The sequence below is a fragment of the Suncus etruscus genome, chromosome 12 (genome assembly GCF_024139225.1).
Source record: "Suncus etruscus isolate mSunEtr1 chromosome 12, mSunEtr1.pri.cur, whole genome shotgun sequence".
NCBI classification, from domain to species: domain Eukaryota; kingdom Metazoa; phylum Chordata; class Mammalia; order Eulipotyphla; family Soricidae; genus Suncus; species Suncus etruscus.
In genome coordinates this window covers 9105673-9249851 of record NC_064859.1, presented here as the reverse complement: position 1 = coordinate 9249851, position 144179 = coordinate 9105673, and the positions used below count along the sequence as shown (strand labels likewise).

Here is a 144179-nt window from a genome sequence, read left to right as displayed (position 1 = left end):
TCATCCGTGTTTGAGTTGACTTTTTCCACTTACCATGTCAGTCATCAGATAGTCTCTTTGCTGTGATCATTATACTGCCAATCTATATGCTTTCCTTCAGAGGTCACACCTCTATTCTTAGGTCACTTGCACTCCTATTTTGAATTTGATTTGTTCTCCGTCAACCACTCAGGTTTGTTCTTTGGCTACTTCCTGCCCAGCTTCCTCCATCTGGGAGCAATTTGTATTTCTCTCAACCACAGGTAGGGTTCCACTAGAACTCTTTTCAAATGTTGGCCACATGCCCAGTTGCACCCCACATGAGTTGGAGACAGTGTATTGAAGCTACTGATGCAGCAGAGTCAGGCCGGGCAAGCTGCAACGCAGCCTATGTGTGCCCAGGCTGGCCCGCATTCACTCAGCAACGACGAGTGAGTCCAAGCTAAGAACCACACATTGTGTGTAGTGCACCCCTGGATCCGTGAAGGCTGTTTGATTGCACTCTAACATGGAAAGCTGATAGCTTTACCATCAGAGCTCTGTAACAGGCCGGGAGCAGAAGCCTGTGCTAGCTCTCCTTTGCTCCTGTCTGGAATTGTCTTCTGAGTCTCTTTGTTGGCAAATGCTTTCCTACCCATCACTCAAATCTCAGCTTAACACCAACTCAGAAGCCTTCCCAAACTATTTCCTGAAGGTGCCTCACATTCACCCTACCATTCTTTGTCACATTACAATCACACACATGCACAAGACACATATGCTATTTGCTCTCTGGTATTACCTTGGTTTGATTGCTATTGTTTGAGGAAAATTTTTTCTGCCTCCCCTACCTTATGTATTTGTATACTGAAGTGTTGCATCTGAAATGTAATCTCTGTGGGGACGTAGGGCCTTGTTGCTTTCTCTCTATGTCCTCAGTGACCTATCCTGACATGATTCAGAGGAGATATGCCAGGAGTCAGCATTTGCCAACCGAATGAATGAGTGCTTGAAGTGTGGGGATCAGGAAACAATGCTGCAGAAGGCTCGACTTTGGGAGGTGGCCAATGAATAATTTTTCAGTTGAACATTTCCTGAAAAAAGCCATGTAGTGCCAGAAAAATGGTGGACAGGCAGTAGGAGACCAAAGCAGAGGGTTCCAAAGCAGAATCAAAGTAGGTGATAATTTTCCGATGCCAGCCACAGTAGATTCATCTATTTTATTTGGATGGCCCTGGGTGAGACAGCTCATTCAAATGAGACCTTCCATGGACAAATAACCAGAGTCACAGCTGTGACATCACCCACCCACTTACCAATGCAAATACCTGTCATGATACCATCATCACTAAGAAGAGCCAGGTGAGCTGTCACCTGCATAACATATCACACACAGCACCACCCAGTTTCATCCTCACTGTTACTGTGGCACGAAGGGAAAGATGTTACAGGTAACCTAGTCAATTTAATTTTTATTTTATTTTATTTTATTATTTTGGCCATGTTCAATAGTGTTCAGTGCTTATTCCTGGCTTTGTGTTTAGGAATCACTCCTGGCAGTGACTGACGTCCCTCTGTGGTGCCAGGGATCCAACTGGGGTTGGGCTAGTTCAAGACAAATCCCTGTATCATTATCTGTCTTGTCCTTAACTGGCCATTTAAAATCTTACCAGTAGAAAAGACTTCCAGTCAAAATAGTTAATGGGAAGAGTGTTTCCATCTGAAATGCAATCTCTATAGGGACCCTTCCATTCCCTAGGATTGAGGGGATTTGCTGACTTTGTAGTAGCTAAGAAACCAGTGGGAACCACATATGTCACCCTGGATTTGATGGAGTTACTCAACTGCAGTGTGTTCATCTTGAGTCTCCTACCACTAAAAACAAACTTACTTCAAGGCCACCACAAATAGGAAAGGCTGAGATAGGAACATGAGGAAGCAGAATAGGATTTGTTAAACACAATCCATTTCCCCTCCTCCAACCTTCAGTGACTGTACAGCATTGTCTCACAACCAGGTCCCAGTCAGGCCCATGTAGAACCCTTCACAATAAGCTCAGAGCAAATCTGCTGGGACACCTCAAGGCATCGTCACTCTGTACTCTATTCCACTTAATCCCTCAAGGTCCTCCCATAACCTCACAAGTACCTGCCTCAGGGTGGTGACTGTGCTGCTGTTTTTCTCAGTGAACATGAGCTCCATGAAGGCAAGGGTTATTTATTCAGCATCACACCCATGAACCCTGTTTCTTGTCCTTCCAGTAACTATGGATTGACTAAATGCACTAGAAGGAAATTACCACACCAGTAATAGAATGTGGTTTACCTAATTTACACATTGAAGAATAGCCATTCTAAGTCTTCCTCATGACTATGAAGCAAAATAAAGTAATACATAAATTATTAGATACTGTTTCATTCAGATTATGTTTATTAAAGGCTGCCAACATTTCTCCATAGATGCTTCTTTCCCACAGGCCACCAGGATTTGGAACACTTTCAGAAAAGTCAAAGCTGAGAAGAAAGCCCAGAGGTTTGTGAGTGAGGCCAGGCTGGGTGGCTTTTGTTGAAACAGAAAGGACTATAGATCACTGGCCTCAGGGCCAAGCAATTTCTTCAGAAGCCTGGTCAGTGATGTTAAGATCTTTGCAACTACACTATGATGTCAGGACTATTGTCTCAGTCATAGAGGAGGCAAATGACAAGGCATGACTAGAGACCTAAAGGCATCTCTGTATGCCAGCAGTGCAGGCTGAGGAGGGTTGCTTCTCATGGACTTCCTAGATGCAAATATACAAAGAAATATCTACCAAGAGAGGCAAACTTCTTATATTGTCCTTGTGACTCCACCAGCCAAGTGTTAGGTGATTGATGAGCATGTTCATTTCCCAGCTCTTCTTTCAGAAGTTTCTACCAACCTAGAGGAGAGCAACCCAGCTTTGGAGTCTGAAGACAGGAAAAGATAACCCAGCTGGGAAAATCAAATCAGAACAACAAAACTAAGTCAAATATGGAGTTGGTCCATGACCTGCACTGTACTAAGTGTGGGCAGTTTGGTTCCTCCAAGAGACTGGCTCCTGGTGACAGAGTTTTCATTCGTTGGTGAGAAAAACCAACCTCAAGGCATGTTCAGAGTACCCAGCCATAGGTAAATTCTGCATGTCTATTTGCTGGTCTCTCCACTGTGAGAAACAGCCCAGAGCACTGAGAAAATTAAGTGGACTGTAGAGGTAGTAGCATGCCAAGCTCTGGGTTACTCAGGCAGTGTCATCAGTTTGTTAGAAACATAGAAGAGCTCAGTTCCCATTGGAAACCCATTGAGTCTGAATCTGCCTTGCAATGAGGTCCTGGGAGCTGTGTGTACAGTTCTCTGCTTTGAGAAGCACAGCTAGCTCAGGTTCTAAGCACCCCACCACTCCACCTTCAGCTGATGAGCTAGGTCCTGAGGATGCCTGAGGGGTTTAGAAGACTTTGATATTCCAAGCCTTGATTAATTCCTGGACAGTCCTTCCCAACATTAATGTGAACACAAACCAGGGGTATATTTTTATTGGGTCCCTGTGGTAGACCCCAGAGTACATTTCTAGCACACTCCCAGGTAGTGCAGTAGAGGCTCCAGGCCCACAATCAGTACCAAGCAACCAGAGACAAATATTTTTTTTACATTTTAATAATATTTTTATTTAAGCACTATGATTAAAAACATGTTTGTAGCTGGGTTTCAGTCATAAAGAGAACACCCTCCTTCACCAGTGCAACATTCCCACCACCGATGCCCTCAACCTCCCTACTCCTTTTGATGAACAGAACCAAAATAACCTGTCCCTGGACAGCCCACTGCTCATGCACATATCTGTAGCATCTTACAGCTCCCTCCAATGCTTGGTACCATCCAGAGCTTGCAGGCATGAAGCTAACCAAGGACCACAATGTTCTTCCTGACCACAAACCCCTTTTACTCCCCCCTCGTCCCTGTCTCTCAAGTATGCCAGGTCCTTTCCTGCCTCAGGATCTTGGCACCTGCTCTCCTCTCGACCTGGAATGCCCTTCCTGCATATCCTTGCATTGCTGGCACAGACACCTCCTCATCATTCGTTCCTCTGCTCCAATTTCACTTCCTCAGCAAGGCAGGCCCTGCCTGATCCTTCTAACGTGCTCTATACACAGTCCTCCTCAACTCTCTAGCATGCATTTGCTTCTTTCTTGGACTTTGTCAACCTAGCAATATTTCTTTGTTTCTGTTTTTTTTTTAATTCTCTTATCAGAAATCAAACTTTATCAAAGCAAGTACTTTGTTTACAACACCCCACCCATAGGAGGTGTTCATTGAATAACTGGGCAACAAGTGATTGCAGGACTTAATACGTGCCAAGGGAACCACAATGTGCTTTGGGAGCTGTAACAAAGGAGAAAGACATGAGATTCTGGGAGGTCAAAAAAGGAAGCAGACACTTCTCTCTGAGTAAGTGGGTGAGGTTATCAGGGCAGGGTCCCCAAAGGAGATAGTATCATTTAAACTTTACCTGAGAGGAGGATCATATATAGCAAAACAACCACCCTGTGAAAAGAATTAATTGGGAGAAGGAAGGAATAAGAGGAGCTAGGAACAGAAAGCACAACTGAATGGTAGAGATTGAGCGGGTACTCAGCCCAGCCCCACCAAGAGCTCTAGGCAGAAATAGGCCTTTCCCTGATCCCCAACAGAGGTGTGACAAAACTTGGCAGGACTCAGCAGCTGAGATCACCTCCTTCTCTCAGACAGGAGCACCAAGCCCTTAGCCAAGATCAAGATGTTGCTACCTGGCTCTGTGAGATAAGGTGGGAGGAAGAGGAGGACGAGGAGGGCAAAGGACAGAGAGCAGGGACTGACCTTCATTTGCCTTTCCACCTGACTTCTGTCTCTTATCTGTAAAGAAATGGTGGTGCCTATTTAAGGACCATCCTCTGATCACTGGCTTCCGATCCCACACCTTGTCTGTATCTAAGGTCTATAATGAAATGGGCAACTTGGGTGATTTGGTCCATGTCTCTAGTCCCAGAGCTAAAAGCAGGAATTTGGTTTAGTACTCCCAGTCCCCACTTAGGGAGAGTGTTTTCTGTCCCTCACTCTCCTCTGAGAGTTCAGCAAAGACATACGGCAGGGAAGGTGTCTCTACCCTTCCAAGGTAGAATCTACTTGCTGTTTAGGGACTGAACTCCACTATCTCACTGGGTGGACTTAGCAAGCCCCTTAATTTTCTGCTTAGAAAATAGAATAGGTTTTGGACTACCTTTTAATCTTGTAGTGCTCCCTAAATTTCATAAACATTGAAACTTAAACAATGAAACTTCCTGAAGTTTATCTTAAGAGAGGTTAGACTGGCCTCAAGCAAGCCATTTCTGCTTTCTGTTTGAGGGTACCACACTTTAAAAAGTAAAGTTCTACTGCTAAAGGTAGAAGTTGCTTAAAAGCCTCTACTCTGGATGCATGCTGGGAACAGGAGTGGAGGGAGGACAATATTGGTGGTGGGAATACCCCTGATTCAATGTCACTATGTACCTAAAATATTACTGTGAAAGATTTTTAATCCACTGTGGTAAAAATAAAAATATCTCAAAAAAAAATAGCCTCTACTCTAGTCCAACCTGTGAGGGGAAGAAGGTAGAAATAAGATGTGCCTCTAGATTAGGCCAAATTGGATGGAGAGACAGTCTGAAAAGCTGGTATGGAGGAGAGTCAATGAGAGAACATTTGGAGAGAGAGAGAGAGGGAGGGAGGGAGAGGGAAAGAGGGAGGGAAGGAGGGAGGGAGGGAGAGAGGGTGGGAGGGGAGAGAACAAAGAGAGAAGCCTAACAGAGTTGAGTAGGATGAAGTGGAGACTCAGGCACTCCTGCATCTTAGAAACATGGAACTGGAACTACATGTCCTGTAACTCGCATTTGGACAAAGAGTTTTTCTAGAAGGCCTAAGAAGAAGTGACAAGATCAAGGTTATAGGAAGAAATAGGAACCCTTATGGGTTCCCATCAGGGGTAAGCTGGGCTCAAACACAGAAATGAGACTTAGACCAAAACTAAGTGTAAGATTGATTTCTGCAAGGCCAAGGTCAGAGTCAGAGTGGCTTGCTGATTTACATAGCCCCAAATAAAAATGTCTATCCAGATGTTCTTTTTTTTTTGTTTTATTTTGTTTTGTTTTGGGGTCACACCCAGCAGCACTCAGGAGTTACTTCAGGCTCTGCACTCAGAAATCGCTCCTGGCTGGCTCGGGGGACCATATGGGATGCTGGGATTCGAACCACCATTCATCCGAGGAGGCTGCATGCAAGGCAAAAACGCCTTACCACTATGCTATCACTCCGGCCCCTATCCAGATGTTCTTTTTTTTTTTCTTCTTCTTCAGGGGAGAACGCGAACACAGTCCCCACTACCACAAATTATGCAGTCGAGTTTCCCACATTTGGGGAAATCGCAGGAGTCAGCACACCTGGAGTGCAATGGGTGAGCCTCTCCCTAGGGAAACCACCTTTGTGATCATGGTATCTCCCCTGCCAGTTAAGTATATCCAGATGTTCTTAAGCCTCATGCTAGCATCCCCAAGTCACCCAGACAGAAATGGGTGGAGCCCTCAGATTCATTTACGTGGTACCCCAAGCAGGACTTTTACCACAGCAAGATCCATGTAATGATGTCACTGAACTAGATTCAAATCTAAATGGGATTTTCTAAACCTGCACTAGAAAATTAGTCACTTATGGAGTGGTTGGTGAAAAGGGGGAGATTTTTTTTTTCTCTTAACAGGCCTGGCTCATGTTCTTGGGAATCAGACTGACATTTGTGTTTTCAAAACCAGTCCATTGGGAGCTGGAGAGATAGCACAGTGGTAGGGTGTTTGCCTTGCATATGGCTGACCCAAGACAGACCTGGATTAGGTTCCCAGCAGCCCATATGTTCCCCCGAGCCTGCCAGGAGCGATTTCTGATCACAGAGCCAGAAGTAACCCATGAGTGCCACTGGGAGTGACCCAGAATAAAAAGTTTTTTTCTAAAAAAAAAAAAAACAATCCATTAAGGTGCTGGATGCCGTTTTCTGTCTTTAGCTGAGCACCTCTGGAGTAGGCTTCATGATGACTTTAAAGTTCTGTCTGAATAATACCAAAGCAAGGGTTGGTTTGGGTCAGAATTAATACGCAAAAAAATTACTACTACTACTAAGCTTATGCGAGCACTTTGCTAAATGTATATTCTTTGGAGCACTAACTGCTCAGTTATTTGTCTGTGTTTTATATCTTACCAATAAGGGAGTAGATCTGGATTACTTAGTATCTGTTTTCATGACTTAGCCCTAACAAAAAGACTCAAGAAATAAGTGTTATGAAAGCAAGATAGTAGAGAAGATAAGATGATTGCCTTGCATGTGGCTGACCTGGGTTTGAAGGTCTCCTAAAGCCCTAATGGAAAGATCCATGATTAAACTGAGCACTACTGGGTGTGGCTCAAAACAACAACAATGCAACAACAACAACTACATGCTGTTTGAGTGAATATGTATGTTATAAAAAAAAAATCAATGGAATAAAACATACCTTATAATATCACTATCTGTAGCATGACCATAAAAAATATCTGAAGACAACATTCAAACTAAAGTTTTTTAAAATCAAGACTCAGAATAGGGGCCAGAGAGATAGCTTGGAGGTAAGGCATTTGCCTTGCATGCAGAAGGATGGTGGTTCGAATCCCAGCATCCCATATGGTCCCCCAAGCCTACCAGGAGCGATTTCTGAGCATAAAGTCAGGAGGAATCCCTGAGCGCAGCTGGGTGTGACTCAAAAACCAAAAAAAAAAAAAAAAAAAAAAAGAGAGAGAGAGAGAGATTCAGAATAAATAATAAAAAATTATTCATATTATATTTCTATAATTTGATTTATAAGACACTATGTTACTTTACCCAATACTCAAAAATACAAATTTTGGTAAAAGCTGTTTTGGGAGGCCTTAAATCCACATGAAAGAGCCTGATCTGTGGGAGGCAATTCAACCCATCTATTAGCACCAAATATGCATGGTTCCTGTGAAATCTGTTACTTCATATTTGAGAAATTTATCTTACTATATTTATAATCACAAGCACAAAAATTACATATAAAGTCATTGATGCAACCATTTTTTTGTACTAGTAAAATGTTGGAGATCATACTGTTACAACCAAGAAGACTAGCTAAATAAGCTCCAATTATCAAGTAGATGATGAAAACATTGGCAGCTGTCAAAATGTTTAGAGATGCTCTTTACATGATCATATATAAATCTTTACAAGATAAATAATGGAAAAAGCAAAATGAAAACATAATATACAATATACTATAATCTGTGCTTAAAAGGGGAAACAATTTTGTATGTACCTTGTTGTGTATACAAAATATATTCCCAGAAGAATATACAAGAAGTTAAATTCAAAAATTGCCTATATGTAAAATCACCCAATCATTGTATCTCTGAATCAGGGTCGCAAAAGAAATAATCCAGACCAGGCTGAAGATGAAACACTTGTAGTCTGGCAGTCTTCTACCTCATCTCTTTTCCAGCTGCCTGCCAGAACTACAATTTTTATCAATTATAGAGACCACCCCTGGGTGGGGCAATACTAGGACAGATAGTTCAGGCTATCTTGAGCCTGTCCCATCCAAGTTTGCACGTGAGACAATCTCTGTTTTGGGGTAAATCCAAGTTGTAAACAAGCATACAAAAGAACCAGGAATAATCTTTGGCTTAGGTAAAATAAGGTGTAACTTAACACTGATAGACATCAGATATCAAAAATAGGGAAAGGTATGGTGAGATTATTATAGGGGAAGAATAAGGGCAATGGTAGAAAGACACCCTGGCTTAAGAGTGACCTCTCAGAGGCACACAGAGCCACTGACTCTCCCATAACCCTCCCCACATCACCTCAGATAAGATCTGTTCTGTAGAGAAAATCCCCAGTTCCAACATCTTTGGCCATGTATTGTTACTTTATTATGTTTCCTTTTAAAGATACCTTTTTTTTTTCTTTTTGGGTCACAACCTGTGACACACAGGGGTTACTCCTGGCTATGTGCTCAGAAATCGCTCTTGGTTAGTGGGACCATATGGGACTCCAGGATATTGATCCAAGGTTGTCCTAGATCAGTCCCGTGCAAGACAAATGCCCTACTGCTGTGCTATCCCTCCAGCCCTGAGATATTGTTTTTTATTTTGAAGGTGGTAACATTAACAAAGTGAACTAAAATTCCACAAGATTGTAAATCAGATAAGTTATTTTTTAAGAATTCAAAAACTGTATCTTTTTATTTTTACATGTATATAAAATTTTATTAGTATGCTAATACATTTTAAATTTACATAAAATAGATAAATAATACAAATAAACAATTTAGTAAGACTGAGAACAAAAGTTAAAAAGACTGTAACATAAATCTGAATAGGCTTATAAAAGTATAAAAGTGTTTTACCTTCAAAATAAAGTTGGCATTAGTTAGAAAATAGTACCATAAATGACATTAAATATTTGCATTGATAAGTAAATTTTATTTTTAATTTATTTATTTTGGGAAGTTTGGACCATACTTAGAAGTACACAGGCCTTATTCCAGATTCTATGCTCAGGGATCACTCCTGTCAGACTTGGGGGAGGTCATGGTTGCCAGAGATTGAAACTAGGTTGACACAACAGAAGGCAAATGCCCTATTCACTGTACAATTTCTTCTACTTCAAATAGTAAAGATTTTCATTTAAAAATATCTATAGATGAAGACATAGAAAGAACATAAATAAAACATTAATTCACTATTGAAAAAGTATATAATCCATAGCAAAATGGGAATAAACAAACACCTCTTAACGTAATAGAGTATAACTGTAAGCATACTCAACGTGCATACTCAATGATAATTTCTAATATTTCCAAGTTGATTTGTTCATTTCTTCAGTAGTAAGTAAACTTAGAACTCTAAAAAAATGATAAAATGATAAAATGCTGAGAACCTTGTCTTTTAAACAAGTTCCTTTAATGGTTCTTGCAAAATGGTTTTCTTAACCTACCTTCTGTCATGAAACTCTGTACCATTCTTTTCATTCTTAATGATAGTCTAACTGGATAGAGTATTTGTGGCAAGGTATTAATTTCATTGAGTTTTTGTTCTATGGTCTTCTGTTGTCTTCTAGTTTATGAAAAGTTCTCTCTTGAATCTTCCTGCTTTCAATATTTTGTTTTTGGCTTTTCCCATCCTGAATACAGAATGTTATTTTGGAGTTTTTCTATTTCGGTCTTTTTTTTTTTCTTTTTGTTTGTTTTTGTTTGGGGGCCACACCTTGTGGCAATCAGGAGTTATTCCTAATTTAACATTCAGGAACGACTTCTGACTGCCCAGAGATGAGGACCGGGAAGACGGGTTCAAGATATGAAGCTCATCACAAAGAGAGGTAAGTGCAGTGAGAGAAATAATACACTAACTACCATGACAATGTTAATGAGTGAGAGAAGTAAAATGCCTGCCCACATCACAATATAAAGTTTACTACAAAGAGTCATGAATGCAATTAGAGAAATCACTATACTAACAACTGTCATTGCAGTGGTAGTGAGTGAGAGAAATAGAATGTCTGTCTTGACTACAGGCAGGGGATGGGGGAAGAGAGAGATAGGGGGCACTGGTGGTAAGAATGCTGCACTGGTGAAAAGGGGTGCTCTTTTCATGACTGAAACCCAGCTACAGTCATGTTTGTAATCACGGTGTTTAAATAAAGATATTATTTTAAAATTTTTTGTTTTATGTTTTCATTCATTCTACATCCATACAGTGCACACATAGCATAGTGGTGAAATCATCCAAGGCTTGTCTTTTTTCTCTCTGACTTATTTAATTTTGCACACCTCAAGAACCTTCTCTTTTGCTGAAATAACAAAATTCTATCTTTTTTATATCTGATTGTGCAATCATCTTCTTTATGCAATTATCTATCAAGGAGCACTTTAATTGTTACTATAATTTAACTTTAAAATATGCTGCAATAAACATTTGAGTGGGCACATCTATATTTGATAATGTTTTTATATTCTTCTGGTATTCAAAAGTGGGCCTGAGTACCAGACATAAAGAAGTTCTCTATGCCTAGCTTCTTAAGTATTTTCGTTAGTTCCAGTTTCATATTGTTTTCCAAAATGGTGGCACCATTCTAACTTGGTAATTCCTACAAATAGTTTTCAAGGGTTCCTTTTACAATACATACTGCTTTTGACATAAGCCATTCTCACAGTTGTGAGGTGATATCTTCCATTTCCCTGATGCTCCACTGTTGTTTTATACATGTAAAATCACTTTACTTTTTCCTTTCACTTTTTCTGAGTTAATTAGCACAAGCATCCTTAATTATGTCAACCCTGACCCTCGAGTGATTTATGTTAGATTCTGGCTAATAAAAGTGACAGGGAAAACAATAGAGAAGAAGCAATGCTGACTCAGTAAGATTCAAGACACTGGTCAACACCCCTGGCTGAAAATACAATTTTGACTCTGCTTGTGTGAAACTGCAAGCTGAGATCCCACAGAATTACTCCCACACTCAGTAGTTAGCATTTTTCCTATTTCTATATGTATTTACTCTTTGGATCAGTATTTATTCAAATCTCAGCAGAAAATTTGTATAGTTTTTGCTAAAAGAGAAGAAGAAGAAGAAGAAGAAGAAGAAGAAGAAGAAGAAGAAGAAGAAGAAGAAGAAGAAGAAGAAGAAGAAGAAGAAGAAGAAGAAGAAGAAGAAGAAGAAGAAGAAGAAGAAGAAGAGGAAGAGGAAGAAGAAGAAGCAGAGGAAGAGGAAGAAGGAGGAGGAGGAGGACAGACACTGCTAGTAACTTTAGTTTTCTCTGAATGATCTGGCCAAGCTCAGGTTTTCTTGAAACTAACAATAACACAGATAATATAGTTAAGGTAGCTATTAAAGGTTAAACTTTCACATTCTGCCTGTCTCAAATACAGGCAGGGAGTGTGGGAGGAGGGAGATGGGGGACAATTGTGGTGGGAATGTTGCTCTGGTGAAGGAGGGTTTTCTTTTTATGACTGAAATCCAACTACAGTCATGTTTGTCATCACAGTTTTTTAAATAAAGGTATTATTTAAAAAAAATAAAATCCTGCTTAAAAAGATAAACTTTAAGATTCTTCCACAAAGTCCTGGGCTTTACTAAAAATCATCGTGAGGAAACAGAGACCATGAAATAACCCAAATTCACCAGCTGTGAAGCTTACTGGAGATTTTAGAACTTTTGATTCTGTGCCCAGGACTCTCCTTACTCTGCACAGCCTGTTACTAAGACTGTTTTGAACAGTGATCAGACAGCCAGCATGTAGGCCTATCCCACCTCAATGGAAAAAGCGCACAACTTCAACTGACTCCACCTCTTCATGTCATGTGTTCCTGTCCTTCTTTCCTCATGCCACTGTCCTTACTGTCCATTAGAGGCTAAGCTCTGCCAAGAATGGGTCTCTGTCAGCTGTATAGCAGGCAGGTTCTCAGTAAAAGTTTGCTGAGAGGCCAAGAGAAAATATGGCAGGTAAGGCATTTGCAAGCATGTGACAGATACAGGTTTAATCCTTGACACCCGTATGGTCCCCTGAGCTCAGAGCCAGGAATAAACACTGAGAACTACTGGATGTGCCCCCAAAATTAAAAAAAAAATTAAAATATGGAAGTTTGTTGTATGAGGATGAAAAGATTTTAGTCAAATCAGTCATGCTTACAGTAGGTTTTAGCAAACATCTTCTTTGACACATTTTAAGCCACATGTTTGGGTGACTTGAGAATGGCTCAGTCAGCCAGACACAACGGGCTTGAATCTCATTCCCATGCTTAATTACTCAGTCCTGCTCTGTCTTGTTTTCTAAGGGACACATTGTCTAAAACAGCTCAAGTGTTAACTTGCTAAATCAGTTACACCCAAAGGGGTTGAGATTATTTAACAATGCAATAAAGATGAGGTCATATCAAGAATTCTGAGGAGAGGCAATTTTCAAAGACTCCACTTCCATGCCAAGGGGCTATTATTCATGAAATGGTTTTTGAAAAATCAAATATTTACTCAATAATGAATTCTGGTGAGAATCTATGTTGCTTAATTTTATAGCTTATTTTTTTATTTCAGATCCATCCCATAACCATTTTATTATCCCACTTTTTTAGAATAAATAAAGGTATAAGCATTGGGGACTTGGTGACAGGATATGTGCACTGGTGAAGGGTTGTGTATTGTTTGACTGAGAGTCAATCATCAACAATTTTGTAACCATGTGCTTAAATAAAGTAATTAATAAAAAGTTAAAAAAATAAGGTTATAAGCAAAAGCATTAACCTTATTATTTATTTTGTTTTGAGGGCCACATCCAGCAATGCTCAGGAATTACTCCTGGCTCTGAGTTCAGAAATTACTCCTGTAAGTGCTTGGGATGTCAGGGATCAAACCCAGGTTGCCACGAGCAAGGCAAACATCCTTACCACTGTACTACTATCCCTCTGACCCCAAAGGCTACTGACTGATTTAAATTAAAATGTGATCATTGTTAGAGCTCCACTAGCCTAACAGATAAGGCTTTGACTTCCTAAAATTTAACCCATGGAACTAATCTGAGTGTAGGGAAAATGTGCAGTTGCCAACCATCTTCATTCTGAACAAAGACGAGCTCTATTTTCCTTCATGGAGAATATTCAGTGATACTCTCATTGGAGGTCAGGAACTTTATAAGTTGGTGAATGAATCTGAAGCAAGGGCACAGTGAGTATTAAGAAAACAAGACAAATATGAGAGAAAAAATGGGTTGGGGCCTCCAGCATTGTGGATCAAGAGCTATGACACACCACATTATTGTCTTATACCAACAATCATAAAAAGAAAGAGGGTAAATATTGGTAGGCACTGGTCTATGTATGTTAATCTAACCACAGGCTAGGCTTTTACATGTCAAAGCGAATTAGAGCAGAATGTATTTATCCCATAAAATCTTCTCTGAGAGAGCTGGAGCAGTGGCGCAAGCAGTAAGTGGTGCCTTGCACGTGCTAACCTAGGACAGACTACGGTTCTATCCCCCCGCGACCCATATGGTCCCCCAAGCCAGGAGCGATTTCTGAGTGCATAACCAGGAGTAACCCCTGAGCATCACCGGGTGTGGCTCAAAAACCAAAAAATAAATAATAATCTTCTCTGAGAGATGCCCAGGTATGAATAATATGAAATAGGGACCTTTAACTCTTTGGCTCCAGATGTGTTCTATATAGGGCCCAGAGCCAGTGTCCTGCCAGCTGATCCATGTCATGGTAGCAAAAGAGAAAAGTGTTTGGGGGGGGGGGAAGTTACTTGCTGTGATTGCTACAAACCTCTACCTCACTGTGTTGAAATGGGGCAATTGTGATAGACCTCATTTGATGCTATGTGTCTTATCCTGGGTTCGAGTCTCCCCCAATTTGCAGCCCTTTCTAGTTATTGTATTTGCCTGGGCTGTGTAGAACTTATGTGTTGCTAATTTGGTGATTTCTAGGTAGCCTAGTTTGTGTAAATATAATGTGTTGAAGTCTCTATGTTCTTTGAGATTTTATTGTTTACAAAACTTTTGTATGAGAAAAATAGCCAAAGCATCTTTGACGAAAGGTTCTACACCAGGCAAAAGAATCTGAAATAAGCTTGGAACCCTTCATGATATGGGGGTCTTGAACCACCCTTATCTTGTGTTCACCTGCCCCATTTTCTATTTTATATCAGATCTATTTTCCCTCAAATTTATACCATCTCCTGGATTTTCATCCCATCTACTCAATCCCCCTTTTCCCCCTGCCACTGTTCCCTCCAAAATTCACACAAACTTACATGTGAAAGTTGGTAGTATATCCCCCTAAGTCTTGAAATTATTTTTATCAATAACTTTATACAATTTGATTACAAATATTATTGTAGTTGGGTTTCAGTCATATAAAGAACACTCCCCTTCACCAGTACAACATTCCCATCACCAATGCCCCAAATCTTCCACCTCCCCAACCCACCCCCAGACAGGCTTTCTACTTTCCTCATTCATTCATATTGTTATGTTAGCTATTAGTGTAGTTATTTCTTTAACTGCACTCACCACTCTTTGTGGTGAGCTTCATGTCATGAGCTGGACCTTCCAGCGTTCATCTCTATTGTCTCTAAGAATAAAAATATCTTTTTTTTTTTTAAAAAAATCCATAGAGAGTGATACTATTCTGTGTCTATCTCTCTCCCTTTGACTTATTTTACTCAGCATAATAGATTCCATGTATATCCATGCATAGGAAAATTTCATGACTTCATCTCTCCTGATGGCTGCATAATATTCCATTGTGTATATGTACCAGTTTCTTTCTTTCTTTTTTTTTTTTTTTTTTTTTTTTTTTTTTGGTTTTTGGGCCACACCCGGTGATGCTCAGGGGTTACTCCTGGCTATGAGCTCAGAAGTCACTCCTGGCTTAGGGGACCGTATGGGACACTGGGGGATCGAACAGCGGTCCTTAATCAGCCCCTTTTCTGATTAAGGCAGGCACCTTACCTCTAGCACCATCGCCCGGCCCCTTGTGTACCAGTTTCTTTAGCCATTCATCTGTTAAAGGGCATCTTGGTTGTTTCCAGAGTCTGGCTATTGTAAATAGCACTGCAATGAATATTGGTGTGAGGAAGGGATTTTTGAATTGTATTTCTGTGTTCCTAGAATATATCCCCAGGAGTGGTATTCCTGAATCATATGGGAGCTCAATTTCCAGCTTTTTGAGGAATCTCCATATTGTTTTCCATAAAGGCTGGACTAGACAGCATTCCCACCAGCAGTGAATGAGAGTTTCTTTCTCTCCACATCCCCTCCAGCACCAATTGTTCTTGTTCTTTGTGATGTGTGCCTGTCTCTGTGGTTGATATGATACCTCATTGTTGTTTTGATTTGCATCTCCCTGATGATTAGTGATATGGAGCATTTTTTCATATGCTTTTGGCCATTTGTATTTCTTCTTTGACAAAGTGTTCATTTTTTCTACCCATATTTTGATGGGATTAGATGGTTTTTTTCTTGTAAAGTTCTCCCAGTGCCTTGCATATTTTGTATATTAGCCCCTTTTCTGATTAAATGATTTTTGCTAAAAAAAAAAAAAAAAAAAAAAAAAACATTAGAAACTAAAGAAAACTTCATCCATTGTTGTTCCCAATCTCTGATGAAAGACTTTCACTTACTACTTTTCATACCAACACATACCTTAATTTTAGGATGGAGAGCAGCAATGAGTGGGATCAGGAGACCAAGGGAAGGGTAGATGAATGTATATCCAAGTCACTCAGGAACTTTTGTGTAGGTGCAAAAAATTAAGGTCAAAGTGGCCACAAGATTGTTTAATAGGAGACAAATGAATATAACTCCATGTTTACTGCTAGAAACCAAAGCTTTGTTTGAAATCTTAAATTTAATGGGGAGGGAAGACAGGAGAGCAGGGAAGCATGTACCTGTTTATTCATTCCCTAGTCCTCACTCTTGACCTACAGTAGATTGGAGTCCATGGGCTTTGGTGACCCCATCCTTGGGAAATGTTTATTTGATGATTGATTTTGCTGTATTGGTTACTTCCCTTCCTTTCTTTTTTGCCATCTTTGTGCCACATGCATGCTGATTCTTTTCCTATTCCCCTTCTTTGCCCTTGAAAAATACAATGAATAAAGACTTATTGGTACTAAAACAAATCTTCTCTGAGAAAGGTAACAGAGCTAAAGCAATTATAGACCCTCACCAAGAAGGCATCCCCTCTGTGGTGCTGGCATTCCAGGAAAGGGTCTATAAACTACCTATCAATGCCCTTTTCTCAATAAATTTCAATTATCTTTTATTTCATAAGTGCATATCAAAGAAGTTCCTTATATTTTGTCTAGGTTTCCCACCAAGTGCCATGAAACATGACATAAGTAAAAAGGAAAGCTTATAGCAAAAGAGACAGGTTTTTCAGAAAGGATCTTTAGATTAAGACCTAGAAGACAAACACTGGACAATCCCACACCACTTAATGCATAGGTAAAGCTTTCTAAATCATGTCCTCATTTTAAATCTTATCCACAAATTGTGGGGGCTCTTGTGATCATTGGTTTTCCCAGCTAAAAATCTTTCTGTGGCTCAAAGCAAGTTTATGTACTGAGTGAGCAGCCAAATGAACCCCCTCCACTTTGGTGACTCCACAGATGTCCACAGAAAAGACCTGAGGATGCAGATGTCCTTGCTCTGGCAAATAGGACAGAGATAAACAAATACCTAACATCTTTTCTTCAGCTCTTCAAATAATTTTTTATATTATACTAACTAATGAAAATTCTATGCACAGACTGTGTGGTAGAAGGATCAAGAAAGCAAGCTTTAAACCTTTCTTTTTTTAATATATTTTTTATTTAAGTAACATGATTATAGTTGGGTTACAGTCATAACCAGAATACCCCCCCTTCACCAGTGTAACATTACCCTCTCCCCCCTTCCTATCCCCTGCCTGTATTTGAGACAGGCATTCTACTACAGTTATTTGTTTTTAAGTTCAGTAAATTGTATTTTTTTCCTTAAAGGATAAGAGTAAAAAAATATAGTAAAGGTGTGATAGTGGCAATCACCGTTGTTTGTATAAGTCCAGAAAAATGGGGAAAATAGAAAATATCTTTGACCTGATTACAAAAAGGCCTCACCACAAAAGTTTATTGGCATAAGACCGACTCTGGGTTCTAGGCATACCAGTTTGTCCAACTCGAGTCATTCTCAAGGTCCTGGTGAAACTTTTTTACACTTTAGCTATTGTTGGTATCAGATTCTTATATTTAAAGATTCTGGATTCTTTTTTTTTTTAATCATGACAACAAAGATGCAAAGAAAGAGGACAGGGTAAAGTTACAGTGGAAGCACAATCACCCATAAACAGAATTCTCGGTAGTCCCATTGATGATATCCCAGCCTTGAACTTTCAGCCAAAAAACATTAAGAAAAACATAACTAAACCCATGTACAATACAATTAATTTGTCCCTCAAATCCCCAGTTGTAGTACATACTATTTCTTAGCAGCACACAATATAATCTAAAGACATTAGACTTATGTAACTCCTTAAACATTGAGGGCAAAGTACATTTATCTAGTTCCATGCACATGCTTACTAGTTTAAGTTAACCTCAAAAGTTTTAGTGGGTTGTTTTTATTAAGGATTGGAGTCAAGGGGAAATAGTAAAAAATGGTGTTAGAGTGGCATTTGTTTGCATAGGTCCACCAAAATATAAGGGACATGGAAAGAAAAATTATGGTCTAAATACAAGGAAACCCTACCCCTGAAGTTTCCTGGCACAGGACTGACTCTAGGCTCCAGGCAAACTGGTTTGTCCAATCCAAGTCATCGTCTGTAGTGGCAATACACCTCCATTCCTCACATAGTCTCTGTTGTTGGTATCATGTTTCTGTATTAAAGATCCTGGAGTCTGCATATCCCATATTGCAGTCAGGATGGTGCAGAGCATCCTCTCGTTTCACCTCACACTTAAGGGGCAATACAGAGAACCATGTCCTGTAGAGCCGGTCATTGTCGTTGTCAAGTCTTCTCAGTGTAAACGGAAGTCTCTTTTTAGGAGGTCGATGTCAGACCTTTGGTAGTGTCTTTCCTGGTAGAGGACTGCTTCCAGCTGTTGCTATAAAAGACCTGGGATGTTTCGTAGATAGCTTGCCTGGTTCTGGTGTGAATGGAGGATGCCCATTCTTCTGAGGCCTGTGCCAGGTCATTATATCAATGTTCAGGGTGTAAGGTACATTGTACTGAGATTTATTAGATAAGAACTTATCTGTAGGGGCCGGGAAGGTGGCGCTAGAGGTAAGGTGTCTGCCTTGCAAGCGCTAGCGTAGGACGAACCGCAGTTCGATCCCCCGGTGTCCCATATGATCCCCCCAAGCCAGGGGCAATTTCTGAATGCATAGCCAGGAGTAACCCCTGAGCGTCAAACGGGTGTGGCCCAAAAGCCAAAAAACAAACAAACAAACAAACAAAAAAAAAGAACTTATCTGTAGGTATAGTGTTTTCCCATTTTAATGTGTCTATGCAAAGATCAATGCCATGAAGCGTTATCGGCCCATTTGGAGGCAATAGGAACAAGACCAGCAATTTCCATGACATAGTTCAATCATAGGCATTAAACTGAGGGACAGTTGCACCAACAATCCTTACTGAACAGCTTACAAAGAAAAGACAAGATGAAAAGTGGATAGAAACATCATGGTAGAAGAATATATAGAGAGTTACAGCTGTTAAAGAAAATACACATAAAATATTCAAAAGATATATGTGTTCAATTTATGTCCTTCTAAATAGTTCTGGGATTGTTAGATCCACTGTATGTCTTTGGTCTGAGATTAGAACTGTGTGTTACTGAAGTTAAGAAGGGTAAATCTGGGGTACTGATGGTTGGGAGGAGTATATGTTCGCGTGTGGGCGCTAGCCCCCGCGCGGTTTGCATCATGTAGACTAGTATGAAATTGCCAGTGACAGCCTGAGTATAACTGAGCAGCTATCTGCCACCCCTCAGATCAAACTCCACCCCCTAAGCCAATCTCAGGAGCTCAAGCCCCACCCTAGGCCAATCTCCGCAGCTGGCCTGGGAGTGGGGAAAACCCAGGGTGCCCCATCAGGTCCTCCCAGAAACCCACCTGGAGATCCGGAGAAAAGGGGGAGAGGGGGGTCGGGTGACCCAGGTCCGGGACCCCCTACCCTAGGCCAGGCCAAAAGGCCTCTGGCACATATGGAGGTCTGCCAGGAGCCAGCCCGTGCCGGCTGAAAATCCTGCTCCAGGAAGAGAGGAAGGCCCTCCCAGGACCGAAGGACAGGAGCTCAAGCCCCACCCTAGGCCAATCTCCGCAGCTGGCCTGGGAGTGGGGAGATTCTGGATTCTGAGCATTTATTTCATCGATGTCAGGCTGATGTGGAGCATTTTCTAGTTTCAGCATACCACTAAATGTGGAGCATTCTGTCCTACATACAGACTATTGCTGAGTCGTCTGGGTGTTCGGAGCACTCTTTGGAGTTGAGTCAATGCCAACGCAGTGGTAGGTCTTCCCTGGTAGAGGCTTGGATTCTGGTAATGTTATAGACAATTGTTGTTGTTTCCATAGATGGTATCCATTGTTCAGGTGTGTGTGGGTGATGCCCATTCTTCTGAGGCCTGAGCCAAATTATTATGCCAATGTTCAGGGTAAAAGGCCTAATTACATTACCAAGTTTGTGTTCCCATCTCTATTAGATAAGAACTCGTTTGCATATGTATTATTTTCCCATTTTAATGTGCCTATGCAAAAGAGAAGCAATGTCACAAGATATTGTTGGTGCATCTGGGGGTCAACAAATAAAGTCCAACATTCCCCGTAACTTGGTACAAACATGAAATCTATACAGAGATACTCTTCTACCAGTATTGCTTATAAAAGAGATCTCAAAGGGGGAAAATCAAACAATCAAATAACAAATCCAGTAGGCAAAATTGTCACTATATGAGGATATTTGAAAAGAGTTATAGATGTTAAGGGAATACATCAGAGATATACAAAGGATACACGTGACCCTTTTATGTTTTAAAAATAGTCAAGAGGGAGGGGGTGTTTCCTAGACACTACTTTGGTCTGTGATTTGGACAAGCGAAGAGAGCATGGAGCCATGTCCACCCCTTGTTGCCTGCTGAAGCTTCTGACTCCTCAAGAGGCGTTTGCTTCCTAATTGCTGGAAGTTGAAAGTTCAGCAGTCCCTTCCCAGCCCCTTGCAGGAACAAGGAAGCCTGGGATATCTTCCTTTCTTATGTAAATTAAAATGACTTTTGTTTTATTTTATTTTGGGACTTACTCTTAGCTCTACACTTAGAGATCACTCATGACAAGGTTGGGCAGGAGTCATGGGATGCAGGGGATCAAACCCGAATCAGCCACACTCAAGAAAAACTCCAGCTCCTTCAAATTACATTTTTTTGTTTGTTTGTTTTTGGATCACACCCAGTGATGCTCAGGGGTTACTCCTGGCTATGCGCTCAGAACTTGCTCCTGGCTTGGGGACCATATGGGATGCTGGGGATCAAACTGCAGTCTGTCCTAGGTTAGCGCGTGTAAGGCAAACGCCCTACCACTTGTGCCACCGCTTCGGCCCCTCAAATGACATTTTTAAAATGTTCCCTAGATGAGAGGCATCATCTCACAAAGCTTCACTTTGGTCTTGTCTTCAAAGATGACCCCAGTAGATTGTACAGCCCAGAATTGTGTGACGTAGTATCCTCCTGTATCAAATTCATATTGGTGTATGAAACCAATAAAAGACAGTCAAGTGACCGTGCTCAATTACAAGAAGGTTATTGTTTTGATGTTGTCTCTTGGAACACTCACTCTTTTAGATCTTAGCTGATTTTTAGATCTATGCTGAGTAAAGCCCATATCACATGGAGAAGCCGTGTGAAAACTCCAGTTGATAACTACCTCCAATTAACAGCCAACATCAAATGCCAGGCTCATGAGAGAATGATGAACCTTTGGAAGACATCAGCCCCAACTATTGTCTGACCACATTCACTTGAGAGACCCAAAAGAAAAGATGAACCCAGTCAACCCATGAAACAAAGTCACAGAATTAGTTTTTCTATAAGGCATAAAACTTTGGAGTGGTTAGTCACACAGCAGTAGATAACTGGGAAAAAAACCTGAAGTACTCTACCAATAACTGTGCCAAGAACATTCTCTCAAGTCACACTGTAAATGTCTTGAAGCTCATCAGAGGTCAAAAATTTGACAGTTTGTGTAAAATACCTCAGCATTTAACTCTGAAAGTAATCATTTTTCCTCTTGATTTGAGGATGGTTTGCATTCAATGTGAAACAGTGAAGTTGAGGTTTTAAATCTTTATTATAAAAAATGCAACTGACCCTGAAGAGTAAGTTAGAGGTGCCTACCCCATGCACAGTCAAAATGCACATCTAAATTTTGAAACTTAATTCCTAAAGTACACTGTTGATAGAAGCCATACTGACATCACGTTAATTGTTTATTATGTACTCTATTAAGTATTATGTATTGTAATAAAAAAAGTTATGCATTATGTACTATACTAAAGAATACAAATAAATGACATAATATTAAGAAAAATTTAAGGCTGGTCTGATGGCAGTGGTTTATCAGAACTTATTAATGTTAGTATCACAAAAGTTGGAATATAACCCCCCACTGCTCAATTTGACTGGCTTCAAAAAGAAGAAAGAAATTTTTTGAAAAAGATAAACACTACATCTGTCTATAAGAAAGCCTATGTGTAATGCAGTTCAAAGCCATGTGCCACTATAATCACTGACTACACACATGCATGACTTTGTTTTTCAAAATTATCCTCATTTCAAATTCTCACAGAAAATAGTTTTTAAATTTGTGGGGCTGAAGTGATAACACAGAGATAAGGCATTTGTTTTGCACACGGCCAACCTGGGACAGACCTGGGCTTTATCCCCAGCATCCATATGGTCCCCAAGCCTGCCAAGAGCTATTTCTAAGTTCAGAGCCAAGGATATCCTCTAAGCGCTACCAGATGTGGTCCAAAACTTCCAAAATACATACATACATACATACATACATTTTTGCTTCTCCCAAGCAGTGCTCAGAAGGTCAGGAGCCCTGTCTTATTCAGCACAAAGTTGTATTTAATGTGAGGGCCTGAGAATATAATGCTGCTCATACCTGCAGTGCCAGAAATAGCTATCCTTCTCCCCATTGGTTCTCTAGGCTACTTGTTTTCAGGTGTCAGGGCTACACCTGACAATGTTCAATGGATCACATGGCAGGAATTGAACTTGGGTTGGGTACATGACATTTATATGCCCTAGCTACTATACTATATTCTGGCCCCTCATAGGAATTTTTTTAATACTTTTTATTGAGACAATGTGAATTACAAATCTTTCACAATTAAATTTAAGGTACATAGTGACAGTGAATTAGGGCAATTCCCATCACCAGTTTTGACCTCCCTCTGCCACTCTTCCCAGCATGCATCCCATAACTCCACTTTTGGTCTCCTCGTCTGCTGGTGTAACAGGCCCCTTTTGTGTATAGCTTGTTGTAGTTTGGGTCTCTTGATTCTATTGTTGTTGACTTTGGGTTGGGTATTTAGGTCTAATCATTTTTTATTTCCACTCATTGTTCATGAGACTACTTGCCCCTAGTACCATCGACTTGTTTTTTCTTCCTTCCTCTTTTCCTCAATTTATGAGGCATAACAAGATGAATTTTTTTTTAGAAAATTTAAGTTTATTTCCATTTGCACTTGCCTCAGGCACCAGAGAACACAGAGATCTTACATCAAGCCATGTGTTTTCACTTCAAAAACACACCAGGGGGCAAGCAGCATCTCGGATTCTAACCCTGGCATCACATGTCCTCCAAAATAACACGGGGTATGGTTCTAGGATCACTCCCAAACACCATCAGGGTGGCCCTTCTTGTCCCAGCTCCTCAAGATCCAATTAGCTCTGAATCCTCAAGCACTAGCATTGAAGTACCTAGCCCACTTGGTCAATATTCACCAGAAGTGGCCCCCACACTCCCTGAACACAATCATAAGTCATAATACAGTTCTTGAATCATTAGGTAGTTGTGTCCCTAATGATAATTGTGTGCCCTTAGTGAATAATTTACATCTGAGTATTGAGAAATCTTGACAGTTTCAAATTGTTTATTTCTAAGAGCGCAACTGTTGGTATGACTTGTTATCCAGATGGCACTATTGTGTCCCTGTCTAATAATATTTTGTGCCCCAATTCAAATTTATTTTACCAGTATTATGTGTTCATAGAGTTTGGGACAGGAATCCAACAAGCATTCATAAAGACCCTAGAGATACAGCAGTCTTGAATAGTCTTTATCTTCTGGCAAGGACAGCAATGCAAAGTAACCAGGATATTTAGGCATTGTCCCTACAGCTCAATCCATGTGACTTGGGAGAGAACAGAATTTTCAGCAGAAAAAAATGATTTTCTGGGGTGGGGATGTAGCTGCATAAGTGAACCATATTTGTGTATGTGTGTAAACATACCTATGTGTGAAGTTATGGGTGTTGGATGGGGTTGGGTCTAGTTTTCCTTCATGAATCATTTCCAAACAAATATTCTCCCTCATCGGTGTCCTCTTAAACTGGGTTTGTCTTCACTTCCTCATGAGTGAATTAGTCAAGTAAGAGAAATATATATAACCTTAAAATGAGATCTTACTGCAGCAGACAGGGATGAAGTGGGCTACTCTGTTCTTACTCTGAATAATTACTGTCTCTATAAAAAAATTATTTTTAAAGAAATGATGGAAATCGTTGGCCAAGTGATCTCAGGTGCATTGGTAGAGAAAAAAAAAAGGACAGAACTAAATATCCAAGTCAAATTCAACAACAATAGAAGCAAAAGACCCAAACTATAGCAATCTAAAATTAAAATGGTCCTGTTATACTGGCACAGGAGGGGGCAATGGTTGGTGGGATAGAATACACTCTAGGAACATTGGTGGAGAAAGGTCGACACTGATGGTGTGATTAGCCCTGATTCATTGTATGTCTAAGATCCAACTGTGAAGGGCTTTGTAAATTACAATGGTTCAATAAAATAAAATTTTAAAAAAAGAAAAATTTATTTTTATCCTTGGACATTGGCTAGCTGAAATATAGTAAAATGTTGATAGGAGTACTCAGAAAATTAAATTTTGTTAAATACTTCAAATTTATTATCTATTTTAATCTTTAGAAATCCCTATGATGTAATTCTAGAATATACAATTTTCCCAAGAAGAAACGGAATTCAAACAAGTTACACATATCAGTGTCTAAATTTCACACAAACTTAACTTCCCAACAGTCAAACTTAGAATCACTTATAGAATATTTTTCAACACTTTCCAAGGGTCTTTGATTGTAAAGTATGTCCCCAAATTGTGAAATCACCCCATACACCATATTTTTACACCCAAGTGAATGGGTCTGAAGAAGCAAGGTATCCACTAATGATTATTTTTTTTCTCTTTTATTTTTTCTTTAACACCACCCATCACCAGTGCAACATTCCCATCACCAATGTCCCAAGTCTCCCTCCTCCCCACCCGACCCCCGCCTGTACTCTAAACAGGTTCTCAATTTCCCTCATACATTCTCATTATTAGGACAGTTCAAAATGTAGTTATTTATCTAACTAAACTCATCACTCTTTGTGGTGAGCTTCCTGAGGTGAGCTGGAACTTCCAGCTCTTTTCTCTTTTGTGTCTGAAAATTATTATTGCAAGAATGTCTTTCATTTTTCTTAAAACCCATAGATGAGTGAGACCATTCTGCGTTTTTCTCTCTCTCTCTCTGACTTATTTCACTCAGCATAATAGATTCCGTGTACATCCATGTATAGGAAAATTTCATGACTTCATCTCTCCTGACAGCTGCATAATATTCCATTGTGTATATGTACCACAGTTTCTTTAGCCATTCGTCTGTTGAAGGGCATCTTGGTTGTTTCCAGAGTATGGAAACTTGCTATGGTAAATAGTGCTGCAATGAATATAGGTGTAAGGAAGGGGTTTTTGTATTGTATTTTTGTGTTCCTAGGGTATATTCCTAGGAGTGGTATAGCTGGATCGTATGGGAGCTCGATTTTCAGTTTTTGGAGGAATCTCCATATCGCTTTCCATAAAGGTTGAACTAGACGGCATTCCCACCAGCAGTGGATCCACTAATGATTATTAACTAAGCCAGTCAGAAGAGTCAGGAGTCAGTGGCTTCTCCTTTATGGTCTCTCCGAATGCAAACCAAAATTGACCTTTCTTTATTCTCCCAGTACAAAAATCCACCGGGAGGGGAAGGATTCAGTGATCCAGGTGGGGTTTTACTTATCAAAGGGATAGGTTTAAAAGAAGGAGGAGATTTGGGGAATGCCTTTGTTTTGGGTTAATAGCTGGGTGTCATCTTACATTTGATGTTCCCCCACCCCCCAAACCTCTAATAAGACCTTTTCAGACTTCAGGAGCACTCACAGTAAAAGTCAGACAAGACCACGTGAGGAAAAAATGAACCAGAGGAAAGGACTTTTCTTCTACATGAGCTTTCACATATTCCATGCCTTGAGAATGAGACGGAATGGATTCCAGTACTAACCCAGTTTTTAAAAGGCAAAAGTCAGGAGGAGCTGGTGTAGGACATAGGCTCATTCTTGTAAGTACCATGAGCTGAAAGTAGGTCATTTTGCCCTCTGAGCTTCTGCATGTTCTTTGCACAGGAGAGATCAGACTCTCCTTAAATCATATTCTGAAGTTTACTTGAAATTCTCCACCTAGTGAAGCATGGAACACAGTGCAAGATATATAGGACACCCCCAATATAATTACTAATAACAATAACTAATGACAACACAAGTATTAAATGAAGAAAAATGGAATATGTCATTATTAAAATTTTCTTCTTATAATAGGCACATAGGTATAAGGGTAGCAGAGATTAAAGGGGCTGGGTGTCTGGCTCAAGACCCTGAAGGACTGGCAGTAAGCCAGTATGCTTAGGAATAATCAACATGAATGAAACCAGAAGGGGAACCAGGAGCTTCTAAGTGGGCAATGTGCACTCTGGCTAGGCTCAGGGAAGGAACCTGTTTTATTTCAGAATAAATACAGCCCTACAACACTTACTTCCTTTATCAGCCTGTGTTTGCCAGTGCCCAACAGAATGTCAAAGCTTCTTCCTCAAGTCATATAAATAAGGGGATTATGTCGGAATTCACCCCAACCCCCTCCCACACACAGGCCCTGCTTCTTCAGTGGTAGAGACCTTAAGCATTCCTAAACATGGCAGTAGGATGGCTCTGGGAGGAATATCAGTCATAGAAGTAGAATTCCTGTAATTAGAATTAAAGTGACTAATTTCCAGATAGAATCAGAGATACTTGCAAATTAGTTATGTAGAAATCATAGCCACAGGTAACCAACCTGCTCTGAATCATTCTATACTCACAAGTAGAGAGAGTTGATGTCAGTGAACTCTACAAATATAGCAAATAATTATCTGGGACATTGTCTGAGGAGACCAGCCTACACTAGAGTATGCCACTGACATCATGTTAATTTTTCAATCTTCCATGTGTCTAAAGGGAGCATCAGAGAGCAGATCTGACATGGGTGAGTTGGCTCACCTTAAGTAAAGCTTTTCCCTTTTCTTTTTCTTTTCTTTTTATCACATCCGGCAGCGTTCAGGGGTTCCTTGTGGCTTTACGCTCAGAAATCGCTCCTGGCAGGCTTGGGGGACCATATGGGATGCCAGGATTCGAACCACCGTCCTTCTGCATGAAAGGCAAATGCCTTACCTCCATGCTATCTCTCCGGCGCCACCTTTTCCTTTTCTGGTTCTGCCTGTGAAAGAATTAAAATGGATGATCTAAAAAGTTATCACTTATATGATCAAAATTTCTCTGCATTGTTGTTTATCCAAAAGATAGTGATAAGTAACTTAACTGAATATCCTACCATTTCATATAATCCTACCATTCATATAGTGAAGGTGGCACTTTTAACATTCTAATATTCCAATATGCTAATGACCACACCAGAGCAGAGATTAAGCAGTATAACCTCAAGGTCTTAACCACTAATATTTACAAAAATCTTAGAGGCAAGGATGAGCTCAGTGTAGTGTCCTTTCCTTACATATGAAGGTCCTGGTTGGATACCCAGCACAAGAAATTAAAAATTAAAGCCAGAAAATATTGGTTCAGAGAGATGACTCAAAAGGCTGGGGCACATATGTTATATGCAGGAACTTTGTATTTGACCCCTGGTACCTTTTATTTCCGTAAGCAGCTAAAGGAGTGATCCCTGAGCATTGGTCCCTAATCACTATTATTTCATGCAACACACATACACACACACACACACACACACACACACACACACACACACAAAGAATAAAAAATAAAAATAGCAAAACTAACACCAAAACGCATAATATATCCAATCATCCCTGGATTTCTTCATTTTTTTCACCATATATAGAGTGTGCAGTTCTCAGGTATTCTCTGACATACATGTATGTCTACCTTGGACAAGTTCTGACATATTACCTAGGCTGAGTGTTTTTGGGGATTTTTTTTTTGTTTTATTTGGTTTGGGGACCACACCCAGCAGTGTTCATACATTACTCCTGAGTTAATGCCTCCCAATAAGAACCATATGTGGTGTCAGATATCAGACCTGATATGACACATACAGGATCATATGTGGTGTCAGGAGTCAAACTCAGATAAGTTGAGTACAAAATGAGTGTCCTACCCACCCCAGACTTAGTGTTCATCACTCATACTTGGGCACTTACCAAAGAATCCATAAGATTTTAATTTACATGTAAAATGTGAATATGTATACATTAACCTAGGAAGATTTTGAAAATTTCTTCAAATTTTCTTTTCTTTTCTTTCTTTTTTTTTTTTTTTTTTTTTTTGGTTTTTGGGTCACACCCGGTGAAGCTCAGGGGTTACTCCTAGCTATGCGCTCAGAAGTCGCTCCTGGCTTGGGGGACCATATGGGAAGCCAGGGTATCAAACCGCGGTCCATCCTAGGCTAGTGCTGGCAAGGCAGACACCACACCTTACCTCTAGCGCCACCGCACCAGCCCCAATTTCTTCAGATTTTCAAAAGGGCCTATGTATTTCAGAAATCAAACTTTTTGGAGCAATATGGTTAAATTGAGTCCAACAGAAGGAAATGGAGTTGTCAAAGTGTACAACCAAGAGAAATAGATCTGAATCCAGTCTATAAATCAAGAGTTCAGGACTCAGGGCATGAACAATAGCACATCGAGTAGGGAATATACTTTGCATAGACCTTGTTCAGTCCTGGCATCTCATATGGTCCCCAGCCTTCCAGTAGTGATTTCTGAGTGCAGACCCAGGAGTAACACCTGAACACCACCACGTATGGCCCCAAACAAAAAGCAAAAATAGTTCAAGGTTCTTTGGCTGTGTGACACTAGTATAATTCAGTTCCCTCTAATACATCTGAGGCCTGGGTGGATATGCATTATGGGGATTATACATAGAGCTCACAGGGTTTGGGTATGATTAGAAAATTGTCATGCTTTTGTGTATCTGTGTATTTAGCCTTGCGCCACTGCATCAAATAACTTTAAAATTGTTATAGTTGATCATTACCTTTGGTCTGCCTGCCCAACCTGCTATGAATAAAAAGTTAGATGAGGGCATTCGCTAGTCTCCAGTTCCAGTTCCAGTCTCCTTTCCCTGGCCTCCATAAATGCTTATGTGTCTCATTGTTTCGGTTGGCAATCCAAAATATAACCAAAAAAGCCAAATCATTAAAACAAAAATGTGTGAATGTATACATATTAACAGAGGAATTGGGGGCCAGAAAAATAGTATGGGGATTAAGGGACATACCTTGCATACTGCTTACCCTGGTTCAATTCCTAGTACTGCATATGAGCATTGTACGGGGTTATCCCTGAGTACAGAGCCAGGAGGAAACTTCGAGCACAGCCAAGTATGATTCAAAAAATAAGAATAAAATAAAAATCAATAACAAAGGGAATCAAAGTGCCCTAAAAACACCAAAATACAAAATGAGGGAAAAGGTAGATATAAAGTAGAAATTAAGTCATGAAGATTAGCAAACAGATATAATAGAAAATTCATAAATACAGAAGCTAAAGGTTTATATCGTCGACTTTGATATAATTAATAGAAATTAATCAATTTAATCACCTTTGTAGAAAGGCATATGCAAAAGAATTATTTTTATAACAATTTAGATAAAGGAATAATGACACAAAGTAGAGATGATTCAATTGTCTGATGGATGTTTTCTGGACTTGTTTGTTATTGAAGCCTTGTAGTTGAGAAAATTAAACCTCTATGTAAGGCAAACCCACATGTAAGGCAAGTGCTCTTCTGCTGAGTCACATCGGCAATCCTAGAATTAAGTTTTTGTAAAAGATATTTTATTGAAATGTAAGTGATTGTCAAGGGGACATAAAATATGCATAGTGTCAGTGGTATCTTGGCGTGGTTGAGTTGGCTACATTTGAAGACGTGTGAATCTGGAGTCCATAGTACAGTCATATACTAATGTTACCTCAACAAGAAAAAGAAAAACTGATTTTCCTGACAAAATCCTCCCTGTTGGTGCTTTAAATATTTGTAATTATAACCAATTATAATCAAGCATCATCACTGCCAAATCTTGGAAGTGAAACTGTCAGCTGGTTTAAAACAGCAAGGACAAGATGATGCATCAGTATGGGGAGCGCCAGACTTAGAGGATGAGGATGTGGTCAGTCACTGATGGGTAATGTTCTGATGAGTGAACAGTCAGTAATGATCCTTTTCTCTGCAACACTCACTTGAATCACCGACCAACTAGCATAGACTACATTTTTCAAGGCAGGCCTTGCCCCCTGGCAGGGCAAAAAAGAACCAAAATAGCAAGAAGTAAATGTTACGGGTGTAGTAAAGGAAGACTCCTCCAGCCTTCAAGATCATCTCTAGAGAATTTCCTTTACTTTCCAAGAAAGAGAGGCTCTCTTTCCCTCTTTGCCTTTTTTTTTTTCTGGGAACCCAGAAATCCTTGCCATACCAGCTGCTCTCTCCTGGCCCTTTGTACCCAGTCTCTGGCTAGACATCATCTTTGACAGGACTGGGCCAATTGGTTCATAAAGAGCCAATAATTAGTTTCAGAAATTTATGAGAATGTTAAACATGGTCATTCTGAAATTAAATGGCACAAAGGATATATCACATTAATGATGATAATACACCTCCCAATGCATAATTTCTTGATTAATAGATTTTCAGTTACTTATACCCAAAAGGTGGTGTATATCTCTCATTGTGGTATAATATTGTACAGTAGTGTGCCTGTCTTTATCAGTCTGGGATGAGTGACATCACAGTGGTAGCTGAGAGGGGCAAAGTGGGAGCATTTATGATCCAGGTATTCACCATTGTTACAACAATTCATGGCTTCATTTATGGCATTAAATAAAGTGAGACTATTAATGCGGCTTAAATTTAAAAGTGTCATCTGTTGCTGTGATATCAGGGTGAGGCAATATTATTTCATATTTACCAACATATCACTCACATAATTGACAGTTGAGTGGCTTTCCAATCTCTTGTTTGCTTCACTTTCATCTTATTAAGGAAAAACATCAAGCTACATCCATGTCAAGTCACTACCTACCTTCATTCATAGCTCATCTAGACACAAGACTTCCATCTAGGTCAGCAACTGAGAATCAATCAGTGAAACAAATTTCTAATCAAAGTATGTATATTTTATGATATGTCAAGTGTTGTATTCCTCTATTTCCATGTATTTCTCTTTGTATCAGAGAGCTCATTATTGGACAGATAATTCTGACTTTCCTCAGAAGAATCTCCATCTTTGCCCCAGAACCTGCTGCCATTACTTCAGGTCATCTAAGGTTATGCTGGCCCCAGTGAAGTGCTGGGAAGCTTGAAGCCTACAGAAAGGAAGGGCAGTATTTACAGTGAGAGGTGGCCTCAGAATAGCCTTTGTCCGTCTATGGGCTTTATTTATTTTTGCACCAGTCCAAGGCCTTTGACCCCATTTGAAATTCTAACTATATGAATAGTTCTTTACTTCTCTGGGGATTGAACACTGGGAAAAAACTTTGGAAAGGTGTAGAAAGGTCAGAACCAGAACATTCATATTTGGAGAATGACCCCATTTTTTCCTAGAGGCTGCGCATCCTGAAGATTCTCTAATAAAAATTCAGATTCATCAGGAACTTCTTAATATCAATCCTGTTGGCATTCCACAAGGGGCAAATCAATCATTTTATCCATGAAAAATGCCTTCACTTCATCTACTGACACATTAAGTTACTAGTAGTGCCCTTCTGTGTGCCAGGCACTTTTCTCATACTTTAGATGACTCAGAAAATTTGACCTCTTGGCACACATGTCAAATGGACAATATGAACTTGAAACTGGTTTCCATGCAGTTGCATATATGCTATAAATGTTTATTCTACTTGTTTTAAACTGAATTCATTATCTTCTTCACCTTAGAAAGCATTCTTCTGTAATCTGTCAATACATAAAAAATCATTAATTTTAGAGAAGATGAATTAACCACTAGCTTGAGTATTTTATGAATGTTAATTTATTAATCCTTACAACATCTAGAAAAGATGAATGCTATTGCCCTAGTGATGAAAGTATGTAATAAAAATTTAGAATTTTTTCTGAAGTTATACATTTGATAAATAGGCATGTTCATTCATCCTCAGCAAGATATCCCAGTGAAAAGAGACCTTGTTAAATTCTAGTTGAAGTTCTATCAAATTTAGAAGAAACCCAGCTTCTATTTGATGCAATAGTTTCTATAATGTAAGACTAAAATGGCACCCCAATTCTGACAATTTTCTGTACATAAAACTTTGGGTCTTACTTAACCTCATTGAACTTGTAACCTTCAATGTACTATATCAACAACTCCTATACAATTTCTTCCTGGACAAGAAGAGATTTTTTTTTTAAAAAAAAAATAAGGAGTTCTGTGATATAATCAAATATCTGACGGATAAGTTCTTAATCAGTTCTTAAATAATGCTAAGGATGATGTAGAACTCTAACAGAGGATCCCAGCCCACCCAGGAGCTTTAGACTCCACCAGGCAATTATTATGTTGCTCACTGGAGTGGAGCCTGTAAGTGGGTAGATATTAGCTGTTAGGATGGATGGATGGATGGATGGATGGATGGATGGATGGATGGATGGATGGATGGATGGATGGATGGACGGACAGACGGATGGATGGATGAATGGATGGATGGATGGATGGATGGATGGATGGATGGATGGATGGATGGATGGATGGATGGATGGATGGATGGAGTGAGAAGTGATTTCCAGGTCAAATATAATTGTTTTTGAATCTTTGGGTCCTGATTAAAAGTTCTGATTGGCTTTATCTGGAAATCAGATAATAACATCTTTCAGAGGGTAATTTTTTTTTTGGCCACACCCGGTGGTGCTCAGGGGTTACTCCTGGCTGTCTGCTCAGAAATAGCTCCTGGCAGGCACGGGGGACCATATGGGACACCGGGATTTGAACCAACCACCTTTGGTCCTGGATTGGCAAACGCTGCTGTGCTATCTCTCCGGGCCCTCAGAGGGTAATTTTAACAAAAAAGTCTGATTATCTTTAGTCACATATGTACCTCCTTGAAAATTATGAATAAACCTTCACATCTACATATAAACCCATATTATTATAAACACAAAAATATGCTTTCTAATCTAAATAAACTTAGGACACTTGTCCTAAATGTGAGAACCCCTAGTATCCAAAATACCAGTCAACTGATAGTACCCAAAATAAAACAATAAACAGATTGATTATGGCTTTCATATTTTCTCATAACTGACAAAAGGGGTCATACCCTAATTCAGTTTCATTCATTCAATTATTGTTTACCTTCACCAAATATACTAAAATGTGAACGATACTAGACTCAAATTGGAAATGAGAGGTGAGCAAACCTGTCAATCTCACCCAGGGAGCTTTTATGTCTGGTGCACAAAGAATGTGTTTTTAAATATGCAGATAGTATAAGTATTAATTTTGAGTAAAAATTTAAAGAAAGATATGTGGATCTATGAGGGCATGCCAAAGCAAGAAAAGAATGAAAGAGGCTATATATGTGCATATAAATGTATAGATATGTGTATATGGGCATAACTGGTAAGGAAGAAAATGCCAAAATATTTGGAAGAGGAAAAAAGGATCTATATAATCTTTAGAATTTTCAAATAACTAGCAATGCAATCCTCAATGTCATCTTTCTGTCTAGCCTTTTCTCCAACCATTAGAATCCCAAAGCTACCTGTCAGACAAACATCATTTTTGTTGGTTCATGAAGAAGTAGCTTTTGGTCAATGGGTTTACCATGCAGCTGTTAGCTCAGTAAGGTCTGGGCACTGCCCAGGAGTAGAGCAGATGTCACTTGTTTCACAGTGTCTGGAAACATGTTAAAAGATGTCAGTAACATTTCTGTGAGTAACTTTATGAAGCAGTTTTCCAGTAGCTCTAGAATGAACATTTATAAGAAAATTCAAGAACAAAAGTATAATCTTCTTGCATAGTATTTGGCCCAGGAAAGACAGATCATTATCATATACTTTATTTTAGAAATCACACCATAGAAAGCAATAGTATACAGAAGGTAGGTCAGTAGACCTACCTAATATCAGGCATCCCATGTGGGCTTCAGAACACCTCCAGGTATAACTTCTCCTGAGCCAGGAGTAATCCCTGAGCATCAGCAGGTTTGGATCCAAAACCCAAAAATATATAAATAAAGTTTTTTCACCCCTCCCCCCTATAAATAAAGTTTTAAAATATCATACCATAGATCTGAAAGGTTAGAATCAAAGAGAGACATCAGCCCATTAAAAAAAACTTTTCCGGGCCCGGAGAGATAGCACAGCAGCGTTTGCCTTGCAAGCAGCCGATGCAGGACCAAAGGTGGTTGGTTCAAATCCCGGTGTCCCATATGGTCCCCCGTGCCTGCCAGGAGCTATTTTTGAGCAGACAGCCAGGAGTAACCCCTGAGCACTGCCGGGTGTGACCCAAAAACAAACAAACAAAAAAAAACTTTTCCATAAACAGTGGTAAATATATATATATATACACATTTAATACTAAATTAAAAAGAAATGGAAGTTTAAAAGTGTTTATGTATGTTTAATTAGCATTCCTAAATATTAGGAGGGTGTAAAAACTTATGTGCAGAAATGGAAGATTTTCAACATGAGATAAGCTCTTTGTTTCACAAGATGCCTTTGAAAAAGAATTTTTCCATGACGGTAAAAGTACTTAATTCTCTTGTATCTGGGTGAGAGAGACACACCAGACGCCACCCAATTACTACACTCATCAATGTCCATAATCTAATATTATTGACTCTAAAGTCTCTCGAGAATTTCTTTTACTCACCACACTTCTTACCTAGAATCTCCAAAATCTAATTATGAGCTTTGATATATTACCTCTTACATTTACATCATAAATTTACCTCATAAATTTCCTCCTTTCATCTTCCATTTGAGCAAGAATTCTTTACAGTTACCTAATTGTTGTCAATAACAACTTCTCAAGACCTTCTAAAAATAAATCTCTCTAGTCTTAGTAGCACAGGTACATATTGAAAGATATTGAGCATGGCTGGTGGTGAATTGAGGTAACTTTGTACATCAACACCATAAAAGTCATAATTATTATAGATTCATTATCTTATGATAATAATCAATTAAAACTGTTTAAAGCAGGGCTGGACCATAACACAGCAGGTAGGGTGTTTGCCTTGCTTACAACTGACCCAGTTTTGATCCCTAGCATCCCAAATGTTTTCTCCAGCACCTCCAGGAATGACTCCTGAGCTTAGAACCAGGAGTAACCCTTGTTCTACCACCAGATATGAACTAAAGAAGTTTAAAAAAATGTTTATAGGCAACATTTAATTATTCCATGTTCCCATTAACATGCAATTTCATGCATATACAAAATTACATATAATATGATTGTGTTTCACAAAATGATACCTTTAAGTGGATTTATATTCTGAAAAAAATATCCAGTCCTATAAAGGACTAATTAATTTTTGACCAGTAGATGCTGGTTACAATGCAAATGTATTTCTTACTGTACAGCACATTTAAAAGAATAAAGGAGTTTTTAAAGCCATAACTGTAGACTGACCCAATGCTAGTAAATTCATCCTTGACAGTGATGTATTCTTAGGAAAGACATGACTGCCCCCTTCTGGATTTCTTGATATCCCACAGATATCAGTTAGCTAAGGCCTAGTTTCTTGTTGCCATGTGATAAAAGGCAACTACAAGAACTGGAGAGAACTCATTCCTCCAGCTACATTGCTGCCCTGGCAAGGCCCCAGGAGGAGCAAGAGCTGAAATATTTACCTTAAAATTTTCCTTTATAAGTCGTTGTCAGCCTGATCACTTGCATCCCACAGCCATTTTAGATCTGTGTCTTGGTGCAGGAAGGGATTCCCCCTGCTCCTCCCATCAACCGTCAACCTTCTTTTTTTTTTATTCTTCATTTTTCTTTCTTAACATCAACCTTCTTTATCCGAAACTGCAGATCACATCTAGCATTTATTTCCCTTAGAGAAAAAACTACACTGACAACTATCATGACAATGGTAGTGAGTGAGAGAAATAGAATGCCTGTTTCGAATACAAGGAAATGATGGAGGAGGAGGGAGTTGGGGTGTATTTGTGGTGGGAATGTTGCACTGGTGAAGGGTTCTGTTCTTTTTTTATAACTAAAACTCAACTGCAAACATTTTTGTAATCATGGTGTTTAAATAAAGATATTTAATTTAAAAAAAGAAGAAAAACAGAATAAGCAAATGCTAAATTAGTTGTAGGGACACTTTGCATGGCTGTAGGTTATTTAAAAAAGAAAATAGGGGCCAGAGATATAGCATGGAGGTAGGGCATTTGCCTTGCATGCAGAAGTATGGTGGTTCGAATCCCGGCATCCCATATGGTCCCCTGAGCCTGCCAGGAGCGATTTCTGAGTATAGAGCCAGGAGTAACCCCTGAGTGCTGCGAGGTGTGACCCAAAAACCAAAAAAAGAAAAAAAAAAAGTACAGCTAAAACCCAGCTGAACGATTCCATGAACTAGTTTGCCATATTTTTTATCATACTTAGATAACCTTGATTGTTTAGGAAAATAACACCTAAAGCAGATATATCTCTAACCACCTTTTATATAAACAGTTTAATAGATCACTTTATTAAACACCCTGAAATGCAGCATCCCAACCCACCAAATGCAAAGAACAATGAGAAAACTAAGGATGACACTTGTAGTTGGGGATATGGAGAGAACTCCTGGCATATTTCCCAATACACAAAAATGCCTGAGCCTTATAGATGAAGAACTAAAATCAGCACTTAATGTTTTAGCAACAGAAATAAAGGAGTCACTAGCCTGCAAAATTAAGAAATAAATAGATGAACAATTCAGCCACTTAAAGAACTCTCAAAAGATGAGAGAATCTATACAAATGGAACTTAAGAAACTAAAAAAGCATGTTAACAAGTCAGAGTAACTGAATTACTTAGATGGAGTTCCTAGATGAATTTTAAGACAAGTTTTAAGCTAGCAATGGTAAAAAAAAAATCAAAAAAGAAAGGAGAAACAAAATGTTGGAAGAAAATGTAAGGCACTTAATGAACAAAGATAAAAGAAATAATCTCCAAGTTATAGGAATACCAGAAGGGGAAAATTTAATAAGGGGAAGAACAAGTAGTAAGGGAGATGATAGTAGAGAATTTTCCCACTCTCTGGAAAGAGGCTACTGTATGAATCCAAGAAGAAAAGATTGCCAGACATAATAGGCCCTAACAGAACAATACCAAGACATCTAGTAATCCAAATGGCAAAAAAATAAGATATAGACTTTTTACTTTATTTTTTCAATAAACACTTTTTTTGTAAGATGGACTTTTTAAAGCGGTAAGGAAGAAAAAACAAGCATAAAAGAAAAAAAACATAAGAATCAAATCAGATCTTCCATTTGAAACAATTCAGGCAAGAAGAAAGTGGAATGACATATTCAAACTACTGAATGAAAGAAACTTTCAAACTAGAGTCCATTATCCAGCAAAATTCTCATTTACATGCAATGGAAGATTAAAAAATTCTCAAACGAAAAATAACTCACAATATTCACACTAACCAAACTGACTCTAAATGAACTACTCAATGATCAATTACATAAACCAAATATCCAGTTGTATAAACAACAACCCTATACAATATAATGGCACAAAGCCCTTTCTGTCAAGTTTCCTTAAATGTCAATGGACTGAACTCTCCCAGTAAAAGGAACAAGTTGGATCAGGAAACAAAATCCAGACATATGCTGCCTGCAGGAAACACATTTAAAAGTTCAGGATAGACAGAAGCTCAGAGTAGAAGGATGGAAAACAATTATACAAGCCACTATAAAACAAAAGTTGCTGAGACAGCCATACTTACATCAGACCAAATTGCACTCAGTCTCAAAAAAATACTTAGAGACAAATCAATTAAAATTGATTATTGATCAGGGAAACAATAGACCAAGAAGTACTAACTTTGATCAACATTTATGTACCAAATATAGAGCCAGCAAAATAAGTAAGTCTTTTGCTCACAAACCTAGAGAAACATATGGACAGAAATGTGATAGTAGTGGGAGATTGCAACACACCATTTCTGCCACTAGATAGATCCACTAGATAGAACACTGGCAAAGAGCCCTAAATGAAAAACTAGAACAGCTGGGATTAATGGATCTATACAGGACCTTTTTGTTTTGTTTTGTTTTGTTTTGGGGGGGCCACACCCATTTGATGCTCGGGGTTTACTCCTGGCTATGTGCTCAGAAATCGCTCCTATACAGGACCTTTTATCCTCAAAAATACATAATCTTCGAAATACTCATTTTCTCAAGTGCACATGGAACATTCTCTAGGATACACCACATTTAGGACACAAATCTAACTTATATAAATTCACGTATATAAGAATTCAAGCATTCTATCAGACCACAAAGATCAGAATTGATGTAAAAAGATGTGGAGAAAAACAAAATTTTTTTTTGTTTTTTTTTTTGGGGGGGGGGGCCACACCCGGCGGTGCTCAGAAGTTACTCCTGGCTGTCTGCTCAGAAATAGCTCCTGGCAGGCACGGGATATGAGACACCGGGATTCGAACCAACCACCTTAGGTCCTGGATCAGCTGCTTGCAAGGCAAACGCCACTGTGCTATCTCTCCGGGCCCAGATGTGGAGAAAATTTTACACCTGAAAACTAAACACCATGCTGTTCAACAAAAGCTATATCAAAGAGGAAATCAAGGAAGAAAAGCACTCCTTGAGATTAATGATAATGAAGAAACAAATTGCCAAAATCTGAGACACAGCAAAAGCTTAATTAGGGGGAAACTAATAGCAATACAAGCCTATATTAGAAAAGAAGAAAAATACAAAACAAACAACCTAAAGGCATCTTAAACATCTAGAAAACCAACAGCAAAGGAACCAAAACACAAGCAGAAGAAAAATAAATAAAAATCAGAGCAAAAATCAACAATATAACAACAAGAAAAACAATAGAAAGAATTGATGAGACCAGGAGCTGAATTTTTGAAAGAACAAACAAGATAGATAATCTGCTGGCAAGATTCATGAGGAGAAAGAAGGAAATACTCAAGTAAATCCAATCAGAAATGAAAGGGGAGAGATTACAACAGATCTGCAAGAAATTCAAGACATCCTGAGAGCTTATAATGAACAATTGTACTCAGTTAAGCTAGAGAAACTAGAAGAAATGACAGATTTCTGGAAAAATATCATCTCCTTAAACTCAATGAGGAAGAAGTAGAAAGCCTAAAAAGGCCAATACAAGCAAAGAAATGAAGCTATAATTAAGAAACTCCTCAAGAATAACAGTTTAGGACCAGATGACTTATGGGTGAATTTTATCAAACATTGAGAGAAGAGTTACTACCATTGATTCTTAGACTCTTCCAAAGCATGGAAGATGGGAAACCTTCCTAATATCTTCTGTGAAGCTAATAGCACACTCATTCCCAAAGCTGACAAAGATAACACCAAGAAAAAAACTACAGACCAATCTCACTAATGAACATGGATGCAAAAATCCTTAACAAAATATTAGCAAATCTAATCCAGCAACATATCAAAAATAATATGCATCATGAACAATTGGGTTTCATCCCAGGGATGCAAGGATGATTCAATTTATGCAAATAAATCAACACCATACACCACATCAGTAAAAAACAAAGGATAAAAAAACACATAATCATATCAATTGATGCAGAGAAAGCATTTTACAAAATCCAACACCCACTCATGATGAAAACCCTCGCAAAAGAAGTATAGAAGGAATCTTCCTCAAGATAGTAACAGCTACTGTATTTGCTGGCGTATAAGACAACCCTTCAGCCCATGAAAAACTTCCTAAAAGTCTTTTTTTTTTTATTTTTATTGTGACAAAGTGCATTACAAATCTTTCACTGCATCATTTATGGTACATAGTGACAATGAATGAGGGGCATTCCCACCACCAGTGCTGTCCTCCCTCTGCCCCTATTCCCAGTATGCATCCCATATCTCCCTCCTTTACCCCCCAGAATACTAGTGCAAACTGGTCTCCACTTTACAGCTTGTTGTAGATTGAGCATCCATTCCACCGTCATTGGAGATAAAAAGGATAAGAAAAAAGGAAGAAAAAAATTTAGTGACAACTACCCAAAAAAGAAAGGAGAGAGAAAAAAAGAAAAGAAAAATGGAAGAAAAAAGAAAAAATGGACCCAGCAAATAAAAATAAATCTCTAAATAATAACCACAAGAGTGAAAAAGAAAGAGAAAAGTGGCAGAAGTGGCAGGGTTTGGCATTCCCCCTACTTTTTTTTTTTTTTTTTTTTTGCATAGGCACAGTAAGCATTGGGGAAGAAAGGGAATTCCCGTGGCCTAAGAGATTCAGGATTTCTCCATCCTTGACGCATACCATCATGGGATCAACCCCTGGTTCCATATATACTCATTACCTCATCCCAAAGACTTTTTTGTGATGCCAGGAAAGTTTCCTCTTGGTTGTGTGTGAGAAAATCAAGCCACTGTAGCTAGCGATCTTGGTATTTGCATGGGTTATAGGTTGGGGTCTAGGATAGAGTCTCTAGGTTCTAGAGGTTCCTATCCATCGTTGTTGTTGTGTTCAGTCTTCTGTAACACTTGCTTCCTGTTTTCGTTCAGTCCCTAAGCCGAAGCCTAGGCTATTATGGATATAAAGGTTCTTCTCAGTCTCTGTTGTCCAAGTTGGACCTCTGCAATAAGACATCTTGTTGTTGTTGTTGTTGTTGTTGTTGTTTATATGTCCTGGGCTACAGCCTAGGGTAGGGTTTTCCTTATTAGTCCCAAGGTAGGTTCTGTTCAATCACGGTTGTCAAAGTCAGTTTCTGTTGTTGGTGCTCTTATTTTTCACAATTCAAAGGACGATATCTCTTCTGATTTCCATTTAGTGTTAGGTGATATGATAGGACAGCCTGGTCTTAGGTCAAGTTTTCCTTTCCTCGTTGTCATATCAAAACTGGCACAAGTTGGTGCTAGAGCAGTGTTATAAATATCCCAATGGAGCTTAGTTCCTGGTAGTGTTGCCTGGAGCTGTATCATTTCTACATCAGGGATCTGGGGTTTCGGATTAGACTAACACTGTCCAATCTCCTGGGGACTGCGTAGTATCCACGTGACACATGTTCAGGATGGGAGGCACCCTTCTGCTATAAAAAGTTGAGTTCTTATCCCTAGAAGATCAGATCTTGTTTCTGTGTCTATGGTTTCCCCTTTTTTTACTGTGCCCATACAAAAATGTATGGTGTCATACTGTGTTGCTGGTGCTATTCTGGGTAAGGATGACAGGCTGCACACACAGTCTCTGTCGTCTGGTTTTGTTCTGAGCTTTTATCCCAGTCAAGGCTTTTTGTACCAAGCAGCACCAAAAATGGTAAGGATAGAGAAAAAAATGTATATATTAAAATAGAACAAATAAAACTGAGTTAAAAAGAAAAGATATTCGAATAAAACAAGTGGTGGAGGAGGCTACCTGTATATTTAGGAATACACATCTTAAGATGTATTGTTATAGAAGTATTGAGCTTCCATAGGCAATGACCTTTTGACCTAATTAGGTCTATTCTTGTGGGGAGTAAAAGCCAAGATACTTTTCGATTCACAGGCCTTGGAATTGAGTTTGAGAGATGTTTTGCTGCATTATGAGACCAGATAGTGTCTTTGAGCTGGGAGTTTTGCTGAGGCCAATTCCTGTATTGTGCAACAGTCCACAATTTGGTGGGGTGAGAGGGGCCATCAAGCTTGAGTCAGCAGGTGTGCTGGTTGTAGTTCTTTGCCGAGGCGTGAGAACAGGGACCCAGAGGGTGTCTTTCACTGAGGAGCTGGAAGGTGGTCGGTTGGGGCAGGAGATCAATCTTGGTGCCTACCGAGTTAGGAACTGAGGGTAAAGAGGGCTAAATTAGGGGAAGATAACGGATCAGGATTGGGAGATGAGAGGATAGAAGAGACACAGGGGTAGGAGAGAGGCAATACATGACAGGGACTATATACAATACATATATATGATTTGTTTGTGATTTCGGCTTGGAGTCAGTACGGAAAGTCACATCACATAAAGACTGACTTTAAAGATCTATTTGAGTGTTATCATCTAAATCTTTAGCATTCCATTTCCTTCCCTAGGAACCGTCTAGAATAAAGAACATTTTTAGATAATGCTTAAAAAGTATATTTGTTGCACAGAATATGGGAGGAGTTTCCCTCCTTCCCCAGTCTGGCATGGGGGGGGGGATCTCGGTCTCCTGGACTAAGTGGTCAGCCCAGGAGACCATTGGCCAGCGGTCTGCCCAGATTCCCAGCCATACCCATAGGAGAGAAGCAGGAATCCTGGCATGTGGGATCTTCTGAGTCCAGCTGCAGCCTCCCTCTCCAGTATGAAAAAGCTCCTAAAAGTCTTAAAAGTAAGTTACTTCTTAAAAGTAAAAGGGGTGCAGATCACTCGTCCCTGAAGCTGGAACAAGTTTCAGCATGCCATATACCAGCATATCATATGACTCCCGACTTTTAGGAAGTTTTTCATGGGTTGAAGGGTCATCTTATATGCCGGCAATTACGGTATCTATAAAAAGCCTATAGCCAACATTATATTAATTAACCATTATTATTAATGGTGAAAAACTGAAAGCATTTCCATTAAGGTTAGGCACTAGGCAAGGCTGTTCATTGTCTCCACTCTTATTTAACATAGTATTAGAAGTCCTAGCAATAGTAATCAAACAAGAGGAAGAAATTGAAGAAATCCAAATCGGAAAAGAAAAAAAAAAACTATCTCTTTTTGCAGGTAACATTATGATACACACTGAAGACCTTAAAAAGTTCACAGAAAAGCTCCTAGAAACAATAAACCAATACTGTAAAGTGACCCACTACAAAATACAGTTGTATTCCTTTATACAAATAACAACTCAAAGGAGAAAGGAATCAAAAAGGCTATTCCATTTAAAATAGTGTTCAAAACTATCAATTACCTAGGAATCAACCTAAGAAAAGAGGTGAAAGACATATACCATGATTGGAAGAATTAATATCACTAAAACACCATATTACATGAGCTACTCTATAGATTCAATGCAATCCCTATTCAAATTTAGACAACATTCTTTAAGGACTTAGAACAGTCAATTATAAACTTAGTGTGAAATCATAAAAGACCTAGAATAGCCAAATCAATATTGAAAAATAAGAAATTAGGAGGAGTCAACTACCTAATTTGAAGCTCAACTACAAAGCCACAGTGGTAAAAACAGAATGGTATTGGAACAAAGACAGATTTTTAGTCCAATGGATCAGAATAGAATATCTAGTGACAAGCCCCTAATTATTTGGTCAACTAATCTTTAACAAAGGAGCCAAGAATTTGAAATGGAATAAAGAAAACAAATGGTGTTGGAACAATTGAATAACTACATGTAAGAAATTAAAGCTTGATTCATATCTCACACCTTCTACAAAAGTCAATTTAAAGTGGATTAAAGACCTTGAGATTAGACTCGAATCCATAAAATTCACTGAGGAAAAGATAAGCAGAACACTCCAAGACTTAGACCTCAAAGAAGTCTTTGATAATAGAATGCCAATGGCATCAAACCTAAATAAATGGGACTATATCAACCTAAAAAGTTTCTGTGTGGCAAAAGAAGCAGAGTCAGAGGCACAGAAGAACCTGGAAGACAGCTAATGGAATGGGGGAAAAATTGTACTTAACACATCAGATAAAGGATATACAAAGTATTCACAAAGGCTAGTAACACAAAACCTAAAAAAATAATCCAAAACTGGGAGAGAAAATGAACAGATGCTTCTCTTAGGAAGACCAACAGATGGCCAACAGACACATGAAAACATGTTCATCATCACTTATCATTAGGGGAATCCAAATCAAGACAAGAGGTGCCATCTTACACTAGTGAGGATGGCACATATCAAAAAATATTGGGAATAATCTTTGTTGGCACAGATGCAGTGAGAAAGAAACTCTCATCCACTGCTGGTGTGAATGTTGCCTGGACCAACTCCTATGAAAAACAGTGTGAAGGGTTCTCAGTAAACTCAAAAGTGAGCTTCCATTTGACCCAGAAATCCCTCTTTTGGTTATCTATCCCCAGGATAGAAAAAGTTTTATCCAAAATAATGTATGCACACCACTATTTATTATTCATTGCAGCACTCAGTATAGCAGCTAAGACTTGAAATCAATCTAGATGCCCAACAACAGACAAGAGGATCATGAAAATGTGGTACATATATACAATGTTTTGTTTTCTTGTTTTTGTTTTGGGGCTACACCCAGTGGTGCTCCAGGGTTACTCCTGACTCTGAATTCAGAAATAGCTCCTGGCAGGTTCTGGAGACCCTACAGGATGCCAGGGATCAAACCCAGGTCCATGCCAGTTGGGCCGCTTGCAAAGCAAATGCCAAACTGCTGTGCTATCACTCCAGCCCCACATGTATACAATGAAATACTACATAGTCGTAAGGTATGATGCAATCATGCAATCTGCAGCAACATGGATGGAACTAGAAGATATTATGCTAAATTAAGTGAGAAGAAGGATAAATACAGAATAATATCATTTATATGTGGTATTTAGACTAACTGCATGAGGAAACACTGGGGTCTAAGTGGTAGTTGTCTCAAACACCTTTGGCTCCAGAATATAGCGAGGAGAAGGAAACAAACCGAGTGTAAGGGGAGAAACATAAAAGCTTATATTCTCTTTTATACTTCAAAGAAACCTGCAACAATGAATACAGTTGTTTAAATTGAGCAAGTGTTCAATCAACTGCTCATTTAGTGCTTTTATTAAAGAAACAGGTTCAAAATGCATTGGGAAGCTATGGACTCCCACTATAGTGCTCACTATAAGAATACTCCAAACAAATAATGCCCAGGATACAAGAGCCACCCACTGAGTGTGAGAAACTATTCACCCAATACCCATCAGATAAGGGGATAATATCCAAAATATACAGGGCACTGACAGAACTCTACAAGAAAAAAACATCTAATTCCATCAAAAATTGGGGAGAAGAAATGGACAGACACTTTGATAAAGAAGAAATACAAATGGCCAAAAGGCACATGGAAAAATGCTCCACATCACTAATTATCAGGGAGATGCAAATCAAAACACCTCACACCACAGAGATTGGCACACATCACAAAGAATGAGAACAAGCAGTGTTGGCGGGGATGTGGTGAGACAGGAACTCTTATCCACTGCTGGTGCGAGTACCGACTAGTTCAACCTTTCTGGAGAGCAATATGGAGATTCCTCCAAAAACTGGAAATTGAGCTCCCATACGATCCAGCTATACCACTCTTAGGAATATACCCTAGGAACACAAAAATACAATACAAAAACCCCTTCCTTACACCTATATTTATTGCAGCACTATTTACCATAGCAAGACTCTGGAAACAACCAAGATGCCCTTCAACAGATGAATGGTTAAAGAAACTATGGTACATATACACAATGGAATATTATGCAGCCATCAGGAGAGATGGTTTTTGGGCCATACCTGGTGGTGCTCAGGGGTTACTCCTGGCTGTCTGCTCAGAAATAGCTCCTGGCAGGCACAGGGGACCATATGGGACACCAGGATTTGAACCAACCACCTTTGGTCCTGGATCGGCTGCTTGCAAGGCAAAAATCGCTGTGCTATCTCTACGGGCCCATGAAATTTTCTTATACATGGATGTACATGAAATCTTTTATGCTGAGTGAAATAAGTCAGAGAGAAAGACAAAGACGGAGAATGGTCTCACTCATCTATGGGTTTTAAGAAAAATAAAAGACATGTCTCAACAATTTTCAGAGACAAAAGAGGAGAGGGCTGGATGTTACAGCTGACCTCATGAACCTCACCACAAAGAGTGATGAGTTTAGTTAGAGAAATGACTACATTGCTAACTATCCTAACAATGAGAATATATGAGGGAAATAGAAAGCCTGTCTAAAGTACAGGTGGAGGGTGAGGAGGGGAGGAGGGATATTTGGGTCATTGGTGATGGGAATGTTACACTGGTGATGGGGAGTGTCATCTTATACGACTGAAACCCAACCACAATCATGTTTGTAACCAAGGTGTTTAAATAAAAAAATATTATAAAAAAATAATACTCCAAACACAGTGCTCATTATGATGTCTGACCAATATTCTCTTCGTTTTTTATTTGATTATGTCTGCTAATATGATCTAAAGTTTATGTCTGCAGATACCACTGAAATAGGCAACTACATGCCATAGATTATTGCTATGGTGCTCATTCATTGAGTATGTTATTGCAATTTATTTTCAATTCAAACTAGTTTACTATTATATCATATTATCCATGTTTTCAGTTTGCTTTAAGGCAAGAAACCTGGATGCTCAAGACCTGGTATGCAATACTTCATGTTCATAGTATAGACTCCTTTTATAGTACTGATTAACATATTGTTTAGTATTCTAGATTTGAAATTTCAATTATTTTAAGATTGCTCTATGCACAGTCTAACCCAGGAAGCCTTTCTTCAACAAAGTTTATCCTCATCAATGATGATTTGCCTAGGAATTGGATAACTTTTCCGTATCTGATTTGCCAGCTTTATTTATTTTTTTGTTTGTTTTTTGGGCCATACCCGGCGGTGCTCAGGGTTTACTCCTGGCTGTCTGCTCAGAAATAGCTCCTGGCAGGCACAGGGGACCATGTGGGACACCGGAATTCGAACCAACCACCTTTGGTCCTGGATCGGCTGCTTGCAAGGCAAACACCGCTGTGCTATCTCTCTGGGCCCCAGCTTTATATTTTTAAGGGCTCTGACATGTTTCACCTGGTTAGCTTTTCAACTGCAACCATGAATTAATCTTTAATGTCTGTGTGTATATGTGTGTGTATGTGGTGAACAACTCATTTAAGTGTTCATCTGTATTGTACATAGTTTCTATCTGTGTTGTGATGATTCCTTGTTACATATAACCCTTCCTTTACCCCTCCCCTGCTTACCACTTTACAATTCCTTTTCTGTCTTTTCACTCTCACCCCTGATCTTTTATTTCTTTCTAGTTAACCCTTTGTACCCTCAGTTCTTAATTCCTAAAGAACCACAATGCTCCCTCCACCTCAATCAGCTCTGCCAGCCAGCTCCCAAAGCAAAAGGACAGCCTCCCAACCCACTTTCCTTATGCCCGGGAAGAAGGTGCTACCATCACTTCTGCTGATTTGATCTCTGTGGCCCTTTGTTTTCCCACCTCCCTTCACTGTAGACTATTACTCACTACTGGTTTTGGTTTTTGTGAGACCCTTGCTCAAAAACATTTCTTTTTTTTTTTTAATGCCCTATTCTCTTTCTTATTCCTAGGACCTTTATTTTTATTTCATATTATTTTATTTTATTTGAGGGGGCATACCCAGTGGTGCTCAAGGATTATTCCTGGTTTTGTGCTCAGAAATCGCTCCTGGCAGGCTCGGGGGACCATGTTGAATGCCAGGGATTAAATCTGAGTTCATTCCTGATTTGCCACATGCAAGGCAAACACCCTGTTGCTGTGCTATTGCTCCAGCTCCTCAAGTACATTTCCTGATTGATGACTTCCCCAAGCCATTTTTCAGACTCCACAAACCACGTTGCAGGATGAAGCTGAGCTCTGTATTTTATTCCCCCACCCAGGCTATTTAAAAAGGGGATATGTATATTTCCTTTGTATATTTCTTTAAGTGTATTTCCTTAATACATATAATTCTTACTCTGTATTTCCTTATATAGATGTAGTTTTCTCCATCGCCCCCCTTTTTTCATTTGTTTGGTTGGAAATTAAAGTAGATAAACTTCTCTTGGGTTCTGAATTCATGTTAGAATCAGGTTATAGGAATTGTTTAGCTTATATTTTATACCCATATGCACCAGTAGTATTATGTGGCAATGTTCGTTTTTTCATAGTCACATTGAAATGGGTAAATCTTGCATATAGAAAGAAGTTCTTATCTAATAGAGATAGAAACTCCTAAATTTTATATTACAGGAGGATCTTTCACACTGAGCATTTGTCACAGTAATTTGATTTAGGCTTCAGTCGATCAGACATTGACAGTTCACCCCTGAACCTTGAATCTTTGGAATCTTCCATCTTTGGAACTTTGGAACATGGTTTTCTGCACCAGCACCAGGAATTGAACTTTTACTGGGGAAGACCCTACTGTTGCCCTGGTACTGACTTGCTCCAGGATGGACTTATATGATACCCTGATGACTTGGAAATAACAACATAGGATCTGTTCAAAAACCAAGATATCTAATTACAGATGCTTGACTGCAACAATCTTGATTGAGGAGAACTTTTTCTGGGATGTAGAAACACTTTGGGGTTAGACAACTTAGTATGCATGGAGCCTGCAGTTGGTCTTATGGCAGGATGCTTCATGGGTTGGGACGCCCTGTTTTTAGGCCAAAGGTTTTTACTTTCTATTTTCCCCAACAGTAGTTGTGCCTATACCAAAAAATGCCACCACCTCTTTTTTTATATTTTATTTAGGGGCTTCCACCTTTTTCATAGAACCTTGGGACACTTGGTTTTACTTTGTTTTACCTCATATTTCTCATTTTTCTTTAAAATTAAGAATTAGAAAAAGAAAGGATGGGGACAATGGGACCAGTAATTTCAGGTGCATTGGTGGAGATGAAGAAAATAGTGGAGACAAAGAAAAAGAAAATAATTAAATATCCAAGCCAAAGTTGACAACAATAGAATCAAGAGACCCAAACTATACCAATCTAAACTTAAAACGGGCCTGTTAAACTGGCAGGCCAGGGAGCAGAGGGTGTGGAATAGGATGCACTCTGGGAACATTGGTGGAGATAGGTGGACTCTGATAGTGGGAATGGCCCTGATTCACTGTAACTGTATGTCTGAAATCCAAATATGAAGGACTTTGCAAATCACAATGGCTTCAATAAAATAAAAAATTTTTAATTTCTTTACAAGTAGTATCCTTCCCTCCCAGTCACCTCTAACACTGTTGGGAACAGGTGGTCCCTTGATTCAGTGCTAATTACACATGAGATCCTTGGTCCCACTTCTACATCACCACATGCCACCTCTGACAGAACCACTGAGCCCTCAGCCATCACAAAAGATGGTATCAATTGCCTGTTCACCAATCAGGGCCTAATGGCCCTGTGTTCTAAAATAACTGACCAGGGCTGGGGGAGCAGAGAGGCACAGGTGGAACAAACTACTGTCCCACCCATGAGGCAGGACTGCACCCAAGAGGTAAATGACCCTGGATAAAACAGTACTCCAAATACAAATCCCTCATCTTAAGAGCTGGTCCCACCACACACAGAATGGGAGAAACTATTCACCCAATACCCATCAGATAAGGGCCTAATATCTAAGATATACAAGGTACTGACAGAACTTAATAAAAAAAGATCATCTAACTTCATCAAAAATTGAAGAGAAGAAATGAACACTTTCTCAAAAAAGATTTACAAATGGCCAAATGAAGAAATGCTCCACATCACTAAACATCAGGGAGATACAAATCAAAACAACAATGAGGTACCATCTAATGCCAGAGACTGGCACACATCACAGAAACAAACAAACAAAAATTAAGAACAATCAGTGCTGGCGGGGATATGGGGAAAAAGAAACACTCATTCACTGCTGGTGGGAATACTGTCTATTCCAACCTTTATGGAAAAAATATGGAGATTCCTCAAAAAACTAGAAATTGAGCGCCCAGATGATCCAGCTATACCACTCCTAGGTATATGCCCTAGGAGCATGAACACACAATACAAAAATTCCCCTCTGCACATCTATACTCATTGCAGCACTATTTACAATAGCCAGAATTTGGAAACAACCCAGATGTCCGACAACAGATGAGTGGCTAAAGAAACTGTAGTATATATACACAGTGGAATATTATACAGCTGTCAGGAGAGATGAAGTCATGAAATTTTCCTATACATGGGTGAACATGGAAATCATTATGCTGAGTGAAATAAGTTAGAGAGAGAGATAGACTCAGAATAGTCCCACTCATATGTAGGATTTAAGACAAAGGAAAGACAGTATTGTAATAATACTCAGAGACAATAGAGATGAGAGCTGGAAGGATAGGCCACAATCACAATATGCAGCTTACCATAAAGTGGTGAGTGCAGTTAGAGAAATAACTATACTAACAACTGTCATGACAGTGGTTGTGAGTGAGAGAAATAGAATGCCTGTCTTAAATACAGCCAAGGGTTGGGGGAGGAGGGAAATGGGAGCATTGGTGGTGGGAAGGTTGCACTGATGACAGAGGGTGTTCTTTTTATGACTGAAACCAACTACAAGCATGTTTGTAATCATGGTGTTTAAATAAAGATATTATAATATTCAAAAGAGAGAGAGACAGCTGGCCTCAGAAGCAGACACAGTAAACTCCAAGCAACAAAATCACTAGAACCTGAGGGAGTGGGCATTGATAACTTACTAAGATCACTCCACCAGGAGGAGGTTGCAGGTCTGAGCCTGGCCTCTTGTCCCAGATACCACTGTCTTGGGGCTGTGTGGCATCAGGTAAAAACTTTACTCATGCTTCGGGTACAAAGCAGCAAATGAAACCTCCTACGCAGAAAAGTTCAAATCTTAACTTTCAAATAAACTGCTGGGTGTGGTCATCGTAGGCATTTTTTAGAACAGAAACCTTTTCATAAACTCCCTTTAAAAATAAACTCATTTGTTTTAAAGCTGAATTAGGCTTCTTTCTTCTTTGAGCAAAGGCCTGTTCTCAAACAACAAATGTGCTTCAGCCATTTCCTGGTCTATGAAATAAAGAAGGTAAACAGATTTTCAAGATTATCGAGTGTTTACACTAGATGCCAGGCACTACTTGTGCTCTGTACTTCACCTGTACTGACAGAGGTAAATATAACAACACTGAACCCAGCAAAGTTAGCTCGTGAGCTGCAGGTCACACAGCTGACACAAGACAGATTCTAACTGGAAGCTCTCACTCTTCTCACCCCACCTGCAACTGCTGCCTCCTGAGCACATCCTGGGCTCGATCCCTTCAGTCTTTCTTACCTGTGCTTCTCAATGGAAGACTAATTATCAAATAATAAAAGAGAAAAATAGCCAAAGTCACCAAAAGTGAAGAAAGGTTGAGAAACTATCATAGACCCCCAGAAAACTAGGGAAGTTTGTAGCCTAAATGCAGTTCTGTGGCCTGAGACTCCAGATCACAGTAATTGCTTCCCTGGGGAGACTGTTGAGAGACTGGTAAGAGCACTAGTGTGGAACTGCTAATAGGAGTCCAAAAGGGCCTGCCACTTTCCCTCCTCTGCCTTCAACTCAATCTTAGGACACTTCCAAATCATCTTTCCAGGGCTGAGGCATGGGGCTCAGTGAAGACTGCCTGCCTTGAATGTGTGGGGCCACAAGTTGAACTTCCTGGCCCCACTCCATATTATCTATTGAGATAACCAATAATGCCTTTGAGATTCTGACAGCATTATAAATGTGGCCACCACCAGCAAGCACCACAATTAAATATGCCACCTCCAGATATTGCAACCACAAAGAATAGGAAAAGGATAAGATAGCTGGGGATAAGAAAAGATAAGAATTGCACTGGTGAAGGGGGATGTTCTTTACATGACTGAAACCTAATCACAATCACATGTGTAATCAAGATGTTTAAATAAAGAAAAAAATAAAAAAGAAAGGATAAAAAACTGGGAGAAATGGATCATCTTTCAAAGCACAGGAATGGGGATGATAGTACAGTGGGTAGGGAATCTGCCTTGCAAATGGCCTATGTAGGTTCAATCTCTGGCATTCCACATGGTGCCCCAAGTCTACCCAGAAGTTATTCCTGAGCAAATAACCATGAGTAAACCCTGAGCACCACCAGCTTTGCTCACCCCACCACAAAAAAAAAAAAAGCCAAGCACAAGTCTAATCACATCTTTTTATTCAGTGTAAAGCAAGCCCTCAGTCTATCTCTCTCAGTCTTTCATGGTCTCTTTCCATGTTCATCTCAACTTCTTCCCTCCTTCCCTAACTCTACTCTGGTTTTTCCAAAAACACGTTCTTTCACCCTCTGAATCTTTGCTTGCCATATATATCCTCTTTTTGTCAACTCCACAACCCCAGCCTAAAGCAGAAATCTCTAATATCTCATCTCTAATATCATTCCCTTCAGAAAGCCCCCTCCCCTAACCCCCTCACTCTAAAACTTCCATATCTGAGTTAAATTCCCCACCCTTGATTCTCATCACTTTCTGAAGTTAGCCGCCATTCAGTAATTCTTTTTTTTTTTTTTTTTTTTTTGGTTTTTGGGCCATACCCGGTAACGCTCAGGGGTTACTCCTGGCTATGCGCTCAGAAGTTGCTCCTGGCTTGGGGGACCATATGGGACACCGGGGGATCGAACCACGGTCCGTCCAAGGCTAGCGCAGGGAAGGCAGGCACCTTACCTTTAGCGCCACCGCCCGGCCCCATTCAGTAATTTTTATCCTGAATCATAATCAGATTTTAGCTTGTGCCCTTCCTTTCCTTTCATACAGCAGTACTCCCTCTTCCCTGAGTGGAAAGTATATGCCTTGATATGGCTCTGAATAGCTTCAACTCTCCCTAAGGGAACGGCAGTCCTCTGCAAAGCTTAGTCTGTTTTTCTCTTGCTCAAGGATACTTGTTAGTCTACCTTCAACATTCCTGCCATTTGTAAATTTATTTTCATATCATTTAAGATTAAATCTAAGTTGGAACTGGCAGTAGGCAACAGGATTTAGCTTGAATTTCATGATGCTTTGTTTTCATTGTAGTTGAGTTGTTATGATATTCTATTTATGGGAAGTAGAACAGGTTTTTCCTCTACATAGAGCAGACATCCCTCATAAAATTAATTTATATGCATAAAGGAAGTAAATCACTTTAGAAAAAAATTTTGTAAATGGATATTCAGGAGACACTTGCACACATAAAAATACTTATGACAACCAATCAGAATTAGAGAAAGTCTGTCTTTAGTGCTGCCAAGTTATGAGACTCAAAGATCTAATGTCTTTGTCATTAACTCTCTGTGAGGCTAAAAAAATTCTTTCTATTATTCAGTTTACTGACCTATAAAAAGAAAAAAGGGCTGCAGATGGAGTTAAGAAGATTGCCTTATGCATAGACACATTAAAATGGGAAAACACTATACATACAGATTAGTTATTATCTAATAAATCTCATTACAATGTACCTTACACCCTGAACATTGATATAATGACCTGGCACAGGCCTCAGATGAATGGGCATTCTCCATTCATGCTGGAACCAGGCAAGCTATCTACGAAACATCCAAGGTCTTTTATAGCAACAGTTGGAAGCAGTCTTCTACCAGGAAAGACACTACCAAGGGTCTGACATCGACCTCCTAAAAAGACACTTCCGTTTATACTGAGAAGACGTGACAACAACAATGACCTGCGAGAAGACGTGACAACAACAATGACCTGCTCTACAGGACATGGTTCTCTGTATTGCCCCTTAAGTGTGAGGTGAAACGAGAGGATGCTCTGCACCATCCTGACTGTAATATGGGATATGCAGACTCCAGGATCTTTAATACAGAAGCATGATACCAACAACAGAGACTATGTGAGGAATGGAGGTGTATTGCCACTACAGACGATGACTTGAATTGGACAAACTAGTTTGCCTGGAGCCTAGAGTCAGTCCTGTGCCAGGAAACTTCAGGGGTAGGGTCTCCATGTATTTAGACCATAATTTGTCTTTCCATGTCCCTTATGTTTTGGTGGGCCTATGCAAACAAATGCCACTTTAATATCGTTTTTTTACTATGTTCCCTTGACTCCAATCCTTAAGAAAAACAACCCACTAAAACTTTTTGAGGTTAACTTAAACTAGTAAGCATGTGCATGGAACTAGATAAATGTACTTTGCCCTCAATGTTTAAAGAGTTACATAAGTCTAATATCTTTAGATTTTATGGTGTGCTGCTAAGAAATAATATGTACTACAACTGGGGATTTGAGGGACAAAGTAATTGTATTGTACATGGGTTCAGTTTTGTTTTTCTTAATGTTCTTTGGCTGAAAGTTCAAGTCTGGGATATCATCGATGGGACTACTGAGAATCCTGTTTATGGGTGATTGGGCTTCCACTGTAACTTTACCCTGTCCTCTTTCTTTGCATCTTTGTTGTCATAATTAAAATAATTAAAAAAGGGGCCGGGAAGGTGGCGCTAGAGGTAAGGTGTCTGCCTTGCAAGCGCTAGCGTAGGACGGACTGCGGTTCGATCCCCCAGTGTCCCATATAGTCCCCCAAGCCAGGGGCGATTTCTGAGCGCATAGCCAGGAGTAACCCCTGAGCGTCAAATGGGTGTGGCCCAAAAACCAAAAAAAAAAAAAAAAAAAAAAAAAAAAAGATTGCCTTATACACAGCAAACCCAGGTTCAATCCCCAGAACCACACAAGGTCTTCTGAACAACGAATGCCAGAAATGATTTCTGAACACAGAGCCTTCAGTAATACTCCAGCACTTCTGGGTGTGCCCAAAGTAAAAAAAAAAAATAAAAACGAAAACAAAAACACCGAAAATTAGGGTGTTGGAGAAATAGTACTGGGGTTAGGCCCTTGCCTTGAATGCATCCAATCTCAGTTCAATCCATAGCACTGTATATGATTACTTGATTGCCACCAAAAGTGATCACTGAGCACTTCCAGCTATTACCCTAATCTCCTCCTAAAATAGAAAAGAATAAAGTTGGAACATGAAAATTAGTATTCCGGGGCCGGGCGGTGGCGCTAAAGGTAAGGTGCCTGCCTTGCCTGCGCTAGCCTTGGACGGACCCCGGTGTCCCATATGGTCCCCCAAGCCAGGAGCAACTTCTGAGCACATAGCCAGGAGTAACCCCTGAGCATTACTGGGTGTGGCCCAAAAACCAAAAAAAAAAAAAAAATAGTATTTCGAGGCCTGAGCAGTGGTACAAGTGGTAAAAAATAATATTACAAAATTAATATTTCAATTAAAATTAATATTTCATCTTCCAAATACTCTTCCTGCTTAGGTGACATGAAGATAAAATACCCATAAAAGGAACCCCAGGGCAATCATACCTATTAGACTGGAGATAGAGGATCAAAAGTGCATAGAAGTAAGATGCCTTGCCCAAAGTCACACTACAATTTTATGTCTGTTTTAAGACCCAAATTCTGATTTCCCCTCCAGTACATTTCTCATTCCCATGTTCACACTCCCCACTACCTATCACTACCATTCCAATAAACTTCTGTCAAGTGAGCTACATTAATCCTAATATCTGAAAGGTATTAAGCTCACAAAGCATAAGCAAACTTGCACATATATTCATGTGCACATATAAACACTATATAAAGATTCCTTAAAATAATGGAGAAATAATCATTCACTGTTGAGTTTCAGAATGCTAACACGATTGGACAGGAAAGTAAGATACCTGAAAGCTGAGAAATATGTTAACAGGTTTATCAAAAGATTATAATTATCTCCCTTGTTTTTATTTAGATTAGATACAAGGAACCAGGTGCCAGAGAGGCATGCAGGTTTGAGTAAAGATTAAAATAAAGAGAATAACTCCCTCATCTCTGACTGCTATTTATGCATAAAAAATCTGCTTAAACAAAGACCTGACCTGATCCTCTCTTCACTCACCAAATTGAGGGGCTGGGGTGAACACAGGGGGAGCATAAGACCACCTTATTTTTTTCAAATCAGATTTTTAAAAATTGAATTTTAAAAGAAAATGTCAAAAGACTTTGCATATAGGATATAATCATGACAATAGCACAGTACATTGTTTTTATAATTTTTAATTGCCCTACCCTTGTTTTTGGAGGGGTGCTAAACATCTTTACAGCTCACCTGGTTAGGTTAATTTACCAGAATTTCTGGTGAACCAAAATATACAGAATCAGACTGTTTTAACCCAAATTGCCAATGAAATGTAAAATGCATTCATAAATAGAAGAAAAATAGCACTCACTAGAATGTGTGTATATGTGTGTGTGTGTAGCAGTTGAGAAAGAACTTGACAAACGAAGCCAACTGTAATGTTTCAATCGATTTCTATATGAACCTAAGATATGGCTGCTGGGAAGAAGGAAACTCAATGCAATATTAAATACAAATTGAGTCAAAAAGCAAAGTTTAGTTTAGTTATGGAAACTACTAATAAAATGAGAGAAATTGGTACCTGATCTAATGAGAAAAACCTGAGTCAAATGGGGAGTGGATCTGGTCCAATCAAGGCATCTTCAAATATAAGATGCATATAAGATTCTGGAACACTTGTTCCACTGACGTCTCTCAAGAATGTTGCTGAAAGGATTATGCATGGAAAGTTTAACTCAACCTACTGAGGGATCTTACAGCTTGTGGTAGGACTTAAAATTATTTTACGTGCTATATAGGGGACTTAGTTATGTCATTTCCTTCCAGAAAATGCTTACATATAAGTTAAATCACAATTTTTTCATGCTCCCTTTTCAAGTCTCTGTTCTTGAGGTGTTTCCACAGAACCTTTAGGCAGTAATGTGGGAGCAGGGCCTGAGGATAGACCTCAGCAATCTATGTCTCTGCTGGCTCCTTTGAGCTACGAGCATGTTGTACTTTCTATGAGGCCTACAAGTGGAAGGGGCCCAGCCTTTGATTCTAGACTACTTCATAAAACAGAGAGCAATTTGGCAATCAGTCAAGAACCTAAGAGAAGGTTCTTGTCTACTGCTGTGTAGACAATCCTGTAGAATGGACTCCAATCACCACCCCCAACCCCACTGCCGTCCCAACCAGCTCGTCAATTAAAAGGAATTAAAAGCAGAGGTCCAATAGTAAAATCTGAGCTAATGGGCATTAGCCAGTAAGTCCTATGATTTTATGCATAGGATTTTTATATTTCAAAGAATGAGTCTCCTTGTCTTGACATCACTTGAGTTGCTTTGTGAAGGGAAAAAAATGCTTCTGGGCTGTATCACAGACTCACTGAGAAACCAGAAAAATTCTTGTTACAGAAGTTGCTGGTGATTCTTTTATCTAACAGTTCTAGAGTGGCACTTCTCTCGAATTCTTGTGTCTTAGGATCACTTGGAGAGCAATAAGTCATCAGACAATGTGATTTTGTGGTCTTCAGTGGTGGTCTCAGTTATAGTGAAGCTCACAAAACAAGGCTCACACTGCTGACCCAGACAGTGAACCTCGAAGCCTTAGCGATTTCTGATTTTGCTCTCAAAGAAGTCAAACACTGCGGCAGGTGACCAGAAATATCCCAAAGATTCTTCACCTTCCAGTAGATCCATCCTTAGCAGTTTCCTCCCTTATGTGTGAGCTACCCCTAGTACTACTCTTGTCATGAGAACAGCACAAGAAAAGAAAACATCCATCCAAGTTCAGGTTAAGGAAGAGTGTGGCTTCCACTCCCATTCACTCCCCTTCAGCCTCCCTACATGGAAGTAGGTTACCATGGTGCGAGCTGGTCCGTGAAGAAGCCCCCCACTCCCATGGTAACAATCCCTGGGCAGTTTCTTTCTTTCTTTTTTTTTTTATCCCCCAATTCACAATACAGACCAGGCAAAGGGCCTAGGTTGAGGTGTATATGGGGTGCATTTACCGTACCTCCTCTTTCTATACAGTCAGTGTAAAGAACACAGCGTGTGGTAAGAATTGGGAGGCCCCTGGGCAGTTTCTGAGCAAGAGCAAGCAAGTTGCTGAGCCCAGCCATGAAACATGAGAGAGAGTGAGTTTGGCAGTGCAGCTCTTTTTAGTTGAACTTGAGAAGAATGCAGCAACATTACAAGCTTGACCATAGCCTGAAGAGCAACCCAGAGTCAGAGGATGCAGCTAAGTCATGCCTGGATTCCTGTGCCATGAGATAATAAACATTTTGAGCAATTGTGCATGGTATTGTAAAAGGAAGATAATAAAAGGATGTTTGGTAAAGGTGTTCCTCTGAAACCAACAAGACACCTGGGCACTTGGACTATCATACAAGTCCACTATCTCCTCAAGTCCAATTATAAAGGAGACAAATGTCTGTGATTGCAAAGGGCCACATTTAACAACTGGCAGTGCTTACATATAATTTAGACCACAATTTTTCTGTGGTCAATTTTCAAATCTCTGTTCATGAGACATTTCCTCAAAATTTCTTGGCAGTAATGAGGGGGCAGGGCCTCAGGATAGACCTCAGTAATCTGTATCTCTGCTGGCTCCTTTGAGCTAAAGCATGTTGTTGTATTCATTTCTGTGGGGCCTACTAGCAGGAACGACCATGCCTTTGGGCTGAGGAGAGAGAAGAAAAAAAGTCCCAGTCTTCCTAGGCATAAGAGGGATCTTTTCCCTGAGCAAAGACGGTGATGAGAACTAAGGCCCATACTTGTAATCTCTGGGGCAGTCTGAATTTTTTCTTTTTTTTTTTTTTTTTTTTTTTTACAGTAGAAGGAAGACATTTCGGGGGAGTATGAAGACCTTCATTTTCTCTAAGCTGATTGTGTGTTGAGACTGTACACTTCAGAGGCCCAGTGCACAGGAAAGCTGGCACCTTCTGGAAAAGCTCCAGACACAAGACAAGATTCCGAATCTGCTCTGAAAATTGGTACTTGTGTAACCAAATGAGCCTCCTCCTGGGTTCTGGCCAGGGTGACAGGAGGTGATGATAGCAAGGAGATGCAGTCCCCGATCCTGTGTGCAGGAACCTCCATCTGGAAGGCATGTCTGGCTGTGGTCACTTGTCTAACAGACACCTCTCCTCAGAGGGCAAGGCCACCACCACTCAGCCAGCGCGCTCTCTCAGAGGACCGTCCTGCAGAGCTGCTGTGCCACAGGGGGCTTTGGCAGATGTCATCCAGCATGCTCCGAATGGTGCTCTGCAGTTTCTCGTCACCCAACAGGACTGCAGCTGCCAGGGCTATCTGGAAATACTCAGTGGCATCGTGGGCATCCTAATCCCCATGTACGGGGTGGGAAAAAAAGAAATATAAGATCAGCAAGCATTTCTAGGATGGATTGGAGTTAGGGCATCTGGAAACTCACCTTTTGACATCAAATTGCTTTTCTACCCATTTCTGCTCATTCCTTGGAAGAACTCCAGACTGCTCTAATCCTTGGTTATTGTGCACCCCAGTGATTGTCCCCCAAAGGTTCTTGGTAATACCATTCCCATGCTTAGCCGGTCATAAAGCAGCACAACCTGAGTCACAGTACTTCCAGGGTGATTCCATCTGACCTATCACCACTGCTGGGCACCTTTCAGTATGATCTAGCAGGAAAAGCTCCCTTATCCTTTGAGCTATGGGGAAAAGCCTACTAAGAGCTAGAGGAAAATAAGGGGTAAGAACAGAAGAAAAATCCAGTCGAGGGGCTGAGGTAACTTAGTAAGACACATGTTGAGTAAGACACATCTGGGTCCTTGATCCCAGATGCCTTGTCAGATCTCCTAGTTATAGCCTTGGTGGCCCCTAAGAACTACCAGACCCAAGCTTCATCAAGTGTGTCTTCAGCCTCCCTCAAAACCATTAGATGCAATCCCTATGATAAAATTAAAATTTAAATATGCAGCACCAAGAGATCTGAGAGACAGAAAATTCCTTGATATTGAGTATCAGTATCCAGAACCATCAAAAACAACATTTATACCTGGACTCCAGTCACTTGAGCCAATAAGTTGGCTTTTTTTGGGGGGGCGGGGGGGAAACTACTTAAAAGTCCTTGTTTCTACAATCTGATCTCACATGGTTGGTCCTTGAACCACTTTCTAGGAACTGTGGGACACAGGAAAAATAGCTAGAATATTCATGTCCTCTATCCCTTCTCCATAAGTGGTGGGCATGAGGAATAGATACTTCTTTGGGTATTGTTCTCCATAAGTGGTGGGCATGAGGAATAGATACTTCTTTGGGTAATGTTAAAAGAGGAATATCTGGTTAACATTAATTCTCATCAGTTAATGATCCATTTAGACCAGGAACAATGTCTAATAAAAAAGAAAAGTACTGCAGAGCTGCTGAGAGAGCCTGAAGGCAAACATAGAATGGTTCAGAAGCTGCTAATTCAAGAAACCAGGGTTGAGCTAGAGCCCTCTAGGACCTTTAGTTAGGGGAAGACAGAAGACTGTAAAGGAGAATCACAGACCTCCTACATTGCTCTAAAGGTGACTTAAAAATAAAAACTTTAAATTAAGCTCCATCAAGGGCTGGAGTAGTAGCACAGTGGTAGGGCATTTTCCTTGCATGCAACTGACCCAGGATGGATGTGGGTTCAATCCCCAGCATCCCAAATGGCACCCCAAGCTAGGAGAGATTTCTGAACCAGGAGTAACCGCTGAGCACTGCTGGGTGTGGCTCAAACTCCTCCATATAAATTAATTAATTAATTAAGCTCCATCAGAGCAAACAGGAGAGAATTGGGTTAAGGCCTACTCAGGACTAGAAATGCTTCCAGACCACTCTATCTCTGCCTATGTTAATAACTCAACATAAGTTTGTCTCACACAATGACATGTACCTGGATTTCTCCTGAAATATAACTGTAAGAACTTATTTTCAGCTGACTTCTAACATTTTACAGATAAATAAATGACAGGCCTCTCCAAAAATGATAAGATAGGCTTTTTCCAATAAGTGTCATCTTGGCACTTACTAGAAAAAGTTAAGGTCAACTGAGACCTGTGATTTTCAATGAAGGATTGCCCATACTTAAGATACAGTCTAGAAAACTTTTTATCAGATAAGTCTAATCTATGTCAGGCAAATCTTTAGACTATCTGGTTTTGTCCTATAAGTGACCCTTTCCTTGCCAGGTGAGTTCTTCTTCCTCTCTTCTTCATGTCCCAGCCTCCATTCCCATATCTTTATCTCAGGATATATGCACTCAGTCTGTCTCATTTATCCTATAAATTATATTCAGGTAAATTCTCCATTAAAAAGTTTCCATTTTAAAAAAAAGGCATTTTTTTCTCTTATACTATGGCTGATGTCAATTTGTTTGCTACAGCAACCTATGAAGAAGCCAGAAGGGTATAGAAATTTTCCATTGGCATAACTACACATACAGGTAAAGCATTATATTTTATTTTCATTGTAGAGCTTGTTTTTTGGGGGGTCTGAAATATAGTTTTGGTCTATATTGTCAAAGGCCCTGGAGAAACTTACAAGCAACTGGCATGTGCCATGCTAAACAAAGGGGTCATAGAAACCATACCAATTGAAACAGAAAGCCTCAGTTTTCCTTTGCCCTGAATCATAGCAGTTCCTTGGTAACTGTCTCCATTTGCTCAACATACACCTTAAATCTCCAGGATCTTTATAATTTACTTTGTTTTGTTTCATTTTTTTTTGTTTTGTTTTGTTTTTTGGGCCACACCCAGCAGTGCTCAGGGGTTACTCCTGGCTCCACACTCAGAAACCATTCCTGGCATGCTCGGGGGACCATATGGGATGCTGGGATTCGAACCACCAGCCTTCTGCATGAAAGGCAAACACCTTACCTCCATGCTATCTCTCTGGTCTCTAAAATCTACTTTAAAAAAATCCTATAAAAACCTTGGGTTCTTCATGAGGAAAGAAAATAAGAAGTGTTCCAAGATTAAAAATTCTGCCACAGAGCTTAGCTTACCAAAGACTAAGAGGTAATGGGCAATACCTCAGGAAAATGGCCAAATAGATGACACAAAAGGCCTAAACTAGCCAGATCACACCATAAGATCCCTGCACACTCTAGAAAATTCTTGTCAATCAATAAGAAACACAAAGAACCCAGTTTCTATTTTAAATGGCCTATATTAAAAAATCCTTATTTTGAACTATACTAAGTTCCAACTCAGCAGGGGAATTTATTTCTCTTCATTTTCCAATCAACTTCTCTATTTTATAACTCTGCTTCTGAGCACATTTATTATTCAATATTTTCATTTATGAAAATATTGAAGAACTTAGGAACTGTAGACCCAAACAAAACAAATGTGGACCATCAGCAGGACAAAAATAAGAGGAGATGGGTTCTTCCTCCTCAATAAGGTGCAGGCCCTTGGAAAAGATTAAAGCACTGACTGAGTCTTCATGGGGGTCACTCATCCCCTGAAACAAGATTCCCTCAGCTTGAGCTTAAAACTTAGGGTAAGGGAAAAAATATGACTGATGGCAAGTCTGGCAGCACCTGGGAAGCCTGCTTTACCTGAAGCTGGTAGAAGGTGAGGCAGCCCAGGCGATAGTAGACTTTTACATAGTACAGGGCTTCCTTGGGACTCTGTAGACAGGGTGGACAGAGGGACAGAGTCTTCAGATAGCAATCTTCAGCCATCTCATACATGTGCAGTGAATAGTAGACTGTAGCAAGCCGGTGAAAAGCCACCAGCTTGTGTTTCTGATCACCTAAGAATGACAAAACAGATTCATGCAGTTTCATTAACATATCAGGAATTAAATTTGAGATCCAGGTCTCATGAAACTGGTCTCAGTGGACACAAATATTCTTTAAATAGCCATACAAAAGGGCCAGAATGGTAGTAATGTGGGTAGGTAGTACTGTGGATAGTACTGTCTTACACATGGGTTCAATCCTCACCTTAAGAGTGACCCTTGAGCATAGAGTCAGGATTAGGACCTGAGCACCACTGGTTATAGCATAGACAGCAAATAAAACATAAACAGGCCCACAAAAATAAGTAATTTTATATCTGCAACAAGAGTGTAATGGAGTTAATGAAAATCAACCACTTTAGCATATGGATCATTTTAAATTAAAAGTTATTTAATAGGGCCAGAAAGAGTAGGAGTAGGTTGCTTGCCTTGCACATGGCCAATCCAAATTTAATCCACAACCCTCCATATTATGCCCCAAGCATCACCAGGAGTAATTCTTGAATTCAAAGTCAAGAGCAACCCCTGAGCATTGCCAGGTGCAGTTTCCCAAAACAATAACTTAAAAATATTTTAAAATATAAATTAAAAGTTACTTAAGAAAATAGTCAATGTAAGAAGGGTCAGGGGCCCTCTCCGATCCCCCTAAGAGAAGGACACGAGTTCCCATGAAAGGTGCCCTCCAATTTGAAGAAGGTAGAGAGGAACCCTTATCACCACAGAGGGAGTTAAGTCTATTGGAAGAGACTAATCAATCAATTCTGTATCTCTTTATGAGTTACTATCCTTGCCTGTTTCTTTGGCTTTGTCAGTTCTTTACATTTATTATTCCTTATCAAAAATGTATAAGAACATTCTGCTTTTGTCACTTCCCTGAGTATCCTATCTTATGGTGACTAGATAGGTAGATAAATATATTAAATTAAATTATATTAAATTAGGTTTATTTTGATTAACCTGCTAAAAGAACCAAGAAGAATAGGAGAAAAAATGTTGTTATCCTACATCTGAAAGAAAGAAAGAAAGAAAGAAAGAAAGAAAGAAAGAAAGAAAGAAAGAAAGAAAGAAAGAAAGAAAGAAAGAAAGAAAGAAAGAAAGAAAGAAAGAAAGAAAGAAAGAAAGAAAGAAAGAAAGAAAGAAAGAAAGGAGAAAGAAAGAGAGAAAGAAAGAAAGAAAGAAAGAAAGAAAGAAAGAAAGAAAGAAAGAAAGAAAGAAAGAAAGAAAGAAAGAAAGAAAGAAAGAAAGAAAGAAAGAAAGAAAGAAAGAAAGAAAGAAAGAAAGAAAGAAAGAAAGAAAGAAAGAAAGAAAGAAAGAAAGAGAAAAGAAAGAAAGAAAGAAAGAAAGAAAGAAAGAAAGAAAGAAAGAAAGAAAGAAAGAAAGAAAAGAAAGAAAGAAAGAAAGAAAGAAAGAAAGAAGAAAGAAAGAAAGAAAGAAAGAAAGAAAGAAAGAAAGAAAGAAAGAAAGAAAGAAAGAAAGAAAGAAAGAAAGAGAAAGAAAGAAAGAAAGAAAGAAAGAAAGAAAGAAAGAAAGAAAGAAAGAAAGAAAGAAAGAAAGAAAGAAAGAAAGAAAGAAAGAAAGAAAGAAAGAAAGAAAGAAAGAAAGAAAGAAAGAAAGAAAGAAAGAAAGAAAGAAAGAAAGAAAGAAAGAAAGAAAGAAAGAAAGAAAATCCACACAGGGATTCTCTTGAGGGTAAGCACACCTAGGTTTTCCAGAATGAATCCTAAAGAAAGTTCCAGATTGCAGGTGTTGCTTTAACTCAAGATTCTTTCAGAGAAGTAGTTATTCCCAAATCTCTGTGGGCATCTAAAGGTGAAGGTCTCCTCCAGGACCTCAAGCTCCTTTACAGGCCCCTAGTCTCAGAGAAGCTAGAAAGAGCTTTGAAAACATTGGTTTTAAATGGGTCTAGGACTTCTTGTTTTGTTTTTGATGAGTTTTATTACTAATTTATTACTAATTACTAATTAGTAATTTATTACTAATTATTTTAATGCAACGTGATCTTTTTAAGAGAACAAAGACCAAACTGTAGTTGGAGAAGAGCAGAGATTTGCAAGATTTCTGATGCAATCTATAGTATGTGCCTACATTTCAAAGGACCAAAATGCAAGATTTTTGCAAAGAAAATTCTCTGATATGGAAAAATCCAGACATGGGGAAGTTCACAAAAAGGTAGTGCCCTTTCCACTTTCCACCTCCTCATCCTTCAGGAAAGGATAGGTAGAGTTCAGGAAGCAAGAGAGCAATTTCTCAAAATTAATAGCCACTACTTAGATAAGGTTTTCTGAAGTAAAAGAAATGGTAGTTGAAAGGCTGTGGGGGGTTGAGAGTGAGACAGTGTCAGAGAGAAAAAATGTGATAGAGAAATCTGAAGAGCAACACAGTATAACAAATTACAGTACTGTATAGTAATATGTCTTGGACTGTGAGAAGGCCCATAAATTCTTTCAAGAAACTTTGGAAGATTTCATTTGCCTCTCCATCAAGGATTCTCTAATTAAACCTGTTTTTCAAACACTAATAAGATGATTCTTTTCAATATTTTTATCCCGCTGTTTTAAAAATATTTAGAGGCAAGTACAGTGGGTAGAGTACTAATTGCTTTGCATGTGACCAAAACCCAACATGGTCTTCCAGACCCACCACCAAAAGTGATTTCTGAGTTCAGGGCCAGGTGTAACCTCTGAACACTGCTAGGTGTGGCCCAAAATCAAAAACAAAAATATTTAGCCCTGGCATCTCATATGGTCCCCCAAATACTACTAGAGTAACCTCTAAGCAAGGTGAGGGCCCTCCCCAAAAAATTTTAATGATTTTCTCCACTATGTTTTGATGAAAGGCAGTTAAATTTCAGCTAGCTTATAACGAAAATATGCATTTAATTTACATTTCAATTCCATATGAAAACTGGATTTCTCACTAGTATGTCTCAGTTCTTTTATGGTGAACATGGTTATCACAAGGGAAAAAAATTACCACCTGTTGATTAACATCTTAAAATTATTGAGTCCATGGTGGTGATGGATGATGGTGAGATGGATTGAGAGAGGCCTTTCTCTGCTGGCCTGGGCCATGTGCCTCCAACCCCCTTCAGCTGGCTTATCTGAGGATTCAGGATAGCCACGAGGAAATGATCTACAGACAGTCAGGTTTCAGAAGACATGAAGCTTTATTCAAGGCCCTAGCCACCTGGGCTAACCTTTTAAGCAAACTCTGTAAGTAGCCCTGCATTCAAGCCTGTCTCTTCTCCCTCCATCCTGCTTCTCATTCCATCTCTCTTGCTGACTCTCCCAATCAACCCTCTTTCCTTCCTCATTATTTACTCAAGGAGGGGGAGATGTCACCCCACCCCCATCTTCTACATAACCTTACCTGATGGTAAGATCAGCCCATTTCTGGGAGGGGTCTTTGGGAGGTAACAAAAGGATTGCCTCAGGGGGTAAAATAGATTCAAGGATTGAGAGGGAGCTTGAGGAGGAAGGATGATTGAGGGAGAAAAGACAGGCTTGAATGCTAATAATGAAGCTGGCTTGAAAGGTTTTAAAGCATAGGAGCCAAACATGGTGGGTAGGGCCTTGAATAAAGCTTCATGTCTCCTGAAGCCTAATTGCTGTGGATCATTTCCTCGCGGCTACCCTGAACCCACAGACCCACCGGAGGAGGGTATTGCACTGGTGGAGGGAGTTGCAGGCACGTGGCCGGGCCGGCAGAGAAAGGCCCATCCATCCATCTCATCACCATCCACCTCCATCCAGGACTACACAATTAACATGTTTTTCTACAACCACATAGACTGCCCCAGGGCAACACAAGTGACTTAACTTGAGAAGTCAAAGACTAATTACATGTCACCCACTGGTCAGCAGGTTTTTTGCATGGGCAACCTTTGGTTTTTAAGTATAGTACAAAAGCTGCCATTGTACCTCCTATGCTGGTGACATTCTCAAGTTGTCGATTAGCTTACACTGTTGTCACTCAACCAATCCCACACTGTTGGCCCGGTATTTGAACAACCTGGTCTAAATCCAGAGCCTTATCTGTTAATCTCCATTAGTGGTGCTGGAGTGTGTGACCCTCCCTTTCAGACAGACACCTGCCATTAGAGCCACCTACCTGCCACTGTGCTGAGCCTGGCTGCCAGTGTGGCAAACTCCAGTGCCTTTTCATAGCCTTCCAAGCTGATCTGCAGCTCTGTCAGTTTGTTAAAAATCCGTAGCTCTGTTCTCACCGCCTTCATTCTCCTTGCTAAGGGAACAGCACCAGCCTGAGAGTACAGTGAAGTGATTGAGAACAACCTCGCCCAAATAAGCCCCTGTGACATGTCAATGGACTTTGAGGAGAAGGTATTTAGGAACTACTCCCCTTGCCACCAACTCAGGAAGCCTTTTCTACCTTTTCCTTAGCTGCCTAAAGTAATTTGATAGAAAGAAAGAAGCTATCATCAAAATTAAGAAATCAAAAAAATATATGAAAGGTAAGTGCAACTAATTGAAGGAAGGTAGGAGCACTGAAGCTCCTTAGTCCAGGATGTCTATAAACCTCCGAGTTCTTCATGCCATTATGAGATCCCTGTATGGATCTGATTAAATTGGGTTTTCTTCAGTAAATTTGTGTAATATTCTTTCACTCATTAAACCAGACAAAGGATTTTAAAAGAAAAAGTTTCCTCTACAAAGATAGACAGAGAGAACCTTAATCTAGACAAGGTTCTATACAGATCCCATGCCAGTAGACTTAACGTTGTATGGGCAGGCTGAGAGAGTGGTAGTAACTAAAACCAGGGGGTCAATGTCCATGTACACTGGTGCTTGTTGAATATTCAATGACTGACTAAACAACAAAAAAGCAAAACACTAAATATCTGAATAAATAAAAATACAATATCAAATAAGCTAATGAGATTTCTGAAGCCAATTAGGACTAAATAGCAACTATAATTTTTGGCATGTCTGCTTAATACCTAGATATTTATTTAATAGGCATCATCTCTTTTCTATTTTTTTCTTTCCTGGGGGTGTCCTCCCGAGGATTGCTCTGGGTTCCAGTGTTCACTCTCAGTGCTTCTCTGATAATAGGATCAAGTGACTTGAGCCTGAAGATGCGATTCTGCTCAGTCCTTGTGATGCTGGGGGCTAACAGTGGTGGTACTTGGGGATCTCCAGGCTACACAGTGATGTTCAAAGAATGATGTAGAGCTAGGAATGGAACCCGAGTCAAGTGAACACCTTGCATGAAATATCTCTCTGGTTCTCAGCACAGTTTCCTGAATCAACTATTTTTTATTATCTTGCCTCGTCCATTGCATAACAAAAAATGAGTTTGAGGAGCTGGAATTATAAATGTTTTACTTTTTACTCTTTTATTAAATATATTAAATAAAAATATAGTCAAGCAAAAGATCTTACTCACAAATCCCTTTAAATTATCTCCTACCTGGAAACATCTAATTTCCAGATATGGATGCTGCAAACTCCGAGGAAGCATGCACATAAGCCATATGATGAATGCAGCATTCACAAAGCCTGGGAAAGATAGCTGGGCAATAGCTACTTTAACAACCAGCTACCCTAAAGGCCATGTGAGCAGTGTGAAAGAAGAAAAACAAATTACAGCCATCAAAAAAGAAGGGGTTCCCTGGCCATTTTCAAAATGCCTCCCCTGTGGCAGGGCAACAAACTCACTCGATAATATTCTACTGCACGGTGCCTGAAGCGTGGGCCATTGAAGAAAACATCTCCTGCCTCTTCATAGAGCTTGAGAGTCAAAGAGGGCTCGTCTGATGTAAGTGCCTTCTGGATAGCAGCCTGGATGGAACAGAGATGTCTGTGAAAGGCAGAGAGGACTTCCAAATGCTCATAAAACTAGTAGGCGTGAGCTTGACTACTGAGCTAACCCTCTGCTGACATCTCCAAATTCTGACTCATGCTCCACATTCACAGGCCAGGTGAGAAGCCATGACAAAACTCTGCTCTGATCTCTTCCCATTGTGGTAGGAGATATTACTTTGGTAGCCATGGAAATTAATTTTTATATAAGCAAAACATTTTGCTTATATAACTAAGGACGTATTTTAAAGTTCTTTAGGAGAACTGGAAAAACAGCACAGTGGTAGGGCATTTGCCTTGCATGTGGTCAACCCAGGATGGACCCTGGTTTGATTTCCAGTATCCCATATAGTTCCCCATGCCTGCCAGGAGCGATTTCTGAGAGCAAAGCCAGAATTAACCCCTGAGTACCACCAAGTGTGACCCAAAAACAAAAAACAAAAACAAATAAAAAATTAAAGTACTTTAGTAAACCACACTTTCATAAACATTGCTTACATGCAACCGTTCCAGAGACTCACTCTATTCTTGAAAGACATGTATACCAAGCAATGAAAAATCATGCATGCCATGCACACGCTAATCTAGGATGGACCACATTTGATCCCTCGGCATCTCATATGGTCCCCCAAGCCAGGAGCAACCCCTGAGCATCATCAGGTGTGGCCCAAAAAGCAAAAACAAAACAAAACAAAACAAAACAAAAAAACCAGCTATCTCAGGAGAGCCAAGTCTCTGTCCTGCCAAAGCCATACCAACTGCACCCAATATCCACAACCACCACTTTGCCAATGGCCCAGATTCACCACGAAACCACAAAGTTCTGCAGATGCCAAACTAATCAAAACTCAAGGTATGCCAATATTTGTACTGACATTTCCAAGATTTTTTTGGAGTGAGTGCAGGAACCCTCCTCCTGCCTTCTCCTACTTCCAGAAGCCATACACTACAAAAAAGCTACACACTGCAATATCAGCCACAGAGTCTGAAATTCCTGGACCACAAGGCTACATATTGTGACCATGTGACAGCTTCAGTTTTTTTCAATACTGTCATCCCAATAGGAGCACACTAATTTAGATGTCACTGTGGAATCAAAACCACCTAATGTTCAAAAACAAAACAAATAAGAAAAAATCGCTAGCAACAAATCCCTTAGCAAACCTCTGACTTCATGAAATCATTGCTAGATACATTAATTTTCATAAGTTTTCTTTTTGTGCTAATTTTTTTAATTATTCTGTATCACTTAACCTTTTAAGCAATAAAAAGCATATTATCTTTTACCTTCCAAGAGGGTAGACTTGGGAATGAATGGAAATCCAGGGACAATGTGATGGGAATTTTGTCTTGGTTGTAGGATTGATATTGGAACAAATGTATTATGAGCAACTATGTAAATTTTAAAAAATAAATAAAGTATTGAGATGGCAAATTAATAAAAAACATATCTATTATTTATGTAAATTGCTTAATGTAAATATCTCTATTGATTTGAAATTGGGTGAAAAAAACTTAGACTGCACGAGATCAGACATCAACCATACAACCCCAAACAGTTCCCTGCACCAGCACCAGAAATCAAACTCCACCAGGAGTTCCTAATACCACTCTGGCAACAATTTGTGCCAGTGTATGTGCATACGACATCCTGGATGAGGAAACAGCAACAACTTGATCTAAGGGCAGGTTCCCCAACCTCATCACCTAACGGTAAGATGAAATCGAAAGACACTCCATCCTTTGACCTGTGCAAAAACCAAGTTCACTAGTTACAGAAAATTGAATGCAACAACCATGACTGAGCAGAATTTTTGTAACCATAAAGACTCTAAGATGGGGCCGGGAAGGTGGCGCTAGAGGTAAGGTGACTGCCTTGCAAGCGCTAGCATAGGACGTACAGCAGTTTGATCCCCCAGCGTCCCATATGGTCCCCCCAAGCCAGGAGCGATTTCTGAGCTCATAGCCAGGAGTAACCCCTGAGCCTCAAACGGGTGTGGCCCAAAAAAACAAAAAACAAAAAAAAACAAAAATAAAAAAAAAAGACTCTAAGACCTGTGCAAAAACCAACATCTCTAATTGCAGAAGATTGACTTTGACAACCACAACTGAGCAGAATATTTCCTGGCACCATAAAAAGACCTTGGGGTTTGACAATGAACCTGGCCATAGCCTGTGGTCATTACCATGACATTATGCTTCAAGAGTGAAGAAACCCAAGAGAATTTCCTTTCTTTTCTTTTCTTTTTTTTTATTTATTTATTTATTTTTTTGGTTTGGGGTCATAGCCAGCAGCGTTCAGGGGTTACTCAAAAATCACTTTGAACAGTCTAGAGCTGAGCATGAAAGCTTCAAATCAAACTTCCATGGAGTAACTCTCAGTACTTACTGGTTTTATCACCTTAGTTACTCAGATTACTCAGTCCCATCTGTAAGTCCCATCTGTAAAGTGGGAATTTCAAGGGAAACTTCTGCAACTTTTGTAAGGAAGATTAAATCACACTATGAACATTATGTACTTAAAAAGGCCCCTGTATATGGTAAGCATATATCAATGATCATTGTTACATAACTATTATTAATGCTCAATGGGAGTAAAACTGTTGTAATTTAACAGGATCAAGAGATAAAAATGCAAAAAAAAATATGAGGCACATTTTAATCGTAAGAATCACCTTACATACCATAAAATATAAATATTGTTCACATTTTAGTAATTACTAATGTTAATAATCCCATGATGATGTTAATAATCCCATTCATTACAAAATTCCAAGAATTTAGTAAATTAACATGCATAGAGATTTCCAGAGCAAGGAATTACCAATCCTTACCCTTAAGAGTTAGGGTTCATAAATGAAGACACTGTGGCCAGAGAATCCAAGATCACACAGTCCATAAGCAATGGTCCTGTGATTTGATTCCTCTCTCCAAAGTTCTGACTCAGTACACTAGACCATAGTTCAGATATAAGACTCACAAAATCAAAGATTCCTAAGATGCTAGCAATATTTAATTAGAATCCAATGATAGTTATAGATGTTATTATTTCACATGATTGATAATCTGATTATAATCTGATTATATTTTACATATAATTATATTATTTACATATAACCATATATTTACCGATAAGCATATTCATATCCTAACAATAATGTTAAAGATAATCATAAAATAATAATAAAAGTCACATAGAGACTTTTAACTCAAATTGCACATCCTGAACTCAAGATTTACATTGAGTTTTGTAAAGATGGATACACTTTATGTGACTATTTATGTTACTAATATTATTTCTGTGTCAATTTATGTGACTCTTAAGGTCATGGGTGTAATATGGAGCTTGGGAACTGTTGTCTTCCCACCTGTATTCAATCTACCAGACCAACCTAATCTCTGGTGGATGTCAGAGCCCAAGATTGACCCTTATTCCAAAGACAGCACCACTTGCAAGAGGCTGCAGCCTCTTTATGAAGCACATAGCTACTCCCTAAATCTCCCAAGCCCTCAGACAAGCTTCTAGAAAACCTACCTGCAGGTAGAGCTCCACCAACTCATCTTCCTGCATGAGGTAGTGGAGTCGCCCAGCGCCTAGCCAGGATTCAGCCACCTTATCTTGCTTCCCCAGATCAATGAAGATGCGCAAGCTCTCCTTGATGCAAGTCAGGGACTTCCTGAGGGACCTGCAGGTGAAAACAGATAGAAATGTGAGGACTCAAAGGGGCACAGGATTCACGGGAATCCTGTAAAGAGGGAAACCAAAGCTCAAGAAAAGTACAATGATCACACCTGTGGTTTGAATCCCAATTCTGTTCCAATCAGAATATACAAAACTGCTCTGTGCCTTAGTTTCCTAATCTGTAATAGTCTTTAAGGATAACCTGCCTGAGGGGCTTGTTGTGAAAATTAGATGAGGATTAGAATAGAGTGCTAAGAACAGTGCTGACTCTAGAACAAGGCTTGATGAGTACTTAAATGCTAATTATTAGTATTATTTATTATTTCCCATACTTCATCCATCTTTCAAGCACTATAACATTTTTTATGAGTACATGGCATATAGCAGAGACCAAATGCTTTTATATTGAATAGATGCATATGGAATGACAATTTTGAAGTAATGACTATTACTCTCGAGAAGGAATAAATCGATCATCAAAAAAATTAAAAAAAAAATTTTTAACCAGTAAAATGTTGGTAAAATAATATTTTTAAATGATTATGGAGTAGTGCTGGGTTTAATAGTTTAATGGGCTATAGCATTTAATGGGCCGGGTTAGATCCCTAGTACTACATAGTCTCCTAAGTAATAAGAAAATCTTAAAATTTTTATACTTTGTTTAATAAAAAAATTAAGATGGGCTAAAGATTTTAAAGATTAGTACTAAACAAAATGTTCTTTTAATATTTGGGTAATTTTCTTTTTTGACACTGAATGGAGGGTTTGGCCACATTCAACTCTGCTCAAGACTTAGTCTGGGCTCTCATTGAGAAATCACTGCTGGCAGGCTCAGACATGCTGGAAAGCGAACCTACGTCAACTGCATTCAAGGCAAGCACCTTATACATCATACCCACTTTCCAGCCTTGCTAAGAAATTTTCTTTTTTCTTTTTTTTTTTTTTTTGGTTTTTGGGCCACACCCGTTTAACGCTCAGGGGTTACTCCTGGCTATGTGCTCAGAAATCGCCCCTGGCTTGGGGGGACCATATGGGACGCCGGGGGATCGAACCGCGGTCCTTCCTTGGCTAGCGCTTGCAAGGCAGACACCTTACCTCCAGCGCCACCTACCCGGCCCCGCTAAGAAATTTTCTTACATTGAAAATTCTAGAACAAAAAGTCCTGAACACAGCATAGTTCTCAACTCCATCAGCAGTTAACTCATTTGAAAACTTTGAAGTGTACAAATGTAGTGTTTGACTTCTTTGCTATCCTGATCCCTGGGAAGTAGGGGTCATTTTGTCAAATTTCTCCAACAGGAGCTGTCCTGAACTCAGCTAAGATAGCAGATGTGAGTTCATAGGAAATAGGTCCGAGATAGAAGGCAACTTGCCCAGGCAGCACAACTAGGAAGAAAGGAGAGCTGAGGCTCCTTTAGGCCAGCACAGCCTCAAGCCATGACTGCCCGCTCCCACTTCTACAGCCTAATTCACAGCTCTCCCTGCTTTGGGATATATTGGCTTGCATATCTTTCATAGTAGTATTTTAGGTACATATTGGCATTGGGTCAGGGGAATACCCATTACCGAGTTTGTCGTTCCCCTCCCCCCTCCCCCATTTCCTTCTTGCAACCCATGTCCCCCGCATCGCCCCTCTGTGCTGCTAGAGTGGGTGGTCCCCTCTGTGTCTAGCTTGCTAGTTTACTCCACATGTAACCTTTTATTTGTACTAATGATTTTTGTTTTGGCCAGGGTGGATTGCATATCTTTCATAGTAATGTTTTGGGGGGAGTCTGATGCTTCAGCAGGCAAAACAAGAACGACATGGCTCCATGCGGTAGTCTTTTTGGCCAAGCTAAGGGGGGTGGTGCAGCCTCGGCTGCCCCTCCCACAGCCTTCTCTCTCCTTCCTCCGGGTCCCCAGGGTTACCCCCTGGCCACCTGCTCAGGGTCCTGCAAGTGGGTTCTGGCAAGGAGCAGTTTAAAGGAGACCCCAGGCTTCCCCATTCTTACAGGGGGTGGGGAGGGGACTGGTGAACTTCTGGCTTCCAGCAATTAGGAAGCAAATGCCTCTGGGGAATCGGAAGCTTCAGCAGGCAAAAAGGGGACGACATGGCTCAAAGCGCTCTTCGCTTGGCCAGATGACAGACCAAAGTGGTGTCTCAGAAACAACACCCTCCTTCTTGACTACTTCTAAAATATAAAAGGGACACTTGTATCTCCTTTGTATATCTCAGATGTATCCCCTTAACATCTATAACTCTTTTCAAATATCCTCTTATATAGTGATAATTTTGCCCACTGGTTTTTTTATTTGATTGTTTGCTTTGCCCCTTTGAGATCTGTTTTATAAACACTACTGGTAGAAGAGTATCTCTGTATAGAATTCATGTTTGAAACAAGTTACGGGGAATGTTGGACTTTATTTGTCGGTCCCAGTTGCACCAACAATATCTGTGGCATTGTTTTTCTTTTGCATAGGCACATTAAAATGGGAAAATAATACATATGCAAACAAGTTCTTATCTAATAGAGATGGGAACACAAATTTGGTAATGCAGTTAGGCCTTATACCCTTGTACATTGGCATAATGATTTGGCTTAGGTCTCGGAAGAATGGGCATTGCCTATACACCCCTGAACAATGGATAACATCTATGGAAACAACCACAATTGTCTATAACATTACCAGGATCCAGACCTCTACCAAGGAAGACCTACCACAGCTCTGGCATTGACTTACTCCAGAGTGCTCTAATACCCAGACGACTCGGCAACAGCCTGTTTGCAGGGCAGATTGCTCCGCATCTAATGGTGTGCTGAAACCAGAGGATGCTCCACATCAGCCTGACTTCAATGAAAGAAATGCATAGAATCCAGAATCCTTAAATTTAGGAACCTGATACCAACAACAGCTAAAGTGTGAAAAAGTTTCACCAGGACTTCAAATTTCAAAAAGATTTCACCGGGACCACGGAGAATGACTCGGGATGAACAGACTGGTGTGCCTGGAGCCCAGAGTGGGTCTTATGCCAATAAACTTGGGGGTGAGGCCTTCTTGTAATCAGGCCAAGGATTTTTTTTTTCTGTTTTCTCCATATTTTTCTGGGCCTATGCAAACAACAGTGAATGCCACTGTCAAACCTTTACTAAATTTTTAACCCTTATCATTTAGGAAAAGAAAAAAACAATTTACTGAATTTAAAAATAAATAACTATAGTAGAATGCCTGTCTCGAATACAAGCAGGGGTTGGGAAGGAGGGAGGGGGATAATGGGAGGGGGGAATGTTATACTGGTGAAGGGGAGTGTTCTGTTTGTGACTGTAACCCAACTATGATCATTTTACTTAAATAAAAAATATATTAAAAGAAAGTGCATACACATATTCACACACACACACACACACACACACACAATAGTCATGGTAAATACCACTATCTCGGGATCATTCTAGTACCTTCCAGGAAGGACTTCACCCACTCTGAGAAACACTGAGGTAGACACAGTTAGCTCTGTTCCCAACCCAAAGGCTGTACTTGCTGGGCAGCACCAGCTCATCATTCACCATATTCCTCCTACACTGCTGTGCACAGACAAATTGAAATCTCCTTAGATTCCCCCTTCTGGATATCTCCACTGGCACACCCCACACTCCATGAAAGTTAGTTCCCTGTAAACCCATGCTGCTGCCTCACTGGGAACTTCCTGCCTGAATCTGTAGTAGCTTTGAGCTTTGTGAGAATAAAATTTATTTGTGGAAGTGTCAGTGAAGAAATATGTCCATAGTATCAAATTCTTCTTAGGGAATGCCTCTCAGAATTCAAATTCAGGAGGGAAAGTGCTCCTGTAAACATATTTCACTGGTGCATGTTCTGCCATCAGACAGGAAGACTCTCCTGCCACTCCCGTTCCCTTTCAATCAGAGGAAGCACAGAGCTAAACTACTGTTTCCCTCTGCTTATATATACCTGGTTGTCTGTCTGGAAGCTGCTCTTGGTTCTTTCATTGTATTTATTTGCAGATTGGGGTGAATGTCTCAAGCGCTCTTAGTATACACAATAAAAATACATATCATTACATAATGGTCCAGTCCAATGTTCCTACAATTTTTAAAGATTCTTTATGATGGCATTCAAGCATTTCCCTGATGAATCCAGCATGCCACACAGGGAGGGATGTGAACTTAGACTTGCAAAGGTGTCTTCTGACATCTAAGTGTCTTTAGTCTTCTTAGTCTCATATCATGGGTAAAGCAGAAGTGATTGCTTAGACCCTCCCAACTAGACAAGTAAAAATCTCAGAGTTTAGAATTATCCAGTGCCTGTTTTAAAAGATTCTCATTTGTATCAACTCTCAACTTCTATAAGCAATGGGGTAAAGGGGCCACAATCATAGTTTGCCAGATTCTGGAAATGACTTTCAGCAACTTGAGGAAGTACCTATTTTTGAAAAAGACCTGAATCTTGTTAACAACACTGAATTTAGTTTCTTTTTTATTTTCTCTAACTGGAGGCATCTCCCCCTTACCAGCTCAATAGCTGAACCAAATCCTGGCAACCAAGGGAGTTAGAAAACCAGAAGCTGGGCCAGAGGGATAGCACAGTGGCAAGGCATTTGCCTTGCACACAGCTGACCTGGGAAGGACCCAGTTCAATCCCTGGCATCCCATATGGTCCCCTGAGCCTGCCAGGAGTGATTTCTGAGTGCAGAGCCAAGAGTAACCCCTGAGCACCACCAGGTGTGATCCAAAAACTGAGAGACAGAGAGAGAAAGAGAGAGAGACAGAGACAGAGAGAGAGAAAGAGAGACAGAGACAGAGAGAGAGAGAGGAAAAGAGACAGAGACAGAGAGAGAGAAAGAGAGAGAGACAGAGAGAGAAAAAGAGAGAGAGAGAGAGAACCAGCAGCTAATCAGCCACTGGGGGAGAGTGCATGAAGAGCTTAAATTTTCCAAAGTTCTGTTCCCCTGAACCATCACTATGTGGTAAATCCAGAAATTCCATGAAACCTCTACTCTACTCACAGGACTTGTTTTTATTAAACGTGACCCAGAGCCCTCAATATATATACTACCCTTTCACCTAAGGTCTTTTGTCCAAAATACCAACAGTGATTGCCTAACACATGTGGTGATGGCGAAAGCATTGGGAACAAACAAGAAGCTAGAATGAAGAAATAAATAAGTAGATGAATTAATAAAACATGAAGACAAATATATAAAGAACAGAAAGAAAAGGGGAATAACATGCTCAGAAAAGGTTCGGAAAAACCCCAGGATATCCTACATATCTGGAAGAGCCCATAATTGAGAAATGCGGGACAAGTGCAGAAAATACTTTCTCCTCCTCAGCCTGGTCCAGGAAGAGGATGACCTACATAATGGCCCACGTCTGCTTCATGAAGAGTAAATGCACATAGTCATGTCTTCAATAAGGAGTTCAAGCAAACTTATTTTCATAATAAGCTTAGGGGAGACAAAGACTACATGCATAAAAAAGTGTGGATGGAGAGACAGTACAGTGAGTAGGGTACATGTCATGCATAATGCTATCCATGTTTCATCCTTTGGCACTTCACATGTTCTTCCAAGCCCACCAGGAGTTTTTTCTTAGTAAAGAGCTAGGAATACTACCTGAGCATCACCAAGTTTGTCCCAAACCAATACAAACAAACAAAAATAACTAAGACATATTTATAACTGTATGGGGCTATTGCCCCTAACCTTCAAGGTTGCTCAATTGTCCAATGCTGCAATGTTCAATCCCCAAGATTCCGTATGATCCTCTGAGACAAACAAGCAAGCAAAAGCCATTTGAGAGCATGTAGATAAGTCAACCGCAAAACAAATTCTGTCTCACTGCCAACAAAAAAATGTTTCATTGACTCTTTTGCCAACAAAATTAAGCCAAAGAGCCAAACCCTCTTTTATTTGTTGATTCTACAACTTAGTATGTCCTTATAACCTGAGTGTCTTAACTAACTGGCAAAGTAATTTCATTCTTTTCTATTTCTTTCTAAGGTCAGGTCCAATCAAACCTTTCTTTTTTTTTTTTCTTTTTTTTGGTTTTTGGGTCACACCCGGCATCACTCAGGGGCCACTCCTGGCTCTATGCTCAGAAATCGCTCCTGACAGGCTCGGGCGACCATATGGGATGCCGGAATTTGAACCACCATCCTTCTGCATGCAAGGCAAATGCCTTACCTCCAGGCTATCTCTCCAGTCCCAATCAAACCTTTCTTACCATGAAATTCTTTATCTCTGCTTTCCTTAGGTTGGTAAGATTAAAGTTATCCTTTCCCTGATACCAACCATCTGAGTAACAAAGAACCACAGGAGTTTTTCCAATCCTGAAGTGTGAACCCTCTGCTCTGGTCACATGGTGGGTGGTTATTTAAACACACATGCCAATGTAGCAGAACTCAGTCCTCAAGTCCTTTCTGTGAGTCCAGGCCAGAATTTCATTCACAATATCTCATTTATTCTTCAAAACAGTGCTCTGAGGTAGATACTCTGAGCACCTCCTCAAACAAATGAGGAAACTGAGGCAAGAAGGCATAGCAGCTCTTGATAATGGGTGATGGCTGACACCAGAGCCTGAGTTCTCATCTATGATATCATAAACAAGCCATATACACTTGACCTTGATTTTCCAAGCATAAAGAAGAAATGCCATTTCCAGCTGGTCCTTAAGCTCAGACTCACCTGGCTGTGTTTAAGTTTCGGTAGAGCTGCCCAAGGGATTCCAGCAGCCTCCCCTCCATCTCTCTATCTCTGAGTTGCTGAGCCAGAGATAGCCAATGTTCATGGTAGGTGATGCAGGCCTCAGGGTTGGGGTACACTGAGCTGTAGAAATGGCAGAGGGATTTGGTGACCTGAAGCTGACCTGAACATAAAGCAGGGATAAGAATGAGATAACCAGAGACATACTAGGACAAGAAATGCTCTCAGATTCGTCTCAAAAGAATCTCAACAGTTCTCACATACTTACTTTTTAGGTGTTGATGCCTTAACCCAAACATCAGTGCTAGTTCATAACAAAGTTGACTGCAAGACAATTGGTGTCCAAACACCAGTGCCTGGGCCAACCAAAGCAGCACCTGTACCAGTTCCAGGTCTGTCTCCATATTGGCCTGCAGTTCTGAGTAAAGGCCAACGGCCTGCAGGAGATAGCACTGGGCCGGCTGCTGAGTCTGGGACTTGAGAGTCAGGTGTCCGAGGTTAGCCAGAGTCACAGCCTGGTTGCGAACGTCTCCCATCTCTTGAGCTCTGTTCAGGGCACGTAAGTAATTCTTGGCAGCCCTATTCAACCGGCCTTCCCTCTGATGTGCAAGTCCCAGGAGGTTATGGACCACTCCTTTTTGGGCAATACTCTCAGTCTCCTTCAAGGAGTACAACAGTGGCTCCAGGATGTCTACAGCCTTCTTGGCCTGACTGGCTAAGAGATAGGCCCAGGCCAGGCAGAGGGAAGATTCAAAAGCTTCTTGCTCACCAAGCAGCTTCCCCAGCACCAGAGCCTGGCTCAGATAGTAGATGGCACCTTCAGGAGAATTATACTGGAGGTGCACTTTGGACAGAATGAGACACAGGGCCCTCTGGGTCACCCGATCTGCCTGCTCCTCACAGGCAGCCAGAGCCTGCCTGAGAGATGGGCAGGCCAAGGCAGAAAGTTCGCCACAAGTTGGGGAGGGGAGACCACGGAGCTTAGCAGTGTTCTGGAGGACCAGGTGGGCCTGCCATATAGAAGGAGCTGTTCCTTGGGCACTGAGAGTGCCAGATTGCCGGACAGAGGCCACTGCTAGGTGTGGAAGATACTTTTTGTCATACAGAAAGCTCAAGATGGTCGCCACTGCATTTGAGGCCAGGGTGTGTCCAGACAGGAGCTGCAGGCGCTCGGCAAAGGGCAGCACCTCCTCATGCTGGCCAAGGTTCAGGAGCAGTCGGATGGCTAGAAAACAGGCCCTGGCTTCCAGGGGACTGCTGCCCACCACAATGCCCTGACGCAGCACATAGGCCACCACATCCAGCTCACTCTTGGAACTAAATTCTCGGTCAGGCAGGCAGGCCAACAGCACGCCTGCCTTCTCCAACAGAGCAGAGCCTTTCTGCCGCAGCCTCTGCCTCAGGTAAATAGCAGCCACATTGATGTAGAGAGCTGCTGCCAAGGGGAGGTCCTCAAAAGCCCCATCAAGGATGTGCAAAGCCTCCTCGAAGTACACTCTGGCCTGAGAAAGTTTGATCTTCCTGATGCTCAGTCTGCCAAGGATAAAGCAGAGTCGTGCATGGGCCCAGGTCATATGGCTCCGCTTGGCCCACTTCCTGGATGCTTCCAGGTAGGTCACCAGCTCATCCTCTTCAGAAAAGCTGTAAAAGGAAGATGTGAGGAAAGAGAAGGGAAAATCATAGAGGCTCTTGAAGTGGTCAGCATAACCCTCGTGATCCAGAAAAGACAAAAGCGGGGCGAAATCCTCAACCTCCTCCTCCTCCTCCTGACCAGTATTGAGGTCCACAAGCAGTTCCGGGGCATTGAGGTCATCGGGCTCTGGCAGGTGATAGTTGTCTGAGGCAGCTGAGAGGAGCTCCCCTTCCAGGCAAGAGTCCTCGGAGCTGCTGGATCCTCTGGAGCCCACAGCTAGGTGCTCCTGCCAGGCCCCTGCAGGCCTGGCCTCCCTGGTGCCCTCAGGCAGGGGTGCTGTAAGGACAGGCAGAGTTGGACCCTGAACTCCTGCAACCATGGTGGCCAGCTCTGGGTTAAAGGACAGGACAAGGTCCTGAAGAATGAGATCAGACTTGGCATAATCACTACTCACCACTCAGATCGTTTGGAAGATTCTGGATGGCTTCAAACCCACCTAAAGAGGAATGAAGGACAGAATTAAGGTTAGGTCAGAAGAGGCAACCATGTCCATGCCGACAGGTGAACCCCAAACTGGTAGGCCCTAAAGAGATTATGGGTCCCTCGAATCATGGGAGTAGCCACTTCAGGAGACTTTAGATCAACTTTTCTGCCTTCCCTGTCCCTCAGCACATACCCATGGTTCTTGATTATCAGGTCTCAATTCCCACCAATCAGGCAACTGCCCTCCAGATTCACTCCCTGACGAAGCTGACCAAGGCAGTAGGATTATATGAAGACAGGGTACTGGTTCACAAAACTTGTGCTCCTCAAAAATTTCCTGGGCCTGGAGACAGATTTCAACTATAGCCTCTCTTCCTGGAAACTGATCTGAGGGTCTTTTCTGCAGAATCTCTGCTATGTCCATAAAATCTGTCCCTTTCAATCAATCCACACAGGTATGCACACATTACCCTTGCTGAAGATATGGGAGTAGTAAGAATCCCTCTCAAACCACAGTTCCAGGGTAAACATATTCATTCATTCATTTATTCCTTTAGTCATTCTGCCATCGCTGAAAATCAAGCACTCGCCTCTCACCTCAGTTCTAACGTAGTCAATGTGCCACTCATTAGAAAGGTTGGTGTGGGTAAGCTGGCCTGACTAGAAAGTGTGGAGGACCATTCTTATCCCCAACCCAGGCACTGATTCGCTAGATCCTCATTTTCCAATCTTTAAATGGTAAGAAATCATGTCAAAGATGTAACAAAGCCATGCTCCATCTTTATCATCAGAGACCAAGACCTATTTTAGTGCAAAAAAGAAACCTCAGTCACAATGAAAAAACTTTTCTTCTCCAGGATGACAAAGAAAAGATCACTATCTGAACCTCCTTGTGTTGGTTCAACCTCCTTGACCTGGTCCCATCGTATCTCAAAGTTTGTAGGCAGGCATTACTGCACAACCCCAGGATTACCAAAACTTTAAAGTGAAGATGCTGCCAATCAAACAGATCCAGATCTCCAACTAAATAGTAGGCAGAGGCCCAAATTCACAGAAGGGATTTGAATCCAGCCTAGAATGCTCCCTGTGCTTGAGTGTCAGGTTTTTCATGAGGGCTGTGGGGCAAACTCACTAAGTTGGTAGACAGATGTTATATCCGTCTGAGCCAGCATGTGGAGGAAGCTGGTGGACTTGGCTTTCCTGTCACTGCCCAGGGCCCACAGAGAACATCTTTCTTCATCACTAAAAAACGCTGAGTTCTTACTCCTGAAAAAGATAAACAAAGGTCAGCACAAGATTTGAGATCAATTCCTTTCTCCTCACCCTCAAAGATTTGTCAAGAGACACTATCAACCATAGTCCCTAATTAAAATCAGCTCTTCATCTCATGTTTCACAATGTGATTACAAACATGACTGTAGTTGGGTTTTAGTCACAAAAAGAATACCCCCTTCACCAGTGCAACATTCCCACCACCATTGCACCCCATATTCCTCCACCTACACCCCCTGCCTGTATTTGACAGAGGCATTCTACTTCTCTCACTCATTAACACTTGTCATGTTAGTGTTCTAACTCCACTCACCCCTCATTGAGGTGAGCTCCATATCGTGAGCCAGTCCTTCTGACCCTCAACTCTGGGCATTATTACAATAATGTCTTTTATTTTTCTTAAAACCCATAGATAAGTGAGACTATTCTGTGTGTCTCTCTCTCCCTCTGATTTATTTGCCTCAGCATAATAGTTTCCATGTCCATCCATGTATAGGAAAATTTTATGACTTCATCTCTCCTGACAACTGCCTAATATTACATTGTATATATGTGCCACAGGTTCTTTAGCCATTCATCTGTTGAAGGGAATCTTGGTTGTTTCCAGAGTCTGGCTATTTAAATAGTGCTGTGATGAATATAGGTGTTTTTGTGTTTCAAGGGTATATATAGGAGTGGTATAGATGGATCATCTGGAAGTCCAATTTCCAGTTTTTTGAGGAATCTCCATATTGTTTTCCATAAGGACTGGACTAGACAGCATTCCCACCAGCAGTGAATAAGAGTTCCTTTTTTCCCACATCCCCACCAGCACTTATTATTCTTGATCTTTGTGATGTGTGCCAGTCTCTGTGGCATAAAATAGTACTTCATTGTAGGTTTGATTTACATCTCCCTGATAATTAGTGATGTGGAGCATTTTTTTCATGTGCCTTTTGGCCATTTATATTTCTTCTTTGACAAATTGTTCATTTCTTCTCCCTATTTTTTGATGGGGTTAGATTTTTTTCTTGTTAAGTTCTGCCAGTAACTTGTATATCTTAGATATTAATCCCTGTCTGATGAGTATTGGGCGAATAGTTTCTCCCAATCAATGGGTGACTTTTATATCCTAAACATTATTTCCTTTGAGGTGCAGAAGCTTCATTGTTTCACAACATTTTTATGGCCAAAGAGTAAACACAAGATCGTGAGAGCTGAGATATGCTAAATGGGTCCAAGATAGCCCCTACTAAAATCCATGTTTCAAGCAGAAAAAAACCTTATATTTTGCCCTACTCATTTGTAATGGTATAAAGATGAATATATCTTCCATATATGGAAGATTTGGAAAGGGATCATTAAGAGAAGTGTCTTGGTCAGGTGATTTTCTAGACATAATCTAGACACAATCTAAAATAAAAATGAAGAAAGTCTGACTATAGACCCAAGATACCTGCTACAATTCTACCCCAAGAAGGATTCTCCAACATGGAACAGCTATGCTATGTGGCACTGACAGAAGAATTGGATGCTGAGGAATGGGAAGTAAATTAGCAAGTGAGGAAAGAAATAATCATAAATGAAAGAGATCTTTATTTTCATTTAACAATATGAACTAATCATAAAATGACTACTAGGGATTTATTATAGGACCAAAGAGTTTGAAAACTCCAAGTCTCTTAGAATATATTTGATGAGGGCCAGAGCTATATTATATAGCAAGTATATAGCAGTTGCATGCAACTGGCCCCAGTTTAATCATCTGCATCCCATATAGAATGATACTCTGAGTACTATAAGGAGTAATTCTTGAGTTCAAAGGTAGAAATAAACCCTGAAATTCTTTGGGAGTAGTACAAAACAAAACAAAAATCAAAAATGTAAAAAATATATTTAACTAATACATAGTTGAACACACTCTATGATCTTCTTCTATTCTATTTTTTTTTCTTTTCTTTTCTTTTTTCCACATACATCATTGCTCAGGGGCTACTCCACTCAGAAATTGCTCCTGGGAGGTTCAGGGGACCATATGGGATTCCAGGAATCGAACGTGGGTCTGTCCCAGTTTGGCTGCAATTAAGGCAAATGCCTTACTGTTGTGCTATCACTCTGTCCACTTCTTCTCTATCATTATTGGTGTATAAGAAGGCTATTGACTTTTGCATGTTAATTTTGTAGCCTGCCACTTTGCTATATGACTCTATTGTTTCTAGAAGTTTTTTGACAGCGTCTTTAGGGTTTTCTAAATATAGTATCATGTCATCTGCAAAGAGTGAAAGCTTGACTTCTTTACCTATCTGGATGCCCTTGATATCTTTTTCTTGCCTAATCGCTATGGCAAGTACTTCCAGTACTATGTTGAATAGGAGTGGTGAGAGAGGGCAAGTCTTGTACCTAAAATTAAAATTTACTAAAATTTTACTAATTTTACTAAATTTACTAAAATTTTACTAAAATTAAAATTTACAGATTTTAGGGGAAAGGATTTTAATTTATATCCATTGATAATAACATTTGCCATTGCCTTGTGGTAGATGGCCTTGACAATATTGAGAAAAGTTCCTTTCATTCCCATCTTTTTTAATATATAAATAATTTTTATTGTGACCAATGTTAATTGCAAATATTTCACAGTAATATTTGCAGTATTTAGTGGTATTAAATCAGGAGTATCCCACCACAAGAGTTATCCTCCCTCTACCCCAGTTCCCAGCATCCCTGTCCTTTGCCCCCCAGACTGCTAGAGTAACTGGTCCCCTCTATGTATAGCTTGTTGTCGTTGACTTTGGGTTTGGTTTTAAATCTGATCCTTTTTTATTTCTACTCATTGTTCATATGACTTTTTGATTCTGGTTTCATCCATTTTTCTTTACCCTCAATTTATGAGGCATAACAAGGTGATTCAAGTTATGTGATTCTGTTTGAAAGAAAGAAACAAACAAACAAACAAAATCGGGGGTAGTCTGTCTAGAGGTTATAAATATCAATTTAAAAAGAAGAAAAAAAAAGAAGAAAAACATAACCAAAAATCAAAGCAAATCAAAAAATATAAAACAGCAAAAACCTACAACAAAACAAAACAGACAAAACAAAACAAAAAAAGAAACAAATATCACACAAAAGACCAAAACTAGCAACTACAAAATAGCACACAGCAACAAATACAATAGCCAAACAATGACCATGAGAAAGAAATAAAAAATAAAATAGCAAAGAAAGGAGGGCTGGTGTGGCAAGGTTTTATTTTGTTTGTTTGTTTGTTTGTTTGTTTGGTTTGGTTTGGTATTTGCATAGGCACAGTAAATTGGGGAAATTAGAAAGAGAATTCCCTTGGCCTAAAAGATACAGGGTTACTCCGCCCCTGAAACATACTTTCATGGGAATAACTACAGGCTCCAAATACACTCCTTTTCACATCCCAAGAACTTTTTATGGTACCAGGAAACTTTCTGCTCAGTTGTGGATGATAGATTCAGGCCTCTATCTTGAGATATTCACAAGTCTTAGGATGAAGCCTAGGTTAGCATCTTTCTTTAAGGTTCTATCAGTTCTGTTCCATCACTGTTGTTGTAAACAGTCTTCTGTAACTGGTGGTCTTGGTTTTTGCACAGATCATAGGACAAAGCCTAGGATAGTCTTTCATTATGATTCCAGAAGATTTCCATCTTGATGAGGGGTTTTATCAAGAATGGGTGTTGGACCTTATCAAAAGCTTTCTCTGCATCTATTGATATGGTCATATGATTTTTGTTTTTCTTTTTGTTGATATAGTGTATTATGTTGATTGATTTACTGATATTAAAGCATCCTTGGATTCCTGGGATGACCCTGATCTTCCATTCTAGAGATCCTTTTTTAACTTTGGAATCTATTTTTAAAAGCAAAACTACTTTAGAAACTCAAAATAACACTTTTGGAGGGACTTTGCTACTGCACTAAATCAACACAATATTCAATGAAGCATTAAAAATCTTATATCCTTTTTATAGAGAAAAAACTGAAGCATAAAAAAACAAAGTTTGGGGTGATAAGTGATAGGATAGCATTGTTGTCCATGAGCTCCATTACCCAAAGTAATAGTCATTTGAGGTGCTATATCAAATCAGATCATGCATTAACTTTTACTACAGTAGTTTTCTGTAGTTGTTCTATTTTATTATGAGCTAGTGCTGCTCTTACTATGTCTAATTTTAAAAATCAACATTATGATAGGTATTTATGCAAAGGAGAAAATATAGTGCTTGTTGATTTGGGCCTGACCACAGGATAATGGGGTCCACTGTACACAGGAGAACTTCTGTTGGAGTTGGGGTGCCAGGCTCTGACACTTGCTCTTTATCACCATCACTCAGATATAGTCACTTCAGAAGTCAGTGATGAGCTTCTAGTAGCCAAAAAAGAACTTGCTATAGCTACAACACTCCTCAAAGCCTAGCTAGTACTAGCTCTATATCCTCTCTACTTCTCTAGGCAATTTCAAAGGACCTTCCTGCCCGTCTCCACCCAGAAAAGTAGACACACCCCAACACTATGACCATTTCCAGCCTCAAGGGGGCATGAAATCTATAGAAAATTTCATTCATGTAACTGAAAGCTACATGCTGCCTCCAAATTTTTTCTAACAATCTTAAATTTTACACAGCATTCCTGAACTTACTGTTTTATTTTTACTCTGAATTTACTCTGAATAAAGCCCTCTGGTTTTAGGCATGTCATCATATAAATAAAGTTTCAGAAAGATTCAAGAACATGCTCAGTATGAATAGCTAGGAGTGACAGAGCAGAAACCAGTTATAGTCTGCCTTACAGTAGATACTTTAGCAATTTGCCTTCTGGATATTTTTTTCCTGTCTGAAATTTTATTTAAACGCCATTATTTACAAAGAAACTCATAATATAGTCATTTTAGGTACTCGATATTCCAACACCAATCCCACCACCAGTATGATCTTCCCTCCACTAATGTCCCAAGTTACCTATCCCACACATAGCTTGCCTAGAAAGTACAAAATAATTCATGTTTTTATTGCTTGTTATAACATATACCTCATAATGGTCTTACTTGTTACTGTCAGAAGATTTGCTGAGGTTGTTCACTCTGAGGACCTCAAGGGAAACTTCTCCTGCATCTGAATCCCTGTTTCTGAATCTCTGAAGGTTTCCTCAGAGGACTAGGGAGTGCACCCCCAAAAAACTGCATTTTGAAGCTGCCCAGTGAGTATATTCTGGCTGTGGGGGTCCCTGTCCAATAAGCTGAGCTCTCTGGCCTGTGGAGGCTCCACCCTGCTGTGCCTTTGTTCACTCTGAGGACTGTCAACTAGAGGCAGCAGAAGAGTGAGGCCGCTTCACTTTGCTTCGCGGCCGCACACTCTAACCAATGAACCCCACCACAACACACAGGAAAAAACCACACTACAAGCGTGACAATGGGGAAATTACGCAGGCAAACACCATGCACAGAGAATGAAGACGAAAGCTCAGATGACCTAATAAATTTCAACCACCTGATTAACTTCTCGGATAAGAAACTTAAAATGCAATATGGAAGATGTTTGAAGAACTCAAAGAAAGCATAGATCGATCTGAACAGAACAAAAAGACAGAAATCAGAAAACTCCAAACTGAAATACCAGATCTGAAAAACACAGTAGCTCAACTGAAAACCTCAATGGATAGCCTCGTCAACAGGGTATCAGCAGCTGAGGAGAGAATTGGAGTACTGGAAGATGTGATGCAGAAAAACTCAACACAACAGAAGAAATTGGAAAAGAAAATTAAGACAAACGAACAGACAATGGAAAAAGTACTCAAGGAATGTGAACAGATGAAAATAGAAGTCTTTGATAAATTCAACAGAAACAACATAAGAATCATTGGAGTTCCAGAGACCCAGGTAGGAGATCTCCAGGAAGAATCAACTGTCAAAGATATCATCAAAGAGATACTCCCAGAGTTAAAGATTACATGCAATCAAATCCTACATGCCCAAAGAATACCAGTTAAAAGAGACCCAAAGAAAAATACCCCAAGACACATCTTCATTACAATGACAAATCCCACAGATAGAGATAGAATACTGAAAGCAGCAAGATTAAAAAGGGAAATTACATTCAAAGGAGCATCCCTAAGACTTATAGCAGACATGTCAGAAGAAACACTCAAGGACAGAAGACAGTGGTGGGATATTGTGACAAGACTGAATGAAATGAATGCCTCACCGAGAATACTGCACCCAGCCCGACTCACGTTCAGGTTTGAAGGAAGAATACGTAGCTTCATGGATAAACAACAGCTCAGAAACTTCACAGATGATAAACCAGCCTTAAAGGAAAAACTGACAGGTCTACTCTAAGACAAGAGAGACCAACAAACACAGCAAACTTATCTACAAAGATGACATTAAATCCTATGACAATCATTTCCCTCAATGTCAATGGACTAAATTCACCAATTAAAAGACACAGAGTGGCAAAATGGGTCAAAAAGATGAATCCAACCTTCTGCTGCCTACAAGAAACACATCTGAATAGTCAGAACAAACATAGACTCAAAACCAAAGGCTGGAGGAAAATCATCCAATCAAACAAAACCCTCAAAAAAGCTGGGGTGGCCATATTAATATCTGATGACACCAACTTTATACTCAGAAAAGTGGTAAGGGACAAAGATGGATACTATGTACTAATCAAGGGATATGTGCAACAGGAAAAAATCAAGACTATTAAACATATATGCACTCAATGAGAGACCAGAAAATTATCTAATACAATTACTGACAAATCTGAAAGAAGAAATCAATAATAACACAATAATTGTGGGAGACCTCAACACAGCCCTATCAACAATTGATAGGTCAACCAGACTGAAACCCAACAAAAACATACTAGCCCTGAAAAGAGTTATGAAAAAAAAGAGGACTAGTAGATATATACAGAACACTCCATCCCAAAAAACCTGGATACATATTTTTCAATGTACATGGGTCATTCTCCAGAATAGACTACATGCTGACACATAAAACATACCTCCATAAAATCAAGAGAATAGAAATCTTGCAGGCTACCTTTGCTGACCACAAGGCTCTGAAATTAGATGTGAACTACAAAGCCACACAGAAGAAAAACTTTAACAATTGGAAATTAAACACCCTGCTACTGAACAACCAGTGGGTCCGAGATGAAATCAAAAAGGAAATCAAAACTTTCCTGGAAACAAATGATAATTAAGACACAAACTGCCAGAATCTATGGGACACAGCAAAAGCAGTACTGAGAGAAAAATGTATAGCTCTACAAGCACACATCAGGAAGGAACAAGGGGCATACATGAATAACTTAATGATGCAGCTCAAAAAATTAGAAAATGACCAACAAATGGAACCAAAAATAGGGAGACAGAAGGAAATAACAAAGCTGAAAGCAGAACTCAATGAAGTGAAAAACCAAAAAACAATCTGAAAGAACAACAAAAGCAGAAGTTGGTTCTTTGAAAAAATAAACAAGATTGATAGACCATTGGGAAAAGTCACAAAGAAAGAGAGAGAAATCTGATAACCCGTATTAGAAATGAAAAGGGGGAGATCACGACAGATATTGCAGAGATCCAAAGGGTAATCAGAGACTACTTTGAGAAACTTTATGCTACTAAACATGATAACCTAGAAGAAATGGAAAAATTCTTGGACACATAACCTTCCACATTTAAGTAAGGAGGATGTAGCATATCTAAACACCCCCATCACTACTGAGGAAATTAAAACTGTAATCAAAATTTATGTAATCTGCCCAAAAAGTAAAGCCCAGGCCCAGATGGATTTCCTAATGAATTTTTTCAAATCTTTCAAGAGGAGCTACTACCAATCATAGCCAGGCTCTTCCATGAAATTGAAAAAATGGGAACACTCCCAAACAGCTTTTATGAAGCCAACATCACCTTGATACCAAAACCAGACAGAGATGCTGCCAAAAAAGAAAATTACAGACCAATATCCCTGGTGAATGCTGATGCAAAGATCTTCAACAAAATTCTGGCAAATAGGATCCAATGCATCATCAAGAAGATCATATACTACAACCAAGTAGGTTTCATCCCAGGAATGCAAGGATGGTTTAACATCCGTAAATCTATCAACATCATACACAACATCAACAAGAAGAAAAATAAAAATCACATGATCATATCAATAGACGCAGAGAAAGCATTTGATAAGGTCCAACACCCATTCTTGATTAAAACTCTCAGCAAGATGGGAATGGAAGGAACCTTTCTCAATATAGTTGAAGCCATCTACCACAAGCCAATGGCAAATATTATCTTCAATGGAGAAAAACTAAAAGCCTTTTCTCTAAATTCTGGTACAAGACAAGGCTGTTCTCTCTCACCACTCCTCTTCAACATAGTACTGGAAGTTCTTGCTATAGTGATCAGGCAAGAAAAAGATATCAAGGGAACCCAGATAGGAAAGGAAGAAGTCAAGCTTTCATGGTTTGCAGACGACATGATACTCTACTTAGAAAGCCCTAAAGACTCTACCAAAAAGCTTCTAGAAACAATAGATTCATATAGCAAGGTGGCAGGCTACAAAATCAACCTACAGAAATCAATGGCCTTTTCATACACCAATAATGATAGGAAAGAGATGGAAGTCAGGAAAGCAATCCCATTCACAATAGTGCCACACAAACTCAAATATCTTGGAGTCAACTTGACCAAAGACGTGAAGGACCTATACAAAGAAAACTATAAAGCCCTGCTCCAAGAAATAAGAGAGGACACACAGAAATGGAAACACTTGCCCTGCTCATGGATTGGCAGGATTAACATCATTAAAATGGCAATACTCCCCAAAGCATTATACAGATTTAATGCGATCCCCTTAAAAATACCCATGACATTCTTCAAAGAAGTGGATCAAACACTTATGAAGTTCATCTGGAACAATAAACACCCTTGGATAGCTAAAGTACTCCTAGGGAAAAGGAAAATGGTAGGCATTACTTTCCCCAACTTTAAACTGTACTACAAAGCAATAGTTATCAAAACAGCATGGTATTGGAATAAAGACAGACCCTCAGATCAGTGGAATAGGCTTGAGTTCTCAGACATACAATTACCTAATTTTTGACAAAGGAGCAAGAAATCCTAAGTGGAGCAGGGAAAATCTCTTCAACAAGTGGTGCTGGCAGAACTGGTTAGCCACTTGCAAAAAAAGTGAACATAGACCCCCAGTTAACATCATGTATGAAGGTAAAATCCAATGGATTAAAGTCCTTGATATCAGACCTGATACCATAAGGTATATAGAACAACATGTCGGTAAAACACTCCATGACATTGAGACTAAAGGCATCTTCAAGGAGGAAACTACACTTTCCAAACAAGTGGAAGCAGAGATCAATAGATGGGAATACATTAAACTGAGAAGCTTCTGCACCTCAAAAGAAATAGTGACCAGGATACAAGAGTCACCCACCGAGTGGGAAAAACTATTCACCCAACACCCATCAGATAAGGGGCTAATATCCAAAATATTCAGGGCACTGACAGAACTTTACAAGAAAAAAAATCCAATCCCATCAAAAAATGGGGAGAAGAAATGAATAGACACTTTGAAAAAAAAAGAAAGAAATACAAATGGCCAAAAGGCACATGAAAAAATGCTCCTCATCACTAATCATCAGGGAGATGCAAATCAAAACAACAATGAGATACCACCTCACACCACAGAGATTGGCACATATCACAAAGAATGAGAACAATCAGTGCTGGTGGGGATGTGGAGAGAAAGGAGCTCTTATCCACTGCTGGTGGGAATGCCGTTTAGTCCAACCTCTATGAAAGTGATATGGAGATTCCTCCAAAATCTGGAAATTGAACTCCCATTCGACCGACCCAGCTATTCCACTCCTAAGGATATACCCTAAGAACACAAGAATACAATACAAAAACTCCTTCCTCACATCTATATTTATTGCAGCACTATTCACAATAGCCAGGCTCTGGAAACAACCAAGATGCCCTTCAACAGACGAATGGCTAAAGAAACTTTGGTATATATACACAATGGAATATTATGCAGCTGTCAGGAGAGATGAAGTCATGAAATTTTCCTGTACATAGATGTACATGGAATCTATTATGCTGAGTGAAATAAGTCAGAGGGAGAGAGAGAGATGCAGAATAGTCTCACTCATCTATGGGTTTTAAGAAAAATAAAAGTCATTTTTGCAACAATCCTCAGAGACAATGAGAGGAGGGCTGGAACTTCCAGCTCACTTCATGAAGCTCACCACAAAGAGTAGTGCAACTATAGAAATAACTACACAGAGAACTACCATAATCATGTGAATGAATGAGGGAACTGGAAAGCTTGTCTGGAGTACAGGTGGGGGTGGGGTGGGATGGAGGGAGATTTGGGACATTGGTGGTGGGAACGTTGCACTGGTGAAGGTGGGTTTTCTTTACATGACTGAAACCTAATCACAATCATTTATGTAATCAAGATGTTTAAATAAAGAAAAAAATTAGAAAAAAAAGATTTGCTGAGCTATTAGGTATTTATGAAGCCTTCTGTGTGATTGTTTTCACAAATTGTGCTTAGTGGGCTTCTGCATAACTTTCCTGTGTAATTTTTATGTTCCTACTGGGCTGTCAATACTGTGAAATGTGGAGATATCTTATGGCCACATATGTGGCTGCACACTTCCATCACTAGGACCATTAAGCACCATGGCGTCTCTGGCCTGCCACATTCTGTGTGGCAGTCACATTTCTCTGGAATTGTTCATAAGGCCAGGCCATTTAAATTCAAGAGAAAGAGGAGGTGGGAGGTCGTAATGCTGTGCTCTCCATCAGGATAGGGACTGGACCTGCCTGATCCCAAAAAGGTTCTACTAATTCAAACCTAGAAACCAGACATACTTGGTTCCACACAGCCAAAGCTTCTCCAGCCTTCTGGATATTTAAAAAGAGTCCACTAGGCTTGGCAAGTAGCATGATATTTAGCACAACACGAGTGTTGGACAAGAAATTAAAGCATGAATATTTAAGGCAAGCATCCTACTTTTTGTGTTATCTTTCTAGCCAATTTGCAATAAATTTGTAAGAGAATAATGTCACAACTAGACGTATGGTACAATTGCAAAATATCACTAATAAGGACAAATTCTTTTTAAAAATAAATGGGGGTGGGGTGGGCATAGCAATAGTACAGTGAGTAGGGTACTTGCCTTGTACAGGGCAAAAACCAGGTTCCATCCTGACACTCCATGTCCCACTAGGAGTGATTCATAAGCATGGAGCCAGGAGTGAAACCTGAGCACTATGGGGTGTAACATAAAAGCAAAAACAAACTAGAGGAAAGGGGTCTGTCTGCAGAAATGACTAAAAGATAAAGCAAACTGCTCATTAGCAAAGCTAGATGCCACTAGAAAGATAAGTATAAAGTAGAGAGATACATAACATGAAATATAAAGTGTAGGTATAGCAAAGATAAAAAAAAACACATTAATGCTAAATGTGCTCTGTTTTACAAAGGCTAAGAGTTTGGTCTCATTAGATATTATTTATTCTATTGTCTTGTTTCTCTGTGCACTATAGATGGATGAGACCATCTGGTATCTGTTCTCTTCCTAAATTATTCACTTAACATGTTGGGAGGAAAGAAGCTAACTAGATGAGCACAGGAATTATGATGGAGGGTCTAGGGTACTCTGGTACTGAGGGTGCAGTGACTTTGTTCATCAGTGCAATCAAAAATTAATATGGTAACCATATTATTAAAACTAAACATTTTATCTTAAATTATAATATCAAATTTATAATATAAATTTGCCTGTTTACTAATGGTAATAATTTCTCAAATTATATACACACACACACACACACACATTAGTTTTTAGGTCACACCCAGTGGCGCTCATGGGTTACTCCTGGCTCTGTGCTCAGAAATCACTCCTGGCAGCCTCAGGGGACCATATGGAATGCCAGGATTCAACCACCATCCATCTGTCCTGGGCCAGCTGTGTGCAAGGCAAATGCCCTACCGCTCGCTGTGCTATCTCTCTGGCTCCAGATTATAAAATTCAAAAGCCATTTGAGCGATTAAAATATTTAATATTTTTATTTCAGAAGCAAAGTGTTAGGTCACACAAAGCTGTGTGCTCAGAGATCATTCATGGTGGGGTTAATATACTACAAGTGGAGTTAGAGAGAAAGTCAGGTTGGCTGCTTACAAGGCAAGCACCATATCCACTATATAATCTCTCTGGGAGCCCAATATTTAATACTTTTAAATTTTCACTTTTTCTCATAGCTTTTGGTTTTGTGTGCACTGATTTTTAATTTATGTTAATTAAGTGTAGGCACTTAAGTATATTAGTAACCTTTCTAAAGGGGATAGAGAGAAAAGAAAGTGAGTAGGGTTCTTGCCTTGCACAAGACCAATTTGGGCTCTATCCCCAGCATCCCAGATGGCCCCTTCAGCCCGCTAGAAGTAATTCCCAAGTGCATAGCAAGGAGTAACCTCTGAGCATCGAGTGTGTCAAATAAATCCTTTTATCTAAGTATAGAAATACTATGTAGATAAATATATATTATAATTTATTTATAATAAACTTATATTTAAAATTTATCAGAATGAGGACTTGAAGGATACATATACACTTTAAATCATTTTTTCTTGGGGGTCCCTAATATTATTCCCTGGCCTATTCTTAATATACCTAATAATTGGAGTATAAAAGTAGAATGGGATATAAAGGCATCTTTAATTATATCTAAATAGTTTTTTCCCATCAATTACATATACCAATATATAGTTTAAGTATAAAACACCAATAAAAGGAAGGGCATGGTATTCTGTTACCCTGAAAAGTTCTGAAATCCCTAGTAATTCAGGGCAAATGTTAATATCGTGTTATTTAGCCAGCACACCCCCTACAATGTTAAGAACTAGTTTTCTGGACCAGAGGTAGTGCTTACCTTCCAAGCAGCCTGCCTCAGTTTGGTCCCTGACATTCCTGCGGTTCCCCAGCACCTCCAAAAGTGATTGTCGAGCACAGATCCAGGAATAAGCCCTTAGCACTACCAGATGTGCCTCCCTGCCTCCAGCAAATAAAAAAAAAGAACTGATTTTCTATATGCTGGTGTGAAAGTAGCAGGTCATGTGGGGGAATCTGTGTTATGAAATAAAGAAACAGATGGATTTTCTCCTGAGGTCAAGCAGGACCCCTCTTCCACATGTGGGACAATCAGGCTTGTTCAACCTCTGAAACAGCTCTTTAAGTAAAAGTTCATTCTCAATATACTCTATATTTGATTAAATAAACACATATAATCTTGCATACATACACACATGCACACGTTCCATGTTGTAATACAGCCCACAGGCAGACAAGCAGAAAGGAAGCAGGGGTGGAGAGGTGGGCAAGGTGGGGAAGCCAGTCAAGGCTAGACCTTCTTTCAAAACCTGATGGCAAAAGCACAGACTCACAGTGGCACGCAGTGGCCAGATGTGGCATAGCACCCTGACACCTGCTTGTGGCCCAAGGTAGCTCAAGCTTTCCTCTGGGCATCTGTAATCTGGTATTTGGGGGTTTGTAAAGAGCCATTTCTTCTCTCTTTTCCTTCCTCCTCCCCTCCCAGCTACTACCATTCTTTATGCTCCCTATAGATTGACCACATATCCGGAGCATCGCTCCATTCCCTGATGGCTAGATTGAATGACACTTGTAAATAAGGGCCTAACAAGGAGCAAGTCTCCTGCTGCCACTGTGCCAGGAAGATAGAGAAGATGTCCTTGGGAGAGCAAACGATAGGCCTCCGGCTGAGCAGGGGAATTCAAGGATCCAGCAGATCCAGCAGGGATGTTGGTAATGAGATTTATTTCCTGAATTCCATGTCTCACAAAAGCAAATGACTCAAACCCCAGGAAAGAGTCACGAAAACCTCCAGTTTAGAGCCTGCGATACAGGAGTATAAGACAATTGGCAATTGAAGTGCTGGCAGTCTTGTAGAACTACATCTCTAACCTGAGGGAATCAATGTTAGGCACTATCAGCTGGAGTTGAATTGTATGACACCCAGCTAGTGTCATGATAAGGGCTAATGCATATTAAAGACACAGACAATGCTCAATAAAAACAAACTCTTAGACAGGGACAAAAAACTTAGATTATGAAAGGGGTGGGTCCAATAGCAGTGGGCATGGTATGCTGGAACTGTTCCTCTAACACATATAAGCATTTACATTCTTGTTAACCATTGTCACCTAAATGAGTTGCTTTGAAAGGAAAAAAAATGTCGATGTTTATTGATAATACACATAAACTCAATGCAGGTACGTTAGAATTACTTTACATATGTTAAATTGTTTCAATTCAAGAAAATCTTATGAGAAAATGCCAATGTTTTCAACATTTTATGAGTGATGAAAACAAATGGGTGAAGAGCCAAATGATTGTGCCCAAAGTCACCTGTCTGGTAGGTTAATACAGACACAGGATATGTGGGAATTTTGGAATTCCAAACTCTGCTGTCTTCCAATATGATCAGAGTCTCTCCCAATGCCTTCCAGTGCCCTAACCATGACCCACTGATGGCCAATTCCTAAGGTATTTTGAACAATGAAAGGTTGATATCCTAAAAACAAATGGATCAGCACCCAGCCACCATCAGAAAAGCCCCATGCCTACTCAGGTAAGAAAGGCCAGTGAGAACAGACAAAACTCCCCCACACTGAATAGCTAGAGCAACCCTTGGGAAAAGAAATATGGGAGGCATCACTTTCTCCAATGTTAAATTTCCTTACAAAGCAATAGTTACAACATAATTAATAAAATTAAAATAGAATGGTATTGGAATAAAGAGAGACCTTCAGATCAGTGACTTGAGTATTCAGAGAATGTTCCCCAGACATACAATCAATTAATCTTTGATAAAGGGGCAAGAAATACAAAATGGAGCAAGGAAAGCCTCTTCAACAAGTGGTGTTGGGACAACTGGTCAGTGACATACAAAAAAATAAGCTCAGCCCTCCAACTAATACCATGCACAAAGGTCAAATCCAAATGGATTAAAGACCTTGATATCAGACCCGAAACCATATGGTATATAGAACAACATATAGTAAAACACTCCATGACATTGAGACTAAAGGTATCTTCAAGGTGGAAACAGCACTGTCCAAACAAGTGGAAGCAGGGATAAACAGATGGAACTAAGAAGCTGAGAAGCTTCTGAACCTCAAAAAAAAATAGGATACAAAGGCCACCGACAGAATGGGAGAAAGTATTCACACAATACCCATCAGATAAGTGGTTAATATCTAAGACTAGAAGATACTGACTAAACTTAACAAGAAAAAAAAAACATTTAACCCCATCAAAAAATGGGGAGAAGAAATAAAAAATTTCTCAAAGAATAAATACTAATGGCCAAAGGCATTTGAATAAATGCTCCACATCACTAATCATGAGAGAGATGCAATTCAAAACAACAATGAGGTACCATCTCATACCATAGAGAATGGCATACATCACCAAAAAAAAATAATAATAATAACAATCAGTGCTGGAAGGGATGTGGAAAGAAAGAAAGGAACTCTCATTCACTACTGGTGAAATGCTGTCTAGTCCAGCCCTTCTGGAAAACAATATGGAGATTCCTTAAAAAACTGGAAATCGACTTCCATATGATCCATCTATACCACTCCTAAGGATATACCTTAGAAACACAAAAATGCAATACAAAAATGCCTTCTTTACACCAATACTCACTGCAGCACTATTTACAATAGTTAGAATCTAGAAACAACCCAGATGCTCTTCAACAGATGAATGGCTAAAGAAACTGTGGTACATATACACAATGGAATATTATGCAGCCATCAGGAGAGATGAAATCATGAGATTTTCTTATACATGGATGGTCTTGGAAATTATTATGTTGAGTGAAAATAAGTCAGAGGGAGAGAGATAGACATAGAATAGTCTCAATCATCTATGGGATTTAAGAAAAACTAAAGGCAGTATGTTAATAATACCCAGAGACCATAGAGATGAGGGCTGTAAAGATCTGCACACTATATGAGGCTTACCACAAAGAGTGATGAGTGAAGTTAGAGAAATAACTATACTACAACTATCATGACAATGTCAATGAGTGAGGGAAGTAGAAAGCCTGTCTTGAATACAGGCAGGGGGTGGGGGATATGGGAACATTGGTGATAGGAATGCTGCACTGATGAAGAAGGCTGTTCTTTTTATGACTGAAACCCAACTACAAACATGTTTGTAATCATGATGCTTGAATAAAAATATTATTTTTAAAAAAACTTTCTCAGCCCATTCTCGTAGGCCCTAGCTATGCAGGTGTTGGACTCAGGGAACCCCGGGTCACCCCTTAAATATTGAGCAAGTGCAAAACAGCCCCTCCTCCACCAGTTGCCTCCAAATCTCAAAGCCACCATCACCAAAGCCCCATGCCCATACAGGAAAAAAAGCCTAATGACCCACAAACCTCACAGACACTTCAGTTTATACCACATGGTTCTAGGTAGAAGGGGACTAACATTTCTTTCCCTTAGAAAATATACAGCCACAAAACCAGAATAACAACCCAGCAAACTAGCGTACAACATTTCTTTCATACTTGGGCAGCCTCGCATACCCAGAATAACTAAACCCTGAAACAGATATACCTCCAACCACCTCTTATACAATTCAACAGACCACTTTCCTTAAACACCCTGAAACTCCGGCATTCCAACCCACCCACTGTAAAGAACAGTGGGGAAACTAAGGAGACACTGCAGCAGGGGATGTGGAGAGAAATCCTAGCAAATTTACAAGTCCTCCAAAAGCACACACATTCTAAAAATAAGCTAAAATTAACATTAGCAATGGAATTCCCTTGAATAATAATCACTAGCCAAAGAAATTAAAAAATTCATAGATGAAAAATTCAACCAACTCAAAGAAGGACTCTATCAGAAAATGAGAGAATCCATACAAATGGAACTAAGAGTACTAAAAAACATGCTAGTAAGCCAGACTTACTAGCCATACTAGCAGAACTACACACATGGATGAACCTGAAGACAAAATACAAGGCAACAAAAACAAATAAGTCAATAAAAAAAACAATAGACAAAACATTGGAAGAAAATATAAGGTACTTAATGAACAAAGATGAAAAAAATAATCTATGACTAATAGGAACACCAGAAGGGAGAAAAAAAGGGAAAGAGGAAGAACAAACAGTGAGGGAAATAACAACAAAGAATTTTCCACTCTCAGGAAAGAGATGGCTGTACAAATCCAAGAGGCAAAAAGAGTACCAGACTAAATAGACCCTACCAGATCAACATCAAGACATCCAACAACATTAAGTAATCCAAATGGCAGAGAGAGAGAGAGAAATAGAGAGAGAGAGAGATGAATAAGAAACATAAGAATAAAACCAGATCTTCCATTTAAAACCATTCAGGCAAGAAGACAGTGGAATGATATTTAAACTACTGATTAAAAGAAATTTCCAACCTAGAGCCCACCACCCAGCAAAATTTATTTACATGTGAGAGAGAGCTAAAAACATTTTCAAACAAAAAAGAACTCAATATTTGCACTAACCAAACAGACTCTAAATGAACTACTCAGAGATCTATCACACGAAACACACAATTATAATAACAACAACTCTACACAATACAGTGACACAACCACCCTCTGTCAATAATTTCCTTAAATGTCAATGGACTAAACTCTCTCATTAAAAGGCACAAAGTAGAGGGTTGAATTAGGAAACAAAACCCAGATACCTGCTGCCTGCAGGAAACACACTTAGAGGTCCAGGACCAGATGGTTTTTGTTTTGGCTTGGTTTTTGGTTTTGGGGTCACACCCAGCTGCGCTCAGGGATTACTCCTGGCTCTAGGCTCAGAAATTGCTCCTGGCAGGCTCAGGGGACCATATGGGATGCCGGGATTCAAACCACCGTCTTTCTGCATGCAAGGAAAATGCCCTATCTCCATGTTATTTCTCCAGCCCCAGGACCAGATGGTTTTACAGGTGAATTGTATCAAACATTCAGAAAAGAATTACTACTATTGATGATCAGACTCTTCCAAAACACCCAAAAGACAAGAATCCTCCCTAATTCATTTTATGAAGCTAATATCATGGTCATTCCATGATATTAGATGACAAATATACCACTAAGGGAAACTACAGACCAATCTCACTAATAAACATGGATGTGAAATCCTTGACAAAATCTTAGCAGACCAAATCCAACAACACATCAAAAAGATTATACATCATGACCAAGTAGGTTTCATCCCAGGGATTCAAGGATGGTTCAACATACACAAATCAATCAACATCATACATCACATCAACAAAAAGAAATACAAAAACCACATGATCATACCAATCATTTGACAAAAATCTAATACCCACTCATGATGAAAACACTCAGCAAAATAAGGTTTAAAGGAACCTTCCTCAAGATAGTTACAGCTATCTATAAGAACCTCCCAGTCACTGTTAAGGCATTGGTGGTGGTAATATTGCACTGGTGAAGATGGGTGTTCTTTTTATGACTGAAACCCAACTACAATCATTTATGTAATCATAGTGCTTGAATAAAAAAATATTATAAAAAAAAAAGAAGCCGACATTATTCTTAATGGCGAAAAACTGAAAGCATTTCTACTAATGTCAGGCACTAGGCAAGGCTGTCCACCATCTCCACTCTTATTCAACATAGTACTAGAAGTCCTAGCAATATCAATCAGACAAGAGAAGGGAAGGGAATCAGAGGAATTCAAATAGGGGATGAGGAAGTCAAACTATCTATTTGCAAATGATATGATGATATACATCTAAAATCCTAAAGAGTCCACAGAAAAGCTCTTAAAAACAATAAACCAATATAGCTAAGTGTCTAGCTACAAAGTCAATACACAAAAGACAATAGTATTTATATAAATAACAAAACAGAGGAGGTAAAACAACTTATTGGCTACATTAGCTGGGCTAATGTATGGGCTAATGTCCCCCCTTGTGCAGGGCTCACAGACTTGACCAGCACTCATCTCCCACATTTACTTCACTGGCTACATCAGACAGTTAGGCAGGAGTTAGGGTGACTGATGCAGGCAATGATGCACCTCTCTGCAGCAATTGTAATCCAGCTCAGAGACACTCTAGGGATAGAGGGGTGACCTATTCTCTGCAAGTCAAGGAATTTGACTTGCAGTCAACCTTACTCTTCCCATTATGGGTTCCTATGGGGGAAGGTCACTGCACTGCCCTCCTGGGAATGTCCCTCCCAAAGGACACCAGTTATCCTTCCAACACCCACCCCCTATACCCAGCTAAGTGCTCTTTTACAGTTCCATCTGCTGAAATCTTTGCATCAGATGATGAAAAGATCATCTGATGAACTCAAACATCATTGCTTTTATGAACAACCATTGCATCCTAGAAACTCCCAGAATGCTCCTACCTTTCCAGGACTCCATCCATCCTCCTCCTTCTATCCCCACAATTCCAGCCATTGGCCCAACTCCTTGTGTCTTTTTGCTCCAGAGAAAGAATTTCAGCTAAAAGCTCAGACCTTTCACCATATTTTCCTGGTATGGAAGACTAGCTTCCCTCTTTCACCATGTCCTGCAAGAGGCCTATCTCAGAGATATTAAGCAGGGCTCAGACAACTCCTTCCTTTGAGGGTGAGTGCAGTGGGTTGGCCCCAGAATGACTCTGCCCCACAAAGCAAGCCTTTCTGGAAGGAAGGCAGGAAAGTAGGGAAGATGTTCCCTGCTGTGCTGGCCTACACTGCTTTTTGCCACAAAACCCTGAGCTCACAGTGCTTTCTGTGCAATAAGAGGCCTGTCATCAGGCCGCCAGAGGACAAGAGCTAAGATGGCAAAGGGTATCAAACTCAAGAACCAGCCTCACTATCTCTAGGACCATTTGTCACAGGTGGTGATTTGGGGGTGAGCAGAGGCAGCTTCCGTGACAACCTGAAGGTCTGGCACCTTTCAGATCCCTCTTCCTGTTGAAATTGTACAGCTATGTCTGCCAAAGTCTGCTCCACTGAACTCCTAACACTCAGCCACGAATCAGCTCAGAATGGTAAGAGTGCTCTCAGGGGAGGGGACATTCCAGAGGGCTGCTCTTTATACTCACACTGGAGAGTAGGAATCAGGGTCTATGTTCCTGGTGGGGACAAAACCCACTTGTCCTGAGTGCATTGACCTTCCAATAAACCACTGAAGCCCAGGAACAATGAGGCCAATAATCTCGATGCTTTCTCCCAGGTAGAGATTCAATTCATCCTTTTCTTCCCTCTCATATTCCTTCCAGGCCTTACATTTTCCTCTACCTGTGGGGAAATAGCATGCAAGGCAAAGAATAAGGCAGGGGTGTCTGAGCCTTTGACCATTTTTTTTAACCAAAGTAACATGAGGTGAGAAGAAGAGGCAGTACCTAGACTTTTGACTTTTAAGAACCAGTAAAATTCCACCTTACCCCCAACAAAGAAAGAAAATAATGAAGGGAGGAGAAAGAGGGGAAAGAAACAAATAGAAAACAGACAGGCAGACAGACTTTTCATTTAACTACACTGGAACCTAAAAAGGTAACTATCTTCTACTGTGACCATTATTTTATAAAGGAAACAGTGTTCAAACAAATGCAGGAAGGGCAGTCTCAGAGCATAAAAGATGCCTCAGCTAGATAAAGGAGTATGGGGGAATCTGGGTCTCACTTCACTGTCCCTCTTGACTGGCATAACATCAACCTGCCATCACTTCTGCATTCTGTCTGAACACTCAGGTTTGAAATGACCGACAACTAAGAACAAGAGTAGGATTCTATTTTCCTTCCAATACTTTAGGTCCCTATAACTTTTATTTTTTCCAGTTGCAATTCAGGGACAATAATACTACCTGTTTCTCAAAGGAAAAGTCGGCAAAATAAAGTAGCTGATCGCTGGTCATTCCTTGTACCTGTCAGTCCTATCTCAGAGCATGCAGGGAGTCTAAAAAATTCCTTTCTGGCTCTGTTAATCATTCCAATTAGGAAGTGGTAAGTAATTAGGATATGGTAATTTCTTTGATAACATTGTTTATCCAGGCTTTAAGGACAACTGTGTCTACTTTTTCAGATCTTATTGCAGAGCCTCAGAGAGTAGTAGAGCAACTCTCAGAATTGATTCAAAGGTGGAGGTACAGAAAGGGTAGATGATTGATCCAGGAGTGTATATTCAACAAAATTGACTCTAGAAATTGTCTCTTGTCTTTGATAACCCTTCTTTCCATTTATTCTGTTTAATTTATACAATGACTTTTAAGTGCCTTGGTTTCCATTTTGCTTTAGCTCTTTAACTCTAACCACTATCTGGAACCAAATAGATAGCTCAAAGAAATATACCATATCCCTAGAAAATGTGAGGCTATGAGTGCAATACCCTATATTAATTCCTGGCACAGCAAGACTCCCTAAACACTATATGGTAACCGTCAGCATCCCCAAGCCTCAGCAGTACTGCATGGATAAAGCACCAAAATCTTAGACTCGGCTAAACAAAGCCAAGGAACGAGGAACCAGGAAGCCTGGACTCCCAAGCATAGCTGTGGGAAGTCAACAAGAAAGGAAGATAAAGAAGAAAGAAAGAAAAAGAAAGAAAAGAAAAATAAGAAAGAAGAAAGAAAGAAAGAAAGAAAGAAGAAAGAGAGAAAGAGAAAGAAAGAAAGAAAGAAAGAAAGAAAGAAAGAAAGAAAGAAAGAAAGAAAGAAAGAAAGAAAGAAAAAGAAAGAAGAAAGAAGAAAGAAAGAAAGAAAGAAAGAGAAAGAAAGAAAGAAAGAAAGAAAGAAGAAAAAAAAGAAGAAAGAAAGAAAGAAAGAAAGAAAGAAAGAAAGAAAGAAAGAAAGAAAGAAAGAAGAAAGAAAGAAAAGAAAGAAAGAAAGAAAGAAAGAAAAGAAAAAAGAAAGAAGAAAGAAAGAAAAGAAAGAAAGAAAGAAGAAAGAAAGAAAAGAAGAGAAAGTAAGAGCTTTCATTTTTTGACATAGTGGTATAATTGCCTCCAAAATTTCTATTGATTGCATCTTCAAGATGAGAAATTTCTACTCTCTTTTATGCTAATTAAATTTATTCTGTAAACACTGACAAGTGTAAGGAAACATCAAGAATGTCCTTTAAGGTTATTCTCATGAGGACATTTAAAGTAGAATTGTGATAACAATTTACTAGAGAAGAAAATCACATAGTCAGAAAACCAGGGTAAACCTGGTTTTAAGTATGATAAGCCAGAAATTAAACTTGGAACTCACTTCTCAGCTTTGTGTTCCTAACAATTTGACCTTTAAAAAAATTTGACCTTTGAGATAGGCTTGGTTTGGGGAGACAGTAAAGAAACTTGGTATGTACTCTAGATATTTTGATAATATTAAGTCATTAATCCAATAAACATACAATTTATATGTATTATTTATTTGTATGATACTACACACATGCACAGAGATTACCTAAAGTGTATGGATGTATTTATACATTTGTGTGTTTATTCACAAATTCGACAAGTATTTATTTATGTGCCAAGTGCCAAGGAATTCTAACCCTTCCAAACTTTAAGATTAATTTCACAATTCTCTATGGCAGTGGTTCTCAAATAGTGGGCCACACCCCTGGGGGGCACAAGGCTCCAAAATAGGGGGCACGTTTGACCTCTGCAAACACTGTCATAACAAGCTAAGCCCCGTGTTTATGTCTCTGTATGTCTCTGGAGCTGAGAATTGCTGTGTCCTGCTTCAAAACCTGCTTTGAAAAGCTATGCATTGCAAAACGTGCTCATTGTAGCCATTAATCCAGACATCACCTCTGATTAAAAAATCAGCTCAAATTATTTTATAGATTTTTGTTTTGCAGGTTAAAGTTTTTTTTAATAAAGATACTATTTGCAGTTGCGCGGGAGTAGGGGGCACAAAAAATGTTTTCTTCCTAGGGGGACATGACAGAAATAATTGAGAAGCACTGCTCTATGGGAAGTTAGAAAAATTAGGGGCCAGAGCTTGAAAGGCAGACTGAAGGTAACATGTGAAGCTACACCTGACTTTTCATCCCTTTATCTTTATACTCTTATAATCCCCATCATCTTCCATTTAGAAACACACACCCTGTAGGTTTTTGTATCCACTACCTTGAACTGACACTCTCATTTAGAGGCAAGGAGACTAGTGTATGTGTAGAAACTGCTTATGCAAGTAAGCCAACAGTAGATAAGCAAGACAGAAATTCACATCAATCAACTCCAAACATGCAGATTAAGTTAAAAGGCAGAAAATTCTTTCTCCAACAATTCTGTTTTCCAGTCAATCGTACCGATCTGATAGGAGGAGCCTGTCCAATCTTTCTTCCTGGAAAGACAACAGCTTCCGGGATAATGCTTTAGGAACCACCTGCCAATGGAAACACATGGTTGGCAAACACAGATTTCAAGTGTATCTGAAAGGCAAGTGGAGTGGGCTATTAGAACAACCTTTGGAAATGATGGCACTATTGTTACTACTTCTCTGTGGTGGCAAATGTTAATGAAAGGGACTCTGTACTGGGCACTATGAAAAGGAAAATAGGCAACAGCTTGGTTTTCTGGCTCTGCATGAGTTTCCAATTAAGCAGCTAACAAAGTCTCCTTTCCATTCTCACTGTTAGAGTCTCCGCTGAAACGCAGAGGGCCCAAGGCCTGGAACAAAGCTTACTGTCATTCTGCATGCTTAAGAGTTCAATTGCCTCCAAAAATTGAGGGTAAAAACATAAGGTAACAGACATCCTCTTATGTTTAAGAGGCATTTTATAAAATTTCAACTCCTGGGAATTTCCAACATTTTCTAAAGTGATGGGGTTAGGGGTCTCTCTGGATTTACCATAAAATCCCCAGGTATTACCAACATGACTCCAACACACATAGATGCCAAACCCCACCTAAGAACCACTGCAGTAGATTTTCTCCCAGCTGCAGTGTCCTGAAATTTTTCAGTCTTCAATTTCACCAAGCTACTCAAACCTTGGCTAAAAAACCACACAGGATAAGAAACCATCCAAGTTGTACTGGGTAGCCTGGTGGATGTCACATCAGCAAGCCTGCTTACTCTCTTCTGCAACCACTTGGTGAGCTAAAGGCACTTTTCCCCCAAAAGAAGTAACTACTCACTGATGGAAAGGGAGTATCAGGGGTTCTAGAGCTGAAATGGGCACAGAGCCCCGCTGGCCTGTCACCAAGGACACTCCTTCCCATTCAGACCCGCCTTCAGGTATCTTCACAGAGATTAACTCATTCTTGCAAAGTGGCAAGCACTCCCCTTCCTTCTCAGCTGGCTGCACCACAGAGCATCGAGCTCTGCAGAAGAAGTGGCCTGTGGACAATGAGAAAAGCACTTTCCAAAGAGTTGCAGGGGGTAAAAGGTCTATCACACAATACCAGGTCCTAACCAGAGCTCCAAATCTCTTACTTGGGAGTAAAGATCAGACATATGGAATGTGGAATCAGGAAGACCTCAGAAGACCCTGAGATTCCAGGTAAACAGGTAACTAACCACATTTTTTTCTTAAAAAAAAAGAGAGAAAGAGAGAGAGAATTCGCTTAAAATTCACTTAATTCCTAAGACTAGGGTTTAATTTGGATTCACCTTGGAAACAAAACAAAAACCTAAGAAATTATATTTAGGTTTGGAGCAATAGCACAGTGGAAGGGTGTTTGCCTTGCAAGTGGCTGCCCAGAATGGACCTGGGTTCAATCCCCGGAGTCCCATATAGTCCCCCAAACCAGGAGTTATTTCTGAGCACAGAGCCAAGAGTAACCCCTGAGCACTGCTGTGTGTGGCCCCAAAACAACAATGCCAATATGGGCCAAAGCGAAGCTGATCCAGGACCAACCTCGGTTTAATCCCTGGCATCTCGCATGATTCCCCAAGCCAGGAGCGCATAGCCAGGAGTAATCCCTGAGCATCACTGGGTATGACCCAAAAACCAAAAAAAAAAAAAAAAAAAAAAAACTAAAGAAGAAGAAATTATTTTTAACAGAACTTTTGGTAACTTCATCATTAATCTTTGTATCACAGGATACAAAGTACATTGATCCAAGTAAAAATAATTTCTCCAGGCTGAAAGTTCCAGCTCACTACATGAAGCTCATCACAAAGAGTGATAAGTGTAGTTAGAGAAATAACTACATTGAGAACTATCATAACAATGTGAATGAATGAGGGAAGTAGAAAGCCTGTCTAGAGTATGGGCAGGGGTAGGGTAGGGAGGAGGGAGATATGGGACATTGGTGATGGGAAAGTTGCACTGGTGAAGGGGGGTGTTCTTTACATGACTGAAACCCAACCACAATCATGTTTGTAATCAAGGTGTTTAAATAAAAATTTTAATTTAAAAAATAATTTCTTCAGATGGACTTTATAGCATGCCACTACGAAGTTTTTTCCTTTGATGTGAAACATGGGGCACAAGTATAAAAATTTGGGGAAGCAGTTCATGAAAATCAGACTCCTTCAACATGTTATCAGTTTTTAACTGGTCATGACCTTAGCAGATTCTTCCTGTAAACATTCTGGACTGACTGTTAGTAATTCCTTAATGTGAGTTTCTATCCACTTATGAAATCCATCAGGTTTTTCAAGATTGATAATTATATGATGGCCGAAGTAGGTCATATTTAGATAAAGAAATTCTCTATTTGGGTGTGTATTAGAATGGCCTAGCTAACCTTTTTTTCTTTTTTGTTTATTTTTTGGGTCACACCTGATGGTGCTCAGAGGTTACTCCTGGCTCTGTGCTCAGAAATCACTCCTGGCAGGCTTGGGGAACCATATGGGATGCCGGGAATCAAACCACCATCTGTCCTGGGTTGGCTGTGTGCAAGGCCTACTTTACTGTCCTACGCTGTGCTATCACTCCAGCCCCCCTGTTTAACCATTAAATGATACTAAAGTCCCCATAGATTTCATAGGCATGGATATAAGGTTAAACTCCTTATACGGTTTCCTATCAAACAAACAATCAGTATAACTGACCAACAAAATTGTTGGTGTCATGCTAGTGGCCAACAGAGAAAGCTATAATGCTTTAACCGATAAACTCATTTGTGAATGTTTTCATGTTTGAACAGTGAGCCTCCCTTTGTTTTGATCATTTTAGGAACTCTGATTTAAGTAATCAGATAAAACCTCTATTCCATGCTCACCTTCCTGTGTCAGGAGTCCCAGGTACATTGTTTCCAAGTGTTTATCATCTACCAATACTTGTATCTCTGTATCCTCCACCAATCTGCAGTTTAGCCAGTACTTAGGGTCAAAGAGAAGATGCTCCAAACATGTGGACACGAAGCCTGAAAGTTAAGCCAAGAGAACTGCTGAATAGCAAGATTGGTGTCACTCACAAAAGAGGGTGAGCAAGCTCTGTCCTGTAGTCCCCTCCCAAACTTCCATCCCAAACCAATCCCTTCTGACTGGCACTAGAAATAAATATAATTGCTAGCACAGACATTTTTAGACCAGTTTCTCTCAGCACTAAAATACAAATAATTAATTTGTATTCAAATACAAATTGGAATTTACAAGGGAAATACAAGTTAGTTTTAAATATCATTTACCATTTTCAATGTACTATGGGTTTCTGTAGAGCATGATGAGTTCATCAATCCCAACTATATTTTTCTAATATATCCATAGAGAAATTTCTAAGATAATGATGTGGACTTGGTTTCTTGTGTTGAGTGTATAGTTTATATTATTATTATTATTAATATTATAGTTTATTATTCTCACCTGAGATTCAAATTTCTGTTCTCCAATAATGCAATGGCTTCTGTAAGAGGATAAAGGTCCTCTGGCTCCCAAAGGAGTTGGGGTTGACTAAACACCTCATTCTCTGACCATCTGCCCACCTCCCATGCCCAGTAAGTTATCCTGTGTTAAAACCAGAGTGAAAGCTACACAGATTGTAAAATCCTAACAATAACAATAACATAAATATAACTATAAATGTGAATTATTTACAGCAAAAGATTACTTCTTTCAAGACTCCTCTTTCTTAGAATACAAAATCTCATTTCTTTTTATTTTGGGTCTCCAGGGTACTGATTTAGGCCTGTGTGGGTTTTGAGGGAGAAGGGAACAGGGTCGGGTTGGTTTTATTGGAGATTGGTGGTGGGTTAGAGAAAAGGGTGGATTGAGGCTACACCCTGCAGCAGTAAGGCTTATTCCTGGCTCTACAAAGGGATCACTCCTGGCAGGTCTTAAAGGTCTATAAAGGCATGTGGGGGATCAAACCCAGGTTAGCCACTTGCAAGGAAAATAATCTACTTGTACTATTGTTCCAGCCAGGCCTGTATATTTTCTATGATTGCACTTCTCCTATCTCAATATATGCACCAAACCACCCTAGACCTTATTGTTAAAAAGGATGCAGCTTGAGTGTATATGATGGATAGGAACTAGGTTTCTAGTTTCTCTCTCTCTCTCTCTCTCTCTCTCTCTCTCTCTCTCTCTCTCTCTCTCTCTCTCTCTCTCTCTCTCTCTCATTTTTGGCCTACATTCAATAGTTCGAGAGGCTATTTTCTGAATGTTGCTTGAGAATCACTCTGTAGGTGCTTAGGAGACCATCAAGTGCTGAGGATTTATACTGGGCCTTCTTCATGAAACTATACACTCAACCTTTGATTGATATCTGCTGGTTTCTGGGAACCCTCCTAATGTCACCTTTCAGGTCCATAGAGCACACCCATAACCGGTTAAGATCTGTAATGAACACAGGAGATGTCTGGCCTGAAAAAATCCTGTGAGTTCAAGCTCTCTAAGTTGAGCCCTGCACAAGTCCACTTCTGTGTAAGTCTGTGTGGTGCCTCGCACTTCTGCGAGAGGTCAAACACAAACAGGAGCCAACTGAGGCACCTCTCCTTTGCCTGTTGGGTTTGTAACCATGACTTCTTGTTTTCTATAGTGTGATCTTTATGAATCACTAGTTGTTCTCTATGGAAAAGGTTCTCACCCAGAATGACTGATGCCTTCTTTATTTTCTAGAAAAACATATAACTTTATGTCACTTTAGCAGATAACTCCCTCAGCTCTTCCCTTACCTCTTTCCCAAAAATTTGAGTAGAGAAATAAATAGCCATCACTTGGCTATTCTGGGCAGCTACTTTGATCTCATTCAATACTCTATTTGGGGGGTGTCCACACCTGGTGGTGTTCAGGGGTTACTCCTGGCTCTGCACTCAGAAATCACTCCTAGCAGACTCAGGGGACCATAGGGGATGCTGGAATTCGAACCACTGTCCATCCTGAATTATCTGCGTGCAAGGCAAATGCTCTACCACTGTGCTATCTCTCTGGCCCCTCAATACTCTTTTCTTCCTCAAACCATTAGCTTCACTTGTATCTTAGTATTTTGATTTATTAGATAATTAATAACTATTTGTCAATTGACTAGTAAATAAGTCTTCCTCTGGAAACAAACACCTGTTGCCTATGACATTTGAGAGTCATAGTAATATCTATTTTAAATTTGCTTCCAAGTAGTCTGATATATGGGGCCGGTGAGGTGGCACTAGAGGTAAGGTGTCTGCCTTGCAAGCGCTAGCCAAAAAAGGACCGCGACCGCGGTTCGATCCCCCAGCATCCCATATGGTCCCCCCAAGCCAGGAGCAATTTCTGAGCACTTAACCAGGAGTAACCCCTGTGCATCAAACGGGTGTGGCCTGAAAAAAAAAAAAAGAAGTCTGATATATTTCAAAGGTTATTTGTTCAGAGTCTGTCTTTTTTAGTTATCAGAGCCAGCCTGATTCCTTTTTTTTTTTTTTTTTTTTGGTTTTTGGGCCACACCCAGCGGTGCTCAGGGGTTTCTCCTGGCTGTCTGCTCAGAAATAGCTCCTGGCAGGCATGGGGGACCATATGGGACACCGGGATTCGAACCAACCACCTTTGGTCCTGGATCAGCTGCTTGCAAGGCAAATGCCACTGTGCTATCTCTCCGGGCCCCTGATTCCTTAATATCAAACCTGAACTCTGAAGCAGGCACTCTTTCCCTATTTGCGCCAAGTCATACCTAAGTTCAGATAGGTGGAGAACTTCCAAATTTCTTCCATGGTCTTGAAGGTGATATGGAACTGAGCCTTCTGGGACTGGATGCTGACCAACCTTGCTGAGAGGTCCTAAATAAGAAGAAATGAGTCAACCTGAAGTGTGAGGCATGTTCTGTAATAAGTTCAAATATGTCCAGGATTTGCCTGGGTTTTGCATGAGCCTCACGTCTGCAGCATTCATTTTTGCATCACAGCCTGCACCCATAATTAAACAACAAAATGTTTATCCAGAGGAGGTGAAATGACTAGATAATATGGCTAAAGTAAGCATAATGCTGATAATACAATTGCTGGTGTCTCCACATACGCTGAGCATAAGCCTAATCCGCAAACAATTTTCAGCCATAGCACAATCAGTTGTGGGTGAGTGCTACAATTAAAAGCAAGCACCACAACTGTAACATATGAGCATGGTGCTCAGGAGTGCTACCTTTGGCAAGCGCACATACAAGCTCTGCAGCAACCACAGTGAACACACAACTGGAGGACTGTGAGCTCAATAAGCACAACAGTCCAAGCTTGTGGACACTTTCTCTCCCTTACATTTCTCTAAGTACATTTCTTTTCATAAATACTATTTTGCTTAATTTTAAAATTCTTTATAATTATTTTACATAAATTAAGTCACTTTACAAGTTTGTGGTTTTTTTAATCTTTCTTTTGTCACTAAATAGTATTTTATGAGTCATAACATAAAATTAAATGATAGCACCAATGTTATTTTTATGGCTGCATAATCCTGTGTCATGATAATATAATTATTATTAACTTTTTATATTTAGACATTAGAATTATTTTAATTTTTGAAGTTTTATTGGAAGATAATTGGCAAGCATTCCTGTTTAAGATTAAGATGTAGGGTAGAAGGAATGGTTCTTGTGCACAAAGCCAGAAGTTGCAGTATGGCAAAAAAAAAAAAAAAAAAAGACAATACTTAAATAATTATGAGATTATTGTCACAATAGACTGAACTCATATTTATCCTCTCATATAAATATATTACAATGAAAATAAAAACAAAAATTTCTCCTTGTCGGTGAGAAACACTTGGGATTTAATCTTAATGACTCTGTTCATTAGTTCTCCATTCCCTTTCTTATTTATATTTTCTCCTTTCATGATTTGTTATCATCAATATAGCCTGAAAGCCTGTGCAGTATAAAGGAAAAAAAGCTGATACATAACTTTTTTTGTTTTTGGTTTTTGGTTTTTGGGTCATACCCAGCAGTGCTCGGTGTTACTCCTGGTTCTATGCTCAGAAATCTCTCCTGGCAGGCTTGGGGGTCCATATGTGATGCTGGTATTTGAACCACCATCCTTCTGCATGCAAGGCAAACTCACTACCTTCATGCTATCTCTCTGGCCCCTGATACATAACTTTTATTCTAGTATATTGCTATATTGTATTTTTGTTATTCATTTTTACTGTGCTTTTTTACAAATCAAACTTTAATAAACTATATATTCAGAATTTGATATGTACAGGATTTAAACATTTCTTTAGATGATGTGTGATGTCTTGCTACAAGTCCCTATGGATAAGACTCAGGCTATTGCTTTATTCCTAATTCATCTGCCTTCTTTCATTTCCTCTTATAGCATAAACATGAGTCATCATGTAATTTTTTTTAACATCTTAAGCAGTATTATAATAACATCCCACACCCTGGATTGCTTTAGCACAAGTACTTCCAAGAAGTGCAATTGAGAATGAGAAAATATACATTTTCACACCTCATATGCAGGACCCAAGCTGCCCTCCAGAAAGTCTCTGCTATTGAAAGCTTTCCAGGAACCCAAGGGTAAGCCCCTTTTAAATACTGAGAAAACAGGCCTGAATCACTACCCAAACATGGTTTTCCCCTAGACTTTCTCTTTTCTTGTATCCACTTTCAGAGTTTAGTAAAAACAAAAAAAAAGTGGTGATAAGAAAACCCCTCACTTTCCAGCCCAAGCTCTGGAACCCCATTCTGAGCAAACTTTAAGAAGAACCCCCAGGTCAGCAAATCAGAACTCAAAGGTTCTGTCACATGAGTCTCCAGAAAAAACAGATCCTTGGGAGCTTAGATCATGGTAAACAAGAAGTTCAAATGAAAATCTTTTCACAGAGAAGTTATTCCTGTTGGGCACATCAACAAGCCCTTTGGGGTAATGCTTTCTTGAATTCTCACAAAACTGTAAGAGTGGGTGCCTTCATTTCATCCATTCCAAGACACACTTTCATTACATGTAACCATTTCTGAAATACAGGTTTAAAAACACCAAACCATTGGGACACTAAATTGGCAGCATTTTTTCTTACTGGGATATAAAAGTAGATATCATAACCAATTAGCATCTCAAAATGAATCTAAAACAACACTGTTGGGAAACCAGTTGTCACTCTATTCAGGATAATTCTTTTTGATGGTGTTTGTCACTCATTGGATAGAAGCATCTTTGGATTGAAGCATCTTATGGTTTGGTCTCTTACCCTACCTGTTCTCCACCATAGGGTGTGGTCATTCACTTACTGATAAAGACCCCGGGTCTCAGGGAGAAACTGCTTGCAGTTTCGGTTTTTTACTATGACTGAGCTATCTGCTTATTAGGAGCAGAAGGCTTGCTGTGAAAGTTCCTAAACCTGTTTTATCTCCTTCACTGTGTGTGGATTATTTCCTGTGTCAGTGTTTGCTTTGAGACCTACATCCCAATCCAAAAGGATTGGGCCATGAGGCTTCTGCTCACAACACTGTGAATGCCATTTTTTTTAAATAGTCAAAAAGAATTGGGGGTTTATCTGCTGCCTTGGTTCACTACAGATGCAAGAAAAAGAAGTCCCTTTGCTTTCTGCCTGTCTAATGTGGCAGCCCAGATTGAAGGAGGGAATACAGGAGGAAGAAAAAAAAAAAAAAGAATTGGGGGTTGGGGTGGGAGAGATAGCACAGTGGCATTTGCCGTGCACAAGGCCTACCAAGACGGACAGGTTCAATCCCTGGCATCTCATATAGTCCCTCAAGCCAGCCAGGACCAGGAGTAACCCCTGAGTGCCACCACCACTGGGTGTGCTCCTCCCAATTGGGGACACACACAAATTAGGTAATTGGCCCAAAATTGCAGCGTCTGAGACCTACTCTCAGACCCAATGATATCCAGGCTCCTCTGTGGGCTCCCAGTTTCCAAACTCCAGCAGAATGCTTCAGCCCAACACAGCTCCTATTCATGCTGAAAGTAACTCTTTTTTTGGGGGGGTAGGGCACACCCAGCGGTGCTCAGGGGTTACTCCTGGCTGTCTGCTCAGAAATAGCTCCTGGTAGGCACGGGGGACCATATGGGACACCGGGATTCGAACCAAACACCTTTGGTCCTGGATCGGCTGCTTGCAAGGCAAACGCTGCTGTGCTATCTCTCCGGGCCCGAAAGTAACTCTTAATTACAGAAACTATATAAGGTTGATCATGATGTCAACTGCAACTTATGCCTCCAAGTTCCTAAGACTTGAAAACAAAATCTCAAGCATCCTTTGTCTACACTTTCTAGTGTAGTCCAGACCACCACCCAGTATTATATTCTATCCAGATACCATCTATCTTGTTTACTTGCTGGGAAAAAAAAATAAAACAGGCACTAGCATTTTGTTACATGTGATATTTTTAGATCAAATTTCTCTTTCCATTTCCCCCTCCCCTTTCCTCTTGTTTTTATTGCAATGACCAGGGACCATGCTTGTATGTTCTTGTTAGAACCACAAGTACACACCGGGGTCTCACACTTTTGTTGTAATGCCCGGGAGTTGCAGGGGAATACAGGGGATCAAACCAATGGCCTTAGAGAGGACAGTAATTGTTTAGTCAGGAGTTTCACTTTAGTTTGGAATCATAGAAAAGTTCTGGATAATTTGAAGGGGGGCTTGAGTCACACCCGGCAGCACTCAGGGATAACTCCTGGCTCTACACTCAGAAATCGCTCCTGGCAGGCTTGGGGGACCATATGGGATGCTGTGATTCGAACCACCAACCTTGTTCATGCAAGGCAAATGCTTTACCTCCACGCTATCTTTCTGACCCCAACACTGGGATTTTAAATTCATGAATATATACTTGCAAAGTTGCAAGGTCAGAGCTTAAATCACTGAGCTATTCTTCTGGGTCCTAAGAAGAATTGTTAATAAATTGGGCAATGTAAATTCGTGCAACCTGACTGAAATTAAGTCATTTGCTGAAGATCATACAGAAAATGGTGGCAGGTTATAAAAGCAGATGTCTCTGACTGTGCACCTAACTTCAGGGGGTGCCCCACCCCACCCCATTTCAAGTTTCTGCCTATCCCTGTTGAGCAGAGAACATGTACATGTTCCTTCATTCAATCTAATATGTTTCTTGAGGACCTACTATTCCTCCAATGCTGTGCTAGCAAGCCTGAGCTGGCCAACATGAGAGCAAGGCTGCCTCACTTTGCTCAGCTCCACCCAAACTCACCTTAAACAGTGCTCGAACCTCCTGGTCCTCATTCTCCAGTGCCCAGAGCCGCCTCCTGGCTGCTTCCTGCAAAGGCCCATTCACACACCTCCTGGAACGGCTCTTCACGCTGAAGGAGACTGTAAGGTCTTCAAAAAAAAAAAAAAAAAAGCAAAAAAAGCAGTCTAGAAAGATTTAGATAAGCCCCTAAGCTACCCCTTCCTAAGCCCTAAATTGAAGTCCTCATTTCTTAGAAATTACCGGTGACCTTGACAAACTCATGAATGAGTCCTATACACTGTCCTCTCGAGAACAAATGAATGCTAAAATATCTAGGAATGTTCTTGAATCCTGGAAGCTGTATTAGTTGTATTCAGTTTTTGGTTATTTCTGCTTTGAACATGGTTTATTCCCATGTAGAGTTGGTACATAAATCATGGGATATATACCTTTCCTGTGGGCACCTTATAAAAGTTTGGAATGAATACCAAATTATATTTAATAAATATATTTACATATAAAATTCATTATATACAAGGGATTTATATATAATACATTAACATAAGTCTATTCATTCCCCTAATGAGAGCTTCTTGGCTATTTAAAATAAAGTTTTCTTCTCCCAAAAACGACTCAAGACCTACTCTTCAAGCCCATATTCTCCCTTGAACACAACTCACTTGCTTGTACTATGTTCCTTTGCTTGTTTATTTTCATCCTAAAGAAGCCTGTGTTCTCTTAATCTGCATTTCCCCTTCTTTCTTTTCTCACATCTTTATTTTTTTGTTTTTCTGGCCACACCTGGCAGTGCTCAAGGGTTATTCCTGGTTCTGCATTCAGAAATTGCTCCCCCAGGGGCTCGGGGGCCATATGGGATACCAGGAATCAAACCCGGGTCCATTCCTAGGTGGGCCGCATGCAAGGCAAACACCCTACCACTGTACTATCACTCTGGCCCTTTCTCACATTTTTCTAAGCAAGTTTCATTCAATAAAAACTATATCGCTTCACTAAAAGAAATGTTCCTATTATGTATGATTTGTTGGTTATTTAGGGGATCTGGGAAGCGACTACTTTTTTTTGTTTGTTTGTTTTTGGGCCACACCCGGCAGTGCTCAGGGGTCACTCCTGGCAGGCACGGGAGACCATATGAGACACCGGGATTCGAACCAACCACCTTTGGTCCTGGATCGGCTTCTTGCAAGGCAAACGCCTCTGTGCTATCTCTCCGGGCCCATGAAACTACTACTTTTAATTCACATGGAAATTTCTTGGGTTTTTCTAGACTTCAAAAACAGCCCAAATTATGCCAGATAGAAATGCCCTACATTCCAGTGAGTGGGAAAGCTTTGATGAATTCTTTAATGTTTGCTAAGATAAATTGGTTAATTAATAAAAGTCTACTTCAGCTTGTTCAAAATGTGCTTTCATTCAACAAATCTACTGAGCAGAAACTGTTTGAAGTGCTGGTACACACCAGGAAACAAGAAAGTGCTCGTGGAGCTTGTATTCTACTTAGCAAACAACCAATTCTGGGAGCAAAGTAATTTCAGGTAGAGAAAAGTACTAAGAAAGTCAAAGCTTCACAGAGTAAAGAGCCCTTGAAGAGTAGAGTTTGCTCCTGAGGCAGGCTGCCCAGAAAGGCCAAGATGAGGAGGTTCATCTCATCATGGAATTCAACCTTGGGTCTTCTTTAGACAATAAGTAGCAATTCCATTAATAATTGAAAACATTAAGCCAGCAACATATCAAATCATCACAAAAGTCTCTCTTCCAAGCTTAACTAGTCAGGGCAAATTCCTGAGCACCTGAAAGAGGGCCCCAATTGTGCCCATGTGAATGCCCTAGCCCACCCTTTACCCCTACCTTTAGAATACTTATCTCAAATCCAAAAAGTTTGGAAATGCTGTGCTTAAAGATAACCAGCACCAACGCAGCAAACCCAACTGACCTGACATGAAGGGGACTTGAAGCAGAAGCTGGCGACACTCAGCCTCTCGTGACCTGTGCTCTGGTCTTGTCCAGATCCTCCATCTCTGCAGCCTGCCCTGGTACTGGACAGCAGCCCCACTGCTCACTGATCCCCAGGAGGCATTTAGGCCAGGGAGGAGGAGTCACAGACTGAGCCCAAGCTTGGCCTCTGCCCCACTAAAAGTGCCACATCAAGAACAAATTACTACTCTCTATATTTGGTTTTTCTCTTTAGCCAAATGATTTTTAGCTACGCATAAGTATTTGAGACTTACTAAATGAAGTGATGCTTACCAAGCTCTTCATTCAATGTCCAGAATACTTTAAGAATTCAATTAAGGCATTCAGAATTATCTCTTGCCCCTTGGAAATCCCCAGTCCACCCAGTAAGCCTCTGATTTCTATCATTCTCTCACCCTAGGATCAACCTTGATCATAACTTAGTCTAGAATTCCTTTTCACCAAACTCCCCTCTAAATTCCTCATTAGAAACAGCCTTGTGTGGGAGCCGGAGAGATAGCATGGAGGTAAGGTGTTTGCCTTTCATGCAGAAGGTCATTGGTTTGAATCCCGGCGTCACGTATGGTCCCCCGAGCCTGCCAGGAGCGTGGAGCCAGGAGTAACCCCTGAGCACTGCCGGGCGTGACCCCTCCCCCTCAAAAAAACCAAACAAACAAAAAGATACATGAAAAAATGCTCCATATCACTAATCATCAAGGAGATGCAAATCAAAACAACTATGAGGGGCCCGGAGAGATAGCACAGCAGCGTTTGCCTTGCAAGCAGCCGATCCAGGACCAAAGGTGGTTGGTTCAAATCCCGGTGTCCCATATGGTCCCCCGTGCCTGCCAGGAGCTATTTCTGAGCAAACAGCCAGGAGTAACTCCTGAGCACCGCCGGGTGTGGCCTCCAACCCCCCCCCCAAAAAACAAAACAAAACAACTATGAGGTACCATCTCACACCACTGAGATTGGCACACCACTGAGACTGGCGCACATCACAAAGAATGAGAACAAGCAGTGCTGGCAGGGATGTGGAGAGAAAGGAACTCTTATTCACTGCTGGTGGGAATGCTGTCTAGTCCAACCTTTATGGAAAGCGATATGGAGATCTCTTCAAAAGCTGGAAATTGAGCTTCCATAAGATCCAGCTATACCACTCCTAGGGATATACCCCAGAAACACAAAAATACAATACAAAAATTCCTTCCTCACACCTATATTCATTGCTACCCTATTTACAATAGCCAGACCCTGGAAACAACCAAGATGCCCTTCAACAGATGAATAGCTAAAGAAACTGTGGTACACAATGGAATATTATGCAGCCATCAGGAGAGATGGTGTCATGAATTTTTCCTATACATGGGTGTACATGGAATCTATTATGCTGAGTGAAATAAGTCAGAAGAAAAGAGATAGACACAGAATAGTCTCACTCATCTGTGGGTTTTAAGAAAAATGAAAGACATTTTTGCAATAATTCTCAGAGACAAAAGAGAGGAGGGCTGGAAGGTCCAGCCCACTACATGAAGCTCACCACAAAGAGTGGTGAGTGCAATTAGAGAAATAACTACATTGAGAACTATCATAACAATGTGAATGAATGAAGGAAGTAGGAAGCCTGTCTAGAGTACAGGCGGGAGTGGGGTGGGGAGGAGGGAGATTTAAAATATTGGTGATGGGAATGTTACACTGGTGAAGGGGGGTGTTCTTTACATGATGAAACCCGAGTACAATCATATTTGTAATCAAGCTGTTTAAATAAAGATATAAAAAATTAAAAATAAATGAAAAAAAAAAAAGAAACAGCCTTGTGGGGTCAGAACAATAAAACAGTGGTGTGGCATTTCCTTTGCACACAGCTAACCCAGACAGTCCTGGGTTCAATCCCCAGTGTCCCATGTGGTCCCCCAAGCCAGGAGCGATTTCTGAGCTCAGGGCCAGTAAGCCCTGAGCGTCACCAGGTGTGGCCCAAAAATGGAAAAAAAGAAGAAAAAGAAAGAAACCAGCCTTGTTAATCATAGAACATTTCCTTGGTAGAAAAGCAGTTGGATGCTTGGATCTGCAATTCAGAAAACCTGACTTCAGACCTGGGAGACAGCTCCAAGAACAGGATACATGTTGGGCATGCATGAGGTCTGGATTTATCAAGAACAATTTTTTTGCAATTTTTTGCAAGAACAATGGAGTAGTGTGGTGATAAAGAGGACCAAATGTAAATTCTTTTTTTTCCTTCCCATGTCATGTGGCACTAGGAATTCATCTTCCTCTCTGAAGTTGGCCATCTTCACAATGGGAACTTTGGTGCCACCTCTCAGAGGTGAGCATGTAAGGATAAGAAGAGGAGACCATGCAAGGATTACTAAGCACAGGCTTCTCACATTCAGAAATGGTGCATTTTACTGTACAAAAGACACCAAGTCTTGCACCAAGGCTCAGACTTCAAGGCTAGTCTGAGGCTTAGCCCCACTGCGACAACACTTTTTCCCCACTTTCCTGAGACCTCTTAAAGATAAGTTTGTGAGGGGTATTAATAAATTAAATATTTCCACTTTGTTTCAAATTTTTTTGATTCTTCTGAAAGATTGACACAGCAGTCAGAGAAGTAGTGCAATGGGTAGGGTATTGCCTTGTTCATGACCAACCTAGATTTCATCCCTGGCATTCTATGTGGTTCTCTGAGCCCTACCAGGAGTGATCTTTAGGCTCATATCCAGGAGGAAACCCTAAAACACTGCCAGATGTGACCTAAAAACAAACATAAAACTAACTAAATAAGTAAATGAAATTTAATAAATAAAACTTAATAATAAATACAGATGCTTTCTACTCAAGCTCATCTCATCCCACATAGTAAGCCTTTATTCATTTATTAATTAACTTAACAAATTGATATTTATCTTCACAAGATAATCTTCATTACCATATATAATAGCTGGGGCCTGAGAGATAGCATGGAGATAAGGCGTTTGCCTTTCATGCAGAAGGTCATCAGTTCGAATCCCGGCATCCCATATGGTTCCCCATGTCTGCCAAAGGAATTTCTGAGCATGGAGCCAGGAGTATCCCCTGAGCACTGCCGGTGTGACCCAAAAATAACACACACACAAAAAAAGCAAAACCATATATAATAGCTATGACCATCATTAATTGTTCATTTTTTGTTTTTTGGGGGGGTCACACACTGTGGTGCTCAGGGGTTACTCCTGGCCCTGTGCTCAGAAATTGCTCCTGACAGGCTCAGGGGACCATAGGTATACCAGAAATCAAACCACCTTCCATCCTGGGTCAGGTGCATGCAAGGCAAATGCCTTACTGCTGTGCTATATCTCTGACCCCACCATCATTTATTTATTCCATTATAAGTAGCCACCAAATTTCTTAAACACGAATTGTGAACAAACTGGTAATTACATTTTTTAAATTTTCCCTGCCCTCTAGCCCCTTAATATCTAATATTTACTTTCTTTCTTCATATAGAAAATATGTATAAAGCTCCTAACATGTTCAACACAATGAAGAGTTTTGTGTATCAGCTGAAGATAATCTAATAGACAATAGAAAACCCTAAAAAAGTTGTGAGATCATCAATATGTCAATGCCATGTCTTCAAAGTTGCATTTGGTGATGACTAGAATAGAGAACTGGGAGGAGAGGGTATACAGATGAAAGAATAACAGAGTGATTGCAGTGTTATACATGGAATAAACTTGAATCCCTGGGGGACTGGAGAGATTGCATGGAGGTAGGGCATTTGCCTTGCATGCAGAACAGTGGTTCAAATCCCAGCATCCCACATGGTCTTCGAGCCTGCCAGGAGTGATTTCTGAGTAAGCTCATAGGCCTATAGGCCCCATCCCCAACCCCCGGGCCTGCCAGGGGCAGGTTTCTGAGTGTAGAGCCAGGAGAAACCCTGGGTGCTGCCAGGTATGACACAAAAAGAAAAACAAAAGCATCCTGTCCCTTGGGTGTCATACCTGAAGTCATGGTCTGTGGCAGGAAACATTTTTCCTTCTCTTCTGATGAGGACAAAACCTCACTTCCTATGGTTGGAGCCTTGGAAGGAGTTTCTTTACCTGGGTAAGAGAAAATTAAAGATCTTTTGTGAGAATATAAACACAACATGAATGAGAATGAATGAGAAGGTTAAGATTTTGTCAATCAACTAACTTTCTCCAGGACAAGTTGTCTGTGAAAATTTGGATTGTTATTATTATTGTCAATAGTCATTTAATGTAGGACCGGAGCAGTGGTACAAGTGGTAAGGCATTTGCTTTGCACGCGGTTAACCAAGGATGAACCACAGTTTAATATCCCAGTGTCCCATATGGTCCCCCAAGCCAGGAGCGATTTCTGAGTGCATAACCAAGAGTAACCCCTGAACATCACCAGGTGTGGCCCAAACACCAAAAAAGGGAGGCATCCTAACCCATGCTCAAAGGCTCTAGGGGTCCATCCCTAGGGATAATTGTCAAATGGGGCTGGTCAGTTCAATGCAGCACTTCTCAGTCCCAGACATGTTCAGAGGCCACCAGGGCCGCATATGGTCTTGTGTTGCTGGGATAGAATATGGTCTTTCCACATGCAAGGCATGTATTTCTGACCCCTGAGCTGTCTCTTGACCCCTCTTAAGCAAATATATTATAATGCATCTCTCCATTTGACAAATGCCTTTGTTGGGTTTTTTTTGTTTCTTTTGGGGGTTTTTGATCGTTTGTTTTGGTATTTGGTTTTGGGGTCACACCCGGCAGCACTCAGGGGTTCCTCCTGGCTTTACACTCAGAAATGGGCCCCTGGCAGGCCTGGGTGGGGGCCTATGGGACACTGGGATTCAAACCACCGTCCTTCTGCAAGGCAAACGCAAGCAATGGGAAGCCATGGGACTGTCTTGAGCATAGAAGCAGTATATTAAATGTGGAAGTTGTGTAGGAGAGGCACAGAAAAAAACATAGCCTGGACAGGTGGAGCATTTGCCTGGCACACAGCTGACCCAGGTTCAATCACCAGCATTCTATATGATTCCCCCTGAGCACCACCAGGAATAATTCCTGAGCACAAAGCCAAGAATAGCCCCTGAGCAAGGCTGGGTGTGGAAAATAAACAAATAACAAAAAAGACAGAGCCTGATGAGCACCAGATTACTGTTCAGACCACCTGGATGAAACTCAGAAACCCTCCCTTAATGCCCCAGAAGCATGAGGAATAATAAAAGAAAATTAAGAGGGCCAAAGAAATAGCACAGTAAGTAGGGCATTTGTATTGGTCCCAAAACCTGCCAGGTTTGAAGAAAGGATACACAACAGTTTAAAGTTATTTCTACATTTGAAGGAAGGATAACAAGATAAACAACAGCTTGGATCTTTACAGACTCAAATCCAACCTTAAAAGAACTGAAGGGTCTACTTTAAGGCAAGACAAACACACCAAACTTTTATTTAAAAAAAAAAGGCACAAAATCCATGACAATCATTTCTCTCAACGTTAATGGTCAAAATGCACCAGTTAAAAGGCACAGGCAAATGAATCATAAAATTAAATCTAACATTTTGCCACTTGCAATAAATGCATTTAAATATTCAGAGCAAACACAGGTTTAAAGTCAAAGGTTGGAGGGAAATCATTCAAACAAAGAACTCCCTTAAAAATGCTGAGGTGGTCATAGCAATATCAGACCGCACATTAGACTTAAAAAGATTATAAGAGATAGAGATGGGGGATGGAGTGATAGCACAGTGATGAGGCATTTGCCTTGCATGCGGCAGACCTGCGACCAACCTGGGTTCCATCTTCAGCATCCCATATGGTCCCCTAAGCCTTCCAAGAGCAATATCTGATCACAGAACCAAGAGTAATTCCTAAGTATTTGGGTGTGACCCAAAAATTAAAAAAGGGAGTCAAGAAGAAAGCACATAAACATATATGTACCCAATGAGGACCAGTAAAATACAGTAAATAACAACTGCTGATAAAATTGAAGAAAGACATTGGTAGCAACACAATAATAGTGGGAGACTTCAAAACCTCATTGTCACCCCTTGATAGGTAAGCCAGTCTAAAACTTAAAGATAAACTGGCTCTGAAGGAAGAAATAGAAGAAAGCAGCTTGATATGGAGAGCTCTTCATCCTAGAAACCTGAGTACACATTCTTCTCCTGAAAGCACATGAGATGTTAATCCTCTGAATGCACATGAGACATTCTCCAAGATAGACCACATGCTGGGCCATAAACCATGCCTCCATAAAATCAATAGTATAAAATTTGTTTCTACTATCTTCTCAGACCATAAATCACTGGAAATAGAGGTGAATTACAAGCAGACAGTGGTAGAGCATTTGCCTTACAAGCTGCCAACCCAGGACTGACCCAGGTTCAATCTCTGGCATACTATATGGTCTGCCGAGCCAGCCAGGAGAGATTTATGAGTGCAGAACCAGGAGTAAAGCTCCTGGAAGCCTCTTTGCATGGGCAAAACAAAAACAAAAAGCAAAAACAAAAAACAAAAAAGAAATAACAGGGTACACAAGGAAATGGAGACATAAAACCTGCTTATGGATTGGGAGGATCAACATCCTTAGATATCAATACTAAATCATTATACAGATTTATACAATCCCTATAAAAATTCCCGTGACATTTTTCAAAGAAACCGATCAAACATTTCTGAAACTCATATGGAGAAATAAATGTCCATGAATAACTTAAAAGAAAAACCCTTGACAACATAGAAAAAGAGGGGAGGAATCACTTTCCCCAACTTTAAACTGTCTTTAAAACAGCAAGCTATTGGAATAAAGACAGAGCCTTAGATCAGTGAAATAGACTAGAATATCCGGAGATAGACCCACAGATTTATGAACAATTAATTTTGGGGGTGTTACACCCGGCAACGCTCAAGGGTTACTCCTGGCTCTAAGCTCAGAAATCGCTCCTGACAGGGTCGGGGGACCATATGGGATATCGGGATTTGAACCACCGTATTTCTGCCTGTAAGACAAACACCCTACCTCCATGCTATCTCTCCGGCCTGAGCAATTAATTTTTGACAAAGGAGTAAGAAATACAAAGTGGAAAAAGGAAAGCCTCTTTAACAAGTGGTGCTATAAAAACTGGTCAACAACATGTAAAACAATGAACTCAGACCTCTTCTTAACACCAGGCATAAAGGTCAAATAAAAATGGATTAAAGATCTTGATGTCAGACTATAAGGTATATTGAGGAAACAGGCAAAACATTTCATTACTTCAAGACTAAAGAAAGGCATCTTCAAGGGGAAAACACCATTGTCCAAGCAAATGGGAATGCATTAAACTGAGAAGCTTCTGCACCTCAAAGGAAATGTGACTAGATCCAAAGGCCACCCACAGAATGGGAGAAACTATTCGCCTTATACCCATCTGATTAGGGGTTAATATCTAAGATATACAAGATACTCACAGAATTTAACAAGAAAAAAAAGCATTTAACCTCATCCTAAAATGAGGAGAAAAAAATGAACAGACATTTCCTCAAAGAATAAATACAGATGGCCAAAAAGCACATGAAAAATGCTCTACATCACTAATCATCAGGAAAATACAAATTAAAACAACAATGAGATACCATCTCATGTCCGCGACTGGCACACATCACAAAGAACAAGATCAATCAGTGCTGGTGGTGATATGAGGAAAAAGTAATTCTCATTCATTGCTGATAGGAATGCCATCTAGTCCAGCCTTTATGGAAAACAATATGGAGATGCCTCAAAAAAATGGAAATTGAGCTCCCATTTGATCCGGCCACATCACTACTAGGGATATGTACCCTAGAAACACAAAAACACAATGCACACCTATATTCATTGCAGCACAATTTATAATAACCAGAACCTGGAAACAACTCATGTGCCAGAAAACTGATGAGTGACTAAATAAATTAATGTATATCTACACAATGAAATACAATGCAGGAATTAGAAAAAATGAAGTCATGAAATTTACTTATATATGGATTGAATGGGAACTCTTATGATGAGTGAAATAGCCACAGGGAAAGCGATAGACAGGATAATCATACTCATTTGTGGAATATAACAAAAACAAGAGATAATATGGTAATAATACCCAGAGACAATAAAGGCAAAGATCAGCTCAAGGTAGAAACCTCATATCAAAGAGCAATGAATGTAGAGATGGGTCTACTAAGACAATGATAGTTGGAACTGATCACTCTGAATAAGAACTCGATGCTGAAAGTGGATAACCTAACAGGCAAGGCACCTCTACATTAACAAAAGTGCAAACTACAGTCTTAAAAAGGAGAGAGAGAAAGAGAAGCAATTTGCGTGCCCTAGATCAAGACAGGGATGGGGGGGGGTAGAGAGAATGGAAGACATTGGTGACAGGAATGGTGCACGGTTGAAGGATGGTGTACAATATTAAAACATAACAATAAACTATTTTGTAACCACGGTGCTTAAATAAAGCAATTATTTAAAAAATAGAATTGAGCTAATTGAGTATGCAGAAATAAACCTTCCAATCTATAGACAGCTAATCTATAGCAAAGAAACCAGGTTCATAAAGTGAGCAAGAATAACCTATTCAAAAAATGATGCTGTACCTATATTCATTGCAGCACTATTTACAGTAGCCAGAATATGGAGACAAACCATATTTTGCCCTTCAACAGAAGAATGGCTAAAGAAACTGTAGTACATATATATAATGGAATATTATGCAACCATCAGAAGAGATGAAGTCATGAAATTTTCCTATACATGGATGTATACGGAATCTATTATGCTAGATGAAATAGGTCAGAGGGAAAGAGATAGACACAGAATAGTCTCACTCATCTATGGGTTTTTAAGAAAAATAAAAGACATTATTGGAATAATGCCCAGAGACAATAGAGATGAGGGCTGGAAGGATTGAGTCACAATATGAAGCTTACCACAAAGAGTGGTAAGTGCAGTTAGATAAATAACTACATATTATTAGAGAAATAACAACTAATGACAATGTTAATGAGTGAGAGAAGTAGAATTCTGTCTTGAATACAGGAAAGGAGGAAGATGGTGGACATTGGCGGTGGAAATGTTGCACTGGTGTACAGGGGTGCTTTTTTATGATTGAAACCCAACTACAAACATGTTTGTAATCATGATGCTTAAATAAAGATATTAAAAATGATACTGGGAAACTGGATAGCCACATGCAAAAATAATAATAAATAACCCACAAATAAAAAGAAAAGAATCCATATACCACACTATAAGAAAAGGTAATTCAAAGTAGATTAAAGGCCTTGAGATTCTAATAGAATTCATAAAATACATGAGGAAAACATAGGCACAGCTCTCCAAGATAAGGACCTTCAGAATGCTTTTAATGATAACAGAAAAAAATAAAATAAAGCAAATGGGACTACAACAAAAGTAAAAACATTTATATATGCCAAAATAAAGAGATACTGACAGAATGGGAGAAAATAATTGTACACAATTACAGATACCAGATAAAGAGCTAATATCCAAAATTAATATATAAAGCACTCACAAAGCTCAACAACTCCATCAAAAATGGGGAGAGATGAGGTCGGGCGATAGCACCATGTATGGCATTTACCTTGCACACAGCCAAACCAGGACGAAACCAGGTTTGAACCACGGCCTCCCATATGGTCCCCTGAGCCTGCCAGGGGCAATTTTTGAACACAGAGCCAGGAGTACCCTCTGTGTGCCACCGTGTGTGGCCCAACAAAAAAAAAGGTGGGAGGAGAATGGGAATGGATAGCACAGTGGGTAGGGCACTTGTCTTGCATGCCTCCAACCCAGGTTCAATCCCTGGCAACCCATATGGTCTCCAGAGCCTGCCAGGTGTGGCCCAAAACAAACAAAAAGAAAGTGAGGAGAGAAGTTGAACCCTTTCCCAAAGAAAACATATGGGTGGCCAATAAGCATATGAAAATGTATTTATTGTCACTTTTTATCACAGAAATACAAAGCAAGAATGACATGTATCAAAATGATTAGACACAACCAGTGTTTGTAGGAATATGATGGGAAAAGAATCCAAAAGAAGAAGTCGTAATTCACTGTTATTGGGAAAATTGGTTCAGCCTCTATAGAAAGAATGGAGAGAATTCTCAAAAAAAGTTAAAATAGAACTTTCCTAGGACCCAGCCATTCTTCTTGGCATTTACTTCCTTCCCCTATCACACAAAAAAATGTTAATTTACAACAATATAAGTACACCTGTATCCAATTGAAGACCTCAATAAAATACTGCAAATTTCTAAACAACCAAAATGTTGGACAAATGAATAAAGAAGCTGTGACATACATACACAATGGAATATAGACAGATATAAGAAAAGATAAAATATGCAGTTTGTTGCAACTTAGATGCAACTGGAAGGTTCCATTTTAAGTGAACTAATCCAGAAAAAGAAGAACAAATACAAGAGGCTCAAGAGTAACAAACCAAAGAAACAGTATAGAATGAGGACAAACCCTTGACCTTGAATTTAAAAAAAAAAAAAAAAACTCCTGAAGTGGGGCAAGAGAAGGGAGAGGTGAGCTATGAATAATCTGAAGCTCTCACTACTTTGGTGGTAATTAGATACAGTAAACATCAAAGTTTTTTTTAGTTTTAGTTGTTTTAGAACCTCAAAGTCATAAACATTAATACCATTGCAAATGTGTTGCCTATAGTACATAATAATTAAAATGAGGAAAAAGTCATCATTTTAGAAAATGGATATTTGACATGATTTAAGAGATTAGGAAGCTCCATTCAGAAGTTTGCTCTCCCAGAACTTCTAGAACCCTAATGAAGACTCTATCCTAGACTTTGGCCAAGGATCTGAGCAAAAATCAAGACCACTTATTACAGAAGACTGATTTCAACAATGATGAAACAGAACTTCTAGAACCATAAAGAAAGACTCTATCCTAGACTTTGTCCTATGACCTGTGTAAATACCAAGATTTCTAGTTACAGAGGCCTGATTTTATCATCCACAACTGAGAGGAAAGTTCCCTGGCACCATAAAAAGGTCTTGGGGTATGGTAATGAGCGTGTACGGAGCCAGAAGTTGTTCCCATGGCAGTATGCTTCAAGTACAGAAAAACCCTGAATCTCTTAGGCCAAGGGAATTCCCTTTCTTACTTCCCTAATACTTACTGTGCCTATCCAAAAAAGAAGAAGAAGAAGAAGAAGAAGAAGAAGAAGAAGAAGAGAAGAAGAAGAAGAAGAAGAAGAAGAAGAAGAAGAAGAAGAAGAAGAAGAAGAAGGAGGAGGAGGAGGAGGAGGAGGAGGAGGAGGAGGAGGAGGAGGAGGAGGAGGAGGAGGAGGAGGAGGAGGAGAAGGAAGAAGAGGAGGAAGAGGAGGAGGAAGAGAAAGAGGAGGAGGAGAAGCACAAAACCTTGCCACATCAGAACTCCTTTCTTTGTTTTTTTGGGGGGGTTGTTGTTTTTTTATTTGTTTTTTCTTTTTCTCTTTGTCCTTTTTTGTTCTTTCTTTCCTTTCTTTTTCACTCTGTGGTTATTATTTGGTAATTTGGGTATTTTTGTTGTTGTTGCTGGGTGTCTTTATTTATTTTTTTTTGGTAGTTACTGTGTTTTTCTTTTTTTTTCTTTCCTTTTTTTGTCTTCTCAGAGCAGAACCACACAACTTGAATCATCTTGTTCTGCCTCATGAATTGGGGGGGGGGATAAAAAAAATGGTACCAGGACCAAACAGCCATATGAACATTGAGTGGAAATAAGAAATTGATCAGATTTAAACACCAAACCCAAAGTCAACAATAATAGAATCGATACCCCATCTACAACAAGCTATACACAGAGTGAAACAGTTATACTAGCACTCTGGGAGGCAAAGGATGGAGATATGGGAATCAATTGTCATTATGTACCTCAAATATTACAATGAAAGATTTGTTGTTCATTGTAGAATAATAGCCCTTTGGATGAGGCTGGATGGTGATGGGATGGGAGTCCAGAACATGTGTCTGCAACCCCTTCCAACCCCTTCCAATCGGTGGGTCTGCGGGTTCAGAGTAGTGGTGAGGAAATGCTCCACAGACAGATTTCAGGTGTTATCAATTTTATTCAAGGCCCTCGCCACCACATATGTGGCTTATCATCTTTTTTTATTTTTTTATTTAAACAACTTTATTACATACATGAATGTGTTTGGGTTTCAGTCATGTAAAGAACACCACCCATCACCAGTGCAACATTCCCATCACCAATGTTCCAAATCTCCCTCCTCCCGACCCAACCCCTGCCTGTACTCTAGACAGGCTTTCTATTTCCCTCGTACATTTTCATTATTAGGATAGTTCAAAGCGTAGTTATTTCTCTAACTAAACTTATCCCTGTTTGTGGTGAGCTTCATGAGTAGAGCTGTAACTTACAGCTCTTTTCTCTTTTGTTTCTGAAAGTTATTATTGCAAGAATGTCTTTCATTTTTCTTAAAACCCATAGATGAGTGAGACCATTCTGTGTCTCTCTCTCTCTCTCTCTGACTTATTTCACCCAGCATAATAGATTCCATGTACACTGTACATCCATGTATAGAAAAATTTCATGACTTCATCTCTCCTGACAGCTGCATATATTCGATTGTGTATATGTACCACAGTTTCTTTAGCCATTCATATGTTGAAGGGTATCTTGGCTGTGTCCAGAGTCTTGCTATGGTAAATAGTGCTGCAATGAATATAGGTGTAAGGAAGGGATTTTTGTATTGTATTTTTGTGTTCCTAGGGTATATTCCTAGGAGTGGTATAGCTGGGTCATATGAGAACTCGATTTCCAGTTTTTGGAGGAATCTCCATATTGCTTTCTATAAAGGTAGAACTAGACGGCATTCCCATCAGCAGTGGATAAGAGTTCCTTTCTCTCCACATCCCCGCCAACACTGCTTGTTCTCATTCTTTGTGATGTGTGCCAATCTCTGAGGTGTGAGGTGGTACCTCATAGTTGTTTTGATTTGCATCTCCCTGATGATTAGTGATGTGGAACATTTTTTCATGTGTCTTTTGGCCATTTGTATTTCTTCTTTGTCAAAGTGTCTGTCCATTTCTTCTCCCCATTTTTTGATGGGATTAGATACTTTTTTCTTGTAAATTTTTGTCAGTGCCTTGTATATTTTGGATATTAGCCCCTTGTCTGATGGGTATTTGGTGAATAGTTTCTCCCACTCTCCTGGGCGATATTTCTTTTGAGGTGCAGAAGCTTCTCAGTTTAATATATTCCCATCTGTTAATCTCTGCTTTCACTTTCTTGGAGAGTACAGTTTCCTCTTTAAAGATGCCTTTAGGGCCTGGAGAGATAGCACAGTGGAGTATGCCTTACAAGCAGCCGATCCAGGACCAAAGATGATTGGTTCAAATCCCGGTGTCCCATATGGTCACCTGTGCCTGCCAGGAGCTATTTCTGAGCAGACAGCCAGGAGTAAACCCTGAGCAATGCCGGGTGTGACCCAAAAACCAAAAAAAAAAAAAAAAAAAAAAAAAAACAGATGCTTTTAGTCTCAATGTTCTGGAGTGTTTTATCTATGTGTTGTTCTATATATCTTATAGTTTCGGGTCTGATATCGAGGTCTTTCGTCCATTTGGATTTAACCTTCGTACATGATGTTAGCTGGGGGGTCTAAGTTCAATATTTTGCAAGTGGCTAGCCAGTTGTGCCAACACCACTTGTTGAAGAGGCTTTCTTTGCTCTATTTAGGATTTCTTGCTCCTTTATCAAAAATTAGGTGATTGTATGTCTGGGGAACATTCTCTGAGTATTCAAGCCTATTCCACTGATCTGACGTTCTGTCTTTATTCCAATATCATGCTGTTTTGATAACTATTGCTTTGTAGTACAGTTTAAAGTTGGGGAAAGTAATTCCTCCCATATTCTTTTTTCCAATGATTGCTTTAACTATTCTAGGATGTTTATTGTTCCAAATGAATTTCAAAAGTGCCTGATCCACTTCTTTGAAGAATGTCATGGGGATCTTTAGAGGGATCGCATTAAATCTGTACAATGCTTTGGGGAGTATTGGCATTTTAATGATGTTAGTCTTGCCAATCCATGAGCAGGGTATGTGCTTCTATTTCCACATGTCCTCTCTTATTTCTTGCAGCAGAGTTTTATAGTTTTCTTTGTATAGATCCTTCACATATTTAGTCAAGTTGATTCCAAGATATTTGAGTTTGTGTGGCACTATTGTGAATGGGGTTGTTTTTTTAATGTCCATTTCTTCCTTATTACTATTGGTGTATAGAAAGGACATTGATTTTTGTGTGTTAATTTTGTAGCCTGCCACCTTGCTATATGAGTCTATGGTTTCTAGAAGCTTTTTCATAGAGACTTTAGGGTTTTCTAGGTAGAGTATCATGTCATCTACAAACAGTGAGAGCTTGACTTCTTCCTTTCCTATCTGGATTCCCTTGATATCTTTTTCTTGCCTGGCTTATCATCTTAAACCTATTTAAGCATGCTCTCTTCAGCTTGCCCTACTTCTTTCTCCGTCTCTCTTGCTGAATCTCCCTCCATCTCTCCTTCCAAAATCCAAATCTCCTCTAAATCAGTCCTCCAAATCCTCTCTCCGCCATTGAGGTGATCTTCTTCATACCTCCCAGAGATCTCTCCCAGAAATGGGCAGGTCTTGCACTAAGGCAAAGTTATGTAGAAGATGGGGGTGGGGTGACAATTTACTTTTGGTCACAATAAAAATTATTAAAAAAAAAAAAGAAAAAAGAGGGGCCGGGCGGTGGCGCAAGAGGTAAGGTGCCTGCCTTGCCTGCGCTAGCCTTGGACGGACTACAGTTCGATCCCCCGGCATCCCATATGGTCCCCCAAGCCAGGAGCAACTTCTGAGCGCATAGCCAGGAGTAACCCCTGAGCGTTACCGGGTGTGGCCCAAAAACCAAAAAAAACAACAACAACAAAAAAAAGAACTTTGCTCTCCAGAAGTACTAAGGTCCACACAGGGAATTTCACCAAAGTCTCAGAGCAAGTCAGCAAGTCAAGGGTCTTCCATTATCTCTGAACTGGTACAGAGCTTAATGTTTTCACTACATAAATGACTTCAGAACATTGAGAAGTCTAGTGTCCAGTCTAGGAAGCATTTCATTCCCACAAACTTCTAGAAAGAAAAATCCACTTTCCCCTCCCCTCTCTGTCTCTCTTACATCATCCACACACACTCCATCACCCACAGTTTAAAGTAAAAATAATTCAGTTACCATTTCCCTCCATATTTTTCTCTCCACCCAGGTATTTCCCCCTTCTCTGACCTTATGGGCATATCATCAGAGTTGTTATGACGGAAGTTCATATTGTCACTGTTGGGCTAAATGCCAATTTAGAGCCACAGCTCCAACTGTCTATGGGAATAGATCTCAGATAATAATGCTGAGAGGGAACAACAATATAATTACACATTCATTAAGTTTAAAGAGCTTCAACTAAACTATTTGCAATTAATATGAGTACAAAAATATGTGACAAAGTACAAAACCCATGAATTCATGAAAGTGATTAACTTTGTGGGGTTGGAGAAAGGGGAGTGAAGTACTGGGAGACTATGTCAGAAATGTTTTACTTTTTGAAAAACTGTGAGAGAGGAATCAAGAAGTTCTGAGGGCCCGGAGAGATAGCACAGCGGCGTTTGCCTTGCAAGCAGCCGATCCAGGACCAAAGGTGGTTGGTTCGAATCCCAGTGTCCCATATGGTCCCCCGTGCCTGCCAGGAGCTATTTCTGAGCAGACAGCCAGGAGGAACCCTTGAGCATCGCCGGGTGTGGTCCAAAAACCAAAATCCAAAAAAAAAAAAAAAAAAAAAAAAAAGAAGTTCTGAAACTAGAATGGCAGAAAGGAAAAAGATGCTGAAATTGGGTGGCTCATATATTCTTTATGATCAGTGTATTCCAAATATCTCCTTGGTGACAAAGAGTGCTAAATATTATCAGCATTCACCCTCAGTCTTCTATTATTATACTCATGGTTCATATTTACAAAAGACTAGAAGTTACAAACTTCAACAACCAAGGTAGGCAAATATACCTTTCCCACAGCCTCTGGGTGAGGAGGTAAGTGATAGATTTCTACAAGAAAATATTCTAAATAAAGAGGAAGTTCTAAAAACCTTTAGACCAACAAACTTTAACATGACTGCCCTGTGGACCCAAATGAGCTATGGTAGGTTATTGACAAAGGCAGGAATCTCCCAAGGAGAATAGCAGTGGACCAGAACCTTGCCCTGACACCATGTGCAAACTGGAGATTAAAGTAAACCAATGAGAAACATCCCAAGAACACATGCTTTCCCCCAAAGCTCATGTGCAAAAGAGCAGTGTGCCTAGGAGCCTCAGAGCTCCTATCTGCCACTTGTCACATTCTAACAAATCAGCTGGGCATCTCTCCAGGGTTCTGTGCTATCTAGAGTCGTCTCCTTTCCAGCCTCCCCTATATCTAAGCACTGCCAGTCTTTGCCATGTACCCACTTTTAAGCAGACACAATGACAGACACAGCTGGAGTCATGAGGTCAGATGCTTTCCCCAGAGAAGTCGGGCACAAGAAAGGAGGGATTGAGAGTGGTGCCTCCTAGGTAGAAATAAGACACCACAATTGTTGATGGGTTGTCAGAGGATAGACCCCATGTTGACTTATCCAATTTAATTCCCACTGAGACTTAGGAAAATATCTTCATTCCACCATCAGACCCAACTGACAGTCAGGTAAACCAATGCGGAAGAGCATAAAAAACTTAGTATCATCTATTAGTCTCTCCAGAAGGTGTTTCACACTTGATTCAATTTCTCTAAGACAAATAGGAGAACCTAGAAGTAAATAATTATATCAACTGCTCTCAGACCCACCACACCCATATCAGTCTTCCAAAGGAAAGAACTGAAAAGGGTGGGGGACTAGTGGGAGGGAAATGTATAAAAGGGCTCTGCAGAAATAAATATGCTGATTCTTTGAGAAAAAGGGGATCCACAATGCCACTCATTTTTGACCAAAAAAAGCTAAAAGGATAAAACAATTGGTAGTTTGGGGGTTGTTTTCTTAAATATTGCTTGGTTTTTGCTCAGTTTGGGATCCGCAAAATTCTGGCTTCTTTAAAGTCTTGGGCTAAGGGCAGGTTATGGAGCAGAAACAGAAATGACTCTGGTGGCCAGAAAGATAGCATGCAGAAGGACGATGGTTCAAATCCTGGCATCCCATATGGTCCCCCGAGCCTGCCAGGAGCAATCTCTGAACATAAAGCCAGGAGTAATTCCTGAGCAATGCCGGGTGTGACCCAAAAGCAAAAAAAAAAAAAAAAAAAAAAGAAAAGAAAAGCAATGACTCTGGGAGTCAGGAGCAAGAACAGAAATGTCTCTGATAGTTCAATGGGTGAGCTAATACTCTCTCATTTTATAGCTGAAATGGGGCCCAGAGATCAGGTCAGAGAAGGCGCTTCATGTCGATTGTGATAATTCACTGAGAGCCAGGAGATTTTTTGAGAATGTCATATGTAGGAACCAGAGTGATAGCACAGCAGTAGGGCATTTGCCTTGCAGGTGGCCAACCCAGGATGGACCAGGGTTCCATCTCCAGCATCCCATATGGTCTCCCGAGCCTGCCAAGAATAATTTCTGAGCATAAGAGGCAGGAGTGACCAGCTGAGCCGCTGCTGGTTGTAGCCCAAAAAACCAAAAAATAGAAAAAAAAATTTTTATATGTAGACTTCCCCCAACTCCCCACCCACAAAGAGGAAAGCTTGACTTATGCCGTAAGATCAAGAGATCAAAGAGCTAGCAAGGGTCTCAAACTCAATTTACCTGGGGGGCTGCAGGAGGCAAAGTCGGGGTGATCCATGAGTGCAAATTCAGTAGATAAGCCTTGAACATTGGGGAGTGTGACCAAACAACTAAAACAAAACAAAACAAAAAAAGATTCCTCTAGGGGCAGGGCCACAAAATGTTTTGTATGGAGGGCCGTTTTGCGGCCACCGGCCGCGATTTTGAGACCCCTGGATAGTACACAAGTAGGAACCTTGCCCTTGCCTTCGCCTGCCAGGAGAGATCCCTAAACACAGCTGTCCTCCGCAAAACATTGAGAGATTTTATTTGAAACCCAGGAGGATTGAGTTGCTCCAGGCAATTAAAAAAAAAAAAAAAAAACAGAACACACCTACTTGACCTCAAAGGCCTCTGAGAGGAAAATATCATGAAGGTCCCTGCCTCAGTAGAAGTAAACTGAGCCTGCATTAAAAGCCTTGTGATCCTGGCTTGCAGACCTCTGATCTCCATGGTCTCTCCACTATGTCCGCTTCCAGGGAAAACAAGGACAATGGGGCTTGGAGGCTGGGAATGGGGGAGATCTGGAAAATTATAAATCCCAATAACTGGAGAAGCAAAGGTTTGTTCACAGCTTGTTCACAAAGGCCTGTCTAGACAGGCCTTTGTGAGAGCCATCTCTGATGAAACCTCCTCAGATCCCATACTAGGTCTCCAAGCAAAGAAAGAATGCAACTGCTTCCAGTTTATTGTCTGGACATCTAGCACCTTCACACTGTTGCAAGAAGTCACGTTTCAAAGAGTAGAAAAGCACTTCTGTCACCCCAGCATTCATCCCAAAGAATCATGCCTGAGCTTCCAGAAGAAATGGACACTGAATCTGGGCTGGAAATGAGAGTTGGACAACACTCTTCTGTGTCCCTAGCAGACCTCCCTACCTCTCCCCTACTCCATTTGCCAACCCTCGGGGGTCCACTTTGATTCTGCTTGCTTTGGGGTGGCCAGTCCTAGTTTGCTCACAGGGGACTGGTCCACATTTCAATACCTCTGCCTACTGGTCTGACCCAAAGTCCCCCACCAACTGACAGAATTTATCAGCCAAAATTGGCCTCTTAGACTACTTGACAGTTTCTTAATGTTAAAAACTCTGTGTTGGGCCTCAACTCAACACGCCTCTCCACCCCAAAATCACACGCAGTAGGAAGGTAGGAAGCAGGAAATGGCCTGTTTTTCTCCAGTTAACAGTAACTGACGAAATAAGGGTTGAATTGTCTGAGGCCAAGTTCATAACCACCCTAATGGGCTGTAGAGGAACTGGGTGTCTGAGCACTCTTCCTGCCAGAGGGAATCTTGGAAGAAAGGAGGAAGAGCTTAGTCACACCCTGAGAGTGGCAGCCAAGAGCAGCACAGATCCCAGCAGCAACAAAGGCCTTTTTCTTTAGGAAAAGTAAAATGCTTCTCAGACTTTCCCTTCTTACAGAGCCAGAAAGACAAACATGAAACTTGGGAGGGAGAAGAGGCTGCCAGAAAGTTCTAGCATCTTCTCATCTCTGGCATCTTCCCTCACTCAGCAGATCCCCTGCACTGTCACTGACTGCAGGGTCAAGCCACAACCAGGGCTCACACCCCCAAGACTCACCTGAGCCCAAGACAAACTTGGCTCCCCGGGGATGCAGAAGCAGCCACCCATGTTGCACCATCCTCTCAGGCGAGGCCCTGGGAACAACGGCTCGTGAGCACAGGGAGGAGACAGCCTCCCAACGATGTCCCTCCTCCCAGCCTCCTCCCTATCACAGAAGGACCAAGGCCAGCTCAACACACAATGCAGTCTTTGATATCCTGGCTGCAGCAGGAAGGCCAGGGAGGGTGGGAGGGGCAGCCCAACTTGCAGGGCACCAGAGCCCTGCACTGTCATGCCTCTGAGAAGGGAGCAGCGCTCCTCCCTATCTCTGCAGATTGCTTTCAGTCCGATCAAGCCATGGCACATTGTCTTCACATTCTAGGAATGAGATACACAGTTCAGTTCTTGTGGGGTGGCCAGTGGCGAGAAAGACGCCAGAAGTAGGAAGACAGCTGTTCTTGTTGTTCTTGCCCCACCAACTTGGTGCCCCACCTCGAACTCACTCCTCTGCCTTGAAAAAGCATATCTACTCTTTTCCCAAATAATTCCTTGGCCTCTGCATGGACCTGGGCGTGTGGATAGAGCATCCCCTTCAATGCAATGAAACCAGCTACTATTGGTGAACAGACAGACCCCACCCCACCCCCAGTGCCCTTGGTCAGAAAGTCACATTGCTATTTTGCCTTTTTTTGGGGGGGGGCGGGGGGGAGGGTGGTTCTACCCAGTGATGGTCAGGGGGTTACTCTTGGCTGTGAACTCAGGAGTCACTTCTTGTGACAGTATATACCATAATTTTTTTTTTTCTTTTTGGTTTTTAGTTTTTGTGGTCACACTCGACAGTGCGTCAGGGGTTACTCCTAGCTCTACGCTCCTGGCAGGCTCGGGGGACCATATGGGATGCCAGGGATTCGAACCACCGACCTTCTGCATGCAAGGCAAACACCTTACCTTCCCTGCTATCTCTCCGGCCCCTATATGCCAGATTCTTACAGGTGAGAGATGATGAGCCTAGAATGTTGAGGTGACAAACGTGCCCAGGAATAAGTAAAGCCCCATCTAATACTTTTCCATTTTGACATGGCAGAGGTGGTTAACATGTGTTTTTCTGGATTTCAGAAGCACCGGGCTTGGATTCTCCCCAAGAGAAAACCCAGCAGAATGCAACAAGATTGGCCAGCTGCTCAGCAGATCTCACTTCCAAGCTCCATTCTTACAAATTGCTGATTATCTCCTCAGTGTGAGAAGAAGGGCCTTGGAGAGCAAGACCCAAGCAGCAGTGAGGGCTGGGCTGAGGGACAACTGCCTGGAAGCTGGACTGGGTATCAGTCTCACCAGCTTCTGAAGGACGGAAGTGAATTGACCTGAGAGGGACATTTCGAGGCAGTGTGAACAAAGGCCAGTAGTCCTCCTCACTAGAGTGGCCACTGCAGGCAGCAGCTCAGCCCTGGGATATAGGTCTGGGTCAGGCCTCATACTAGGAATAAACAGAGGGTCCTGTAAGAATTGGAATGGTGGCTGAGGGGTCGGTAGAGGGGTGGGTGTGGGAACCCCTAACATCCACATCATTCAAAGGTCAGTGTACTTTTGCCAACTCATACGTATGAGTAATCCTGAAAAGTCTATGAAGCACCTTGGTCTTGGCTTTTCTACCCAAACTCAACATTAGACTACTCAAATGTGCAGTTTTGGTTTGATTTTGTTTTAATAACTCCATAAGCCTAACCTGTCCCCAATGAGTGTAAGATCTACTGAGTACAGGAAAAATCCACTGAGAATAAAAAAAGCTGATGCTGATGAAAGAGCCAAGTCTTCATTTCAGCAAATATGTATAGTACATTCAGGCCAGTTATATCAAGGTCTCAGCTTATGGATTAGTTAAGCAGGACAAAGGATCTACCTTTGTTCCTCACTCCATTTTCTTGTTCACGGAACACCTATCATAATCATTTTCATGGCCACTGTGACAATTGCCAATTGCAGTAAAATAGCAGAAATGTATATCCTCATTTCTCTGTAGGTCATATGTCAAAATCCTTTTCACTCAATTCAAGTGAAAGTATAGATGGGACCTCTGGGCTTTGGGGCCATTTTCCCTCTTTAGACTTTAGGGAACATGGTCTTCTGCCACTTTTTGCTAAGATGATTGCTGGCATTTCTCACAGAGGAGAGTAGCAAGTTCCAAGAATCTAGCTTTTATTTTCTCAGACTGGGCTCCAGGGTGCAAACAAATAAAATCAATCTGAATCTTGATCTCGCTAACCCTTATTATAGATTACTCTCCAACTTGAAAAGCCTGTGTAACAGGGCAGAAACCTAGAAGGAAATTCTAAGAGATAGGAGTTTCATGAGCATGGGACCTGAGGGAGGAACTGCAAACCAATCCAATAGCATCTTCACCTGTTTCCTCATGAAATTCCTGGAAAAATCACACCCTCGAACCAGGCAAAGGCAGGCAGTCTCTGGGTTTCTCTGAATTGTTTACTTGCCTTTAATGAGAGGGGGTGGAGTATTCACCCTGTGCTTACTCCCAAGGGTAATCTGGTGTGACTATTTAGTTCTAGATAACAGACTGATCAGCTGGCAGCCCCTCTGTCAGGACAGCTCCAGAACCTGGGGGAGCGGGGGGGGGGGGGGGGGGGGGGGGGTCTGAGATGATGGAAGAGGAGGACATAGGCTGCTAGTTCCTCAGTCATTGAAGGGGAGGGAGGAACTATTATATTAAATGAGGTTCAGGCTAGTGCTCTATTCACACAAATAAGAATTAGAGGGAATGGGGCCGGGCGGTGGCGCTGGAGGTAAGGTGCCTGCCTTGCCTGCGCTAGCCTAGGACGGACCGCGGTTCGATCCCCCGGCGTCCCATATGGTCCCCCAAGAAGCCAGGAGCAACTTCTGAGCGCATAGCCAGGAGTAACCCCTGAGCGTCACAGGGTGTGGCCCAAAAAACCAAAAAAAAAAAAGAATTAGAGGGAACTGGGGTCATAGCATGGAGGTAAGGCGTTTGCCTTGCATGCAGAAGGATGGTGGTTCAAATTCTGGGATCCCATATGACCTTCCAAGCCTGCCAGGAGCAATTTCTGAACATAGAGCCAGGAGTAACTCTGAGCGCTGCTGGTGTGACTCAAAAATAAAAATAAAAAATAAAAAGAATTAGAGGAAACCAATAAGCCTAAACATGCAAGAGATGAGGATGCACAGAGCTTGGTGAGGAAGCTGGGACAAGACAGGGCTCTCTTCCCCAGGGCCTGTGGTGGAACAGGGCCATGCTCCAGGCAACTACAAAAGAGACCAGAATTCAGAGACCAGAACGGGGCATTTAGGACAGATGCTGGAGCGGCTTTGTGTTCCCAATATCCCAGTGAAAAGAAAAGAGGATGCAGAGGACAATCAGAAAGAAACTCAGGTTGTTTGGCTGTTCAAAAGCTACATGTTATCTCTTGTGGAAGTGACAAGTGGCCCCAAAACAACAAACTTCCAACAGCCAATGGCAAGGGGACAGTGGGTAGGAAAATCCAGGCAACAAGCCCCTAAAATGGGCGCCCTCTTCATCATTTTGATAAAGAGGGCAAGGGGAGTGGAAAGGATATGTTCCTCCGTTTTGCCGGCAGTCCGTGGACCCTACAAGTCCTGCACCAGACATTCAGCCTATGTGATTTCACTTCTAGAAAAAAGCCTTTCTGTGTGTGTCTGTGTGTCAGTATGTGTGCCAAGACCAGCACAAAGTCATATTCAGTGGAAGCAACCACTGAGCATATATGCTCCTAGGCTTTGCCTCAGCTGGGCTGACCTCAGAAACTGCTCTGCCTCAGCCTCATGCCTCAGTGCTAGGGCTGGGGGCAGAGGGAGGGAGGGAGGGAGGAAGAGAGGGAGGGAAGGAGGGATGGAGGAAGGGAGGAAGGAAGGGAGGAAGGGAGGAAGGGAGGAAGGGAGGAAGGAAGGAAGGAAGGAAGGAAGGAAGGAAGGAAGGAAGGAAGGAAGGAAGGAAGGAAGGAAGGAAGGAAAGGAAGGAAGGAAGGAAGGAAGGAAGGAAGGAAGGAAGGAAGGAAGGAAGGAAGGAAGGAAGGAAGGAAGGAAGGAAGGAAGGAAGGAAGGAAGGAGCAGGGGAAAATTGGGAATTCTGTAGAGAGAAGAGCCTTAGAGGGGGCTCAAAGCAGTTGGGATGGTAGATTTGGGGCCCCAGGGGTAAAGGGTCCCAGAAATTATTTCTCTTTCTTCTGGATAAAGGCAAAAAAAAAAATGCCCCAAAGGATCCGCCATGTAGCCCACCAACAGCAGGGAACACTTCCCGTTGCAGTATGAAATTTGTTCAGCCCCTTCCTGGAACCTATGCAAAGTTGAAAACAGACACCCACATGAAGTGCTCCTTGGCCTCAGGACAGAGCAGCCACAGCCTCAGAGGTGTGGTATCTATTCTTGTAATTATGCAGTAAATTATGCAGCCATTATCTAAAAGAGTTAGTTTGGAACTTTTAGTTCCAAAAACTTCCAGCTTTCATGGTCTCTTCCAAGAGCCTAATTGCTAACACCTCTGAGGGCATAATGAAGAATTCGACCTACGGGCTGTGAAATCCAGTCCAACCTACACTACTGGACCCCTCTGCAAGCTGAGAGCCTAGAAGAAGCCAAAGGGGGCCCACCAGCCATCCTGAGGGAAAGGAGTGTCCCCTACCATGAGAACGTGAGAAATAGACTGCAAAAGTTTGGTTGCTCGTGAGATGCTGGGTCGATCTGAGTTTCATTAAACTCAGCTCACACAATTGGAGGAAATGCTTGGATATAGAATTTATCTCAGCCTGGATTAAAGGAACAGGCTCAACTGTGTCACCCTCTCATAAGTATATAATGCTGTTTAGGAAGTTCTTTCATTCAGATCCCCATCAGCCCACAGGCTTACATTTTGGACCTGAAAACGGGGAAACAGAAGGGAAGCCTGGTCTCCCTGAGTCCTGCTCTGCAAGGATTGGACCAGGCCAAGAGGTAGCCTCAGTCCACATGACTGTAATTGGCCCTGAGGATGGATCACACCCCCAAAGTACCCATGGCAACCAAGCTCTAAGACAGTCGTAGGAAGGAAATATTGACCGGAAGGGACTGTGAAGCAGAGAAAGAAACCCTGGGCATATCATATGACTTGAGTTGGGTAACAATAAGAATGACCATTAACACTTATTGAGGGCTTCATTGGAATGCATTACAGTTGAAGAACTAACAAACTTGTTCTCCTTAGTACACAAACCCACATTAAGGTAGAACCATCATGATTTCCAGCTACAAAGACTTTGAGGCTCTAGGGTGGGGTGAATAAATTTTCAAAGTTCCATAACTAGAGTCAGATCCCAGCAAGCTGAGAAAATCTGCTCCCTTCACCAGAGTAGTATGGAATTCTCTTAATTATTGCTGCTGACAAAGGATAATGCAATCTGCATATACAGGCTTCCTAAAACCTTCAAGGTGCAATGGCTTCAAGGTGAAATGGCTCTAAAAGGACTAGGTTACAGAGAATTGAATTTAGATAAGAGAAAATAATTGGCTCCTAATCTGCTTGCAAGAACTGCTTTGAAAAGGCAAGTATTTGTTTTTGTTTTTGTTTTGTTTTGTTTTTTTTGGTGACGCTCAGGGGTTCCTCCTGGTTATACGCTCAGAAGTCCCTTCTGGCTTAAGGGACCATATGGGATGCAGGGGGGTCAAACCGTGGTCTGTCCTAGGCTAGCGCAGGCAAGGCAGGCACAGATCTGTTTTCAAGAAGAAATGATCACAAAACAGTACAGAAAACAGTATTTTCCAAGACTCAGGACACTGGATCAACTCAAGGTCCCATCCTGTTTATCCTGAACCCCACCTACTGTTTCTTAAGAAATAGGCAAGAGGAAGTTCCCAGCTGCATAAATAAACTCTGCAAGATAAGGAGATAGGTCAGAGCGTTGCTCCTTTAGTCCTTGTACTCCCAGCTACAAACAAATGAAAAAAAAGGCAAAAAAAGACAGCCTTGGCCTTCCTCTAGACACCACTGTGACCATATTTTGGGTTGTGGAAATAGATAAAATCCTAACATTCACGGGTACATTCACAGGTTGATCTCAGTAGGACCCTGTACCTGCAGCAGAAATGAATCTAGTCTGGGAGGAGAAAAAGGAATTCAGCGGCAAAGTACATAGACAAGCTCTGTTCTTTCACAGAGAGAAGGTTCTAGTGCAGATATCCCAAAGAAGTCACTATTTGGTGGTAAAATTGAGTAATAGGTAGAGGGAAAAGAAACAATAACTAAAGATGCAAAAATATAAATAGCAGCCTAGAGGGAATCTTACCATCTTGCCTGGGTTCAGACACCATCTTTCCTAAGAAAAACCAATTAAGAGGCTGGAGCAATAGCCACAACGGTAGGCAGTTTGCCTTGCATCCTGCCAACCCTGGACAGACCTGGATTCCATCCCCAGCATTTCATATGGTCCCCCAAGCCTGCCAGGAGTGATTTATGAGTGCAGAGCCAGGAGGAACCACTGAATGCTGCCGGTGTGGACCACCACCCTACTCCCACCCCCACCCCCAAGAAAAAGGAAACCAGATAGGAGAACCAACTACCCTGACTTGTAGCAGAGGGTTGGCAGTGAAAACTGTCTCTTGGGGCCGGAGAGATAGCATGGAGGTAAGGCGTTTGCCTTTCATGCAGGAGGTCATCGGTTCAAATCCCGGCATCCCATATGGGCCCCCATGCCTGCCAGGAGCAATTTCTGAGCCTGGAGCCAGGAATAACCCCTGAGTACTGCTGGGTGTGACCCAAAAACCACAAAAGAAGAAAGAAAGAAAGAAAGAAAGAAGAAGAGAAAGGAAAGGAAGGAAGGAAGGAAGGAAGGCAGGAAGGAAGGAAGGAAGGAAGGAAGGAAGGAAGGAAGGAAGGAAGGAAGGAAGGAAGAAGGAAGGAAGGAAGGAAGGAAGGAAGGAAGGAAGGAAGGAAGGAAGGAAGGAAGGAAGGAAGGAAGAGAAGAAGAAGGCAAGAAAGAAAGAAAGAAAGAAAGAT

At 40.4% G+C, this 144179-nt stretch overlaps 1 protein-coding gene, 2 non-coding genes and 1 pseudogene across 3 annotated transcripts; 1 reads left to right on the top strand and 3 right to left on the bottom strand.

Annotated features, from left to right (window-relative positions):
* Window positions 1–6336: 6336 nt before the first annotated feature.
* Window positions 6337–6498, bottom strand: LOC126025378 (U1 spliceosomal RNA). The gene has a single exon (XR_007501384.1). It is a non-coding gene; the product is annotated as a U1 spliceosomal RNA (small nuclear RNA).
* A 51328-nt stretch (window positions 6499–57826) lies between these two features.
* LOC126025449 (small nucleolar RNA SNORA51) lies at window positions 57827–57959 on the bottom strand. Its single transcript, XR_007501454.1, has one exon. It is a non-coding gene; the product is annotated as a small nucleolar RNA SNORA51 (small nucleolar RNA).
* A 965-nt stretch (window positions 57960–58924) lies between these two features.
* SH3TC2 (SH3 domain and tetratricopeptide repeats 2) lies at window positions 58925–137257 on the bottom strand. The gene is made up of 17 exons (XM_049785152.1): window positions 137186–137257; window positions 121749–121847; window positions 115819–115946; window positions 111325–111430; window positions 108464–108607; window positions 106430–106631; window positions 105601–105677; window positions 102409–102604; window positions 82093–82226; window positions 80932–80973; window positions 79113–80813; window positions 78827–79007; window positions 71998–72148; window positions 68319–68441; window positions 66751–66901; window positions 62456–62652; window positions 58925–59226 (listed from the first exon to the last, which is right to left on the bottom strand). The coding sequence occupies exons 1-17, from the start codon at window positions 137244–137246 to the stop codon at window positions 59035–59037; spliced, it is 3885 nt and encodes a 1294-aa protein (XP_049641109.1). The 5' UTR covers window positions 137247–137257; the 3' UTR covers window positions 58925–59034.
* Window positions 114144–114236, top strand: LOC126025371 (uncharacterized; annotated as a pseudogene).
* Window positions 137258–144179: the final 6922 nt, after the last annotated feature.

What these genes read in the sequence shown, in the direction of transcription:
- SH3TC2 (XM_049785152.1), bottom strand. Translation starts at nt 137,246, where the DNA reads ATGGTGCAACATGGGTGGCTGCTTCTGCATCCCCGGGGAGCCAAGTTT. An exon ending in CAGGCTCAGCACAGTGGCAG is followed by an intron (nt 62,653 to 66,750) that starts GTAGGTGGCTCT and finishes TGTCATTCTTAG; the next exon opens with GTGATCAGAAACACAAGCTG. An exon ending in TCACCTTCTACCAGCTTCAG is followed by an intron (nt 59,227 to 62,455) that starts GTAAAGCAGGCT and finishes CATGGGGATTAG; the next exon opens with GATGCCCACGATGCCACTGA.